Source organism: Erinaceus europaeus, chromosome 22 (genome assembly GCF_950295315.1).
Source record: "Erinaceus europaeus chromosome 22, mEriEur2.1, whole genome shotgun sequence".
Classification (NCBI taxonomy): domain Eukaryota; kingdom Metazoa; phylum Chordata; class Mammalia; order Eulipotyphla; family Erinaceidae; genus Erinaceus; species Erinaceus europaeus.
This window is the reverse complement of record NC_080183.1, coordinates 8758056-8902234: the sequence shown is the minus strand read 5'-3', so window position 1 is coordinate 8902234 and position 144179 is coordinate 8758056. Positions and strand designations below refer to the sequence as shown.

The following is a 144179-nucleotide window of genomic DNA, read 5'->3' as shown; positions in this document are numbered from 1 at the left end:
GCTATTTTCTGTCACTACATCACTCAACTTTTTTTTCTATTAAATTTCAAGTTTGAGAATAAAAGAATGCATGAGTAACTCTACACACAAAGACCACTACCAAACTGTACACTTAACCTTCCAGAAGTTAAATACTTCGTTTCTGTACCAGGAAGCAGTTTGTTTTTCCCAGAACAGCAACTTCATTTTGAAATCAAATTTGAACATCACAAAGAAATGTAATGACACTTTGTGTGTTGTTGTAAGTGGGGCCTTCTTGCATTATAGTAGGAAAAAAACAGAAAATGGGACAAGGAAATCCATCTTAAAATGGAATCAAAACTATTTTTATCTTCTAAAGGCCCCAGTTTATGAGCCATTAAAACATTACTGATAAATTGTATTTTAAATGTCCATTAGAAAAGATATTGTAGCTTTCATTTGAATAGTAAGTTGATTCATGATGAAAGAACAGCAGTTTTGGGTTAATAACCTGGAAGAACCTAGGTAACAGACAAACTCAGAGAAGCATGATGTTGAGGGTATGAAATTCTGTTTACCCGCAAAGACTTTGAGATTCAAGCAGCTTGGCTTCAAAGCTGAGTGTAGGGTGCATGTTTTTTTGGCTTAGGATTCTGGCAAGAGAGAAACATGCCTTTTGCTATCTTAGTGATACTAAAGATTCTTGTTAGCCTAGTGGGGAGACTCATCATTTAGCTTCAAAATGCTTCTCTAGCAGATTCCAGAAGATGGCAGAATGAGAAGCTGCTAGTGGCTTGTGCTCCAACCACATCTACTGGAAACAGTAGGATTTTTTGCCTTTAGTAGGCCAGTCAGTAAGGGGTACTAGCGGTGACTATAACTCAATTTGGGGTAGAAAATAGAGTAAAAAGAAAGGGAAAGAAAATTTTTTCTTTTAATTTATTATTCTTGAAGCGTACTCCCCCCCACCCCCATTGTGACACATCATAGTCACAATGGGAAGAAGTAAGGATAAAGAAAGGATTCTAAAGGCTGCAAGAGAGAAACAAAAAGTCACATACAGTGGAAAACCCATAATACTAACAGCAGATTTCTCCACTCAAACTCTAAAAAGCCAGAAGAGAATGGCAAGATATCTATCGAGCACTAAATGAAAAAGGGTTTCAACCAAGGACAATATATCCTGCTAAAAAGCCAGAAGAGAATGGCAAGATATCTATCGAGCACTAAATGAAAAAGGGTTTCAACCAAGGACAATATATCCTGCTAGACTTTCATTCAAACTAGATGGAGGTATCAAAACCTTCTTAGAAAAGCAACAGTTAAAGGAGGCAACCATCACCAAACCAGCCCTAAAAGGGGTTCTAAAAGACCTCTTTTAAACAAGAACATCACTATAATACTTGCAATATATCAGAGCAAACAAAAATTTGAACAATGACACTACAATGACATTAAATCCATAATATCAATAAATGTCAATGGCTTAAACTCACCCATCAAAAGGCACAGAGTGGGGGGATGGATCAATAAACATAAGCCTGACCAAATTGTAAGTAGGACGTCAAAGGAAAAAGCCTGTGGTGAGGGGTAGACATGCAGCTTCCTGGGACAGTGGGGTGTGGGAGTGGGTGGGAGGGATGTGTCACAGTCATTTGGTGGTGGGAATGGTGTTTATTGCCAGGAGCCATTTCTCTGCTTTATAGATGATAAGCTTTGAGACAAGGGAACCCCTCAAGACAAATGTTAATTCCCCCCTGGGCAGGCCATTTCCCCTTAGGTAAACCATTTATCAGTAATCAAGTGAGTCAACACAAGTGAGTCAACACACAGTTTGGTTCCTGCCATTTGTTGCAAGGAACATTCCGCTTTGAAGTTTGCTCCCCCTTCCCCTCCTCCAGCATTCCCTCTCCTTCCCCAAAGCCTTATAATGCCTGTATTCTCAATAAAAATTTACAGCTTGATCAGAAACTTGACTTTCTGTCATTCTCTCGTGTCTCATGTTCCTATCATTTCAGGTTTCATTGGGTTCCTAGCCCCTGTTCACCGCCCTGCTTGTCGGGGCAGTTTATGTACACTGCTAGTAAAATGTAGTCATATAAATCCCTAGTTAATTAATATGAGAGGGGGAAAAATTAATTGTATGTCTCAAAGTTTTTCAAAACACAGACTGAGTCTTTTTAATATATAGGCTGTGTATTTGATATGGGGACTCTCTCAAAAGCCTAGACCAAGTAGATCAGAAGCAACCAATAGCACAGCTATATACAAGATACTGGGTACTGTACAGCAAACACTAACAAAAGCACTTTTCAAAGTTAAGCCAATTACCAAATAATGTGATGATAACATTAACTATCCATTGTCTTTTGGAACCTCACATCTCCACTATAGAGCCTCTACTACCCCCAGTCCTAGAACCCTTGGATAGGGCCCACTTTCCCATATGCCTCTCCCAATCCATATCAAATAATATTGCATCTGCCGATCGCAACCTAATCAACACAACGATTGCCACCTCAATATGCTTCACTTCAGACTGTGTTCAGAGACTTCATGTGTGGAATGACAACCCTTCAGCTTCATAACTAGGGTGAGACCTTTCCTTTCATAGTATACTCTAATTCCATCCCAGGTGGTTCACTTTCTACCAAAGTCCCAAAACCTAGATATACACCAGTTTCTGAGTGAGAGAGCATATGTTCACAGGTATCCATAAACTAGTGCAAAATATATACCTGGAAGCAGAAGTACACTAGAGTTTGCAGTGAGTACCCTCATAGCACTTCCTCTCCACTATTCCAAGCTTTGGGTCCATGATTGTTCAACAATTTGTTTGGCTTTGTATGTTAACTCTCTTTTCAGTCCCCAGGTTCTAGATATCATCAGGATGCTGGCCAGGCTTCCCTGGACTGAAGACCCCACCAATGTATCCTGGAGCTCAGCTTCCCCAGAGACCCACCCTACTATGGAAAGAGAGAGGCAGACTGGGAGTATGGACCATGTCAATGTCCATGTTCAGCGGGGAAGCAATTACAGAAGCCAGACCTTCTACCTTCTGCAACCCACAATGACCCTGGGTCCATGCTTCCAGAGGGATAGAGAATGGGAAAGCTATCAGGGGAGGGGGTGGGATATGGAGATTGGGTGGTGGGAATTGTGTGGAATTGTACCCCTCCTACCCTATGGTTTTGTTAATTTACCCTTTCTTAAATAAAAATTTAAAAAAAGAATGATTTGAGGACTGACAGCACAGGGGATCTATTAAAGAGCTTTGTTTCTCTCTCTCTCTCTCTCTCTCTCTCTATATATATATATATATATATACACATATATACATATATATTGTTTTTCTTATTATAAGATGTAAATTGACCAACATTGATGTATATTTACATGTTATCAACCCATCCATATCTAATTTGCACATTTTTTTAATTTAAGAAAATGTAAGTTTTATAGTCATTTTGAATTAAAACACAATGGACGAAGATAATTGTGTTTATATTATGAAAGGCATTTCCTAAAACCTATTTTGATAAAAAATAGATCATGTTAAATCACATTAATTCCAGAGTGATAACTATATTTAAAGTTCTACTGGAACTCTCTAAATAAGAAAGAATCAAATTATTCCTAACAATCCTTTTAAAGTCCCACCTCATAGGACCATAAAAGTGTCTGGACTAATGATTTCCTACTACTCACCATACACCAGTAACCCACTTGAAAATATCAGTCCTAGGGGCCCAGGCAGTAGCACACCATGTTAAGCTCACATAGTGAAAATCAGTCTTGGGAACAAGTGAGCAAAAATAATAATTTAAGATAAAAATCACATAATTGGGACCTACTATATCATCTGAAATGTTTAAATTTTAGCATATATTATACATGTATATAATATATATACATACATAAGTACATATATACATATATGAATCCACACAGTTAGTATGTGTACATATACATGTACACATATTCAAAAAAGGAGTGTTTCTTTTATTTAAAATTTTTATTTTCTTTATCTACTGGAGACAGAAATCCAGAAATAAGGGGGAGGCAGAGAGGAAGAGAGACAGAGAGACACCTTCAGCACTACTTCAACCACTCACAAAGCTTTCTTCCTGCAGATGGGGACCAGGGCCTCGAACCTGGGTCTTTACACTTTGTAATATGTGTGCACAGCCTGACCCACCACCACCCAGTGCCCCAAATGAGGCTTTCTTTGGAGAAAAAAATATGAATGGGGCCAGGCAGTGGTGCACCTGGTTAAGCACGTACACACAACTGTGTCAAAGACCCAGGTCTCTGGTTCCCACCCGCAGGGGGAAGGCTTCACAAGTGGTGAAGCAGGGCTTCAGGTTTCTTTCTGTCTCTCTCTCTCTCTCTCCCTCCCCTCTATCCAATAATAAATAAATAAAAATTAATACAAGGAAATAATAAAAGTAATGGCACATCTCAAATGTAAGAGTTAGAATATGAAAACTACAAAACCACTAAATATGTTTTAAAAACTAAAATAAAATTATATTTAAAGAATTAAAAAAATTTTAAAGGTAAATTGACCATATCAGTAAATATATAATTCCTTGATTTAAAGTAAAGAAAAACTACTCAGGTAACTCAATGGAAAATTCAAGATGATAAAATAACTAATGAAGCTGAATATAACTTACCATAAATTATCTATGCACAGAGGTCAAAATAGAGAAAACATCTGCTGATCAAATATATCTCAAAGTAAAATGAATTCAGATCAACTCACACATAGAAACATAGACAAAATATTGATATCTTAAAACAAACAAAAAGCAATCTAGAGCACAGTACACAATAGACAAGTGGCTACAAAAGTTGTGGTATATATACACAATGGAATACTACTCAGTTATTAAGAATGATGAAGTTGGCTTCTTCACCTCATCTTGGATGGAATTTGAAAGAGAGAAGCCAGAAAGCAAAGTGATGTATTTCAGGCTTACAAGCTTATCTTACAGAAATGACTAGAAAATATTTTATACTTAAAAAATATGAAATGGGGAGTCAGGCGGTAGCACAGCGGGTTAAGCGCAGGTGGCGCTAAGCACAAGGACCAACGAAAGGATCCCGGTTCGAGCCCCTGGCTCCCCACCTGCAGGGGAGTCACTTCACAGGCGGTGAAGCAGGTCTGCAGGTGTCTGTCTTTCTCTCCCCCTCTCTGTCTTCCCCTCCTCTCTCCATTTCTCTCTGTCCTATCCAACAACAATGACATCAATAATAACTACAACAATAAAACAACAAGGGCAACAAAAGGAATAAATAAATAAAAATTAAAAAAAAATTTTAAAATATGAAATGAATCCCCAATTTAAATGCAAGGGGAGAAGTGAATTACATAGCACATTTGATATGTAAATGCACATGAACAATCATATTTTTGCTAATAAAACAATCATTTTAAATGGATTAAATCTTCTAATCAAGATACTGAAAAATTAACATAACTAATTAAGAAAACATACTCCAATTACTTGCTGTGATGTTCACTTGAGATTCAAGGTAAGAATAAATTTGACAATAAAATAACAGAAAAAGAAATTTCATGTACATTGTGACTAAAAGAGATCAGGACTGATAATATACTAATATCAGTCAAATTACCTTTCTATCAAAAATATTACATGAAAAAGAAGGAAAACCATATACATATATATGTATATATGTATGTATATGATTATATATATATGTAAACCATATAAAGTCATATATATAAACATATACATGTTTACATACAGCAACATATAGCAATTATGAACACTTAGCTTATCAAAGTATTCGATTATCTGAATATATCAAGAAGTAGGACTTGACTGTCTTCAAACTAGAGAAAGAATAGCCACTAAATTCATAGAAAAAGCTCAACAACACTATCACTAACAAAAGTGGAGAAAAAGTTGTAATGGGCTACACCTCGTGCCCACTATGGTGACTATTATTAAATTAATAGAAAGCAATAAATGTAGGTGTGGATATGGACAAATTAGAGTTACTTTAGTTAGCAATGTAAAATAGTGAACTATGGTTAGCAGAAATCTGGACATCAATACCTTATAGATTGAAAAATATAACTATCTACTTATTATTGGATCATTTAACTTCTATATATAATGCTTCACAAATTTAAAATAAGGTCTCAAAGAGATATCTGTTCATCTATGTGCATAGTAGCTTTACTTACTCACTACAACCACAAATTATAAGCAACCATTTTGCTGGCCAGTCAAGGAAAATATCAAACACGGCAGTACAAATAGAGTATACTCAACCTTTAAAAGGCAGAAAATTCTTCAGTACACTACATCACTGATGAACCTAGAGAACAGTATTCCCAATGAAATATGCCATATATGTGTATATGTTTGAACTTTATGTATAAAATGAAATTATTTTAATGTGTATATATTTATTTATTCCCTTTTTTGTTGCCCTTGTTTTATTGTTGTAGTTATTATTGATGTCATTGTTGTTGGACAGAATAGAAAGAAATGGAGAGGGCAGTGGAAGACAGAGGGGGAGAGAAAGATAGGCATCTCAGCTTGTGAAGTGACTCCCCTGCAGGTGGGGAGGCAGGGGCTAAAACCAGGATCTTTATACTGGTCCTTGTGCTTTGTGCCACATGCCGTTAACCTGCTGCACTAACGCCCGACTCACAAGAAAAATTTTAAAGAGAAAAAAAATTGAAGCAAAATAAAATAATAATCATTTATCCTAGCACTGAAAAGAAAATAATTTAACAAAGTAAGAAGGCAGAAGAATATATTATGACAAATATTTCCACTTCCAGAAAATGATGACATTTAATCTCTGAATATTTGTTGAAAGAGTATTTATGTTGAAGTGTTTTAAGGAATCTACTTCTGAAACTACTTACTATGGACTAGCAAGAAGCAGGCAGATGTGAGACTATGGATATAGTATCAAGACTAAACAAAAATATATAATGAAAGAAAATGTTTTTATCCACATGTAATATATTGTAGCTATTATCCATACATTATACATACATTCCAATGTAATTTTCTCTAGCCTGGGTTTATTTTTTAAAACAGTCACTATACTATATTTGCTATTACTTTTCCATTAGGGTAGGGAGAGAAGTTGCTTCCATCCTTATACATACACAAACACACACACACACACACACACACACACACACACACACAACATGGGAGGTGAAGAGAGCAGGAGAGACAGAAATTTCTTTAGCCCTTTAATTTAGACTCACCCATCACAGACTACTGTTTTCTAAGAGGTTACTCTAGTTACAGCCACTGGTAGCTCTCCAAGTTATATAGGTTAGCACAGAGCAGAATGTCAGCTCTGCAAGGACTTAAAATTCTCCTTGACAAGTGAGTGCATTGGCTGCACAATTACTCTCTGGAAAAATCAGACACTACTCATGGAGTCCCTCAACTGTTGCCTCCCAGTCATCACTTAGAGGAATCAAATGCATCTGACAGATAAGCAGTCAGTGTTCAGTTTTTCAACAGCAACAACAAAAGGAATCTGGATGTAGTTAATAAGAAGTTGTAATTTTAAATGTTCCTTCATTTTTCCCATAACATTTGTAAATATGTGTGATGAAGAGAACAATCTTTCTATAAAATATTTCAAACGTACTTATACACTAGGGAAGTTAGTATAATGGCTATGCAAAGAGACTCGCTTTCCTGTGACTCTGAGGTTCTAAGCTCAAACCCCAAAATCACCATAAGGCAAAGCTGTGCAATGCCCTAGTTAAAACAAAAATTGAAAAAAACAAACATATCTGTACACTACCTCAATATTACAAATAGGAAATGTTATTAAATGTCACCCAATCACTAATGTCTACTTTTAAGTCTTTGTTCTCTTACTAAAAAATATTTACTTTTAAAAGGGACCTATGACAATGATAATCACATGGAGAATATAAATGCAATAATAAATTTAATAGTAATTATTTCAAGTTGACTCAGTTTCAACATTAGGGAAAAGATTACATTTCTTTTGGTCTCTTGTTCTGCTTTTTAGAAAACTAGTTAAGGTAACAGGCTTTATAGTTTAATAACCAGAGCTACATTTTCTACTTTTTATAGAAATGCATAATGTAAGAATTGCTTTGGTTTTCCACTATTGAAATACAAAAATAAATAAAATTACTCAAAGCATCGCTAGTTCTAAATTGCAAACCGAACGCCAAAATAAGGGGGTAACTCTTCACATAAAAAGGCTAATCATAGTTAATTGTTTTCTTATCCATTTTGATGATAATAGCCATTATAACTCAAGTGCTCAAGCATGTAGATGTAATATGCAATTACCATAAGATGCACTGTTCTAAAACGTAAATAGAAGACTAAGATAGCACTGAGTACTGTTTAGTGCTAAGGACGCCAACAAGTTTCATTTTCAAAGGAAGAATAAGCATGTAGCTATAATCCAATCTTGTTTACTTGCACATAAATATTTTTATATGTTCTGATATAATGACTATATCTAAACCTGTCACTATTGTCTAGAAGTTTCTAAAATAATAGGACTCAAATCACAGAGCACATAGTTCTACATTGTTTCTATAGTATCTTTCTTTGGTAAATGAAAAATATTAAAAACTACATTACAAAAAGATACAAAGAGGTACACAGAATTTCTTTGTTTTAATTCTTAGTTTTTATGAACTAATGAGAGGGGAATGAGAGAAAGATCCAGAGTATCACTCTGATACATGAAATGACAGGTATCAAATTTAGGATTACATGAGTGAGGAGCTAAAGCCATTGTGTCAACTCCCAGGCAGCCAAAATCTTCCGAAGATTACATTTTGAAGCACTGGCAAGATAGCTAATCTGGATAGTGTGACTTTTTAGCCATGTGAGCAGCCAAAGTTTGAGCCCAATGCCCACTATACTGAGGGAAATTTTGGTGCTGGGACATCTTTTCCTTTCTCCCTGTGTCTTTCTTTATCTGAAAAATGTTGGCTAAGGGGAGTCGGGCGGTAGCGCAGCGGTTAAGCGCAGGTGGCGCTAAGCACAAGGCCCAACGGAAGGATCCCGGTTCGAGCCCCCGGCTCCCCACCTGCAGTGGAGTCACTTCACAGGCGGTGAAGCAGGTCTGCAGGTGTCTGTCTTTCTCTCCCCCTCTCTGTCTTCCCCTCCTCTCTCCATTTCTCTCTGTCCTATCCAACAACAATGACATCAATAATAACTACAACAACAACAACAAAAAAAACAAGGGCAACAAAAGGAATAAATAAATAAATAAATTTTTAAAAAATTTTAAAAAATGTTGGCTAAGAGCAGTACAGTCCCAGTAATGTTTCTTTTCTTTTCTTTATTTTTTTTTGTGTGTGTGTGTTTGGGAGGTGACATAGTTTGTTATGCTTTTACCTATTTTTCACATTTGACTTATAATGGGATATGTTATCAGACTGTAAAGAAGTTTAGAATCTACAGAAGAGCCAAAGGGGAGCTATGAAAAGTGCTATTCTGGAGTGGAAATAGAATTCATATTAATACATTCAATTTATAGATCCTGTTGTCTTATAGATTCCCAATCATCTCTAGAAAATACCATTTTTTATCTCAGAAACTATAGATTAAGTGGCACAAAAATTCATTTCATATTTAATCTCAAGTCCACATACTTATGCCCAAAGTTTGTGATTGATCCTCAGAGGAGAATGTCAAAAAATTGCAGAAAACTTTCTTTTGACATTTTTGAGTTGCTGAACCAACATTAGGAATCCTCTGTATGTAAAATAAGTCCATATGTAAACTACTGTAGTTACATAAAAAATGCAAACACCTGAATAAAATGCTTTACTGCTATACTATGTGTAAATAAAAAAAAAATTAAGAAAAACAGTTTTTGAGAACATTCAAATCAGGCCCAACTAGCAGCTTACCATGAGTAAGGACTTGGGACCAAAGCTCCAGTTCCCAGTTGTAGAGAGGGAAGCTTGAACAGCAGTAGAAAAATGCTGCAGTTGTTGTTCCTTCTCTCTCTCTTCTCTTTCCCCTCTCCCCTCCTTATCCCTCTCCCTTTTTATCCCTCACCTTCTATAAAAAAAATAATATGTCATGGGAACAGTGAAGTCCTCCTCACAGACGCACTGATTTCATGCAATAGCCCTGGTTTTGTGGCAAAATAAATATATAAGTAAAACAGGCAAACAGAAATAATTAATAATGTGAGAGCTTAATTGAGTTTTTGAGAGAAAATTGGAAATACAAATGGAGAATACTTCTTTCTCATAGGATGTAGGCAGTTCTATGTAATCCATAAAACAATACCAAGTATCTGCATGATTAGGATTATTCAAATACTCTCTACTGGAAGTATATATAATGGAAAGTAAGGTTTATTTAAAAAATTACTAAATTCTCAACTGTGCCCTGCAATTGTCCTTGAGTTTTTATTTTTAGCTATATCATTGCAGGGACATTGTATGTCATCTCAAGGTACAAATACAAATTTGTGTGATTCATACTTTCATCTGTACATTTAATTGCTTGTTTTATATCCTGACATTGCATTATTTTGCTGATACAGACTATAGTTATTGCAACACCAAGCATACTTTTCCTTAAAGACTCATAGTGATTCTGCCCTCTAGGAATAGATCACCTGGATAGTGTATATGTTTTGTCACATGTGGTTCAAGTTCAGACCCCACAGCCTTGAAGGCAATTCTGGTACTATGAGCTTTACCCTGCTTTCTATCTCTTTCTTTCTACATGACAAAATGTCACCCCAGAGTGGTAAAGCCCAGACAATGAAAAAATGAGTTGGGGTGGAGAAGATGGTATTTCAATTCAGATAGTTGTGGCTACTGTGGTATTATCAGAGAAAGATAATTTATGTTTATTAAACTAGAATAATCAAAGAAATAAGGAAAGATAGGACTGCATAGCTTAAGTAATTTCATGAAAATCAAATAGAACATAATAAAGTCTACAGGCTATCATTGTTTAAAGCCAAAGTGTTCCTGCTTGTATCCCTTTCAGAATAGTCCCCATCAATTCCAGTAACTTACTCATTCAGACTACTGATGATACTTATTCAGTAATACAAACAGTAGTTTGGTCTGATAGGTATTTACCTAGTATAGTGATCATTTAACATCTTCACAAAGAAACGTAATAAATATTTTAAACTTGTAGAAAATGATCTTAATAACAGCTTAACCCTGACATTTAGGAATCAGATAGCCATGCAAAACATGTAAACGAATGTGTGTGGCTGGTTTTAATAAGGACAGTGATCATCATTGATTGCAGACCTGTAGTCTAAGAAACTGCTGATATGAGTTATCTTAAACTTTAAAAGAGAGAGAGAGAGAGAGAGGGAGGGAGAGAGAGAGAGAAATATCTTAAAGTTTAAGATAACTCGTATCAGCAGTTACTTAGAAGGAAACTCTTTCTTCCTTTTTTCTTTTTTTGCTTCCAGGGTTATCGCTGGTGCTCAGTGCCTGCTCTATGAATCCAACGCTGCTAGAGGCTATTTTTTTTCTCTTTTGTTGCCTCTGTTGTTTATACTTGTTGTTACTATTGATGTTATTGCTGTCACTTTTGGACAGGACAGAGAAAAACTGAGAGTGGAGGGGAGGACAGAGAAGGGGAGAAAAAGATAGACACCTGTAGACCTGCATCACCACTTGTGAAGGGACTCCCCTACAGGTGTGAGCCGGAGGCTTTAACTGGGATTCTTACCCTGGCCCTTGCACTTCATGCCATGTGTGCTTAACATGCTACACTACTGCCCAGACCCCACTAAGATATTCTCTTTATCAGAACATTATAATAGAATTCCCAGCATTGGTTGTGACTTCTTTTTTTTTTTTTGTAATTTTTCAGCATAAATCAAGATGACCAGTCATTAAACTCTAATAGTTAAGTGATAACACCAAAAAGATAAATAAATGTTTTGTATTATATATCAATTCTAAATAAGACTCCTCTGAATTAATAATCTCTTTGCTATTAAATATCATTAGGTCACCCTTTAATTCTTCTCTTAATAAAATTTGAAGTCACTTGAATAGAAGTCCAAAATACGTTTTTAATATTAAGTTGTTTGCTTGTATATTGTGGTAGTTTTCAATATAAAAATGTCTGTAAGTCAATATGGAAATAAAGGTAGAATCTCAGCAGAGAAATATGGTTGAAGATAGGGTAAATTATTTGATGTCTGTAAAATAGGGCCAGCAAAATAGCTCACTTGGGTAGTATGCATGTGACCCAGGTTTTAGTCTGACCACCAGCACACTGAAGGAAGATTTGGTGTTGTGGTGTCTCCCTCTACTGACAGTAACTGGAAATAAGATTTGTTGTCATTTTTTAATCAACATTGTAGGTAAAATCATAAATAAAAAAATCAAGTGAAGACATAAAGAAGATTAAGGTCAAGATTATACTTCATCTGAGAAATCATCCTGCTTTAAAGAAGACAATTTTTTAAAAATATTTATTTATTTATTTATTTATTCCTTTTTGTTGCCCTTGTTTTATTGTTGTAGTTAATATTGTTGTTGTCATTGTTGGATAAGACAGAGAGAAATGGAGAAAGGAGGGGAAGACAGAGAGGAGGAGAGAAAGATAAGACACTTGCAGACCTGCTTCACCGCCTGTGAAGCGACTCCCCTGCAGGTGGGGAGCCAGGGTTCAAACCGGGATCCTTATGCCAGTCCTTGTGCTTTGCGCCACCTGCGCTTAACCCGCTGTGCTACATCCCAACTCCCAAGAAGACAATTTTTATATTTAAAAGTAATGTTTCATTTATCTGAACCCTAAGCAAATCACTGAAATTTCACAAGTAAGCAATGGAACTCATGAGAGACCGTTAACATCTTAACACTTACAGTTTATATGTGCAAATTTATTCTTCTTGTAAAGAGATAAGGATGAAGGTGCCGTTATTTTGGTAATGACTTCATGACATTAAAATTATGAAAGTGTCAACTGCTAGTACAAGTTAAAAAAGTAAATGTGTTCTCACCTGTACAGAAAATTAATTTATAACAAAGGCTCCCAGAAATTAAATGGAGATAGGAGAATCTATTCAACAGTTGGTGCTATTGGATTGGAGTATACAGAAGAATGATACAGGACCACCATATGTCACCATGCACAAAAGTCAAGTTCATATGGATCAAGGACTTGGATGTTACACCAGACACTATAAAAATACATAAGTAAAAACACTGGCAGAACACCCCAATGCTTACTTCAAACGTGCTTTCGGAGACTCAAGGCCAACAGCAAGAAAATAAAAATTAAGAAATGAACTATGGGATTATGTCAAAAAGCTTCTGGATAGAAAAAAAAGAATATTTAAGGGAGTTGGGCAGTAGTGCAGCAGGTTAAGCGGAGGTGACACAACGCACAAGGACCATTGTAAGGGTCCTGGTTTGAGTCCCTGGCTCCCTACCTGCAGGGGAGTCACTTCACAGGCGGTGAAGCAGGTCTGCAGGTGTCTATCTTATCTCTCCCCCTCTCTGTCTTCTCCTCCCCTCTACATTCCTTTCTGTCCTATCCAACAACAATGACATCAGTAACAACAACAATAATAACCACAACAATAAAACAAGGACAACAAAAGGGAAGATTAATAAATATTAAAAAAGAATGTTTAATCAAAGAAAAAACACACTACTGATTTAAACATAGTTGGGATAATTATGTATCTGTTTTCTCTTCTTCTTTTGCCACCAGTGCTATTTTGCTGAGGCTCAATGTCTGCTTTACTTATTCTGGCAGCTGTTTTGTATAAAATGTAAGAAACTAAGAGATACCCACGGCACCGTTCCACTACTCAATGAAACTTCCCGGGGTTCCCGGAAGATGGCAGACTGAGAAGCTGCTAGTGGCTTGAGCTCTGATCACATCTTCTGGAAATGGTAGGATTTAGCAGGCCAGTCAATAAGGGGTCCTAGTGGTGACACCAAGGAGGTGACTATAACTTAATTTGGGTTAAGAATTAGAGTAGAGGTGGCGCAGACTAGCGGGCGGGCTGCTCCAGACTTCCCAGGCTGCGGCAGGCAAGGCGGGTGCGCCGGGCACTGTCCTCGGCCTGGGAAGGCGGCTCCTCAGCCAGTTGTAGAGCGCTGCTGGGCGGCCAGCAGAGGACCAGGAGGGAGCACTGTAGCTCGGGGGCTTTCTCATGGGAGTCTCCGGGGATCACCGCTACCTGAGGGTGGATCCGAGGACATCCTTGAGTACAGCTCTCGTTGGATCAAAAGAACTTGGAGCTAGTTTTCATCTTTGAGAAATCCTTTAAAAAAGCTTCAGGGGTGGTGTTTCCCAGAAGATGGCAGACTGAGAAGCTACTAGTGGCTGAGCTCTGACCACATCTCCTGGAAATGGTAGGATTTTCTGCCTTTAGCAAGCCAGCCAATAAGGGGTCCTAGTGGCAACACCAAGGAGGTGACTATAACTTAATTTGGGTTAAGAATTAGAGTAGGGAAAAAAGGGGGAAAAAAAAGGAAAAAAAATTTTTTTTCTTCCTTTTAATTTTCAAGCATACCTGCTTCCTGCCCCCCCATAACCAGTTCTTTTCTTTAACAAATTCCTGTCCCACCAGGGAGTATCATTAATTCTAAGTCTATACACTTCTGAAACATCTGGCCTTTTTTCTTTCTGGGTAGCCAACCTCCCCACCTCACCCCACATAGCTAATTAAATAATTAAAAATAAATACATTTTAAAAAACCCTTTCCTTTCACTGCCCTTTTATGACTGTTCTTTTTCTTTTTTCTCTCTCTCTCTTTCTTTTTTTTCTTTTTCTCATTCTTGTCATCCCTTTTTCCTTAATCCTACAGCTTCCAAAGTCACAGCCCCCAGCCCCCACACCAACAAACAGTGTGCTTTTTTTAATTCACTGATACACATTTGGGAATTTCCTTTCACTGCTCTTTAATTACAGCTCTTTTTCTTATCTTTTCCCTTTTCTCTCTCTTATCTCTCTCTCTCTCTTTTTTTTTAATCTTATCATACACTTCTTCCTTCTTCTTTGCCTTTCTGAATTTGTGAATTATTTTGGGGAAGAAATCTGACTCAGAGTGGACTCTCTATGTGTGTATCTCTGCTCAACTTCCCTTTCCCCTCTTGTTACCCCTAGAATATACAGTGGATAGTAGATTTGCATAACTGTCTATTATTGCTCTCCTTTCTTTTCTCTTTCTTCACTGGGATTTGGTTACTATTTTTTCACGGACTGGAAAAATTTTTTGGCTAACTGGTAAAGATTAAACTACTTCAATACTTGCTTCAGTTGCTACTGTAATTCCTGAGGTTGGTGACTGCAATTGTCATAAAGGTATTTAGTACAGTGTTACTTGTACTCAAGATACAACAACTGAGGAACAACAGAGCATTAAAAAAAGAAACACATAAATCAAAAAAATGGGTAGATCAAAAACAAATAAAACTGCTACTCCAATGAATGAAGACAAGAGCCCAGAAGAAACGACAAATCAGGCAGAAGTAACCATAGATAAGAAAAGTATGCAAGCAATAATAAACTTATTAATCACAGAAATGAAAACAACATTGGAGGAAAGGAATGGCAGTATTAGGGAAACAACAGTTGAGACCCCCAAGGAAAATACTGATTATCTTGAGGCAATTAGAGAACTGAAAGCTGAAATACCTGTAATGAAGAAGCTGAGGCAAGAGAAAGCAGACTAACAGAAGCAGAAAACAGAATTAGTCAGAGGATGAGCTAGAGAAAACAAAGAAAGAGATGAAAGAGCTTAAAAAGAGATTGAGAGACACTGAAAACAACAACAGAGACATATGGGATGATCTCAAAAGAAGTAACATTCGTATAATTGGCCTACCAGAGGAAGAAAGGGAAGAAGGGGAAGCAAACATTCTAGAGGAAATAATAGAAGAAAACTTCTCAGACCTGAATAACAGAAAGGACATCAAGATTCAAGAGGCCCAGAGAGTACCAAACAGAATCAACCCAGACCTGAAGACACCAAGACACATCATAGTCACAATGAGAAGAAGTAAGGATAAAGAAATAATCCTAAAGGCTGCAAGAGAGAAACAAAAAGTCGCATACAGGGGAACACCCATAAGATTCTCCAGACTTCTCCACTCAAACTCTAAAAGCCAGAAGGGAATGGCAAGATATCTATCAAGCCCTGAATGAAAAAGGGTTTCAACCAAGGATAATATATCCTGCTAGACTTTCATTCAAACTAGATGGAGGGATCAAAACCGTCTTAGATAAACAACAGTTAAAGGAGGCAACCATCACCAAGCCGGCCCTGAAAGAGGTTCTAAAAGACCTCTTATAAACAAGAACATCACTATAATACTGGAAATATATAAGAGCAAACAAAAAAATTTTTTTGAACAATGGCACTACAATACATTAAATCCATAATATCAATAAACGTCAATGGCTTAAACTCACCCATCAAAAGGCACAGGGTGGGGGGATAGATCAGAAAACATAACCCAACCATATGCTGCTTGCAAGAATACCATCTGTCACAACAAGATAAACACAGACTTAAAGTGAAAGGATGGAAAATTATCATACAGGCTAACGGACCACAAAAAAGGGCAGGAACAGCCATTCTCATCTCAGACACGATAGATTTTAAATTAAATAAAGTAAGAAAAGATAGGCAAGGACATTACATAATGATTAGAGGATCAATCAGCCAAGAAGACTGAACAATTATTAACATCTATGCACCCAATGAGGGACCATCTAAATACATTAAGCACCTACTGAAAGAATTTCAAAAATACATCAATAGTAATACAATAATAGTGGGAGACTTCAATACCCCACTCTCACACTTAGAACAACAAAGCAGAGAACCAATAAAGATACAAGAGAATTGAATGAAGAGATGGACAGACTAGACCTCTTGGACATTTTGGGATTTCCACCCCAAAAAACTGGAATACACCTTCTTTTCAAATCCACATAACACATACTCAAGGATAGACCACATGTTAGGCCACAAAGACAGCATCAATAAATTCAAGAGCATTGAAGTCATCCCAAGTATCTTCTCAGATCACAGTGGAGTAAAACTAACATTTAACAACAAACAGAAAATTATTAAAAGTCACAGAATTTGGAAACTAAACAACATACTCCTTAAGAACCACTGGGTCAGATACTCACTCAAGCAGGAATTCAAATGTTCCTGGAAACTAATGAAAATGAAGACACAACCTATCAAAATATTTGGGACACAGCTAAAGCAGTACTGAGAGGGAAACTTATAGCCATACAATCACATATTAAACACCAAGAAGAAGCTCAAATTAACGACCTTACTGCACACCTCAAGGACTTAGAGGAAGAGGAACAAAGGAATCCTAAAGCAATCAGAAGGACAGAAATCACTAAAGTTAGAGCAGAAATAAACAACATCGAAAATAAAAGAATCATACAAAAGATCAATGAAGCCAAATGTTGGTTCTTTGAAAGATTAAACAAAATTGACAAACCCTTAGCCAGACTCACCAAACAAAAAAGAGAGAAGACTCAAATTAATAGAATTGTAAACGATGGAGGAGATATCACAACTGACACCACAGAAATCCAGAGAATCCTGCGAAACTTCTATAAAGAACTATATGCCACCAAGCTAGAGAATCTGGAAGAAATGGAACAATTCCTAGAAACATATGCCCTTCCAAAACTGAACCAAGAAGAAGTACAAAATCTAAATGCACCAATCACAGACAAAGAAATTGAAACCGTTATTAAGAATCTCCCCAACAACAAAAGTCCTGGACCAGATGGCTTCACAAACGAATTCTACAAAACTTTCAGGAAACAGTTAATACCCATACTTCTTAAGCTATTCCATAAGATTGAAGAAACAGGAATACTCCCTTCCACCTTCTATGAAGTCAACATCACCCTGATACCAAAAGCTGATAGGGACAGAACAAAAAAGGAAAACTATAGACCAATATCTTTGATGAACATAGATGCCAAAATATTAAACAAGACCTTGGCCAACCAGATACAGCAACATATCAAAAAGATTGTTCATCATGACCAAGTGGGATTCATCCCAGGAATAAAACGCAGGTACAACATCCATAAGTCAATCAATGTCATTCACCACATCAATAAAAGCAAAGCCAAAAACCACATGATTATCTCAATAGATGCAGAGAAAGTCTTTGACAAGATCCAACACCCATTCATGCTCTAAACTCTACAAAAAATGGGAATAGAAGGGAAATTTCTCAAGATAGTGGAGTCTATATATAGCAAACCTACAGCCAACATCATACTCAATGGACAGAAGCTGAAACATTCCCCCTCAGATCGGGGACTAGACAGGGCTGTCCACTGTCACCGTTACTCTTCAACATAGTATTGGAAGTTCTTGCCATAGCAATCAGGTAAGAGAAAGAAATCAAAGGAATACAGATTGGAAGGGAAGAAGTCAAACTCTCACTATTTGCAGATGATATGATAGTATACATAGAAAGACCTAAAGAATCCTGCAGAAAATTACTGGAAGTTATTAGGCAATATAGCAAGGTATCAGGCTACAAAATCAATGTACAAAAATCAGTGGCATTTCTTTATGTAAACACTAAATCTGAAGAAGAAGACATCCAGAAATCACTCCCATTTAGTGTTTGAGCAAAATCAATCAAATACCTAGGAATAAAGTTGACCAAAGAAGTGAAAGACTTGTATGCTGAAAACTATGAGTCGCTACTCAAGGAAATAGAAACTGATACCAAGAAATGGAAAGATATCCCATGCTCATGGATTGGAAGAATAAATATCATCAAAACGAATATTCTCCCCAGAGCCATATACAAATTTAATGCAATACCTATCAAAGTTCCACCAAGCTTCTTTAAGAGAATAGAACAAACACTACAATCATTTATCTGGAACCTGAAAACACCTAGAATTGCCAAAACCATCTTGAGGAAAAGAAACAGAAATGGAGGCATCACACTCCCAGACCTTAAACTATATTATAAAGCCATCATCATCAAAACAGCATGGTACTGGAACAAAAATAGGCACACAGACCAGTGGAACAGAATTGAAAGCCCAGAAGTAAATCCCAACACCTATGGGCATCTAATCTTTGATAAGGGGGCCCAAAGGATTAAATGGAAGAAGGAGGCTCTCTTCAATAAATGGTGCTGGGAAAACTGGGTTGAAACATGCAGAAGAATGAAATTGAACCACTTTATCTCACCAGAAACAAAAATCAACTCCAAATGGATCAAAGACCTAGATGTCAGACCAGAAACAATCAAATACTTAGAGGAAAACATTGGTAAAACACTCTCCCATCTACACCTCAAGGATATCTTTGATGAATCAAACCCAATTGCAAGGAAGACCAAAGCAGAAACAAACCAATGGGACTACATCAAATTGAAAAGCTTCTGCACATCCAAAGAAACTATTAAACAAACAGAGAGACCCCTCACAGAATGGGAGAAGATCTTCACGTGCCAGACATCAGACAAGAAACTAATCACCAAAATATATAAAGAGCTCAGCAAACATAGCCGCAAAAAAGCAAATGACCCCATCCAAAAATGGGCAGAGGAAATGAACAAAACACTCACCACAGAGGAGATCCAAAAGGCTAACAAACATATGAAAAACTGCTCTAGGTCACTGATTGTCAGAGAAATGCAAATTAAGACAACACTAAGATACCACCTCACTCCTGTAAGAATGGCATACATCAAAAAGGACAGCAGCAACAAATGCTGGAGAGGATGTGGGGACAGAGGACCCCTTTTACATTGCTGGTGGGAATGTAAATTGGTACAGCCTCTGTGGAGAGCAGTCTGGAAAACCCTCAGAAGGCTAGACATGGACCTTCCATATGACCCAATAATTCCTCTCCTGGGGTTATACCCCAAGGACTCCATAACACCCAACCAAAAAGAGGTGTGTACTCCTATGTTCATAGCAGCACAATTCATAATAGCTAAAACCTGGAAGCAACCCAGGTGCCCAACAACAGATGAATGGCTGAGAAAGCTGTGGTATATATACACAATGGAATACTATGCAGCTATCAAGAACAATGAACTCACCTTCTCTGACCCATCTTGGACAGAGCTAGAAGGAATTATGTTAAGTGGACTAAGTCAGAAAGTTAAAGATGAGTATGGGATGATCCCACTCATCAACAGAAGCTGACTTAGAAGATTTGAAAGGGAAACTAAAAGCAGGACCTGATCAAATTGTAAGTAGGGCACCAAAGTAAAAACCCAGTGGTGAGGGGTAGACATGTAGCTTCCTGGGCCAGTGGGGGGTGGGAATGGGCGGGAGGGATGGGTCACGGTCCTTTGGTGATGGGAATGGTGTTTATGTACACTCCTAGCAAAATGTAGACATATAAATCAGTAATTAATATGAGAGGGGGAAATCAATTGTATGTCTCAAAGGTTCTCAAAAGACAAACTGAATCTTTTTAATAGATAGGCTACGTATTTGATATGCGGACTCTCTCAAAAGCCTAGACCAAGTAGATTAGAAGCTTCCAATAGCACAGCTATATACAAGATACTGGGTACTGTACAGCAAACCATAACAAAGGGACTTTTCAAAGTTAACCCAATTAACAAATAATGTGTGGGTAATATTAACTATTGATTGTCTTTTTGAACCCTAAGACAGCAGGAACCTCACATCTTCACTATAGAGCCCCTACTTCCCCCAGTCCTGGCACCCTTGGATAGGGCTCACTTTCCCGTATGCTTCTCCCAATCCATACCAAATAATATTGCATCCGCCGATCACAACCTAACCAAAGCAACGATTGTCATCTCAACATGCTTCACCTCAGAGTGTATCCAGAGACTTCACGTGTGGAATGACAACCCTTCAGCTTCATTACTCGGGTGAGACCTTTCCTTTTATAGTACACTCTAATTTCATCTCAGGTAGTTCACTTTCTAACAAAGTCCCATAACCTAGACATACACCAGTTTCTGTGAGAGAGAGCGTATGTGCACACGTATCCATAAACTACTGCAAAATATATACCTGAAAGCAGGATTACACTAGAGTTTGCAGTGAGTACCTCCCCAACACTTCCTCTCCACTATTCCAATCTTGGGATCCATGTTTGCTCAACAAATTGATTGGCTTCGTATGTTAACTCTCTTTTCAATCACCAGGTTCCAGATGCCACCAGGATGCTGGCTAGGCTTCCCTGGATTGAGGACCCCACCAATGTGTCCTGGAGCTCAGCTTCCCCAGAGACACACCTGACTAGGGAAAGAGAGAGGCAGACTGGGAGTATGGACCGACCAGTCAACACCCATGTTCAGCAGGGAAGCAATTACAGAAGCCAGACCTTCTACCTTCTGCAACCCTCAACGACCCTGGGTCCATGCTCCCAGAGGGCTAGAGAATGGGAAGGCTATCATGGGAGAGGGTGGGTTATGGGGATTGGGTGGTGGGAATTGTGTGGAGTTGTACCCCTCCTACCTTATGCCTTTGTTCACTAATCCTTTCTTAAATTAAAAATTTAAATAAAAAAAAAAAAAAAGAATGGCATACATCAAAAAGGACAGCAGCAACAAATGCTGGAGAGGTTGTGGGGACAGAGGAACCCTTTTACATTGCTGGTGGGAATATAAATTGGTACAGCCTCTGTGGAGAGCAGTCTGGAAAACTCTCAGAAGCTAGATATGGACCTTCCATATGATCCAGTAATTCCTCTCCTGGGGTTATACCCCAAGGACTCCATAACACCCAACCAAAAAGAGGTGTGTACTCCTATGTTCATAGCAGCACAATTCATAATAGCTAAAACCTGGAAGCAACCCAGGTGCCCAACAACAGAAGAGTGGCTGAGAAAGCTGTGGTATATATACACAATGGAATACTATGCAGCTATCAAGAACAATGAACCCACCTTCTCTGACCCATCTTGGACAGAGCTAGAAGGAATTATGTTAAGTGAGCTAAGTCAGAAAGATAAAGATGAGTATGGGATGATCCCACTCATCAACAGAAGTTAACTAAGAAGATCTGAAACGGAAACTAAAAGCAGGACCTGACCAAATTGTAAGTAGGGCACGAAAGTAAAAACCCTGTGGTGAGGGGTAGACATGCAACTTCCTGGGATGGGGGGGTGGGAGTGGGTGGGAGGGATGGGTCACAGTCTTTTGGTGGTGGGAATGGTGTTTATGTACACTCCTAGTAAAATGTAGACATATAAATCAGTAGTTAATTAATATGAGAGGGGGAAAATCAATTGTATGTCTCAAAGTTTTTCAAAACACAAACTGAATCTTTTTAATATATAGGCTGTGTATTTGAAATGCGGACTCTCTAGACCAAGTAGATTAGAAGCATCCAATAGCACAGCTATATACAAGATACTGGATACTGTACAGCAAACCATAACAAAAGGACTTTTCAAAGTTAACCCAATTACCAAATAATGTGATGATAACATTAACTATCCATTGTCTTTTTGAACCCTAAGACAGCAGGAACCTCACATCTCCACTATAGAGCGCCTACTTCCCCCAGTCCTGGAACCCTGGGATAGGGCCCACTTTCCTGTATGCTTCTCCCAATCCATATCAAATAATATTGCATCTGCCGATCACAACCTAACCAACGCAACAATTGCCCCCTCAACATGCTTCACCTCAGACTGTGTCCAGAGACTACACGTGTGGAATGACAACCCTTCAGCTTCATTACTCGGGTGAGACCTTTCCTTTTATAGTACACTCTAATTTCATCTCAGGTAGTTCACTTTCTAACAAAGTCCCATAACCTAGATATACACCAGTTTCTGTGAGAGAGAGCTTATGTTCACACGTATCCATAAACTACTGCAAAATATATACCTGAAAGCAGAAGTACACTAGAGTTTGCAGTGAGTACCTCCCTAACACTTCCTCTCCACTATTCCAAGCTTTGGGTCCACGACTGCTCAACAATTTGTTTGGCTTCGTATGTTAACTCTCTTTTCAATCACCAGGTTCCAGATGCCACCAGGTTGCTGGCCAGTCTTCCCTGGATTGAAGACCCCACCAATGTGTCCTGGAGCTCAGCTTCCCCAGAGACACACCCTACTAGGGAAAGAGAGAGGCAGACTGGGAGTATGGACCGACCATTCAACGCCCTTGTTCAGTGGGGAAGCAATTACAGAAGCCAGACCTTCTACCTTCTGCAACCCTCAATGACCCTGGGTCCATGCTCCCAGAGGGATAGAGAATGGGAAAGCTATCATGGGAGGGGGTGGGTTATGGATATTGGGTGGTGGGAATTGTGTGGAGTTGTACCCCTCCTACCCTATGGTTTTGTTAATTAATCCTTTCTTAAATAAAAAAAAAAAAGAAACTTCCCTTCTGCATGTGGGATGCATGACAATGTCACTGATTTGCTATTAGCAAACAAAAATAAAGATTTCTAAAATGATATTAAGAAATTATTAGGCAAATACTTTGTATGTATTTGTTGTTTTGAGGAGAATCAGATGAAAACATGCATGGCATTCTTTAAGAGAATTGATATGTGGGTCTGGAAGAAAAGTAATTATGGGAAGAGACATGATATTTCAAGCAAAAGTAGAGAGAAAAATTTCCACTTATACAAGGTGAAAGCAATATGGCATGGTGAATAAAGATAAAAGATTAATTCAAGAAACAAAACTATTATGTAGTAATATGAAATAGAAACATAAGTGGTGACTTATAAAAATAAATGTCTAAATAAGTCTAATTTGGACAAAACTGTAGAGGACTACTATGTTTCCTGGCAAAATAGAATAAGAAAACACATCCATACATAAGGCAAGGAATATATTTATTAGCTATATGATAAAAGAGGTCTGAAGATTTCAAGTTAGACTACTCATTGCTCAGGCAATTTGATTTCTATACTATGCTTATATTTTTTAAAGTGAAAATTAATAAGCAGTAATTACTTAGAAGAGGGACTTCAGGGATTTAAATAGTCTCTCAAGAAAAACTAAGGTAGAAATTCAATTTTTGTATACCTTTGTGAAAAGGTGATGCTAAGAATGTAAAGACTTTGAGCTTCGTGTAGAGTGAACCTTTGTTTTGGAGAAAACTTCTGATTCCACTAACTTGCTGTTTCTAGCAGGACCCCTTTGAAGACAACTACTATGGATTGCATTTTGTGCACTTCCCACCTTCCCACCACCACTTTCCATCAAATAGGAAAGACATGTAGGAGCCTTAACCTAAGAATTTTAGAATGTGACAATTTTTTTTGGAAGAGTAGTTATTTTGGAAGATATATGAAGTGACTAGGGTGAGCATTAAACCAATATGAGTGGTGTGCTTACAAAAAAAGAAGGGGGCTTTGAAGGCAAGAATATAGATCACCTGGCAGGATCTGTGGCTTGCCATGTGTACAGCTTGATTTTTGGCCTCAGCATCACATAGAAGTCTCACATCACTGAGGTAATCTCCAGGGAGTAAGGCAGTAGTGCAGCGGGCTAAGTGCAGGTGGCACAAAGTGCAAGGACCATCATAAGGATTCTGGTGCAAGACTCCAGCTCCCCATCTCTGTCTTCCCCTCCCATCTCCATTTCTCTCTGTCCTATCTGATGTCCTAACGGTGACATCAATAACAACAATAATAACTACAACAATAAAACAAGGGCAACAAAAGGGAATAAATAAATATTAAAAAAAGTAATTTCCAGGACTATGCTATCTATCCTACTATTCTGAAATAAAAAGAAGGAATAGTGGGCCAGGAGAGAGGAAATCATGCATGTATGAGGCCATATAGCACTGGTAAAAAAATAAATAAAATGGGGTGGGGGGACCAGGCGGTGGTACACCTGGTTGAGTGCACATATTACAATGCATAAGGACCTAGGTTCGAGTCCCTGGTCCCCACCTGAGGAAAAATGCTTCAGGAGTGGTGAAGCAGTGTTGCAGGTGTCTCTCTGTCTTTCTAGCTCCCCCTTCCCTCTATCTCTCTCACCCTGTCTTCCCCTTCCCCCTCAATTTCTGATCATATCTAATAAATAAATAAAGATAATGAAAAAATTTTAAAAATGAGCAGGGTGTCATTTAGTCACAGAAGAGTCATGTTCACAGAGAGACTACCATATGAATATGAAGGCAGAAATCAATACATTTCATATTAAGTGAATGTTAAGGAGTTGGAGACATGATCATGGAGTAAGTCCAGACTCTACCTCAAAACAGCAAATACTAACAACTATTGATCTCAACAAACCTCACCAAATACAGCTCAGGTATCTGGAGAAGCACTTCAGCCTTCAGGTGGCTGCTCATGTGCATAGCTGGGGCAAGAAGGGGTGCAGTGTAGGATGGGAACCAAACACACAGAGGATAAGAGTTCTGGCAAAGTATGGAACCATTTTCCTTCTACATGTAGCAAAGTAGTGCTGGCTAAGAGAGAGGAGAACCTATGAACTTTACACCCATGACATCTGGAGTGTTAACCTACTGAACACAGACACAGGACATTTTTGACAAGAAGCAGTATGCTCTGTCCCCAAACTAAGGCAGACTTATGTTAAGGACCTTAGCACCAGGTGGTGGCTAAATGATAAACTGAGCTCTGCTTTTCTGAACACAGCAGCTGCCAAAAATATCATAGTACTGAGCATACGTATTTCCTTTAACACATGTATTTAATGTCTCAGATTTGTATGATGATCACATTCTGACACTGAGCTCAAATGCTTTAAGCAGCTCTAAATATATATATGTCACCTAAGTTACCTACAGCATTAGGCTTGACAGATGAAAACCATTTGGCCCTGTCAGTATCTAAGATACTGTGATTAGTAGATAACCCTAAAGGGCACAAAGCATAGTGAAGTCAAGTGTGGCACTATATATCCTAACCACTAGATTTTCAGAGAAAAATAAGCTCCTAACTAACTTGGTTATAATAATAACTACTGGTATTCCAGTGTAATTAGTACTAGCCAGAACTATTACTATTTTACACTCTTCCTAAGATAAGACCACAAGGAACTCTTCCCATTTGTTTTAAGATCCTTTATTTCTCCCCATCCTGGAAACTGTGCTCGTTCGTCTTGATTCTTTTCTCTCTCTGATACCTTGCTGTGTGATACTGCCTCTGTTGACCTCAACTGAATCAACACAACCACTACCTCCATACCATGTTATGTTGCTACTGACTTCTTATTGCAGATTGCCTCCAGAGATGCGAAGCTTTAGATATCAACCTTCCAACTCTTCTAATCTGCTGAGATCTTTCCTAGTACAGGTAACTACTTGGTTCCATTTCAGATGGTGTGTTTTCTAACACAGTTACAGACACTACATACAGGCTAAGGTCTAGAGTATCAGGTACATGTGTACATGTGTTCACAAGCAAGGGGGCAATTATATACCTTAAAGTAAAACTGTCTAGCTCCCCAAGATTAGATTTAGACCCAATATGCCTGTCATTCTAGCAGAATGGGCTAAAGAAGACATCATAAATTCTGTAATTATATATTTCTTAGTTAGACCTAAAAAAACTCCTATACCTCACTTCACTTCCCCCAATCGTTCTATCTACCCAATAGATTATACTAAAGGAAGTAAGAAACAGTGATCCATCTCTTTTAGATTTCTTCAGACAAATCATCAGCATTAGTGTTATAAATGCCAGATGAAACAACATACAACTGGCCAAGAATTATACTGGAAAAAAAAACTATACACCTAATAAAGTACAATTATTATTACTATGATAAATTTTCTTAGACATGTCAAACAAGGGAGTCAGGCAGTAGCGCAGAGGGTGAAACACACATGGTGCAAAGCACAAAGCCTGCATAAGAATCTCAGTTCAAGCCCACAGCTCCTCACCTGCAGGGTGGTTGCTTCACAGGTGGTGAGGCAGGTCTACAAGTGTCTATCTTACTCTCCTCTTCTCTGGATCTCAGTTCAAGCCCACAGCTCCTCACCTGCAGGGGGGTTGCTTCACAGGTGGTGAGGCAGGTCTACAAGTGTCTATCTTACTCTCCTCCTCTCTGTCTCCCATTCTCTCTTGATTTCTCTCTGTCCTATCCATCAACAACAGCAGCAATAACAACAATAATAATAACAATAAGGGCAAGAAAATGGGAAAAATGGCCCCCAGAAGCAGTGGATTCATAGTGCAGGCACCGAGCCCCAGCAATAACCCTGGAGGCCAAAAAAAAAAATGTCAAACAAGTAAATGAAGAAAGATTAGAGGCTAATACCCCACTAAAATCCCAGGTCTATTTTATCCTTAACCTGAGGTCAAATCCCATAAACCTAATACTGAGTTGAATACAGCAAAGGACATTCAATGCATTAACTACTGAGAAAAAGTTTAAGCTTGTCATATAAAGAAGTGACTACAACATCAAGGATTCTATACAGGAAATCCTTGGATTTCTTCATAGTTAATATGGGCTTCTATGGTCACACCCGTTGGGAATGTCATTATACGTTCTTTTGTAGGCTTCTTCAGGACTGCATACTTACAATGAAATAGCAATGGTAGAGACCACTTCACTCTTTGAAAGGAGGCTGGGTCATCCTACTCTGCCACTTGAGAAAGTCTAGCTCTGAAATGAGTGCAGCCTAGAATGTTCCCAGCTATGACTATGGACTGTGAGCTCAGTCTGATCCCTATCAGAGGTTGTACAGGTTCCTGTGCTAAATATGAATGGATATGAGCCCCAGGTTAGATCATTATGGTAAACAGTTAACTGTATTTTTGTATTTTCTTCGAGTTTGCCATCAATTCTCTGCCCTGAATGTACTTCCTTTTTCTACTCTCAACTCTGACACCATCTCCCAGACAATATTTCTGGTCTACCCCATGTTAGCTATCAAGCTCAAGCAAAAATTATTAATGCTCCTAGCAACATTCCTAAAATAGGCTTCCTAGCTTCCTTCTACATTAAACCCCCTACTTTCAACTATTCTATTCCTATTTCATGGTTCCTGCTTATTGAACATTTCTTCCTGCTTTCTATCTTACTGAATTTCAGACACCAAATTCCAGATGCTACTATGATTCTTCATCCTGACTTCCCTGAACAGATTACCCCACCAATGCTTCCTGGAACCTCACCTCTCTAGAGACATACCTAAATATAGATAGATAGGCTGGGGTTATGGATTGACCTGCCAATGCCCATGTTTACCAAAGAAGCAATTACAGAAGTCATAACTCCTATCTCCTGCACCTCAAAAAGAATTGTGGACCATATTCCCACATGGATAAAAATATTAAAATTTCCAATGCAACACAGAACTCTGGTGGAAGGATCTATATAGAATTATACCCCTACTACAATATACCTCTTATAATCTTGTAAATCAGCAGTAAAACACTAATAAAAAGTGCAACATTAAAAGAAGATAAAAACCAATGTTCACAAAATGTTATAAACCAATGTAAGTTATAAGAGAGACATGCAACACATTCTTCCTAATATTTACTGGAGAGAACCAACCCAACTGATAATAGATCTTGAATTTCTGTTATTTCATTACCCACTGTTAGGTAATTTTTATGGAAGCCCTTGAAAAATAATAGATGTAGCTACACAGGAGTACTATTTTACCCTACATATTCACTAGTATTTCAGAAAGATCCACAAATTGGGGAAGAGTCCGATGCTCAACTCTCCTGGTGCCTTGATCAGAGTACCTGGTCTTCAACTTTCCACTATCAGTTTGAGTCTTCAGTTTGGTAACCTACAATTATTATTTTGGGTGTGGGGGGTTTTAGGGGACTTCCAGCAAGATGGAGTTCTAGCAGCAGCCTATCTTGAAATCCTGCTAGTTGCTTTAGAGCCCAAGTTGAACCTAGGTCAGAACCTCCCAAAGCTTGCATAACAGACTGTGTGCATGGCTCAGAGGAAGACTACAGAAAGCATGTTGGTGAGAGGGTCATCTCTGGCAGGAATACAGGAGTGACATTCCAACATCAGGACCGCAATGTGAGTCAACTGGTTTACAGGTAAACAGACTTGGCTGGGGAGGCCGAACAGAACCTTAGTGCTCAGGCTTTATAAACTGATGCCTGGTTATCAATAAACAACAGCAGCAGACACTAATATATGGTGGTGGGGGGGTTGTAAACGTAAGTAGCAGAAGGGCAGTGTTTGCACTGGAGGGCATTATACCCACGTAAAACTACTTATAATGTTAGAGCTTAAAAAAAAGGTTCTCTGGAAAATTCATTGGCATTACTATTAGACAGAACTGTACTGGGTGTTCCACTAGCCTGCAGTTAGAACATGTTGTTAGGCCTACAACTGCAGTTATCATAGTTCAGAATGGATTTCTCCATGCAGCACATAATTTTCAACAGCCACCAAGGTGAGGAAGCCTTTGCTACTCATCTCAGAGGCACCATTGTACCACCCACCCCTGGCCACTACCAGTTCAGTCTACTTATATGCCCAACACCCAGCTGAATTACTTCCAGGTTGACAAATCAAAAGACAACCCATCACTGCCCTACCCAGAGACTAAAGAGGCAATCTATTAGTTTGCACTTCTACTCAGTTAGATCTCCTGGTCTGGATTAGAGTTTGCACTAGCTGTACTTGAACACTGAGTCAATCCTTCTCGCTTACCCTGCCTAATATGCCCCCACCCAACCCCCACTGAGTCAATTTTTTAAAATATACATGCTTAGACACTATAATGGTTATACAAAGAGACTCTCATGCCTGAGGCTCCAGAATCACAGGTTCAATCCCTCAAATCACCATAAACCAGTGCTGAATAATGCTCTGGTAGAACAACAACAACAAAAACATGCTTGGGTCTAGTTCTCAAAATTGAAACTTTATAGTTGTATTTCAAATATCCATATTTTTAAGATGTCCAAAGTTAAATATAATTCAGACCCTTCAGTGATTTAATTATCTTTAATCAAGTCAGAGAGACAGGAAAAGACATCACAGCACTGAAACGTCTTTCAGTGTGATGAGGCCTGGCTAAAACCTGAGTCCTGTACATTTCAATTCAGTACATAATCCAAATGAACGATTTGGGGGCTGGACTCATAATTCTTGTGACATATATATATATGTATATGTATATGTATGTATTTCCAAATCCAATGGTAAGATGATTCTAGTTATTCGGTGATAGTGAGTGGTTAATGTGGCATTCGTATCATCTTATAATTACCCTAGTTTATTTTGTGCAATCATATACTAAGAGTAGCAAATTTATAAAAATCTTACCTTGACAAATATCTTATGAATTCATTCTTTAAATGCTGAGGATTACAAAAAGAAATCTAGTGCATATGAGCTTCCTGTTGGTATGCTTCTAATTCTGCTTCTAAAAACCCCTTCTGTTTCACTGGTTTAATCCCCCGGCTTAACACTGTGTTCTATTTACATAACCACTGTTAATTTAGCACCGCCCTGCCTGCAGGGCATTGGTTTAATCCCCACTAGTTCATGATGTCTTTTTGCTCTGCCCCCTCTCTTAGTACACACTGATTTGCACCAATCTCTTTTTGCTCCACCCTCTCTATGTCACATCCTGTTTACACCCTACTTGGCCAGTATATATATATATATAGGCAGGATTGTGATTATAGTTTTAGTTTAGTTTAGCTTGACTTAGATTGTGCTGCATTCCTCATGAATAAAGAGATACTCCATACAGCTCAGCCATGAGTCCATGGTCGTCTGTCTCTGCCCGCGAAGCTAGAACGGCAGCTTCCCAACATTATTTACACTTTAACACACAGTGACATTTAAAAATCATAAAAATTTCACATATATCAGCAATTTTACTTAATAGCTTAGCAATATGAATCCTATGTAACAGAAAGGAAGCTGTACCAATGAAAGGTATGTGAACTCAGTAAAAGGAATTTATACAGCTCTAGCTCAGTTGATGGTTGCAGGACAATTTATAGTTTATAGGCGATGCATTTTTTTGTTTTTTTAAATTTAAAAAAATATTTATTGATTGATTCCTTTTTGTTTCCCTTGTTTGATTGTTGTACTTATTAATTTTGTTTTATTGATGTTGTCGTTGTTGGATAGGACAGAGAGAAATGTAGAGAGGAGGGGAAGACAGAGAGAGCAGGAGAGAAAGACACCTGCAGACCTGCTTCACTGTCTGTGAAGCTCCCCTGCAGTTAGGGAGCCAGAAGCTCGAACCAGGATCCTTATGCCAGTCCTTGTGCTTTGTGCCACGTCCCTACAGGTGATGGATTTATCTGTCTCTAAAAGTTGATTCTTCCTTAGCAAGTGACCCTCTGCTTGGAGTTACAGATATGGACAAAGTAAGCATCAAAAGTGTACTTGACAGTGCCACTGTCTTTCTCTCCCCCTGTCTTCCCCTCCCCTCTCCATTTCTCTTTGTCCTATCCAACAACGACATCAATCATAAATACAACAATAAAACAAGGTCAACAAAAGGGAATAAGTAATAAATATATATTTTAAAAATAAATTTAAAAATTTTTAAAAAGGAATAGAATCCCTCCTCACCAACTTCCTATTATACTTCACTCAATCACTCCAAAGCTAACCTTATCAAAGTTAGGACTGTAAAAGCTGAATAAGGGCAAGAGACTGGCATACTTTAAGGATGACTCTTTAGTCACAATCAGGCCGGGTATCCCATCAGCTGGGGCCTCTATAGTCAGAGAGTCCTGAGATTCCCAAATAGACAAGATGAGCCTAGACCTCAAATAAATCCCTCTCCATTGTTACTAAACATCTCTATCAGGAACAATACAATAGATCCCTTCGTGGGCCCCCATAGGTTCTTGTCCTCAAAGTGGATCAACAAGGGTAGAGCATGTTTATCCTCTGAAGGGAGGCTGCACAACATACTCTATCTTCTACCTGAGGAAGATGGGTCCTGAAACTAGGGCAGCTTGGAACATTCCTACTTATGAACACAGAATGTGAGCTCAGATCTACAGGCATGCAGAGGTCACATAGGCTCCTAAGCTGAATATGGCCCCCCCGAACCCATCAAATCGATGGGATTTACAATCAACAATATCTATACACCATTCCCATATTTGGGAGCTACTCTTCCGATACAGCTTTCTGAGTCCTTTTTCCAACCATGGCATCATCTCCATAGACAATAATGTGGATCCACCTACATATCAGAAGTCAAGCTCAAAAAAAAATCTATAGTCATGTGCCATTTGGAATATAACTAAAATAGGCCTACTAACTATCTACAAAACAGAGAGCCCTCCCAACTCATCATCTGAACTATTCCAGCCTTTAGGTTCATGATTTGTAAACAATTTGTTTGTCTTTTTTTCAGCCACCTATTTCCAGATGCTAAGATGATGCCAAGGGGACTTCCCTGGGCAGACAAACCCACCCAATGTGCCCTGGAGCCTGCTTCCCCAGATCCCTGCCACACTAGGGAAAGAGAGAGAGAGAGACAGGCTGGGAGTATGGATTGACCTGCCAATACACTACCAATGCACTACCACTACACTGCCCCTGGAAGCTACTCTTTCCCTTGTTGTTTAACGTCATTATCATTGCTATTATTATTGTTGTTGTTATTGATGTCTTTGTTCTTTGATAGGACAGAGAGAGCAGGGGAATACACAGAGGGGTAAAGAAAGATAGGACACCTGCAGCCCTGCTTCACCGCTAGTGAAGCAACCCCCCTGCACGTGGGGAGCCTGGGGCTCAAACCAGAAACCTTATGCTGGTCCTAGCGCTTTGCTCCATGTGCGTTTAATCTTGTTGTGATACCATTTAACACACTGCACTACCACCCGGCCCCTCTAACTTGCTTTTTTTTTCTTGAGAATATCACATTTAATACAAATCACAGTAGCACTGAAAATGGCTCTAGTGGGTGGGCCTCATTCAGTTTAGGCAACTAAAGGGAGTAGGGTTTCCTAGTCCTCTCCCTGGAGCTAAGTATTCATCTGTGAAATGCAGGCTCTCGAGTACAGAGGAATATTCTGAAAGGAAAAAGAACCAAACTCCCAGCCCAGCTTTGAAGCAAAAACTGCTGTGCTTAGGCACAAGCTACAAGGTCACTCTAACATAAGGAAGGCTGGGATACTGTAGGCTTCAGGAAGACAGGTACCATCCCTTGGTCAAGTTTGCCCATAGCACCTAACACATAGGTGTTTGATTCGTATGTGGGGAATGAAAGTGAATGCTGAGAATCATTTCCTAATAATTGGGTTCAAGAATCGATCAGGGGAAAACAAACAAACAACAACAATAAAAAAAACAACCAACCACCACCACCAACAACAAAAAACTTGAAACTAGAATTTCCCATTAGAAAGTCTTAAAAATTAGAAGACAAATATGTGAAGGCAGTCCAAAAAGTAGATGCAGGCTGGCAGAAGGGAGCAGGATCCATGCTTGCCCAGAACCCTGTTCCTTTTGCAAGAACAATGACTGGGTTGTGCCACGATGCCAACCTGCCAAGTTAAAGACTGGAAGTGCTTAAAGTGTGAGGATTTGGAACTGCCCTGGACTAAGTCCAGTCACCTGTCAGCCTGTTTCTCTGGAACAATGCCTGGTGTTGTTAGAAACATACTTTATATGGGATCAGGCATGACTTGGAGAACAGTATGTGCCTCTTGTCCCAGCTGAGCCCCATAGAAGTACATCTCCCCTTGAGGCTAGGACACTAGCACCTCAGGCACAACATGCCAGCCCCTCACATCAGCCACTGTCCCTTCTCTTTGATGAAGTGCTCTGCCTGGTGGCAAGTCAACTCTAGGTTCAAGTTGGGCTGATGAGGCAAGTAGTCTAAATACAGCCGAGTTGGTGGCTTCCTAGGTATGGCCTTTTTGATCTGGGTGCCCTCATGCTACTCACTGAAAGAGGTAATTTAGACAATCTCAGGTCTCACTGTCAGGGCTGTCTGCAAGGCTGTTTCATAGTATTTGCTATTGGCCCTGTGTCCAGTATTGTGGTTGTTCCAAGGCCAGATGCTGGTGTGAATGTAGCCAGGCCTTACACTGGGAATTAATATGAGGTTGCTGGCATTGTAAATGTTCTTCCCAGCTTTCCAGTTCTGATGGGAAGAGCCATGGAGGAGCCACTGGAAGCAAAGTAGGTATACATGCCATCAAATCCAGCAGCTAGAATGTCATGGGTGTGGCACTCTAACATCAACAATGCTATGAAAATCCCACCATTCGGAATGTTTCAGATTGAGTGGGGCCCATTTGGTATCAGGAGGAGGGCCCAGGCCTCAGTGCATGTCAACGATATCATCATGCAGAGTGATGTCATCTCAGCCCTTGTAGGGTTGAATGTGGAAAGCCACCTGGATGTTGTATTGATGGACAGTGCCCAGAATGGCAGGCACCAGATCATCCGAGTGTTCCCAGGTAACATCAGCCATGCCAGGTGGGTACCAGGACAGGACCAGAACACCGATGGTGGATTCATTGAGCTGGGCCATATACTTCCACAGCATGTCGAGGTCCCGAGAGCTGTAGGGCTCCAGGTCTGGGTCAAAGCTGCAGCCCATGTCATAGGGGGGCTGTGCTGCCCTCAGTGGAATCTGGCCGAGATCTTTGGGTCACAATGTGGCACCATGGTGTGGTTCCAGTGTAGGTAGTGGTCTTCACGCCATGGGATCCTGTACCAGGAGTTGTAGAAGGCATGCAGATCTGAGTAGACGTGCACCACACTGGGGCCAGGACTGGGGGGCTCCTGGGGCCTAGCAGGCGGAGTGGTGCAGTGGAGGCTGCCCAGCTGAGCATTGGGCATGGGGACCCCTATTGGGTGGCATTCAAAGGGTGCCAGCTCCAAGCCAGAGCCCAGTGTTGGGAGTCAGTCGAGAGCCTTGAGCATGCACAAGCCCATGAGGGTGCTGAATGTTCTATACATATATATTATAACCTGACAACAACAATTCCTTCTATCTCCCTGTTCTAAGCTTATTAATGATTTAATATTTCAAAGTACAAGTTATTATTAGAGACGCAGTAACAATTTGAGCTCATTGTTAAAATTCAATCTGATTAAAAATTTGAAGTCTTAAATATATATATATGCATATATACTCATATAGTCTATGCATCAAAAGTTTGATACATTCAATCCATTTTTCCTTATATTAAGTAGTGATTTGGGAGACTATGAATTATTAGGAGTGTATATTAACACAATTCCCAGTGCCAAATATCTGTGTCCCTCCCTCCTGCTCCCCACAGTGAAGATGAAGATCTCCCCTCACCCCCCCCCAGAGATATTTACTTTGGTGCTACAATTAGAACAGAAGTTTTACATAGACATTATCAACAGCCATTATTTCATGTATTTTGTTCTCAAACCATATTCTATTAAAAACTGTGTTTAGAGCAATACTTTCTTGACAACTAGTCAATAATTTGACACAATTAAGGAAACTTCTTTACTGGGTTTTTCACAATTTTTTTGCTTCTAGTTAATTCTCACACAAAACCAGATTTTGCATTAATAGAAATAATATCTGAATGTTCCACTACAAATATAAGCATACACAGTGCAAAGCATAAGGACCGATCCAGGGATCCTGGTTAGAGCCCCGAGTTCCCCACCTGCTAGGAGTAAGGATCAACCTGTCAACAACCATGTTTAGAGGGGAAGCAATTACAGAAGCCAGACCGACCTTCCACCTTGTGCACCTCACAATGACCCTGGGTTCATACTCCCAGAGGGATAAAGAATTGGAGACCCAACACACTGGTCAATATGATATCATTTTCCCATTATTTTTTGCTGCTTGTGAAGCAGCAGTAAGCCTATCACTGCTAGTTAGTTTTAAATACATATGAAATTGGCTATGTTCGATCTAAATTGACTCAAATACTAAACATTATTATTCCTACAAATATACTAATTGGAATTAGACTAGAATGATTATCTGACAAATTTCTGTGAATTAATATTACTTCATATGGCCTAGTAATTCACACATTAAGTTTGAAATATTTAAGCCAAGCAGACTTATAAGTTTAAACCTGACAACAACTTTCTTCTATGATAGTCTACTGCCACTAAAAAATGACAGTCAACATCACTGGGCCAAGGAGTTAAAGTTTATATACTAATTATAGAGTTCTATACTAATTATATTATAGCCATTCCTAGTTATAACCACTGAACTTTTTTATTTCATATACTACTTGAAGCTACCCTAACTTGCTACATTTATCATCACCCACTGAGGCTACGACGCAGTGCACTTTAATGCAGGACTTTATTTCCTGCTTTATACTTTGCTGGATCTTTTCCTCTCCTACTTGCCCTCATCTATATGCAAGGGCCATTTGGTTCCTTAAACTTTATTCTCTTTCGAACCTGAACCCAAACATTATCATGACAGTGGTATGGCAGCAATCTGGTTGTAATTAGGGAGTTAAGGTATAATACAAATCATAACATTAACTGATTTTTAACAGAATTAGTGTTGCCCACTTAGTATCTGTCCCAATGAGATATAACTATAACTAGCTCTATGTGTCTTTATCAGATGGATTCAAAAACCTAAACTGCTGGGAGACGGGCAGTAGTGCAGCAGATTAATCGAATGTGGCACAAAGCGCAAGGACCAGCATTGGGAACCCAGTTCGAGCCCCCAGCTCCCCACTTGCAGGGGGAGTCATTTCACAGGCAGTGAAGCATTTCTCTCTGTCCTATCCAACAGTGAGGGCATTAACAACAACAATAAATACAACAACAATGACAACAGAAAGGAAATAAAGTTATTTATTTATTAATTAATTTATAAAAAAAAAAACTAAACTGCTTACTCCTCAGTAAGGCAAGTGGCCCTAGTAGAAATCGCTGTCTTAACCCAAAGCCCCTGAGCCATATAGGAGCCACCACCCTAACTGACTAGTCAACACCCATGTTCAGTGGGAAAGCAATTACAGAAGCCAGACCTTCTACCTTCTGCATCCCACAACGACCCCGGGTCCATACTCCCAGAGGGATAAAGAATAGGAGAGCTGAAAGGCGGTGGCGCAGCAGGTTAAGCTCAGGGGATGGGATTAGGATAAGGAGTTCTGGTGGTGGGAACTGTATGGAGTTGTACCCCTCTTATCCTACAGTATGGCTAAAGTCTCCCTTTTAAATAAATAAATAAATAATAAATAGAAGTCCCCATGGTCTAACTTCTTATGTATTATCTTCATTGGCAAATACAAACTACAGGAAAATTCACAGTTGTCCTAGAATTCCACTGCGGGCTTACAAACTACATTCCCACTCACTGCAATATGAGCACTACTGACAAATTTAGTGAATCCAGACCTCCTACCAACCTTGGAGGTGACTCAGTCTTGATAGTAACCACATTCTCTTGACCCAATCTCACTATTTTTCTCACAGGAGTAAATATAGTACTCACAGCAATCTCCTCACTCTATATGCTCATTACTATACAGTGGGGTCAATCATCACAACACATTAGTAACACCATCTTCCTTCACAAGAGGAAATGCAATTAAACGTTTCATATTGTTTCTCTTCTAACAGTTACACCGCAAAGTATTCTAGGATCTCCATAATGATAACAGAGGTCAGTAAAACATTAGATTGTGAACATAACATGAGAAGCTTACAGGTTCTTGAACGGAAAACATTAATTCCCCAATAAAGACAATTAAAAAAATGAAGGAAATAAAAAAAGAAGGAAAGAGCAAGAGTATAGGAAGAGGGGAGGAATTTGGAGTTCATCAGATATCCTTGAGTTTCTGGGCTCTACTAGATTTGCAAAAAAAAAAAAAAAAAAAAAAAAGCAGGAATCAATTTAAGGCAAGAGGCAAGAGTGACTTCTAGGAAATGTAAGAGCTGTTCAAACAAATTATATTGCAATGAAGAGAATAATTGGAACCTGATTTATAGCCAGTCAACCAGAAGTGCTATCACTGAAATCTAAGGAAGAGAGTCATTGGAAGCTCTGATATCGGCAACCAGTTAGTCAAAAGCAAAGAGAGAAACTACTACCTCTTCCAAACTACAGACTCCTGAGATATCAGCTGGGACAGACTCCCTTGCAATGCCCATGTTCAGCTGTTCAGCGGGGAAGCAATGACAGAAGCCAGATCTTCCACCTTCTGCATCCCACAGTGACCCTGGGTCCATGCTCCCAGAGGGATAAAGAATAGGAAAGCTGAAAGGCGGTGGCGCAGCAGATTAAGCTCGCATAGCGCCAAGTGCAAGGACCGGCTGAAGGATCCCGGTTTGAGCCCCGGGTCCCCACCTGCAGGGGAGTCGCTTCAAAGGTGGTGAAGCAGGTCTGCAGGTGTCTGTCTTTCTCTCCCCCTCTGTCTTCCCTCCTCTCTCCATTTCTCTCTGTCCTAAAAACGACGACATCTATAACAACAATAACTATAAAAACAATAAAAACCAACAAGGGCAACAAAAGGGGAAATAAATATAAAATTTTTTTTAAAAGAATAGGAAACAACAAGGGCAACAAAAGGGAATAAATAAACAAATAAATTTAAATTTAAAAAATATGTAAAAAAAAGAATAGGAAAACTATCAGGGGAGGGGATGGGGTACGGGGTTCTGGTGGTGGGAACTGTGTGGTATTGTAGCCCTCTTAGCCTATGGTTCATTAGTTTTTTTATATAAATAAAAAAATTTTTAAAAGCAGCTTACAGGTTCTTATTCACTGCCTGTGACAGCTGCTCCTTCCAGCTGCCGCCCCAGCTCACCTGCCCTGCTCCGCACGCTCCCCTGAGACCCTGAGCTCCCACTCTGCCCTCACTTGCCCCGAGGCGCACCTGCCCCCCTTTCCCGCTCTTGCCCTTCAGTGTCCTCCAGATCCCCTGCCCCATGTGCCCACTCTCCCCTTACTGGACCCCAGACCCCTGCCCCGCTCCCCCCTGCCCCGCTCCCCCTGCCCCGCTCCCCCCTGCCCCGCTCCCCCCTGCCCCGCTCCCCCTGCCCCACTCCCCCCCCCGCCCCACTCTCCCCCCTGCCCCAGTCTCCCCCCTGCCCCGCCCCCCCTGCCCCAGTCCCCCCTGCCCCAGTCCCCCCCTGCCCCAGTCCCCCCCTGCCCCAGTTTCCCCCCTGCCCCAGTCCCCCCTGCCCCAGTCCCCCCCTGCCCCAGTCCCCCCTGCCCCAGTTTCCCCCTGCCCCGCTCCCCCCTGCCCCACTCTCCCCCTGCTCCGCTCCCCCCTGCCCCAGTTTCCCCCCTGCCCCGCCCCCCCTGCCCCAGTCCCCCCTGCCCCAGTCCCCCCCTGCCCCGCCCCCCCTGCCCCAGTCCCCCCTGCCCCAGTCCCCCCCTGCCCCAGTCCCCCCTGCCCCAGTTTCCCCCTGCCCCGCTCCCCCCTGCCCCACTCTCCCCCTGCTCCGCTCCCCCCTGCCCCAGTTTCCCCCCTGCCCCGCTCCCCCCCGCCCCAGTCCCCCCCCTGCCCCAGTCCTCCCCTGCCCCGCTCCCCCTGCCCCACTCTCCCCCTGCCCCGCTCCCCCCCCCCGCCCCAGTCCCCCCTGCCCCAGTCCCCCCTGCCCCGCTCCCCCTGCCCCAGTCTCCCCTCCCCCTCCCCTGCCGGTGGCCCGGCCCAGCTGCCCCCACAGGGCTGCTCCCCTCTCAGTGTCCCCACAGAGCCCACCACGCCGCGGGCCGGGCAGGGAGCCGAAGCCGTGGCCGCTCCTGGAAGAGCCGGAAGACGCTCCCCGCACGCACGGCGCGCACACGGGGCTCCGCAGGGAAGCCGCTCTGCCCACGTGAGGAGGGGGACCGCCGACCACACGCCTTCGAAGCCGAGTGTCTCCGCCGCCGCCTCGGAGCGCGGCTTCCCAGCAGCCCTTGAGGCAGCGGCCAATCAGGAGGCGCGGGCGGTTCCGTGCGGCCAATCAGATGCCGCGTCGCCCGCGCGCGCTCAGACAGCCGGTCAGGGCGGGGGAGGAGCGGGAGCAGACCCGCCCCAGCGTGCCTGGCTGCTGGGACCCCGGCAGGGACGTGGGCCGCGCCTCTGCGGCTCCCCGGGCCTCCTGAGCTGCGGGGGCCTCTGCGGCTCCCCGGGCCTCCTGAGCTGCGGGGGCCTCTGCGGGCTCCCCGGGCCTCCTGAGCTGCGGGGGCCTCTGCGGGCTCCCCGGGCCTCCTGAGCTGCGGGGGCCTCTGCGGCTCCCCGGGCCTCCTGAGCTGCGGGGGCCTCTGCGGGCTCCCCGGGCCTCCTGAGCTGCGGGGGCCTCTGCGGGCTCCCCGGGCCTCCTGAGCTGCGGGGGCCTCTGCGGCTCCCCGGGCCTCCTGAGCTGCGGGGGCCTCTGCGGCTCCCCGGGCCTCCTGAGCTGCGGGGGCCTCTGCGGCTCCCCGGGCCTCCTGAGCTGCGGGGGCCTCTGCGGGCTCCCCGGGCCTCCTGAGCTGCGGGGGCCTCTGCGGGGCTCCCCGGGCCTCCTGAGCTGCGGGGGCCTCTGCGGCTCCCCGGGCCTCCTGAGCTGCGGGGGCCTCTGCGGGGCTCCCCGGGCCTCCTGAGCTGCGCGGGGCCTCTGCGGGCTCCCCGGGCCTCCTGAGCTGCGTGGACCTCGAGAAAGAGGCCCAGCAGGCCTCTTCCTAAGATTGCTGCGTGCCCCTCTTGGGAATGTGCCCCTCTTGGGAATGTGCCCCTCTTGGGAATGTTCACAAGAAGACAGGGAACTCGAGAGGGAAGAGGAGAGAGAGGCAGCCACTGGGCTTCCTCGAGCACCTGCTCCACCCCTGCAGGGGCGTCCCTTCACGGACTGTGAGTGAAGCAGGTTTGCAGGTGTCTTTCTCTCCCCCTCTCTCTTTTCCCCCTCTCTCTCAATTTCTCTCTGTCCTATCCAACAACGACGGCACCAGTAACAAGAATGATAAACAACAAGGGTCAAAAGGGAAAACCAGTTTTTTACTTATAATGTAGGACTGTCTCGAGGGATACTAAAGGAGACTTTAAAGGACTGAAGGGCGTAGAAAGGACCAGATGCAAAATGCATTTGATAATTATTTGTACAGAGATAGTAACATTCCAAATTTGAATAATTGTATTTGGGGAATGAAGTAAATTATTAGTTTGTTCATGTATATATGCAAATGTGTATTGCCAAAATAAGATTATAAAGTTTAAAATACTTGAATAAAAGAGGGTCCTGAGCAGTGGCTCCCTGACCTGATAGTTCAGTTCTACCAGCTCCCTGACAGTTTTTCTGTGTCCTCCCAGGTGTGTCCAGGGTCGGCTGGACAAATCTTCAGCTGAGGGGGTCGGGCGGTGGCGCAGTGGGTTAAACGCACGTGGTGCAAAGCACAGGGACTGGTGTAAGGATCCCGGTTCGAACCCCCGGCTCCCCACCTGCAGTGGAGTCGCTTCATGGGCAGTGAAGCAGGTCTGCAGGTGTCTATCTTTCTCTCCCCCTCTCTGTCTTCCCTTCCTCTCTCCATTTCTCTCTGTCCTATCCACCAACAAAGCAACGTCAACAATGGCAATAATAACCGCAATGAGGCTGCAACAACTAGGGCAACAAAAAGGGGGAAAATGGCCTCCAGGAGCGGTGGATTCATGGTGCAGGCACCGAGCCCAGCAATAACCCTGGAGGGAAAAAAAAAATCTTCAGCTGAAAGCAGAGAAGACTCATCATTCATCAGGGTAAGTCCAGCTTTCTTTCACAGAGCACACTGCACCCACTACCATAGTTATCTGCCCCCTTCCGCCCCAGACGTCCTGAATAATTCTTCCAAAATTTTAGCTGAAGTTTGGCCACTCACTTTTTATATGATCATCTTTTTCACTGTCTCTGTTCCACAGATTAGTGACTATTCAGTAGTTGTCTTTCACCTCCCTACTTACTGCACGAGATGCTTTCCTTTTTTCCCCAAATTATTTTATTTGGGAGGTAACTGTTTAAGGACATTTGTTGGCAGATGAGCGCAATGTATATTCTCTTTGTAAGAAATGTCTGCAAAACCACTCCCGCCTCTTCTAGATGGTACTTAAGACCTTCTAGAATTGGTAGGGAGTCGGATGGTAGCACAGTGGGTTAAGTGCAGGTGGCACAAAGCACAAGGACCAGCATAAGGTCCCGGTTTGAGCCCCTGGCTCCCCTACCTGCAGGAGAGGCGCTTCACAGGTGGTGAAGCAGGTATGCGGGTGTCTATCTTTCTCGTCCCCTCTCTGTCTTCCCCTCATCTCTCCATTTATCTCTGTCCTATCCAACATCTATAACAACAACAGTAATAACTACAACAATAAAACGAGCAACACAAGGGAATAAATCAATATATTTTTTAAAAAGACAGAACTGGGTGTGGATTATTGCAAGAAGCAATTGGACTGGGTGTAGATTATTGCAAAAAGCAAAGGCCTCAGTGGGAGGAAGAGCTGGGGAGGGAGGGGTAGTATTTGCATCCCAGTGGATGATGGTGGAAATGTTGGTACTGGATGCTATCTCTTTTATTTACTTTTTTATTTAATAGTAAATTTTATTTGACTTAATCTGTCAGGATATAATCTATTTGACTTAATAGTTTTATTTTATTTAGTATATTAGTATCTCTAAAACATTAACATTTCAATATGCAGTTATAGCCACATTTCCAGTACTCAGTAAGAAGATATAGCCAGATAATGGTTACCAAACTGACCCGTACCTCTCTAGAGATTCTAAGTCTTTAAATGTTTGAATTCCTGACTCTTCAAAGAATGCTTTTCTTTGATTATTATTCTTTATTATTAGTGATCTAATAATGATCAATTAGATTGTGGGATGGATAAGAGTGCACCATTCCATATAATTCCCAGCACCAGAGTTCTGTACACCAGCTCCTCCATTGGAAGATTCCCTATTTTTTTAATTTTTAAAAAATATTTATTTATTCATTTATTCATTTCCTTTTGTTTCCCTTGTTGTTTTATTGTTGTAGTTACTATTGTTGTTATTGATGTCATTGTTGGATAGGACAGAAAGAAATAGAGGGAGGAAGGGAAAACAGAGAGAGGGAGTGAAAGACACCTGCAGACCTGCTTCACCGCCTGTGAAGCGACTCCCCTGCAGGTGGGGAGCCGGGGCCTCGAACTGGCATCTTTAGGCTGGTGCATGCCCTTTGCATCATGTGTGCTTAACCTGCTACACTACCATCCAAATATATTTTTAATATTTTATTTATAAAAAGGAAACGTTGACTAAACCATAGAATAAGGGGGGTACAACTCCATACAATTCCCACCACCAGAACTCCATATCTCATCCCCTCCCTTGATAGCTGTCCTCTATTTTGGGATATGGACCCAAGGTCATTGTGGGGTGCAGAAGGTGGAAGGTCTGGCTTCTGTAATTGCTTCCTTGCTGAAGATGGGCGTTGACAGGTCAATCCATACTCCCAGCCTGCCTCTCTCTTTCCCTATTGGGGAAGAGCTCTAGGGACACACTGGTGGGGTTCTCTGTCCAGGGAAGTCTGGTCGGCATCATGCTAGCATCTGGAACCTGGTGGTAACATCCAAAGCCAAACAAATTGTTAACTAATCATGGACCTAAAGGCTGGAATAGTACAGATAAAGAGTTGGGGGGTCCTCCATTTTGTAGATAGTTAGTAGGCATATTTTAGTTATATTCCAATGGGCCTGTGGCTATATTAGTTTTTCTTTGTTTGTTTTTCCCTGAGCCTGAAATCTGATATGCAGGTAGATCCTAATTATTGTCATGGCTGGAAGAAAGTCCAGAAAGCTGGATCAGGAAAGAGAGTAGCTCCCCAATATGGGAAAGGTGTGTACATATAGTAAACCCCATCAATTTGATCTGATCTGGGGCCCATATTCAGCTTAGGAGCCCATGTGACCTCTGTATCCCTGTAGATCTGAGCTCACATTCTATGGTCATAAGGAGGAACGTTCCAAGCTTCCCCAATATCATGACCCATCTTCCTCAGCTGTAGCATAGAGTATATTGTCCAGCCTCCCTTTGGAGGATGGAACATTCTCTACCATTGTTGATCCAAGTTGAGGGCAAGGTCCTATGGGGGCCCACAAAGGGGTCTGTTGTGTTGTTCCTGATAGAGATGACCGGTAACAATAGGGAGAGGGATTTATTCGAGGTCTAGCCCCATCATATCTGTTTGGGACTGTCAGCAGTCTCTAAATAGATCCCCAGCTGATGGGGTGGCCTGATAGTGATTAAAGAGTCATTGTTAAAAGTATGCCAGTCTCTTGCCCTTATTCAGCTTTTGAAGTCCTTGCTTTGATGAGGTTAGCTTTGGAGTGATTGATAAAACTATAATACGAAGTAAGTGAGGAGGGTGTCTAAGTCTAAGAAGACACTATTTCATTATGAACTTTATAGTGACTAACTATAATCTATAGTGTATTTTTGCTTTCAGGTATATATTTTGCCCTAATTTATGGATACATGTGAATATATACTCTATTTTACAGAAATATAGATATATATATAGATATATATATATAGGTTTTGGGACCTCCTGGAATGGAATTAGAGAAAACTATGAAAGGAATGGTCTCACCCAAGTAATGAGGGTGAAGGGTTGACATTCCATGCCTGACATCTCTGGACACAGTCTGAAGTGAAGCATGCCAAGGTGGTACTGGTTGCATTGATTAGGTTGGGATCAGTGGATGCAATATAATTTTGTGTGAATTGAGAGAAGCATGCAGGAAAGTGTGCTCCACCCTAGAGGTTCCACAACTGGGTGAAATATAGGCTCCATAGAGGAAGTGGGAGGTTCCTGCTGTCTTAGGGTTTAAGAAGACAATAGATTGTTATTGCTATAATCACATTATTTGGCAATTGGGTTAATTTTGAAATATGCATTTGTTAGGATTTGCTGTATTGTACACAACAGCAACATAATTTATGTCCTTTGAAATTATTTGTATATATCTGTGCTACCGGTTGCTTCGGTTCTCCCTGGTCTAAGATTTTAAGAGAGTCAACCTATCAAGGACTCAGCCTTTGTATTAAAATGACTCTGTGATTTTAAAAGTTTGAGATATCCCATCAATTTCCTCCTCTCATATTAATTAAATAGTGATTTATATGGCTACAGATTGATAGGAGTGTACATAAACACAATTCCCACCACCAAAGGACTGTGCCCCATCCCATCTCCCCCTCCCCCCGGCCCCATGAAGCTGAACATCCACCCTCACAGTCAACCCAGGGTTTTTACTTTGGTGCCCTACTCCAAATTCAGTCAAACCCTGCTTTGAGTTTCCCTTTGTTATTCTTTCTCAGCTTCTGTTTATGAGTGAGATCATCCCATACTTATTTTTCTTTCTGATTTAGCTCACTTAACATAATACCTTCTAGCTCCATCCAACATGGGTCAGAGAAGGTGGGTTCACTGTTCTTAATAGCTGCATAGTATTTTTATTTAACAAGCCACGTTTACTTGTTATCACTAAGGTTTACACAATTATAAGATGTAGTTGAAGACCATGCCTACCCCAAAGCTTTGTGTCTTCAGCCACCCAAAGATAACCACCATAGTAGTTCTCTCACGTAATCTTGGAGGTTGTTTTTTGTGTGTTTGTGTTTGGAGGTAATTATAAAATGGAAATACTGACACTACTATAGGATAAGAAGTGTATAATTCCACACAATTCCTACCACCAGAACTCTGTATCCCATCCTCTCCCTTGATGGCTTCCCTATTCTTTTATTATTATTTTTTCCTCTAGGGTTATTGCTGGGCTTGGTGCCTGCACCATGAATCCACCGCTCCCAGAGGCCATTTTCCCCCTTTTGTTGCCCTTGTGGTTGTAGCCTCACTGTGGTTATTATTATTGCCATTGTTGATGTTGTTCGTTGTTTGACAGGACAGAGAGAAATGGAGAGAGGAGGGGAAGACAGAGAGGGGGAGAGAAAGATAGACACCTGCAGACCTGCTTCACTGCCTGTGAAGCGACTCCCCTGCAGGTGGGGAGCCAGGGGCTCAAACTGGGATCCTTATGTCAGTCCTTGCACTTTGCGCCACATGCACTTAACCCACTGCGCCACCACCCGACCCCTATTCCCTATTCTTTATCCCTCTAAGAGCATGGACCCAGGATCATTATGGGGTGCAGAGGTGGAAGATCTGGCTTCTGTAATTACTTCCCCACTAGACATGGGTGTTAGCTGTCCCATCCATACTCCCAGCCTGTCTCTCTCTTTCCCAATGGGGAAAGGATCTGTAGAGGCAGGGTTCCAGGGTACATTGATGAGTTTGTCTGCCCAGGGAAGTCAGGCTGGCATCATGGTAGCATCTGGAACATGGTGGCTGAAAAAGCTATACAGCAGAACAAGTTGTTGACTAATCATCAACCTAACTGCTGGAATATTGCAGATGAGATTTGGGGTCTCCATTTTGGAAAAAGCTAGTAGGTCTATTTTAGGTATATTCCAAGGGGCTTATAGCTTTACTAGTTTTTGCCTGAGCCTGCCATCTGATATGCAGGTGTACCCAAGTTACTGTCTGTGGAGATGGTGTCACAGCTGGACAGAGGACTAGAAAGCTGCATAAAGGAAGAGAAGCTCCCAAATAGGGGGAAAATATCCCAAATATGGGAAAAGTGTATAAAGAATGTTAACTATAAACCCCCTCAATTTAATCTGGGGTCCATATGCAGCACAGGAGCCTATATAACTTCTGCATCCCTGCAGGTCTGAGCCCACAGCTGTGGTCACAAGTAACAAGTAGGAACATTCCAGGTTGCATCAATTTCAGGACCCATCTTCCTCAGGTGGTAAGTAGAGTATGTTATCCACCCTCCCTTCAGAGAAAGGAACATTGTCTACCATTGCTGGTTGACACTGAGGGCAAGGCCCTGTGGGGGCCCACAAAGGGGTCCATTATGCTGTTGCTGATGGAGATGGCCAGTGACAGTGAAGAGACGGATCTGTTAGAGGTCTAGGCCCATCATGTCTGTGTGGGAATCCCAGGACTCCCTGACTTGGCCCCCAGAGGAAGGGGTGGCCCAGGGTGTTAAATCTTTATATTTTACATTAATATTAACAATATTAAGTCTTTATATCCAGGTTCAGAAGATGGTTTTCTTTTTATTTGTACTGTTTTCTATTTCTTTTAACAGAACCTTATAATTTTCATTGTAAAGATTCAAAATATTTTGTGGTTTTTCTTTCAGTTTAATTGTGTGAGTCTTTCCCTTTTCTCTGAGACCTCATTTTGTAGAGAAATGTCATATACATGTGTGGATTGATTTTGCATTCTGTAGCTTTACTGAATTTACAATATTTTAGGGGGTAAGACCTTGAGGTTCTCTGGGTATATTGCCATGCCATCAACAATTAGTTTTAGTTTAATTTCTTCCTTTACTGTTTGTACTCCTTTGATATCTCTTTCTTGACTGATTGTGACCTTGGGAGAACTAAGGTGGTTACCATTGGAAGGAAGACCTGGTGACTATGCTGGTAGAGAACCTTAGACAGTCGGAGGGTGCTGAGTCAGACACATCACAGGGTAGAGAATAGTGTCATCACTACATGTTGGTCAGAAGAGACCACACAGGACACACAGAAGACATTCTGAACTGGGACAGTGTCATATGTGAGAGTCTGTCCTAGGATTCTAGGAATATTTATTATTAAAATTATGCAATACTTGAAAAAAGGAATGAAAAAAGATTAAAAATGCTGTTTTAAGTGAAACATATATCAGAAATAAATGCAGAGGCACAAATAACATCAGATAAATATTGGAATACACTTCTAAGTGGGAAACATCAAAGTAAGTGTGCTTAAATTATCATTTTTCTCTTTATTTATTTATTCTCTTTGGTTGCCCCCTTTTTATTGTTGTAGTTATTGATATTGTTGCTGTTGGATAGGACAGAGAGAAATGGAGAGAGGTGGGGAAGACAGAGAGGGAGAGAAAGATAGACACAGTTATTGCTGGAGCTTGGTGCTTGCACTCTGTATCCACTGCTCTTAGTGGCCATTGTTTCCTTTATGTATTTATTTTCTGTTTTGTTTTCCTCGTTTCCCCTTCTATTTGTATTTGATACGGCAGAGAGAAATTGAAAGATGAGGAAGATAGAGAGGGGCCAAAAAGATATACATATCCAGACCTGCTTCTTCACTCATGAAGCATCCCCCCTACAGGTAGGGAGCATGCCTCGAACCTGGGCCCTTGTGCACAGTGATATGTGTGTTTTTACCAAATGCACCACTGCCCAGCCCCAGGATTACTGTAGAAAGGAACACAGCCAGAAAAACAGGCCACATGTTATTAGACAAAGGAGTCTGCCAGGCAGACATGGACATAGTTTCCAAGCACAGAGGCAAAGGGGACAATCAATAGGGTTTATAAGAACAGGTATGAGGAAATCTGGGACCAGAAAACTTCTTGCACAGGGGGAAACAACTTTGGTGGTAAAAGCCCTATGGAGTTACACTTTATTATCTTATAACCTTGGAAGTCACTATTAAGGCACTACTAAAAAGATAAAAATGATGTTAGCAGTGAGTTTGCCATATGTGGTCTTTATTACATCAAAGGCTTTCCTTCTATTCCAGATTTCTTTTTTTTTTTTTTTTTTTTGAATTTTTTTTTTTATTTAAATTTTTAATTTAAGAAAGGATTAGTGAACAAAAGCATAAGGTAGGAGGGGTACAACTCCACACAATTCCCACCACCCAATCCCCATAACCCACCCTCTCCCATGATAGCCTTCCCATTCTCTAGCCCTCTGGGAGCATGGACCCAGGGTCGTTGAGGGTTGCAGAAGGTAGAGGGTCTGGCTTCTGTAATTGCTTCCCCGCTGAACATGGGCGTTGACTGGTCGGTCCATACTCCCAGTCTGCCTCTCTCTTTCCCTAGTAAGGTGTGTCTCTGGGGAAGCTGAGCTCCAGGACACATTGGTGGGGTCTTCAATCCAGGGAAGCCTAGCCAGCATCCTGGTGGCATCTGGAACCTGGTGATTGAAAAGAGAGTTAACATACAAAGCCAAACAATTTGTTGAGCAAACATGGATCCCAAGATTGGAATAGTGGAGAGGAAGTGTTGGGGAGGTACTCACTGCAAACTCTAGTGTAATCCTGCTTTCAGGTATATATTTTGCAGTAGTTTATGGATACGTGTGCGCATACGCTCTCTCTCACAGAAACTGGTGTATGTCTAGGTTATGGGACTTTGTTAGAAAGTTAACTACCTGAGATGAAATTAGAGTGTACTATAAAAGGAAAGGTCTCACCCGAGTAATGAAGCTGAAGGGTTGTCATTCCACACGTGAAGTCTCTGGATACACTCTGAGGTGAAGCATGTTGAGATGGCAATCGTTGCTTTGGTTAGGTTGTGATCGGCGGATGCAATATTATTTGGTATGGATTGGGAGAAGCATACGGGAAAGTGAGCCCTATCCATGGGTGCCAGGACTGGGGGAAGTAGGGGCTCTATAGTGAAGATGTGAGGTTCCTGCTGTCTTAGGGTTCAAAAAGACAATCAATAGTTAATATTATCATCACATTATTTGTTAATTGGGTTAACTTTGAAAAGTCCCTTTGTTATGGTTTGCTGTACAGTACCCAGTATCTTGTATATAGCTGTGCTATTGGAAGCCTCCAATCTACTTGGTCTAGGCTTTTGAGAGAGTCCGCATATCAAATACGTAGCCTATCTATTAAAAAGATTCAGTTTGTCTCCTGAGAACCTTTGAGACATACAATTGATTTCCCCCTCTCATATTAATTAACTACTGATTTATATGTCTACATTTTGCTAGGAGTGTACATAAACACCATTCCCATCACCAAAGGACCGTGACCCATCCCTCCCGCCCATTCCCACCCCCCACTGGCCCAGAAAGCTACATGTCTACCCCTCACCACTGGGTTTTTTCTTTGGTGCCCTATATTCCAGATTTCTAAGGACTATCTATTAACTTGAAAGATGCATTCTCAGGAAATGCTTGACTTTATCCATACAAGGACTTTGATTTCACCCTGGTTCCCCATAATGATTCAGAGTGTGCACAGAATAGACTCCATGTGCATATGTGACACAGCATTTCCTCATCCTCATGGTCTCTCCCTTTCTGTAATTCCAGGGCTTCTCAGAGGAAGAAGGCAATGGTAAGTACTCAGAAGTAAGTACTCATGATCTAGACAATCCACGGGTTTGCCTGTGGGCTTTACTCTGTAACTGTTGGTGAGAATGGCCCAGCAACTGGAGTAAAGGAAGTGGAGTTTCCAGAGAATCATATGTGGCCACATTCCTACAGACCCTGGAGCAGCTGAGTTCCTGTAGACTTGGGGGTGTATGCATGGGATCTAGCGGGGTGTGCCTAAGGCCTGCCCAGAATAATTAGAGTGTGTGTGCTGAGTGTTTGCCCTGCAGAAATGTCTTCTTTATCCCAACAATTATGACATCTACGATAATTTTTAAAAGGAAGATTGTACACAACTGACAAGTGAGACAGAATTTGTAGTATGGGAGACCTTGCACAGACTTTGTTGGAGTGGACACAGCAAAGGGTTGATCAACTCAGTTTAATTTCACTTATGGTAGAGACATTAGTGAATGGAATTGTCAAATTTGAAAACCTCTTTTTTCATAGTGTCTTTTATAATTTCTCCACTACTCAGTATTGCTCATATTGGTTATGTCATGGTAGCTGTGATCTGTTTGAAAATTATCAAAATATTGTGTTATGTATGACTGTGAAAAGATAGTCAAGTCTTTGGTTTAAGAACAGAACATTGGGGGTCGGGTGGTGGCGCAGTGGGTTGAGTGCATGTGGTGCAAAGTGCAGAGACCTGCGTAAGGATCCTGGTTCAAGCCCCCGCCTCCCCACCTGCAGGGGAATTGCATCACAGGAGGTGAAGCAGGTCTGCAGGTGTCTGTCTTTCTCTCCCCCTCTCTGTCTTCCCTCCTCTCTCCATTTCTCTCTGTCCTATCCAACAACAAACAACATCAACAATGGCAATAATAATAACCACAACTAGGCTACAACAACAAGGGCAACAAAAAGGGAAACAATGGCCTCTGGGAGTGGTGAATTCATGGTGCAGGCACCGAGCCCAGCAATAACCCTGGAGGAAAAAAAAAAACCAGAACATCATTAGGATAAAGATCAGGGCATCCCTTCAGGGATTTAGAGGGCAGGTGACTCCATGGATGGTGGATGGGACAGCACTCCTGCCATGGCTCCAGAGCCCCTGCTGCTGTTTCAGGAGCTCTCTGAGACCAGAGATCCCCCTGTGTCCTCTCAAGACACTATTTCCAGGACTAATCCCCAGGATAATGAGGATTCAAAAACAGGCAGGTCATCTTGCTGGAAAAAGTAAATACAGGGCGTCAGGAGGTATCTCTGAGGGTTCAGCTTTGGTGGTGCAAAATGAGGGGACAGGCAGAAAGCTCTGGGTTCGAGCCCCAGAATCCCCACCTGCAGAGGAGTCACTTCCTGTACAGGGGGTGAAGCAGATCTGCAGCAGTTCTATCTTTCTCTCCCCGCTCTGTCATTCCCCTCCCCTCTCCCTTTCTCTGTGTCCTAGGCAACAACAGTAACAACCACAACAGCAATAATAATCACCACAACAATGATCCAGCAACAAGGGCAGCAAAAGGGGAAAACATGGTCTGAAGGAGCATCGGATTCGTGGTGCAGGCACTGAGCCCTGGAAATCACCCTAGAGACAATACATACATGCATGCATACATACATACATACATACATACAACAATAGAGGTAATATACCTGTATTCGTGCATGTGTGTTTCCACTGAGTAAATGTAAATGCACTATTATTTATTTAGTGAAGCAGATCTGCAGGGCTCCATCTTTATCTCCCCCATCTCTTTCCCCTCCTCTCTCCATTTCTCTGTCCTACGCAATGACAGTAACAACAACAACAACTATAATCATAAGAATCACCACAACAATGATCAAACAACATGGGCAGCAAATGGGGAAAAAATGGTCTGCAGGAGCAGTGGATTCGTGGTACAGGCACCGAACCCTGGCAATAACACTGGAGGCAATAAATAAATAAATACATACATAATGAAAAAGTACAGGTGATATACATGTATACGTGCGTGTGCGTGTGCGTGTCCACTGAGTACAAGTAAATGCACTTTTATTTATTTTTTTTCCTTTCTTACCTAGCCAAGAGAATTTCTTCTCATTGTTAAAGAAAGGTCACATTCAGGGGACCAGGCGGTGCCACACCTAGTTAAGCACTCAAGTGACAGTGCACAAGGAACTGGGCTCAAGACCCTGGTCCCCAGCAGCCGGGGGAAACGTTACAAGTGGTGCAGCAGTGCTGCAAATGTCTCTCTGTCTCTCAGCCTCTCTACCCCTCCCTTCACTCTTGATTTCAGACAGTCTCCATCCAATAGATTAATAAAGATTAAAAAATTTAAAAAGACAGAAAGTGAAATATCCCAGCATTTCAAGGTCCTGCTCAGGACACCGCTGTCCCTGTTCAGATCTTCACAGGATCCCATATTCAGGAAGGGCAATGACACTTTGTTTTTTTTCTTTTTTCTTTTCAAACAAGTTTATTATATTTATTTACTTCTTTACTTACTTCTTTATTGGGTCATTAATGTTTTACATTCAACAGTAAATACAAAAGTGTGTACATGCTTAACATTTCCCTCTAGGTCTGCTGTCATTCCTTTTGGAACTGTATTCTCCTCCACCCCCCACCCCCATCCAAGGAAAAGACATCTATTGAGTCTCGTCTGAGGAATTCACTTACAAGGCCAGTCTTCCGGGCATGTCCCCCACTTTCTCACATGCAGGTCAGTGTCCATGTCCTCCAGGAGGGATGTATCCTCAGCTGTTTGGGGGCCGGGCAGGGGAGGTACTGTTGTTGCTGAAGATGCCCTTCTTTCTTGATGAAGGAACACAAGAGCAGCATTGGCCAGGGAGACCCCTTCCTGTGGACCCTCCCTGTAGACCTGGATGGGTATGGAAATAAAAAAAATTAAAACAGGTTGAAGGCATGGAATCAGGAGGCCAGTGTCAACCTGGCAGGGCTTGAGCAATGGACCCAAGGGTAGGCGGCCCTGGACTCCTGAGCCTGAAGGATCCTAGAGGCTGCTGCCCTATGCCACAAGAGCTCAGCCTCCCCACCATCTACACCTGCCCGCCTGCCCCCCACACACACCCTGGGTCTAGTCAGGTCAACCAGGTGCCCTTTGCTCGCTGCTGGTTCACAGGCTCCTTGGATGCAGGTCCACACACAGGACTAAAGAAGGTCCTTTGGCCAGGCTGGTGAGCACTGGCTCCAGCAGACTCCCCCCCACGTAAGGTGGTGGAGTCTCAACAGCCCAGGCCTGGTCCTTGAACTCATCACCACCCCCAAACACCACCAACAATGCAGAGGCGAGGTTTGACCAGCCTTCAAGGGCTGTGACGCCAGAGGTCTCCTTTACCTCTGGATGGCTCTCTGCCTCTACCCAAGGAATCTACACACTATCCATCGATCCATCCAGCTACACACCCATCCATCCACTCATATATCCATCCATCCACCAGTCAACCAATCTAAGTAGAAAAGGAGATGACTCCTTGAAGGATGAAGACAATCAACTCTGTACAGGTAGGTTGCATGTGGCCAGGTGAGCTGAGGAGGGCAGCAGCACTGACCCATGGGGTGGCTTGAGGGGTGTGGGTTGGGGTGGGGTGAAGAGGTGAGCCTGTGAGCATGATCAGGTCAAGGGCAAGGAGGAGGGAAAGCTGGTTCCGGTGGCTGTCACGGGACCAGTGTCAGGAGCAGTAGAGCTGGTGAGCAGGCATCCTGAAGAGAGGACAGAGCTGAGGAGAGGAGAGGAGAGGAGGGGAGGGGAGGGGAGGGGAGGGGAGGGGAGGGGAGGGGAGGGGAGGGGAGGGGAGGGGAGGGGAGAGGAGAGGAGAGGAGAGGAGAGGAGAGGAGAGGAGAGGAGAGGAGAGGAGAGGAGAGGAGAGAGGAACTGGGAAACCCACCTTGATGGAGGCTGCATACAGGCAGCCAGGAAGGCGGGCAGGCATGCAGGCAGCTGTTGGAGGGCTCCCTGGCTCCCTAGCACACCAGCTCCTTTCCTCTCTGGTCTGCCAGTTCTGAGGTCCGTGGTCGGTCAGCGCTATCCTCCTGTCCTTCTGTCCGTCTGTGCCAGGGCACAGGGGTCATGGCGCTGTGCCCTCCCTAGTGGCAGGGCAGTTGGGCTGCCCTGTGCCAGTGCGCCTGCGCACAGAATCCTGGGGGGGCATCACAGAGGGCTCGCGGGGTTGCTAGGCCATGGGGACCCCACCCATCCAGTTGACCCTTAGGGCTGTGCTGGTAGGGTGGCCATGATGCCCACACCTAAGTTGACCTGAGGAGGTGGTGGCCAGCAACCAGACCCAGAGCCCCAGGCCAAAGCTGGCGCTGGTGGGCAGGGCCCAGGGGCAAGGGGCGGCCTGGGGGTGGGGCCGGCATCTGACAGCTCAGGGCTGCAATGCCCCTGTCCAACCATGTGCACCGACAGACAGGCAGGCAGACTGACTGACTGACTGACTGACAGGCCCTGCCCTAGAAACCCTCCCATGTCCCTGGGGGCCCTGAGTTGCCCCGGATTTGGTCTGCGGCCGCCTGGACGCAGGCCTTTGTTGTGAAGGCCCCTGTGGGTCCAGTGGACCGCTGACAGCTGACCTCCTGCCCCTCTTCCTCCTCCCCTTCCTTCTCCTCGGAGGGGGCTCACACGGGGCCATTGGCCTACACAGGCCAGGGCTGCTAATCCAGCTGCTGCAGCTGCTGTGCCAGTGAGTGGTTGCAGATATCAGCACCTGTCAGTCAATCCCTGATTCTTGGCACCTGCCTGCCTCCAGCTCCACGCACTCTTCAGTCCAGCCCCCTCCCCAAGGATGCCCCCTTTCCCCTTGCCCCCTGTTCCCCAGCTCCCCAACTGTCATCTACTGTGTGCCTCCCTGCGCGATTGCCTGCCACCTTGCAACTTCCCTCCAGCCCTGGGGTCCCTGGCCCATCCCAGCTGCCATCTCACCATCCAGAAGGGGGACCTCACCTAGCCCCCCACAAACATACAAACACATACACACAGCCCTGCACACACTCAGGGACTCCCCTGCCTGCAGCCTGCCCCCATACAGTCTCCCTCTGTCCCTCACCCCCCTTCCAATCCCTTCCACGCACCTGGGCCTGAGCAGCCCACGGAAACAAGCCCACGGGAGCACCTCTGTCTAGCCCCTCCACTCCATTTGCACTAAGGTAGTGAAGATTCTTTTTCTCTTAGTGTAGGGGAGGGTGTTGAGTCCCTCCAATGTTCTGGGGAGCAGGGACTCTAAACAAACTATCTACAATGTAACATTTGCACCTCAGTCTGCCCATCCCCTAGTGTGCAGTACAGGCCTATGACTGGTGAAAACACCTCACCTTGAGCTCAAGGTCTGGCTGGACTAGTGGCTCTGCCTGTGGACTCAAGAACAAACAGAGTTTTGAGGTTCAAATCCTGGTCTTCCTAGAAGCTGGTAATTCACTAGTGCAAGAAAGAAAGGAAGGTGTTTTTTTCTGTTTTGTTTTTCTCTTGCCAGGCATCTCCTATCTGATGACTGTTTTTCTCACTGAAAAATGTTTTTGGGAGGAAGCAGGACCCAGATGTGGGCAGGCAGACTTTATGGAGGGTGGATAGGACAGCACTCCTGCCATGGCTCCAGAGCCCCAGATGATGTTCCAGGAGCTCTCTGAGACCAGAGATCCCCCTGTGTCCCCTCATGACACTATTTCCAGGTTTGAAACACAGGATAATTTGGATTCAAAAATAGACAGGTCATCTTGCTGTAAAAATTAAATACAGGGGGGCCAGGTGGTATCTCAGAGCCATCTTGGTGCGAAACTAGGGGACAGGCAGAAGGATCTAGGTTGGAGCCCCGGGATCGCCACCTTCAGGAGAGTCGCTACCTGTACAGGGGATGAAGCAGATCTGCAGGGGGTCTATCTTTCTCTCCTCCCTCTGTATTTCCTGTCCTCTCTCCCTTTCTCTCTGTCCTATGTAACGAAAGTAACAACAACAACAGTAATAATAATCACCACAAGAATGACAAAGCAACAAGGGCAGCAAAAGGAAAAAAATGGTCTGCAGAAGCAGAGGATTCGTGGTGCAGGCACTGAGCCCTGGCAATAACCCTGGAGGCAATACATACATACATACGTACATACTTAAAAAATCCAGGTAATATACATGCATACGTGCATGTGGGTTTCCACTGAGTAAATGTAAATGCACTTTTATTTATTTAGTGAAGCAGATCTGCAGGGGGTCTATCTTTCTCTCCTCCCTCTGTATTTCCTGTCCTCTCTCCCTTTCTCTCTGTCCTATGTAACGAAAGTAACAACAACAACAGTAATAATAATCACCACAAGAATGACAAAGCAACAAGGGCAGCAAAAGGAAAAAAATGGTCTGCAGAAGCAGAGGATTCGTGGTGCAGGCACTGAGCCCTGGCAATAACCCTGGAGGCAATACATACATACATACGTACATACTTAAAAAATCCAGGTAATATACATGCATACGTGCATGTGGGTTTCCACTGAGTAAATGTAAATGCACTTTTATTTATTTAGTGAAGCAGATCTGCAGGAGTCCATCTTTCTCTCCCCATCTCTCTTTCCCATCCTCTCTCCATTTCTATCTGTCCTAAGCAATGGCACTAACAACAACAACAGCAGCAACAATAATAATAATCACCACAACAATGATCAAGCAACAAGGGAAGCAAAAGGGGAAAAAAAGGTTTGCCGGAGCAGTGGATTCGTGGTGCAGGCACCGAGCCCTGGAAATAACCCTAGATGCAGTACATACATACATACAAACATACATACATACAAAATACAGGTAATATACATGCATACGTGCAAGTGTGTTTACAATGAGTAAATGTAAATGCACTTTTATTTATTTTCTGAAGCAGATCTGCAGGGGGCCCATCTTTCTCTCCCCCATATCTCCTTCCCCTCGTCTCCATTTCTCTATGTCCTAAGCAACAGCAGTAACAACAACAACAATAATAATCACCACCACAACAATGATCAAGCAACAGGGCAGGAAAAGGGCGAAAAAATGGTCTGCAGGAGCAGTGGATTCATGGTGCAGGCACCGAGTCCTGGCAATAACCCTGAAGGCAATACATACATATATACATACATACATACATACAAAATACAGGTAATATACAGATATATGTGCATGTGTGTTTCCACTGAGTAAATCTAAATGCACTTTTATTTATTTAATGAAGCAGATCTCCAGGGGACCAACTGTCTCTCCCTCATCTGTCCTTTGCCTGCTCTCTCCATTTCTCTCTGTCTTTCACAACGATAGCAACAACTACAACAATAATAATAATAATCACCACAACAATGATCAAGCAACAAGGGCAGCAAAAGGGCAAAAATGGATATTCAGGAGCAGTGCATTCATGGTGCAGGCCCCAAGCCCTGGCAATAACCCTGGAGGCAATAAATAAATACATACATAATACATAAAAATACAGGTAATATACATGTATACTTGCATGTGTCTTTCCACTGAGTAAATGTAAATGCACTTTTATTTATTTAGTGAAGCAGATCTGCAGGGCTCCATCTTTCTCTCCCCATCTCTCTTTCTCCTCCTCTCTCCATTTCTATCTGTCCTAAGCAATGACAATAATAACAACAACAAAAACAATGATAATAATAATCACCAAAACAATGATTAAGCAACTAGGGCAGCAAAATGGGAAAAAATGGTCTGACGGAGCAGTGGATTCGTGGTGCAGGCACCGAGCCCTGGCAATAACCCTGGAGGCAATACAAACATACATACATACATAAAAATACAGATAAATTACATGTATACGTGCATGTGTGTTTCCACTAAGCAAACGCAAACACACTTTTATTTATTTACCAAAGCAGGTCTGCAGGGCTCCATCTTTCCCTCATCTCTCTTCCCCTCCTCTCTCCAATTCTCTCTGTCCTATGCAATGATAGCAATAACAACAACAATAATAATCACCACAACAGTGATCAAGGAACAATGGCAGCAAAAGGAAAAAAAATGGTCTGCAGGAGCAGTGGATTCATGATGTAGGCACTGAGCCCTGACAATAGCCGTGGAGGCAATACATACATACATACATACATACATACATACATACACAGGTAATATACATGTATATGTACATGTGGGTTTCCAGTGTGTAAATGTAAAGCACTTTTATTTTTTTAGTGAAGCAGATCTGCAGGCATCCATCTTTCTCTCCCCCATCTTGCTTTCCCCTCCTCTCCATTTCTCTGTGTCCTAAGCAACGACAGTAACAACAATAACAACAACAACACTAATAATAATCACCACCACAACAATGATCAAGCAACAAGGGCAGCAAAAGGGGAAATAACGGTCTGCAGGAGCAGTGGATTCGTGGTGCAGGCACCGAGCCCTTGCAATAAATAAATAATAAATACATAAATGAAAAAATACAGGTGATATACATGTATACGTGTGTGTGTCCACTGAATATATGTAAATGCACTTTTATTTATTTATTTATTTTCCTTTCTTACCTAGCCAAGAGAATTTCTTCTCATTGTCATGGGAGGGGGTGGGTTATGGAGATTGGGTGGTGGGAATTCCGTGGAGTTGTACCCCTCCTACCTTATGTTTTTGTTCATTAATCCTTTCTTAAATAAAAAATAAAAAAATTAAAAAAATTAAAAAATAAATAAATAAATAAAATTAAAAAAAAAAAAAAAAGAAACGTCACATTCAGGGGACCAGGCGGTGCCACACCTAGTTAAGCACTCAAGTGACAAGTGCACAAGGAACTGGGCTCAAGACCCTGGTCCCCAGCAGCCGGGGCAAACGTTACAAGTGGTGCAGCAGTGCTGCAAATGTCTCTCTATCTCTCACCCTCTCTACTCCTCCCTTCCTTCTCGATTGTAGACTGTCTCCATCCAATAAATAAATAGAGATAATAAAAATTAAAAAAGAAAGAAAAATGAAATATTCCAACACTTTAAGGGCCGGCTCAGGACATCGCTGTCCCTGTTCAGATCCTCACAGGATCCCACATCCAGGAAGGGCAAAGACCTTGTTTTTTCTCTTTTTTTCCAAACAAGTTTATTTTATTTATTTATTTATTGGGGAATTAATATTTTATGACTCCTTTTGGCCTTTAGCCACAGGCTTTTCATCTTCAAACTTCATTGCCGGGTGTCTTGAGCTCAGGCCCTAGTCTAGCTGGTGTTTGGCCACAGGTTTTACTGCTAATTCCAATGGAGGGTGGTCAAGCCAGCAGCCTCCGGGGCTGCGTGAGGGGCTCCCGGAGAACGGGGAGACAGAGGGAGAGAGACAGAGATACCTGCGGCCGTGCTTCACCACTCAACAACCTTTCCCCCTGCAGTTGGGGGCCGGGGGCATGAACCTGCATCTTTGTGCACTGTAGCATGAGCCTTCAACCAGGTGCTGCACCACCAATGTCCAGGAATCTTTTTTTAAAACATATTTTAATGAGAGGGATAGAGAGAGAGAGATCACTGTGTCTTTGTGCATGCTAGCCAAGGTCTCTGTCTCTGTCCACATTAGCTTCGGTCTGTGTTTCTGTCCATGCTAGTTGCACATTTCAGCTCTGGTTTATAGTGGCGCTGGGGGGATTGAACCTTGGATTATGAAGCCTCAGGCAGGAATGTCATTTTGCATAACCATTATGCTATCTCCTCTACTCCCAGAAACATTTTTTTTTTGCCTCCAGGATTGTGACTGGGGACAGTGCCTGCACTATTTTCCCCATTTTTGTTGCCCTTGTTGTCATTGCTATTGTTGTTGTCAGACAGGAAAGAGAGACATCTAGAAAGGAGGGGAAGACAAAGAAGGTGAAAGAAAGACAGACACCTGCAGCCCTGCTTCACTGCTTGTTAAGCGACGATCCTGCGGATGGGAAGCTGGAGCTCGAACTGGGATCCTTAGGCCTTCCTTGCACTTTTCACCATGAGCGCTTAACCCGCTGCTCTACTGTAGCCTGCCCCCCCAACAAATCTTTTAAAATATTCATTTATCTATCATCATTTTTTTACCACAGCACTGCTAAGTTCTGGCTTCTGTTGGTGCAGGGCATCGAACCTGGCACTTCTGAACCTCAGGCATGTGTTAGAGGCAGTAACTCTAAAATAGTTATAAGTATAGTTGCTTTTTTAAGTTTGAGTTTTAAGAATAGTTTAAATATAGTTGCTTTTTGCCCTCCTGCCCAGTGAGGTGGAAAATTCCTTGCCCTTTTCCCCTCGACAGAACCTAAGAGGCCATCAATTATTTTGACAGACCCTGCAGCGAGCAGGCCTCCTCATGACCTCTGCAACAGAATACTGTTACCAGACAGTTAAAAACGGCCTGACAAATGATGGCCCGATAGATTGCAAACAGATGGTCGGGTGGTCCCAACAAAGAACAAAAGAATGTGGTGATCCCCACTTTGGCTGGGACCTATTGGTCTGGTGTGATGTTTAGAACTAGCCCATGCTTTGCTCTGAATGGATCAGGCTTTTGCTAAGTTTGAAATGATTGGATATAGGCTGATAAGGTGATGTGTTCCCCCTCCCTGAGTGTAGTCTGAATTCCTATAAATTGTATGGTTTGAGCTTTGTTCAGGGTCGAGTTGGCAGACTGTTGTCTGTTGCCACTCGGCCCGGATTGCAATTCGTGAATAAACATCTTTTGCTTCCTTGCAGTGGATGGTGGTTTGATTTTGCTCGCTAACAGCATGAAACTGTGTTTGCGTCACCATTCTGGTACTACGCCTGCCCCCTTCTGTAGTTTGGACACCACTAGGCGGTTTGCTGAGGCTCTGTGCCAGCACTAGGAAGCCAGGGTTGCTGACGGCTCACCCCCTACCGCCACCTACCAACCTCCAATTTGCTACTGTTCTCAGATTTTAAAGTACAACGAGAAATTGAGAGGAAGGGGTGAGATAGAGACATGGAGAGAAAGAGAGACCCCCACAGACCTGCCTCACCTCTCTTCCCCATGCAGATGGGGAACAAATGGGGCTTCGACCCTGGAAGTCTGGGACTCAATATAATGTGGCTTTTTATTTTATTTTTTATTTTTACCAGAGCACTGCTCAGCTCTGGCTTATGGTGCTGCAGGGGAATGAACCTGGGATGTTGGAGTGTAGTCATGTAGACTCTTTATGAGAGTCTCTGCATAACCATTATGCTGCCTACCCAGCACCGCTGCCCCAGTGAGGCTTTTTGCATAATGGATTTTACTATGTGAATTGCAAAGTTGCTCTCAAACACCATGGTTTTGGTTTGTTCCTTATGTTGTATTGAGTACCTTGTGTTTAGAATATATCAGTTCATTTCCCATAATCATCTTTCTTTAGTGAGGCACCTGGTAGTTTCATGATAGACTGCTTTTTGGTTTTTAATTTAGAGGTGAAAGCCAATGAGGGAGAAATGTGGACAGGATGATATGAATGCAGATGAAGAGAGAGAGAGAGAGAGAGAGAGAGACCTACTACAGTATGGCTCCTTTTCCTCTGAAGCTTCCTCCAGGCATGTCTTCTCATCTGGTGACTGGTTTCAAAGAATATTTGCAGTCTTTCTCTATTGCTTTTCTTTTATTTCTCTTTTCTGTTGCCACCTGGGTTATCCATCGGACTCTGTGCTGATGGGATGAATCGCCACTTCAACCAGCCATATTTTACCTCCTTTTTTTCTTTTTCTTTGTTAAGGTAGAGAAAACCTACGAGAGAGCGAGAGATAGAGAGAGAGAGAGAGAAACATGTCAACATCGGTACTGTGTGAATCCTGAACCTTCCCCACTAATGAGGGTTGGTAAAAGCATCACCCAGAGCTGACTGAGGAGCTAAGTCTGGAGGTCAAATAGCAGCACTTGTGCTCCGCTGATTCTGCCTGTGTAGAGAGACACTTGACAGGTTTGTCAGTTTTTGAATTTCTGAGATAAAACCACTGGCTTTTCATTCTTGGGGATGAAATCCCTTCTGCAAAGAGCTTGAGACTAAGAGAATGACAGAGAGAGAGAGACAGAGAGAGTGTGTGTTCAGGCATGAGACACACTTCAGCCTGGTCCTCAGGTGAGGTAGGGCCGGTGCCTGAGCTGCTCTGAGAATCTGCTCCTGCCTCCTGGGGCTGCCCCATGTGCCTTGACCAGACAGCTCTAGAAGCAGGGTGACCCAAAGCTGACCCTTCTGTTTTCCTGCTGTAACACTTTTAAAGATAAAGAGAGGCAGCCTGACAGACAGAGACCTCTCTGCAGGGAAGCTTCCTACACTGTGCTGAGGGTAGGCTCGAACCAGGGAGGCACATGTGGGGGAGCCACACACCACTCCAGTGAGCTGTTTTAATTATTGCATAGAGACAGACAGACATTGAGATTGGAGGGGAGACTGACAGACACCCGCAGGCCTGCTTCACTTACTCATGAATCTTTCCCCCTGATGGTTGGGGCCAGGGCTTAGAACCTGGGAACCTTGTGCACTGTAGTGTGTGCACTGAACCAGGTGAGCCACCGCATCGCCCCTCCTCAAGGGAGCTATTTTGTGGACCCTGAGGAACTTTTTCAACTCCCTCCCTGGCTTGCTATATTTTAAAAGCAGAAACAATAAAGAGTAGATGCGGCTGGGCGAGGCATGGCCCCCGGGCAAACCAGGCAGGTTTAAGTAGACAGGCCAAAGCCAGGTTTCAAACTAAATGGGGCAATTAGCATTTCTGAGACTCCTTTGACTTGACTTTAAAAATAAGGATGCAGGGGCCAGCACGGGTCACTGGCTTAAGCACACACAGTACTAAGATCAAAACACCTGCACACAAGGTTCCAGTTTAGCCCCAGCTCCCCACCTGCAGGGGTCGATTCATAGGTGGTGAAGCAGGAGCAGGGCAACAGGTCTCTCTCCCTCTCTCTCTCTCTTTCCCGCTCTCTCTCCTTCCCCATCATCTCTTGATTTCTCGCTGTCCTATACGTAATAAGGGAAATGGCCACCAGGAGCAGTGGATTCATAGCGCAAGCACCAAGCCCCAGTGATCACCCTGGAGGCACACACAGAAATGGAAACTTTGAAATGTTATGGTTAAAAATTCTGTTCTGGGCAGAGGGTAGATAGTGTAATGGTTATGCCAAACAGCCTCCCATGTATGAGGCTCCAAGGTCCCAGATTCAAGCTCTGCACCACTATAAGCCAGAGCTGAACAGTGCTGTGGTAAAAGCAATCAGAAGAAAAAAGCGCCTCCCCCAGCCCCATCAGGCTGCAGCCCAGCAGCGGGGAGGCCTCTGATTGAGTTGAGGGTCTCCGCAGATGCCTCATCGGCTCCCTGCTGACCGGGGCCATCCCTGGCTCTAGAGCACTGAGGCACAAATGATTGTTCCTCAGACACAGAAGGGAAGAGAGCAGGCCATCCTGAGATCTTTGGGATTTCCGGTTTCATAACGGAATAGGAGCACTAGCTCACACAAGGTGCCTGATCAGATCCGGGTTGTGGAGTCATGTCCCCACAGAGCAGGGAAGCCGCCCATCTCCTGAGGCGACTGCTCTCTGGTGTGTCTGTCTACCTCCCTGTGGGCTCAGAGTCTTTCTCCACTTCTGAGACGCCTGGGGTCTGTATTCATTCATTTGAAAAACACTTTCTACCCATGTAGTGAGGGGAAGGGTTCCAGACAAACCACCAGGCCCAGGAGGGGCAGGGATTGAACCGGGGATCACACATTCCAGGCCTTCTCTCCACCACTGAGCCTCCTCCCCAGCTTCTGTGTTACTGCTGCCACTCCTACTAGTCCTGCTGCTGCCACTGCCACTACTGCTACTAGTTTACCAGTCCGTGCTCAGCTCTGCCTGATGGCGGTGCAGGGGATTGAACTAGGGACCTCAGAACCTCAGGAAGGAGAGTCTCTTGGCATCGCCATTATGCTGTCTCCCTCGCCCTCTGTAATATTTAAGTGCAGGGACCCATGTCTCTTGAGTCTATCAAGCTACACTGGGGGTTTCTGAATTCCTCTGTTCAGATGCATTCTGTTCTGTGTCCACAAGGTGGCAGCAACACACCACAACCCAGGTTGTTTCTAAGCGTTTTGTGGGTTGCTCTCCATTTGTGCAAAGGAGTACTCAGGTTTGCTCACAGTGAAAAAGACTGTTTTGTTTAATGGCATTTCATGTAAAAACATTTATTATCTGAAGGAGATGTGGAGACTTAAACTTTTCTATTCAGATGCAGTCTTCAGCGTGTCCACAAGGTGGCAGCACATCACCACAGCCCAGGTTGGTTCTAAGCTTTCAATATAATGTGGCTTTTTATTTATTATTATTTTGTTGTTCGTTTTTTCCTCCATTGTTATTGCTGGGACTCGGGGCCTGTACTACGAATCCACTGCTCCTGGTGATCATTTTTCCTATTTTCTTGAGAGAGAGAGAGAGACAGAGACAGAGAGAGAATCTCAGTATTAGAGAGCTGGTGTGCATGCCGCCGTGCTGGTTGTTTCGTTGTTTTTTTAAAAATTTATTTATTTTCCCTTTTGTTGCCCCTTTTTTATTGTGGTGGTAGTTATTATTGTTGTTGATGTCATTGATGGACAGGACAGAGAGAAACGGAGAAAGCAGGGAAAGACAGAGATGGGGAGAGAGAGAGAGAGAGACACCTGTAGACCTGCTTCAACGCTTGTAAAGCGACTCCTCTACAGGTGGGGAGCCGGGGGCTCGAGCTGGGATCCTTACCCTGGTCTTTGTGATACACGCCCTGTGCGTTTAACCCACTGTGCTACCTTCCGACTTCCAGTCCCAGTTGTTTCTGAGGATTCTGTGGATTGACAGTGACCTGGCTGTGACTCTATTCAGGTGCATTCTGCGGTTTGTCCACAAAGAGGCAGCAAAACACTGCCGTGTTTATCAAAGGAGAGAGAGAGAGAGAAAGAGAGAGAGAGAGAGAGGATGCTGAGGACAACCCCAGCAGAAGGGCTGGGGATTAAAGCTGTGAGCTCCCACACCCCAGACCAGACCGCTATCCACAATGATCTGGCTGCTCTATCTTTCCAGAAATGATGTCTATTTAACTCTAATGATGAATGTTGGGTTCTGAAGTCTTGTGTGGTGAGGTGCATTCTATTCTGCATCCACAAGGCATTCTATTCTGCGTCCACTGAGGTCCCTGATGTTTGCCTTGCCCATAGCCCCGCCCTGCTTTCTGCCTCAGGTATTCACTTTCTAGATGTATGGGGCCAACTGACCTTGACAGTTTTTTTAATCACCTTTCATATGAAGAACTAAATAGTCACAGGCAGGACTGCTGCACCTGCACAGCACGGGGCTTGAGTGCCCAAGGCTCCAGATTCCTCTCAGCCTCACAGGAGCAGCAGGAAAGCAATCAGGACAAGGAGAGTTGGAGATGGAGCCTGCTGCCTCACTCCAGAAAGTCTGGGTCTCCACCACTGAGCCAATTTCTAGTCTGATCTATGAATTACTTTTTTTTTATTACAATGTCTACTTAATACTCTGAAGTTCTACCAAGTTTTCTCAATTTTTCTCCTCAGGGTGTATTCTCCTGCATGTCCACAAGGCGGCGACACAACACCACAGTCTGTTCTCGAGGCACAATGTCTCATATTTTAGTTCCGTTGTTCAGTTTCTGGATGTAATTTTTGTTGCTGTTGTTTTGCTGTTTTGTTATTTTGTGGTTTGTTTTTTCAGCTTGGATCTATGGTGCTGCAGTGTATTGAACATGGGACCTGGAGGCTTAGGTGTGAGTGTCTCGGTCATCAACATTCACTCACTTTCAAACCTTCGTTTGTGTCAAGAACTAGGGAGGTGGCAGAGCCGCAGCCCCTGCAGACCCTGGGCCTGTGTCCTTGAAGATCAGGGTTCACCCCCCCCCCCCAGTACACACGCAGGTGCTCAGTGTAGCTCTGGCTTCTGTCCCTCTGTCTCTCCTGTAACTCTCTGTCTCCACCAACTTCTTGACTAAAAGGAGAGAGGTCAGGGACTACATTTTGAACACCGTGCTGGTGTTTGTTTTGGCCCCCGGGGTTATCACTGTGCCTTCATTCCTGCACTAGAAATACATGCTCCTGGTGGCATTTTTCTCTTGATTTTATCACTTCAGACGGAGAAAAATTGATCACAGATGGGGAAGACAGAGAGGGAAGGAGAAAGAAAGACAAGTGCAGAACCGCTTTTACCAAATGTGAAGTATCCCTGCTTCAGCGGAGAATAGGGGCTTGGACAAGATCATAGCATGGGTCCAGGCACACATATGTGCATGACCTGTGCATCACCAGGCCTCCCATGTATTTTTTTTAACTTTAATCTTACATGTAGACATTTTTTTATTAAACAAAGAATGATCAGCTCTGAGTTATGGTGGTGCGGGGAATTGAACCTCAGATGTTGGAGGTCATTTAAAAAAAAAATTTAATTGTATTTATTGGATATAGACAAGCCAGAAATTGAGAGGGTAGGGGAGGTAGAGAGGTAGAGAGAAAGAGAGAGACACCTGCAGCCCTGCTTTACCACTTGCAAAGCTTTAACCCTACAGGTGGGGACCAGGGGCTCGAACCCGGGTCCTTGAGCACTGTAACATGTGCGCTCAACCAGGTGCACCACCACCCGGCCCTGTTGGAGGTCATTTTTATGAGTTCTCTAAAGTCTCCACTTCCAGGTGCATTCTACTCCATGTAAACAATAAAAGAAAAGAATATAAAACAGTAAATGAAAAGTAGAGCCTGAGGGGATGGGCGGTGATCATCTTTCTCTCTGTAAAACTATCTCTCATGACTAAAAATATTAACAAAGTAGAGTGAAATAAAAATAATAAATGAAATCCTTGCTCTGGAAGATAACTTATAGCGAGCATCATTCTCTCTCTCTCTCTCTCTTTCTCTCTCTGTATTTCTTTCTCTCTCAATAGCAAAGTATAATAACACAATAAAATACAAGTATTTAAAATTAGAAGACCGTGGACAGAGGAGCTGTCTTAGGAGTTCTGCCAAAGACTTCCATGGCTGTAGGTTCCAGAATCCAAGTTCCCTCCCAGAATCAGCTTGAGCAGAGCAGTGCTGCGGTGTTTCTCTGTGTTTTTCCCTCACTAGATGAACATTAGGAAAACCAAACGAAGCTATTTGGAGAAATACGGGAGCCCATTGGGTGACTGTGGTCCAGGAAGGCGCATTCTACTGTGTGTCCACAAGGCGGCGACATAACACAGCAGGGCCCCAGCTGGGAGAGCCTGGCTCCCATTGGCTGGAAGGGCTGCTCTTGGTTTTGCCTAATTGTTTCTTTGGCGGATGCTGTTTCCAGTCTGTTCCCAGGATCTGTTTTTGTTTCTTTTCTAAAGAAAGAGGAGCAGGTGACTAAGCAGAGTACCAGGCTGCATGGCTGAGATATTTTTCTGGAGTTCTCTCTCTTTATTTTATTTTTAGATATTTAAAAGAGAGAGAGAATGAACGCTGTCACAGCACTGCAGCTTTGATCACTCCTAGGTTGTGTGTGTGGCAGAGACGTACACTAAACCAAGGGAGTTGTTTGGCTGGCCCTGTTGGAATTATTTCATAGACTGCATGGTAATGAGGTCCTTATTTTTAGTTCAGGTTCCTGCAGGCAAACAGTTATTGCTGACCTCCCTTTTTGAAAACAGAATGTCAACAAAAAAGGTGCCACATAGTGCTGGGAGTACTGTGAGAACCAGGTTGAGCGTGGCGAGGCTTTTCCCACTGAAAAATGGAGAACTGAGGAAACGAATCTCCCTGTCCGACTCTGTCTTGCTAAGGTTGAGCTGGGGAGAGGTATGGGCCTCAGGTTTTGCTTTCCTGTCAGTTACTCTGTCTCCAGAAACCTGCATTTTTCTGCCTCCAGGGGCTCGGCATTCCTTAAAACATTAAGCCAGCTCTGCATTCCTTGATACCATGGCCCGCTCTCTTATTATCTACATATCAATGTTCTGTTTTGTCTATCAAATGATTTAAGGTCTCCTCCCTACTTACCCACCCATTCTGCTCATTTGATAGATTCTTTTCCTACCCTCAAGACCCTCCCTGCCTGCACGGTATTATTAATCCTACCAGTTAAACCCCTCACAATAGTTGCTAAGAAAGTTCCTACCTGTCCCAGCCCCCTTTTACCTTTCTACGCCCCTTTCCTAACCATGTATGTTATTGTCAAGCCAATTCTGTTTCCGACTTGCGGCTTCCGTTTTCCAGCCTCGAAGAGCATGTGCACTCAGACCAGGATCTTGATGCCGGCCCTTGCGCTTTTTGCCATGTACACTTAACCTGCTGTGCTACTGCCCGACTCTGGGGTGCTCAGATAAATAGAACTGCCTCACCACCACCAGCTCGGTTCCTGGGTCATCTCTCTCACACCACTAGCCCAACAGTGCACCTGGCTGAACACACATGTTTTAAATGTTCAAGCCCCAGATCACCACCTGCAAGGGCTTGTAAGTAATGAAGAATTTGCTTCAGTTGTCTTTCTGCCGCTCTTCTTTTTTTTAATTTTTAAAGATTTTATTTTTTTAATGAGAAAGAAGTGAGGAGAGAGAAAGAACCAGACATATTTTTGGTACATGTGTTGCTGGGGATTGAACTCGGGACCTCATGTTTGAGAGTCCAGTGCTTTATCCACAGCTCCACTTCCCAGATCATGTTATTTTCCTATCTCCCCCTTTCCCCACAGTTTTTTTTTTCTCTGATACTCAATCAAATAAATAAGTAAGCAACACTAAAAGAGAAGAAAATTAAGCCTTGCTTATAAATCCCAGGTTCTACATTATCTCAATCTCTGGGATTATATAATGATATCCGGGTAAATATTTATCCAGTTATGGAATTAAAAAATGTATATTCTCACTGTGACATCTCGCCATTGAAAATTTAAGTAAATGAGTGATAAAGTGAACAGTAAGCACAATGAGAATCTTTCAGTAGTAATATTTCATCTTTGTGAGACTGATTTGTTTTCCATCTCAACTGACAGAAATATAAAATGCTTTTCTTTAACATTCATTTTGCTTTATGATTCATGAATTTTCTCTGTGACTTCTCCTCACCCAACAACAAGTAAGTCATAGTCCATCCATTCTCTAGAGGAGTTTCAATTTTCTTGATGGATCAGTTTTTGACCAGAACACCAACAGTAATATTTTTTTCTTTGTCTCTTTTGACATACAATTTTATTAGCCCTACAAAGGGGAAAAGAAAACAAAACTCATTAATCCATATTAAAAATCAGGGACTAAGATTTTATGTTAACTGTTGACTTGACTATGCTTCTCAAATACCCTTTAAATAAATAAAGAGGATGTTATTCACACATGAACTACACACCCTGGAAACAGATAGCATAGACACCTGGGTGAGATCTGAATTAGCTAGACACTTTGAGACTGCCTAATGTTTACTTTTTCCACACATCTAATGAACCTTATAAATATTACATTACAGTCGATTCAGGGAAATTCATACTGATGCATGAAAAGAAAATCATTGCCACACTGAAATCATGAGTGTTTCACATTTTCACCCCTACAACAGTTTTTGTTCTTCAGAATTAAATAAGGATAAAGCTGCATATTCAAATCCATTTGAAAGTTTTCCAATACTTGTTCATTTTCCTTTGTGTGTCTTTCAGTTTTACCACCCCACTACTCACCTGCCCCACGAAAGTAAGAAATGGAGATAAAGTCATGAGAGACAAGTTCTGTTCAAACTCTTAGTCATGACCATAATTAAAACATAGTATTCATTCTTTTGACTTTCCTGTAATCCAAGTCAATCTCATTCAGATTTATCCCTCTATTTCTATTCAAGGAAGAAACAACCAATGTTTATAGAATGAAGGATCATTTTTATGAAGAAAGGGTTCCAGAGAGCTGGCCTGGCTCTGATATATATATATATAAATTTAGGGTTTTAATCTGGAACCTCCTGTATGTGAGTCCTGTTCTATGCTTCTGACATATCTCTCCTGGGTTCCCCAAGTATATATATATATTTTTTTTCTTGCACCTAAAATGTCACAGATGTGCTCTGGCATCTCTCCCATAAAATAAAACAATAACTTTTTTCTTTTTTTAGATTTTTAAAAAAATTTCTTTATTGGGGAATTAATGTTTTACTTTCAACAGTAAATGCAATAGTTTGTACATGCATAACATTCCCCAGTTTCCATATATAACAATACAACCCCCACTAGGTCCTCTGTCATCCTTGGACCTGTATTCTCCCCACCCACCCACCCCAGAGTCTTTTACTTTGGTGCAATACGCCAGTTCCATTTCAGGTTCTACTTGTGTTTTCTTTTCTGATCTTGGTTTTCAACTTCTGCCTGAGTGAGATCATCCCATATTCATCCTTCTGTTTCTGACTTATTTTACTTAACATGAATTTTTCAAGGTCCATCCAAGATGGGCTGAAAACGGTGAAGTCACCATTTTTTACAGCTGAGTAGTATTCCATTGTGTATATAGACCACAACTTGCTCAGCCACTCATCTGTTGTTGGACACCTGGGCTGCTTCCAGGTTTTGGCTATTACAAATTGTGCTGCCAAGAACATATGTGTACACAGATCTCTTTGAATGGATGTGTTGGGTTCCTTAGGATATATCCCCAGGAGAGGAATTGCAGGGTCATAGAGCTTCCCTTTGGCTTGACCTTTGGTATAACAAGTTGCCTCCTCTGGTGTTAAATGCAAGACAACAAAGATAAGGAGTGCAAAAGCCAATTGCTTTGACTATATCAGTAAGCTTTAAAAAAATTATCCATGGAGTTGGGAAAATAGCATAATGGCTATTCAAAATACTTTTCTATCTGAGGCTCTCTGGTCCAATGTTGGGTCCCCAACACCACTATAAGCAAAAGCTGAGCAGTACTCTGGTCTTTCTTTCTTTTTAATTTCTTTATTGGGGAATTAATATTTTACATTCAATGGTAAATACAATAGTTTGTACATGCATAACATTTTTCAGTTTTCCATATAACAATACAACCTCCACTAGGTCCTCTGAAGGAACTGTACTCTCCCCCCACCCACCCCAGAGTCTTTTACTTTGGTGCAGTATGCCAATTCCAGTTCAGGTTCTGCTTGGGTTTGCTCTTCTGGTCTTGTTTTTCAGCTTCTGCCTGAGAGTGAGATCATCCCATATTCATCCTTCTGTTTCTGACTTATTTCACTTAACATGAATATTTCAAGGTCCATCCAAGATTGGCTGAAAATGGTGAAGACACCTTTTTTATAGCTGAGTAGTATGCCATTGTGTATATAGACCACAAGTTGCTCAGCCACTCATCTGATGTTGGACATCTGGGTTGCTTCCAGGTTTTGGCTATTATGAATTGTGCTACTAAGAACATATGTGTACACAGATCTTTTTGGATGGGTGTGTTGGGTTCCTTAGGATATATCCACCCCCAGGAGAGGAACTGCAGGATTATAGGGTAGGTCCATTTCTAGCCTTCTGAGATGAGAAATGAGACATTTCTAGCCTTCCAGACTGTTCTCCACAGAGGTTGGACCAATTGACATTCCCACCAGCATCCAGATAAGATTGCAGGTCTTATCTGATGATTCTCAAGAATCTCTAGAGATATAGAGGGAGAGAGACAAAAAGAAGCCTTTAAAGGAATGTGAATATCATGCAGCAAAGCTCCACCCCCCAAAAAAAAAATCTTGAGCCCTTGCCTAAGGTAACTCCACAGATAGGCTGAAGAGACTTTGGTCTAGAAGGAAAGATTCCACAGGGATATGAATAACAGGTACAACTGCCAACTTGCTTACACAGAATCTGGCCTTATGAATGCCTCAGGAAAAAAGATAAATAAAGGTCACATAGACAAACAATATAAAAATTATTTCCCCAAAAGACTGAAGAGCAGAGCCTGGGGCACTGGTGTCACAGAGACACTGCTCTGTCTGCTACATTTACCTTCATTGTCTCTACACAAGATTCAACATGGCAGACACACAGTCCTGGGAGAAATCACAATGCCTTTCACCCATAGTCCATATGAGGTAACATCACAGGATGGCATTTTGGACTCAGCAGCTCAGTTAAATGTCTCACCACCTCACACAAGAGAGAGGCAGAAATGTTGTTGAAGGGGCTGGGTGGGTAGCGCACCCAGCTGAGGGTACACACTACCTACCAGGGGCTGGGTGGGTAGCGCACCCTGCTGAGGGTACACATTACCTACCATGTGCAAGAACACAGGTTTGAGCCCTTGGTCCACACCAGCAGAGAGGGAAGCTTCCCAAGAAATGCAGGTGTCTGTCTCTTGTCTTTTCTGTCACCCCTTCCCCTCTCAATTTCTGTCATATCTAATAAGGGGGAAAATGGCTGTTTGGAGCTGTGGACCAAGCCCTGGTGGTAATCCTAGTGGCAGTAAAGTAAAATTAAAGAACAAAAAAGAGATGGTATTGAATACGTCTTCTCACAGACCCCCAAGCACCCCAGTTATCCTTGAGCTAACCCAGCAGGTCAGTCTGTTCCTATTTTGTTCTTCCCTTTTGATTTGTCAGGCAAAGTAATTTATTTTTAGTCATGGCTAGCAGGATAGTTGGGCTTTTTCATTTATTAATCTAGGTAGATATTATAGGAGAGGAGAGAGAGAGCCAGCACTTTCTGGGGCCTTGGCATACAAATCTGGTGCTCTGACAGGCTGAAATAGCTCCCAACTGAGGTTAGCTTTTTTTTTTTAGTAGTATGAGTAGTTTACAAAATTACAAAACAACAGGGCTAGAATTCTCTGCCATCCTTGTCACCAGAGTTGTGTGTCCCCATTCCCTCCTTTGGAAACTGCAGTTTCCCCAAGCTCACAGATATGGGTTGACTATTATTTCTATGACTGTAAGTCTATTTCCCATTTTTTCTATGGTCCTGCTTCTTCTTCCATTTTAAGTCATACCTACACTTATTACTACTTCTGAATGCCCTTCATTTCCCCCCTCTTTTTTCTGGGTCCTGATGGGATTGGGTTCAGGGCCTTCTAGTCATCTTCCCCTAACATTTCTCCCCCTCTGGGAGTAGGGGCCAAATTATTTTTGGGGTACAGAAGGTGGGAGTTCAGGTTTCTGTAATTGCTTCTCCACTGGACATGGACTTCGGCAGGTTTGATCCACAGCCTCACCTAGGCAAGCTTTTAGAATTCCCCTTATTTCACAGTAGTTTGAGAAATTTCAAATGATACATATTCAGGATGGAGTTAGTCAGTTTACCCCTTGTGTCATAACCTCGAAGTGTAGTTTCAAAGGTTGCCTGCTTCATGGGGTTGTTCTGAGGGCAGTAGGAGAACTCACTCAACTTGCTCTGCAGGGTCTCTACCGCCTTATAAACACACCACCCCTTGCACGGGAGAGCCATCTCGGGTGTATTATGCACCTCAAGGATTGGGTTAGACCCTGCAGACACCATGGAGTATAGAGAACTGGATGCCTGCTTCCGTGGATCTTACAAACGAACTCTTAGTGACTGCTGACTGTTACTTCAAATGCTTAGAAGGATCCTCTCGTTGCTGAGAAATGATGGTATGGGTGGTTTTGCAAGAATCTGCCACCTTTGCTAAGGGTTTTGCCATGCCACAAATGATAGCTGTGGGCTTAGGCAAGTTTCCTGGAACAAACTGAGGCTGCTCTGGCTGACTGGATGCCACTCTGACGCTGAGTAAATTTGAAATGGCAGTGGTAGTTGGGCGCTAGCCTCTCTGCCTAAGCACACACATTACAGTGTATAAGGATTCAAGCCCCTGGCTCCCATCTGTAGCAGGAAAGCTTCACAAGTGGTGAAGCAGTGCTACAGATGTCTCTGTCTACCTGCCTACCTATTTATATCTCTCCCTCCTCTCTCAATTTCTCAAAAAAAAAATTGAAATAGGAATTTAGGGTGTCATGAGCCACTTCCTGGTGCCCAGAAGTCTTCCCAGAGCATTTGAACTTACCAGTGCCCAAGTTCCCATCAGTTTTTACATTTCCCAGCTATGCTAAGCATAGATAGGCTTCTTCTCCCATCCACCCACCCCACCCCTGGCAATAAAAAAAAAAAAAAAAAAAAAAAAAAAAAGCGATGATTCTGGACTGTCTGCTTGAATATAGTAGCTAGCAGAGGAGAAAACACAAAAGCCTTTTCCGAAGATGAAGATTTTCAAGAATGTTAACAGAAACATTTTGTTGCTAGTTGCTATTTCCAGGCTGTTGCTATTTCCAGTGCCTGCCCCGGTGCCCCAACATTCATTTTCCTGTTCTCCTTAGTAACTGAGCCTGCATTTTCTTTGAAGCATCAATGTACTCAGCCAAAATACTCTCTTCCAGACTCCAGCTGGACTACGACACTTCTGTTGCTTATAATCATTGAAGCTTTCCCATGCATTCTTAATCCTTGCTGAAAAACAACTCAAACCCTTATTTTGAAATACTTATTTTGAAATACTTTATTACTTATTGATTGGATATAAAGACAGAAATTGAGAGGGGGGATATATGGAGAGAGAGAGAGAGAGAGAGAGAGAGAGGGAGACCGGCAGCTCATGTTGCAGTGACCAAGGACCCAGGTTTCACGCCCCTGCTCTCTACCTGCAGAGGGAAAGCTCTGCGAGTGGTGAAGCAGAGATGCAGGTGTCTCTCTGTCCCTCTCCCTTTCCTTCTCCTCCTCCTCTGTCATCTGCTCTCTGTATGTATCCAAAACAAATAATTAAAAAAAATAGATTAAGAAAATAACTTAAATGACTGTGGCAGTGTCACCTAGCCCCAAATCTACAGGGTGGCCTTGCTGCTTTGAGACCCCTGTGTTGCCCAGTGCAGAGCTGGGTCACATGTACCTCAAGGTATCTGCCCTGCTATGAGCCAGCTTCTGGCCCCACATATAAACTCTGCAGTATGAGTTCAAAACCTTCCCCCTGTATGAACTATGTTCCGTGAATTCAAAGGTATCAATTAGTGTAATTTGCTAGACAGAGGCAGAGAGTAATAAATTCTCTTTTCAGTAAAATTTCTAATGCCTTAATTCCCTGAATGTGCAATTGTAACTACTCTGTTGGCACAAAACTGTTTTAAATTGTTTACCCATCTTCCACTACCCCCCAAAGTGCTTAGTTTTTCCTAGCTGAGGACTAATTATAAATTCTATGAATCATCAAGTTCATTTGTAGTGGAGAAGAATGGAGTGGGGAAGAGGAAAAGGAGAAAGAGATGGCAGGGGAGATAGCCTAGTGGTTCTGTAGAAGACTTTCTTGCCTGAGGCTCCAAGACCCCAGGTACAGTCCCCAGCACAGCCATCAGCCAGAGCTGAACAGTGCTCTGATTGGTCTCTCTCTCTCTCATCAATAAAATGCATATATTAAAAAGAAATTTAATCTTTAAACAAGGATGAAAGCAAGGAGAGTAAAGCAGGAGGGGGAAGGAAGGAGAGAAGGAAGAGGTGGAGGAGAGAAGAATATGTGTTGGAAATGCCGGGCTTGCTTCGTGGGTGGGAGACCAGGAACTCGTGGCGGCACGGTAAATGCGATTCTTTATTCATGCGGGCGTCCCAGAGTCGGGTGTGAGATCAGCAGGTTAAGCCATGTGGTGCCAAACCGCAGTGGCCGCCTCCCGCTCTGCATACCAGCTGTTCTCCAGGTCAGGGCACGGGAGAGAAGAGAGAGTGAAACCAGGAACAGAAGTGGGCTTTATAGGGTAAGACCGAAAGTGGCAAGTTGGGAACGGAGATGGCTGGGAAAGGGGATGGAGAAAAGAAAGAGTGGGAAGGTAGAAAGCTTCTGTAGCAACAGTTGCGAGGGTTTTAACTGGCGGGATTAATGTACCCTGCAGGCAGGGCGGGTCTTATGGTAGAAAGAAGATTGATCAAAGGAATGGGTGGGGAATCTTTCAGGCAAAATAATGATTATGTAAATAGGCCATAGTGTCAGCAATGGCTGAATGTCCAACATCTGCCCCTTTTCTTTTTATCTAATGGCCATAGTATCAGGAATGCGGGTGCTTTGTGAGACAGGGACTCTGATAGGACGAGGCACACCTTTGGGGTTGCTACTGTTCCTCCTTCCTCAACCTCTCAGTACAGTAGAGAGACTGACAGGATAGACAACACTCCTCAGGTTCAAGCCCTGCCAAGCTCAACCACATCCTCACAAATTCCCAACAGGAAAAGTTTAAATCACAGTTACTCGTGGACATGAATTTATCAAAAGTGCTATTTTCAGAATAATCTGACCAAATCATAATACTTTTGCCATGCAGAGAGAATCCAGCTTTCCAGTGAAAGTACAATAGTCACTCAATAAAAGAACAACCAGTGTTGGGAAGACTCCACGTAGGACGAGAACCAGAAAGGAGTGGTTTTCCAGTCACACCTCTTGACTACCTCGATTCTCATCTAACTCATGTCTGCACTCTGTGGTGATTTAAAATATCCATGGTAGTTCTGTGTGTAGACAGTTGCTTTCAAGCAAGATACACAAACAGAAGAATGGGAGCTGCTGGAAGGAACATCTAGAGGACTTAAAAATTCCACTTGCTCAAGTCATTTTGCCTGAGTGGAAATGGGCAGGCTTTGCGTGATCATCTCTCAGCACGGTAAAGAATGGGTGGAAAAACCCATTAGTTTTGAAAAGCAAATTATCTCTTTGGGTGAGCAAGATTTGAGTCAAATAAAAGAATATTAACTTTCCAACATATGGAATTAGAGAGAGTGGCCAGAAAGAGTCAATGTCATGGCAGAGCAGTGGCTTCCATTCCAAAGACCCCAGTGGGATAAGCAGCAGAGTTTGGCGTTCCAGCTGGAATTTTTGTCTTGAGTACAGCTCCCTCAAAATATGAGCCAGCACACCTCACCCACCATCTCCTTCCACGATTCCCCATTGGTAGGATCAATTCAGGGCCACCACTGTGCAGATTTAATCTTTTAAAATATGCAGGGACCTGAAATGTAAACTACTTAGACTTGGCCTTCACTTTTAAAACTTCCTTGTAATATTCTAATATTCAGCTCTTCATGTTAATAAGTAATATAAAACACTGTTATGTTAGCCTAACTAACCCATCACAAAAATCCCCATTGGTGGGAGCTGGGCGGTAGCGCAGCAGGTTAAGTGCAGGTGGTGCAAAGCACAAGGACCGGCGTAAGGATCCCGATTCAAGCCCCTGGCTCCCCACCTGCAGGGGAGTCGCTTCACAGGTGGTGAAGCGGGTCTGCAAGTGTCTGTCTTTCTCTCCCCCTCTCTGTCTTCCCCTCCTCTCTCCATTTCTCTCTGTCCTGTCCAACAACGATGACATCAATAACAACAGCAATAATAATTACAACAATAAAACGAGGGCAACAAAAGGGGATAAATTTTTAAAAATTCCCATTGGTAGGATCAATTCAGGGAAGTTGTATTTAACTGTTTTTGTTGTCACTAGGGCTTCACTCTTCTAAACTACCTTGTTCAGATAGGGAGAGAGACAGAGACAGAGCGGGTGTTACAGCCTGAGCTGCCCTCTTGCAGTGGGCACTAGGCTCGAACCTGGGTCTCCAGCAATGGTAGAGCAGGCTCACTAGAAAGCTGAGCTATTTTCCCAGCCCTGAATGAAACTTTAAACTATGAAGAGCTTGTGATGAAACCTATAACGTGATTTTTTTTTTATACACTGAATAAATAGGTTGCTTCTAGGAGGTAAGCTAGCACCTGGACATAAATTACATCACATGACACATTTACTCGCCTGTCCTAAAGCTAAAGGTTCGTAATTTTACAAGGTAAATACACCCAACCACACCTCCAATTCTGATCCAATTTTGTGAACTAGAAAAAGACTAAAGGGGTTGGTGAGGTGGCTCACCTGGTTGAGCGCACATGTCACAGTGTGCAAGGACCCAGGTTCAAGCTCCCAGTCCTCACCTGCAGGGATAAAGCTTTGTAAGTGGTGACGCAGGGCTGCAGGTGTGTCTCTCTCTCTCTCCCTTCTCTATCTCCTCTACCCTCTCAATTTCTGACTATCTCTATCCAATAAAGATGACAAAAAATTAAAAAAAAAAAAAAAAAACAGAAAAATCTAAGTATCCCACTCCTTCCACACACAAAAGAGATAAAAAAAAATCTGTTAGATATTTTATTTGTTACAGCCCCACAAAAAGCAGACCACAAAAGGCACACAATCCAATAAGGCAGGACATTTGCTACAACTGTGTCTTTGGACCACAGAGAACACTGGCTATCCCGGATTTTCTTCTTCTTTCCTGTGCGTGGTAAAAGACACACAGACAGGTATGATAGAAGACCCAAAGTGGGATTGAGAAAATTTTCAAGCTACAGGATAACCCAAATCAACCTGCTGGCATTTACTCTTGCAGAAATAGATCTAGAGGTTTATTAATCAAGCAGTTTTCCAATCAGTCCACTTGTTAGACCTATAATTTATAAGTGCCATCTTAAAAAATGAGAGAAAGAAAAAATACTTTTTTTTTTAAAGAATAATAAGTATGATCTGTTGACAAGGCTTTTCAAAAAAGCAGCAAATTTCCAGTGTTCCAGTGTTCCCTGAAATTGGCAGCATTGTTGCAAATGAGGATAGCAGCTCATGCTAGAAGCTTGGTCGGTGTAACAAACACATCTCAGTGATGATCAGGTTAGTGTACTCTATGGCATCATTTGCAGATAAGGTGGAGAGAGCTACTTCCACACTAACAGTAAGGCTTGGAAATCTGAAACAGCCAAACCACTCTAAGGACAGGACCAAAGTACAGCTGTGTTGTTTTAGAAGGTATTTCAGGTAACGCTCAAGATTCAGCTGTTTATCCTTGGAATTAGTTCTTTAAAAAAAAAAAAAAAAAGAAAAAAGAAAGAAAATCTTGTGGAGATCAATGAAAAAAAAAAAAAGAAATACTCTCCAAATTCTTCTTTGATGTCATCTTCAAAAGGCTTGTGTGCTGGTCCATCCAGACAAGAACTGGTTCAGAACCAAAACCCACAGGTTGAAAGGTCTGAGAGTTCTATGGCGCCGTGTGGGCGTCAGTGTGAGGCTTCCACATGAAAGTTGTCAAACTGTGCGAAGGCAAAGGAGTGAGTCCCAATGGCTGCCCAGCCATTCTTTGGGAAACTTGTGTGGACTTTTCTCCAGAGAGGTCTGCCGTTCAGCATCCCAGAGGAGAGGTGACCCTGCAGTGGAGAAGCACAGCCATTGAGGACAGGAAGATGACGCTCTGTGTATGTTTCTGAAATTATGGGGCCTACCTACCGGGTGGAACAAATGCCCTTCTCACTCCACACTTACCACAGCAAAAGCCATTGCCACCACACTGAGCAAAAGTTCAAAGTAGAGGAAACATCCCCCCCTGATCCCAGGGAAAATACATATCTATTCATTAAACAGTTTCAGATGGGACTTCCTTGACAGTTCCTGATATACTACCAAAATGTTGTCAAATGAACAAGGAAAAAAAAAAAAATCACTGTCCAGCATGCTAGGTAAGGCCCACAGAATAAACACATTAGCTACCGCCCAGCAGCTGCCCATGCAGGCGCTGAGGCTCATGGTCTGCAGCCTTCACACACATTCACCGGAGTCAACATGTCTGCCTCTTGCTCACAGTTTATCTAAAGCCAGAAACCGTAGGCCAGCCCTAGCGGAACCATTAGCCATCGTTTCACTGCCTTGCCCCGTCACTTCAAAGTCCTATGAAGAGCCTGCCCCTCGAGTTGGAAAAACAGCAAAAACTATCCGTTAAAAACAGAGTTGGAAAAACAGTAAAAACTGTCAGTTAAGCCAGGAGGAGAAGGGCTGACTGGAAGGATGGAAGGACACAGACTCACTGACTCAGAGGGGTGTTGGGTACTTCCCCCCTTATGATTCACACCCAATTCCTGATGGATTAAAGATCTAATCATAGGATGGGGAGACAGCATAGTGGCTCTGCAAAAAGGCTTTCGTGCTTGAGGCACCAGAGGCCCCAGGTTCAATCCCCAGCATCACCATAAACCAGAGCTGGTGGTAATAATAATACTAATAATATAAAATCTAAACATAAAAATAAAACTTTATTTTGGGGGGAAAAAGCTCCTAGTCTTAAGAAATAAGGAGACCCCTGGGCAGACGACCCCACCAATGTGTCCTGGAGCTCTGATTCCCCAGAGCCCTGCCCCACCAGGGAAAGAGAGAGACAGGCTGGGAGTATGGATCGACCTGTCAACACCTATGTTCAGCGTAGAAGAAATTACAGAAGCCAGACCTTCCACTTTCTGCATTCCACAATGGCCCTGGGTCAATGGTTCCAGAGGGATAAAGAGTAGGAAAGTTATCAGGGGAGGGGATGGGATACGGAGCTCTGGTGGTGGGAACTGTGTGGAATTGTACCCCTCTTGTCACTTGTCAGTGTTTCCATTTTATAAATAAAAATTGAAAAAAAAGTAAAAAGTTTTTAAAAAAAGAAATAAGGAGTCTTTCTTAAAATATACTTTGCAATATCGACGATGTCTAAAGCTACCATGAATCAAAAAATATAAGCATAAATAAAACACACAGAAAAACATGGGAGAAAATATTTGCAATGTACTAACAAGGCATTAACACATTCTTTAAGTATACGGTGATAAAGTCATCTACTGAAGAGTCTTGTGTGGGTTGCCCTAACACACACCATGGTCCTAGGGCCCAGTGGCTTGCTGGTCTGTCTATGTCCCTAATATACCAGGTGGTAACAGCTTACCTCTCAGCCTTCTGAGCTGTGGTGCTTACCTTAATAGTTAGCGTGAGTGTGTACCACTCCTTGGCTGTGACATCAGCATGTCCCATAGCGTAAACGAGCCACCCGGCTGTAATACAAAAGGATTCTTTGAGTGGAGGGTTGGTAGTTCTAAAATTAGCAATCACAGGATCCTGTAACTCTGTGGGGCTTCTCTGGTGGCATCTGTATGTAGCAAAGTCAATGTTTAAAAAGGCCCATGCCCCCGTGCTCTACAGTGGACGCAGCTGGCACTGGGTGGCTTAAGTGTGTGAACACATATTTGGGCAGATCTGAGGCCATAACTCTCTTGTAAAGCATGTTCCAAATCTCAAGCACTGTGTGTGTGCATGTGTGCTGTTTTTTGTTGTTGTTTGGTTGGTTTCTGTTTTTTTTTTTTTTATTTCTTTATTGGGGAATTAATGTTCTACACTCAACAGTAAATACAACAGTTTGTACATGCATAACATTTCCCAATTTTCCATATAATAGTACAACCCCCACTAGGTCCTCTGTCTTCCTTTTTGGACCTGTATTCTCACCCACCCACCCACCCCAGAGTCTTTTACTTTGATGCAACATGCCAATTCCAGTTCAGGTTTGTTTGTTTCTGTTTTTTTACATCACTAGGGCTTCACCATTTGAAATGTTAATCCACCCTTCCTCTGGGATAAGGTGAATGGCCCTGGAGATGATGATGCTCGGTGAAGTAAGAAGATGAAGGACAAACACAGAACGGGTCCGTTCACATGCGGTACACAGACTACTGAATCTCTTAAGTGTGGAAACAAAACACCAAGCTATTTGCAAGGCTGTGGGAGAACTACAGTGGTTGTCCATAGACGTGGGGATGGGGACACAGACCTTTGGTGATGGGAGTGGTGGAAAAAATTAAGTAAATAAATAAATAGATAGATAAGAAAATGTAATACTCCTTTTGATCCATAAGTGTGTGAAAGTAAGCACCACGGTAATGCCCCTGCTCTTGCTATAGTTTATGGTATTTCTTGATGGTTCTTTCCCTTCCACCACTATCATAACCTAGTCTGTGGGAGTCGTAACCTAACAGCCTGGCTCAACCCTGTAGCACCCAGTAAGGCTTTGTAGAATGTTTTCTTTGAGGTGGGGGAGATACCATAGCCGTTATTCAGAGAGATTCTCATGCCTGAGGCTTTGAAGTCCCTGGTTCAAGCCTCTGCACCACCATAAGCCAGAGCTGAGCAGTGCTCTGGTAATAAATAAATAAATAAATAAATAATAGATAAATAAAAATAAATAAATAAGAGTCTTTTGATTTAGCTGCCTTTCTCTGTGGCTCTTAAACAACTTGAGAGTTTTGAATTATGTCTTATTTCCTGCATACATTGCAGCTCTTCCCAGTGAGATGTCCACACACCTGGAGATAGGGCCCTCCTCTGTCACCCCCATAAGCATCAGTGGTAAGCAGGGGTTTGTGGCGTCTTACACCGTGGACAGGTGCTACGAAGCACTCACCCAGATCACCCGTGACTCTGTAGGTTCCATTTGAAAAAATCCAGAAGAAAATTCCCCTGGCACTTCTAATCAAAATGCCACCTTTATTGACTCTTCCTGCGATGAACACACCTCCTCTCTCTGGGGTCTCTATGTAAACATCACACTTGATAGTTAAATTGGACCTGCAGAATGAAGGAATGGTTAGAGTCCTTAATGAAGGCATGCCTAATGCAGACCACAGGTGTCAGCCACAAACAACAATGTGCTTCCAGGCTTCTGAGGTGTGAGCCTGATGGGCTAAGTCAGGCTGAGAGCAGAACTAGCTTTAAGATCTTCACTGGAGTTTGTTCTGAGGTTTTTTTTGTTTTTTAACAACTTATGTCATTGCCTCTTAATGAGCTGCTGGGAAATGATATTCACTGTTTTCAGTTTCTTAGGAGCACATTTCCAGTCTCTCTGTACTCAAAACCACCCACCTCTCATCTGCAGAACATAATCTTTCAGAGGAACCCCTTTTCCTAAGGATTTATGGGAGACAAATTTCCATACATTTCAAAACTAAAGGTATGGCAAATTTCCCACAGCAAACAGAAGCAGCAAAGTGAAGGGGGAAAAAAATACTAAGAACTTCAGGACCAGTTTTTTTCCTTTAACTTGTACAAGACTTTACAGAAGCCCTAAACGCACTTCTCTGCCAAGACACAGTGAAGTCTCCTGACTCCACAGCAGATGTTTCCAAGTGTCGGCAGCACGGGAGCCAGCTGTAGGACTGGGCTAAGTTAGTCTGCTGAGGCCCTTGTAGTGCCTGACTCGGTGGGAAGGCGTGGTTTGGGCTCGGTCATTACATTTTAAGTGAAGGATGATAAATTCAATGATTCTCTTTGACAGATGCCTAGAGAAAAGAACTGGATTCATTTGGCAGCTAACAACATATTTGTTTTCCACTTATCGCCACCTCCTGAAAGACAGTAAACCTTCCTCAAGAGTGGTGCAATGCTAGTGTGAAACCAGCAGGTGGCAATGGCAGATCAACAAATCAGCTCTCCAGGAAAAAAAAAAACCCAGGTCGGATTCCTCCTACACCTTGGATGGAGCTTGACGGCATCCTGTCAAATGAGGTAGTCCAGACAAAAAGGATGAATATGAAGATCCCATGGACAGAAGCTGAGAAATAAGAACAAAAAGAGGGAAAGGAAACTCCAAGTAAAACTTGGACTAGGTGGCACCAAATAAAGGACTCTTGGGATGTGGGAGTGGAATCCAGGTCCTGGTGAACGATGGTGGAGGAGGGCCTAGACTGTGAGTGAGAGTGTTTTGCAAAAAAAAAAAAGAGAGAGAGAGAGAAATTTTACCTACATTTCAATAACTAATATATATTGTAAACCATTCAACGGCCAAAGAAAAAAGCAACACAAAAATCAGTCTGCTTATAAGTACAAATTAGATTATAATTAGGTCCAGAAGTTCTCGATTTTACATTAAGATGAAATCTGTTCCGGTAATGATCAGTATGAATTTGGACATATCTAAGGGCAAGGATGCTGAGGCGGCCAAATGACTCACTGGTGTGTGACCACCATGGCAGCGCCCCCACTGCACACCGGTCAGTATTCCCTGATTGATGGAGAGACAGCAGGACTGATTCAGCCAGATGCACACAGGGGCGTGTGGACCGCACCTACCACGTGTAGTCGCCGATAATACTGATAGTGCTGGATGCGTCTGCAGCCCAGGTGATGGGCCGCTGATTGAGAACCTGGCGCAGGGTGAAGCGGTGCTCTCCTGGGTCTTCGATATTCATGAAGTATTCAAATACGCCTGTCTGGTCGGCAAAATTCGGAGCTTCACTGAAAAACGGGTAATCTGCTCAAAAACACAAGGAAGTTCTGGGTTGTAGCAGATCCTGGTGGGATCCCTCCTGATGGCTTATGGCAGCTTTTAAAATATGTTCAAAATGGGGGTCGGGCAGTAGCGCAGTGGGTTAAGCGCACACAGCACAGTGTAAGAATCCCGGTCTGGCCCCCTGGCTCCCCACCTGCAGGGGGGTCGCTTCACAAACGGTGAAGCAGGTCTGCAGGTGTCTGTCTTTCTCTCCTCCTCTCTGTCTTCCCCTCCTCTCTCCATTTCTTTCTGTCCTATCCGGCAATAGCAACAATAATAACCACAACAACGATAAAAACAAGGGCAACAAAAAGGGAAAATAAATAAGTATTTTAAAATTTTTTGCTCAAAGCATTTCAAATAAGCATATGATACCTAACAACTAGGCCATGGCTTAGGGTTTATTCAAGTCAAATGAAGATATTGATGTTATGTCAGGCTCACCAGTAAGAGTTAAGACTACCCTTCTGAAATACAGACTTTGCATATTTAGTCCATGTGACTTTAAAAGGAAAGGCGGGTGGGTTTGGGATCAAGATAAATATTGGATCAAATAAATATTGGGTGTTCTTCCCCTCAGTCTAAGTGGGAAACAGGACAAGAGAAATTCAATGCAAACATGCAAAGAAAGCCACCCTAGAAGCCAACATCTAGCAACGCTCTGGGAGAGAATGTTCTGCTCTTTCTATGTCTAGGGAAAGAGGTTTGAAATGACTGGTCACAGACACCCACTGAAGGGGTATCTGAAGAGCTTGCAATGTCAAGCAGGTAATGTCTAGCGTCAACATCTTCTCTTTCTTGATCGAAGCAAAGACTAGTGTGGGATGTTTTCAAGAAGGGTTTGTATGAGACATGGCTGAGGGGACAGAGACAGTATTACACACTTTGAATTTTGCCCCCAATAAGCCCATCCCAATGGCGACCTCTACATTTTTGCGTGCACTGGGTTCAATCTCCAGTTAAGACTCGTCACGTAATAATGCAAAATGGGGTCTTGTTTAGCAAGGAGATTTCAGAGATATGTGGATGGACGTACGGTTTGCCCAATGCCATGCACAGTGCCGTGGTTTGACGAGGAGAAACCTGTCAGCTGTTGAACATGGGAACCAAAGGTGGTCTGGCGGGGCAAAGGAGACCCACCGACGTTGAAGTCTTCCTTGTAGCTGTGTGGGAAGGGCTTCGATGGCGGAGGAGGCGGGTAGCTGCCTTTCCTGCCAGAGGTGAGGGTGGTAAGGGTGAACAGCTCATCCTCTTCCAGCTCCAGAGTGAAGTTGCTGCCTGAATCGAGGAGCTGAAACAAAGGGCGACACCGTGTCAGGGCCAGGGGCTCTGGGCCAGCTCATGCCAGCCAAGCTGCTTCTTAAAAACTGAGAGTCAAGTTCAGTGCCGACAGAATGATCACTGGCGAAGCACACCCCACAGCACCCTAAGAGCTGCTGGTTTTGTCTTTTCCCCTTAAGTGGTGAAGAAGATCATGTGAAATCTTGCATCACAAAGAGGGGAAGGGTCTAGATGCCGGCTGAACCGATTTCTAGGAGTCTAGTCTTCCCACTGGACAGTGAGCCCCTTACAGTGAGGGCATATATGATCGATATAACTAAGAGATCTTGTTTCTTTTTTTTTTTTTTAATTTTTTTTATCTTTATTTATTTATTGGATAGAGGCAGCCTGAAATTGAGAGGAAGGGGCGATAGAGAGGGAGAGAGAGAGACACCTGCAGCCTTGCCTCACCACTTGCAAAGCTTTCCCCCTGCAGGTGGGGACCGGGGGCTCAAACCTGGGTCCTTGTGCACTATAACACATGTGTTTAACCAGTTGTGCCACCACCCAGCCCCTGATCTTGTCATTTCTTTGGACTTTACTAATGTAGAAAATCTCACAACTTGTGCTGCTAAGCTATGAATCCCAGAAGACCTTTTTTTTCTATTGAGAAAATGTCCTACTCATTATGCATTCTATCTGTATCTCAATTAGCAAGTTAAGTCTCTGTCACATTCATGATTTTGGCAACTGAATTTAAGCCACAGACTCCTTGTGTTTCAGGCTGGGTGGAGAGGAATACACACCTGTAGGCTTTGTGTGAGGATGAACTGAGTGCTTGTATTGTAAAGAACTTGGCTCAGTACATGACCTATGGGGAGCAGCTAGTCTATGCTAAACTTGACCTCTAGACACAGTGGAATCCTTTGCGTGATTAATGCAGGCACTGAATGTCTTCCCACTTTATGAAATCTGAGTGGCTACTTTCCTGTTCTGAAGTGAGATTCTGTGCTATAACTTTGCTTTAATAATAAAGTATCAGTCAGATCTAAAAAATTTTTTAAAAAACCTAGCATCATATTCTGGCTCAGAAATAACACCAAATTATATTTCTTTCCTTAAGGAAAAATCAACACTACTTCTGGGTTCCATGAGGAATGTGTTCTACCACTGAAATACACTCCTGACCTCCAAAATAAGCATTACTATATTTCTAGCCGTCTGCTGTACAAAAGAGTAGGCACTATTTTTTTTAAATTTAATATATATAACGAACATCCACTCAGTGAGAGTCACTAGTTGGCTGCAGGATGTGAATAACTGCCAGAGGAAGTAGCAGCTTTAAATCAACGAGGTGAAGTGGGGTCCATACTCAGACTACTTCCTCCTTTGAGACGTTTACTGAGATGCCACAACATGCTAGAACACTATAGGAGGCAGCTGGGATAAAAAAACGAAGTCGGGCCAAAGGGTGAGGAAAGGCCACCCACGGTGGGGAAGAGAGGCACGCGTGCAGTCTGAGCTGCAGCAAGCCATATGCTAGCGTCTGGCCTGAGCACTCAGCTTAGGCCCTGAGGTTGTGTCTAGGTTCCAGCCATGTGTCTAGAAAGGAAAGCAGCCTTTCATCCCAAAAGCTGGCATACTGGGGGCTGGGTGATGGTGGACCAGGTTGAGCTCACACAACACCATGCTTAAGGACTCGAGTGTGAGGGCCCCGTGCCCCACCTGCAGGGGGGAAGTTTCATAAGTGGTGAAGCAGGTCTGTGGGTGTCTTATCTTCCCCTCCCTCTCTGTTTCCCACTCCCCTCTCAATCTCTCTCTGTCCTAGCAAATAATATAGAAAAACAAGAGAAAGAGAAAAGGGAGGGAGGGAGGGAGAGAGAGAGAGAGAGAGGGAGAGAGAGAAGGAAGAGGAGAAAAAATTAAGGAAAGAAAGGCAGGCAGGCAAGCAGGCAGGCTGCCAGGAGCCGTGGATTCAGTGTCAGCCCTGAGCCCCAGTGATATTCCTGGTGACAATAAAAATAAATAACGGGGGTGGGGCAGTGGCGCACTGGGTTAAGTGCACATAGTATGAAGTGTAAGGACCTGCACAAGGATACTGCTTTGAGCCCCACCTGCCAGGGGGTCGCCTCACAAGCAGTGAAGCTGGTGTCTCTCTTTCTCTCTCCCTATCTCCAACTCCCCCCTCTCAATTTCTCTGTCCTGTCCGATAAAATGGAAAAAATGTTCACCAGGAGCAGTGAAGATTCGTGGTGTTAGCACCAAGCCCCAGCGATAACCCTGGAGGCAAAAATAAATAGACAATAGTAAAAATACATAGCTGATGTACTAAGGAAAGTCCACTTACAGGAAGGGACTCTGAGGGAGGGGCTGGCAGGCCTTCGGTTTGCATTTCAGATACACCATCTGGTAGTGGTGGTGGTAGGCCTGTAGGGAGTCTGCCTGGGAGCTGGGAGAGCAGGTGGTCTCCAAATCCGAGGCAGGCTAGAGGCCTCAAGAGCAAACACCCTCCCCAAAACACACAGACTCCTATGTTGCGTTGGAGAGGCAAACAAACAAAAGAAAAATGGGGTCCATTTTTCTGTTATGACTCAGTCTCAAAATCCATTCTGAAAAAAATGGAAATGCTTCATTGACCAGACTTCTGTACCCTTTTAGCAATGCTCAAAAATAAATAAGAAATGATTTGTAGAACTACCCATATGGAATCCAGTTGTTGGAAAAGATATTTCTCAGATGGTGTTCCAAGTTTGGTATACCACACCTGTAGCTCTGGTATTTCACTCTGAGGAGAAAACACACACAAAACAGAGTTGAGCAACTCAGCAAATCCTATCAGAGGATTTCCAAAAGCAGCAGCAACAAGAATGAATGAATGCCAAGCGGGTCTCTATTTCTAGTAATCAAAAGGCCAACCAAGACTTTTACAGAGTGATATTTTGCAAGCAGGAAGGCATTATCCAAGCGAGTACTTTATTTTCTAAGACTATTAGAGTTTTGACAAGTGTTTAAAAAAAAATAATAAGGATTTTAGAACCTTTGCTTCAAAATCAGTCACTAAATACCTGCAATAATTAAGCATTTAGAGAATGTTCAATATTACATATATATCAGGTCAAGGAAGCAAATCACCAAAGGTTGAAAGCTTACACAAACTGTAGTCAGAGGAAGCACTGAAGTTTCTGTGATTGCAACTAGCCATAGGTAGAAATAGTAAAACTCAATATTCTGTTCTGTGTGCTGAATGTTTTACAGCTCAGTCCTTGCGGGCTGTATAGATCCAGAACTGATAACTCTGTCACCAAGTACAACTGTCTTGCAAGTGACTTTGTGATGTGTCTGGCAAAGCTACCAACAGAGCTTCACTGCTTACAGGCTTCTTCTCCGTTTGACTGAAACCGGTCAGGAGACAGGAGACATGGTGACATTTTCCCATTCACACTGACACTCTAAACAGTTCAGTGTAAGTCTTGGATTCAGAACTACTGGTCCATGAGAGAAAGTCTACAGATTTTCAACACAAAGCCCACATGGAAGTCTCCGTGTGTCAACTTACAAAAGAACCTTTCAGAGTGAAGTGGGCGAGCTGGTGGGACACGTTGAAGTAAGGGAGAAACGGCCGGATGCACATTGAGTGTTTGTGGCTCTGAGGAGAAGCAGAAATATCGCGTTACTCCCTGGCAGATACACCACCATCTCGGGAAACAGAGTAAGCATTCAGTGCCCCAAGATGAACGAACATAAATGCTGCCTTAGGTGACAATTCAGAGTTTATTTCTGCACAGCGACTGCTTGCTGGCGAACAAAGGTGCTACCCATCCCTTAGTCAGGAGAAGGAAATGGTTATTCTATTCTATTCTATTTCTGCTTAATGTTGTCCAGAGGACAAGTGGACAAGAAAATGAAAGGCATCTAGACTGAAAAAGAAATCAAACTACACCTGCAAGTGACACGATCTTATGTGCAGAAAATGCTCTTATAATCCAGGGAAAGCAAGGAGGGAGACAAGATCAGGACATTACAATCAACCGCGTGTCTACACATGGCGATAACAGAATCTTAAATAGTATTAAGAAACCTATTTTCTCTCCACATATAATGAAATATTTAGGGTTAGTAACTTTAATACAAAAAAAAAAGTCTAAGGCTTGTTTACAAAAGCTGCAGCGGCAGCCCAGGAAATCGTCTAAATAGAAGTTAGACACATCATTGGAAAATATTAAATTTTAAGACACAAATAAATGGGGTTGGCAAGTGGCAGAAAGCAGGCAGCAAGAAGTCACAGTGTGTAAGAAGTAGAAAGGGGGGGAAAGTAGAAAGGGGCTCGAACCAGGATCCTTACGCTGGTCCTTAACACTTTGCGCCACCTGCGTCTAACCCACTATGTTACCGCCGGCCCCTCTCTATCCCTATGTCCCCCTTGAAAGGCAAGGCCCCTGGGCCTGTGAGCAGAAGGCTGGCAAAGAAGGCTTTCTGCGAGCCCCTGACCTTTCCCCTAGGATGATTGGAGAAAGCTAAGAAAATGATAAAGACTTTGCAGACTCTCTGGGAAAATGATAATTGTCTAAGCACATGAACTTTTGCCTCAGCTGTATCTTGCTCATGTTTTGAGAAACTACTTTGCTTATGCACCTGGATTATGTTTTGAGAAACCGTATGCAGAGCCAGCCTAATTAAACTTCTTGCAGTGTGTGTTATAAATCCTAGCACCCTCCCCAGGTACTACTGTTCCTGGTTGGCAGGCTCCGACCAGACCCCCTCCCCTCTCAGTTTCTCTCCTCTCTTTCTACTTCTTACACACTGTGACTTCTTGATGCCTGCTTTCTGCCACTTGCCAACACCATTTACTTGTGTCTTAAAGTTTGGCATTTTCCAATGACGTGTCTAACTTCTATTTAAATGATTTTTTTTGGGGGGGTAGGGAGAGGAAGAGGGAGAGGGAGAGAGAGACCGACCCTTTGGCACATGCAGCACTGGGAATGGAACCAGTAACTATCAAACAAAATAGAAAGAAAAATAAAAAGGAAAAAAAAATGCCCACTGGGATCAGTGGGTTCACAGTGTAGGCACCCAGGCCCAACTCTGGTGGCAAAAAAAAAAAGAAAAAAGAAAGAGGGAGAGAAAGGAAGGAAAGGAAAGGAAAAGAAAGGAAAAGAAAGCAGCAGCAGAGAGGGCACTCATAAAGGACACGACGTGCACTCTTAGAAGGGGGAGTGATGGTACTGTTACTATCCTGACTGTGATTTGGTTTAGTGGGTGCTTGCTCTGTGTGACTGAGGGATCAGCACAGGCTAAACCAAAATGTGCCACTCCCACATAAAGGATATTTCAAGTGGAAATATGCATACCTGAGATTCAACAAAGTCCTCTCTGAACTCCCACTAACTGACTAAAAACATTAACTTCTAGAGAAAAAATAAAGGCTGTCATAAACTCCTCTTCACGGTGGAACTCTTCTCAGAAAAGAAGGAAATAAAACCTGCCCCCAAGCCCTTTTTCTCCAGGGGAGTTGTATGGCCCTAAAGGAGAGGAAGAGGAAAAATCTATTCATGTCAGCAGACACATTCTGACAAATATTCTCACCTCCTGTTTGTTCTTCTACAACCTGACATCTTTCCAAAATGCCATTTATTTTCCCAGCAGTACCTGCCTCTCCCACCTCCCTCTCCCCGTACCACTAAGCAGGTATACAAACCCCAATTCCCACCATGCCCCTGTCTGTGATCTGTGGAGTCCCAGTCACCAAACCCAAGAGGGTACAGGAAAAAAGGGGTTCTGTCCCCTGCCGACTGTTCATTATTTTGTCAACTATAGTTTAGTTGTATATTCTGCTACTTGTTGTGATAAACAGTGAACAGACCCATTACAAATAATGAACACGGAGAATTACCATGGTTTCAATGATGATGGTGAGGTTACCTAAGCCGTCGGTCAGGGCAACATAGCTCCCTCCTTTCTCCAAGTGGCCCACTGTCTTCAGGTAATACCAGCCCGGCTGAGTGAACTGAGTGGTGTGAGCTAGGACAAGGCAGAGAGAAAGGCCGGAGTAAGCAAAAGAAATGGTGGCAACGGACTTGCTGGGAAGGGAAAAAAAACATTCCTTGATTTGAATCTGACTGAGTGCAAACAGTCGTTTAAGGAAAATACCTGTCACTTTCATGTTTCAGCGTTTGAATAATTAGTGCTGTTCAACAGTACAGTTGTGGGAAGGTTCTTGGAATGCCTGGGACTGATGAAAGAGCCACAGGCTGCCAGCTCAGCAACATTATAAGAATTGTTTGTCTAATAGGAGCCAGGCGGTGGTGCACCTAGTTAAGTACTCACATTACAGTGCACAAGGACACAGGTTCAAGCCCCTGGTCCCCACCTGCAGGGGAAAAGCTTCATGAGTGGTGAAGCAGAGCTGCAGGTGTCTCTCTGGTCTCTTTCCCTCTCTATCTCCCACTCTCCTCTCAATTCCTGTCTCTATCCAGTAATAATAAAGTAAATAAAAAAATTTTTTTAAAAAGAAGTTGAAACTAAAAACAAACAAAAAAACAGAATTGTGAAGCTGCCTTTACTGGCACTCACCAGCAGACGGAAAGCACATCCTAAAGGCATATTTCACAAAACTGCTGTATTTATTGACTCACCTCATAAACATGTTACCCTGTTCATCCTTTGTCAGTTTAACTATTATCCATTATCCATCAGTTTATTCTACCTGATAAAATCTCTCACAATCATGAAACAATTGAAAACATATGACACGACACCCCCATTATTTGTACGTGTGTAATATACATATATACAAGGTATAACAGTTCCCTCCACGCACTTCCTGCTTTGTCTCTTTGAGGAGAATCCGGGAAGTGAGGGGGGTGGGATGGGAACCACACCTGACACCCAGATGGGAGAGTCCACTTGGTAATGGCCACTCCATGGTTCCTGAGCAGTCATCAGCCCACACCGTCCATAGGGCAGCTGCGGGTAGTAACTAGCCACCAAGTTCCAAGCGATGGAGCTGAAAGAAAGAGAAACACCAAAACAGTCTGTGATAAAAATATAAATGGACAGTGTTTATCCACATGCAGGTGTCAATGAGAAAAATATGAGCATGCCCAGAGCATGCACTGCCTCAGTGCACTCACACTTTCTTTAAAAAACAAACAAAAACTAGTGTTGTGGGTATGTTTGACTTAAAAAAAAATTCCAACTCCATTTTATTTATTCTTGTTCAAAAGGACAGAGAGAAACTGAGAGGTAAAGAGAAGGGGGGGTGGTTTGCAGCCCTGCTTCACCACTTATGAAACTTACCTCAGGCAAGTGGAGACTAGGGGCTTGAACTTGGGTCCTTGTGCGGGGTAACATGTGCTCAAGCAAGTGTGCCACTGCTCAGCCCCCATATCTAAATATTTTAATGGTGAATCACATAATAAGAAAATATGAGTATATGAGTTATGCAATTTTTACCAAGCAGTGCTGTAGTCAGAAGATGAATCATAGCCTGTCAGACTGGTCACATACTTGCGTCCAGTACAAACAAGGGCTTCATCCCTCCCTGTCTTCCTCTGACAGTTAAGTCTTACTGCCCCCGTTTCATGACACAGTTGTATGAGCTTGACTCTGAGGTACTGAGAAGTCTTAGAGTCTGACTGTCTGGGTTCACCTCTCGGTCCCACCACTCAACCTCTCTGGCGTCCGCTTTCTCATCAGTAGCATGAGGGTAAACGTTTGACCAAGCTCATGTGACTGCGGTGAGCAGCAGATAAGCTGAGGCATAAGGCAGTGCAGAGCAGAACTGGGCAGTCCTGCTGTGACTGTGTGTCACCTAGGAGTACAAGTTGGACCAGTTTACTGGTTTGTCTTTTAGCCCAGTCTTTCAAGTACCCACCACTTAACCCTAAGACCAAGACTCTGAGGTTACTAGCAAAATCCAAGGGCCAAAGAGAAGTTCTGAGTCCTGGTATTTTTAGTTTCTCACAGCTGCAAAACAGAGTTTACACCCAGACTTTTATTTTGATTTTAATGATTTTATTGTGGGGGCTATTGGTTCACAGTCCAATTGTTGACACATGCATGAAATCACGCATCTCATTATGACAGCTGTCCGTAACACTCTCACCCTCAGCTTCGAACCTTTCCTACCAGGATCCACCAGGACCCCAACCCCTCCCCCACTCCTCCTCCCCCAGAGTCCTTTGCTTTGGTGCAATGCACCAAACCCAATCCAAGTTTCCTTCATATTTACCCTTGAAGATAAGCCAAAAGGAGAAGAATGAATATCCGATGATCTCATTCCCAAGTGAAACTTAAAAAACAGACTTTTGTTTTGATTATCAAGTTCGCACTGGTCATAAAATGAAATTAATAGAAAAGATATCTGCATACAATTGGTCCTCTTGGAGTGTCCAAAGACACCGCATAAAGTAAAAACAGCTTCTACTTCTAGGAAGAAGAGACTTTTCCAAAACATAACCTGCAGACCTGCTTCACTGCTTGTGAAGCTTTCCCCCCTGCAAGGTAGGGACAAGGGGCTTGAACCCAGGTCCTTGTGCACTGTAATGTGTGTGCTTAACAGGGTATGCTAGCACCCAGCTGCCAGAATGTAGTTTCTACATCAGTGATTCCCAGACATGCGGATATCAGCATCCCCGAGAACCGAGTCATCTGGGAGATTCATCTCAGGAGCTGCTTAAGATAAGGCCAATCTGGGAAATTATGCCTTATGCAAAAGGTTACACATTGAGAACTCAAAAATGGTGAAATGGAAGAATATTCAAATATAAGGAAAAGTGCACAGAGCTGCCTTAAGTGAAAAGCAATTGGCCTGATAAACATCAAGTAGTTAATCTCCAATTTGTAGTAAATACACACACACTTATAAAAAATAAGAGGACATACTAAAAAAAAAAAAAAAAAAGATGACAGTGGGTTTTGTTTCTTCCTTTGTATTCATATGAAGCTACTAAATCCCTTGCCATGGGAATGCACTGCACCTAATACCAAATTAAGTTACTAGAAACAAAAGTGCTGTGATAAGTACCTTCTTCATAAAGAAAAGAAAAGGCTTTAATAAAGATCTATTGGCTCCCATTAGCAATACAGAAGTGAGCACGGGCCTGCTTTTGTTCGATTTGTCTTTGTGTTAGAAAAGGTCAGGTGAGGGGGCCAGGTGGTGGCGCAACTGGCTGAGCACACGTTACAGTGGACAAGGATCCAGGTTCGATCCCCTGGTCCCCACCTGCAGGGGGAAGGCTTCACGAGTGGTGAAGCAGGGCTGCAGGTGTCTCTCTGTCTCTCTCCCTCTCTATCACCCCCTTCCCTCTCAATTTCTACCTGTCTCTATCCAATAAATAAATAAAGATGATTTAAAAAATAAATAAATAAAAATTAAAAAATTACAATTAAAGCTCTTCAAAGCACTGAAGAAGCGCTTCCCTGATAAAGAAATCGAATTGTGTTCTCCCTTAAGAACTTCTGCTGGAGGATTTAAACCCCTTGTTGACATGTAATTTTGTAAAATAAAAAAAAAAAATTAAAAACCTTCTGCTTGGTAAACACAATTATACACACAGCAAGTGACACTATCATGAATTACTCAGGCCGACTGAAAAGTGCGTAAGACAAGAGAACTTGGCTGGTCTTTTCAAAATGTCACTATCATTTAAAAAATATGGGGAAAGAAGGAAACTACTCTAGCCTAAAACTAAATTGAAGGCTGTGGAATCGAAATCTAACAGAGCCTTCCTTCATTGACTATACATTAAAAAAGAAAAAAAAAATCAAAAGTGGCATTTTGGGAGACAATTAGCAGAATATGAATACAGGCTCAGTACCAGTCTTTTCAAATGAGTTTATACTCTCATGTGTCAATGTGATACTAGGGTCATCTAAGCGACTATCCTTGTAATCCTTGAATTTCAGGGCAGGGAGACAGCATAACGACTCTGCAAATGACTCTCATGCCTGAGAATTGAAGGCCCCAGGTTCAAGCTGAGTTAGTGCTCTGGCATAAAGAAAAAAAAAAAACGCAGGTTAAGTGCACGTGGCAGGAAGCACAAGGACCGGCTTAAGGACCCTAGTTCAAGCCCCCGGCTCCCCACCTGCAGGGGAGTCGCTTCACCACCTGTGAAGCAGGTCTGCAGGTGTCTGTCTTTCTCTCTCCCTCTCTGTCTTCCCCTCCTCTCTCCATTTCTCTCTGTCCTAACAATGATGACATCAATAACAACAACGATAACTACAACAACAATAAAAAACAACAAGGGCAATAAAAGGGAAACTAAATAAATAAATATAAAAAATTCTTTAAGAAAGATAAAAAGAAAAAATAAAAATCCTTATACTTTGAAACCAAATGTTAAAATATTTAGATATAAATATATATGTATGTATTTACACAGAAAGTGTCACATGCTTGTAACTTCATAATTGTTTATGTCTAGATAGACACGTAGATATACATATATCAAATTGGAACTGTGTGACCTCACTATATTCAAATAATCAAGTAAATAAAAAATAAAATAAAAGTAGAGACCTTGAGAATTGTTGACTAACTTACGAAGTCATGAAGCCATTGATATAATTCTGGTTCAGGATGCGACCCCAGCAACCTGCACCAAGGTCACTGTTGACAGTGCTGAAGTCCTCCGAAGACCAGAGCTTCTTCTCTGTCAACACGGCATCCTTTACTGTGCGGGTCCCAGGGTAATGAGCTCTAGAAGAGAAAGGAAAGAGGAAAAAAAGGGGGGAAGGTCAAGAAAAGGGGGGAAGGTCAAGATGTGACCCTTTCACTATTTGTTGAGTGACTAGAAATAAGTATCTCCGTCAAGATTTCCTTTTAAAGCAATGAGTAGTTTCCATAGTAAGAATCTGTTTCCTCTCCTGTACCCCAGGGTGACCTTAAAATGAAATAAGCTGGGGCTGGGTGGTGGCGCACCTGGTTGAGCGCACATGTTAGAGTGCGCAAGGACCTGGGTTCAAGCCCTCAGTCCCCACCTGCAGGGGGAAAGCTTTGTGAGTGGTGAAGCAGGGCTGCAGGTGTCTCTGTCTCTCCCTCTCTATTACTCCCTTCCCTCTCGATTTCTGGCTGTCTCTATCCAATAAATAAAACAAAGATAACAAATTAAAAAAATTAAATAAGCCTATAAAAAGCATAGAATAGGAAGGATAGAATTGTACCGATGTACAATTTCTCTACCTTTCTAGAAACTAAAAGCAATTTGGCAGATGGGAAGCAGAGAAGATTACAACCTAGAGTACTCAGTGAGATGATTCAGACTTCTCAGGGGAAGAAGAAAGACTGGAGTGGTGGGAAAGATAGTGGGGGAGGAAAAAAAAAAGGAAAGGAAATGAAAGAGACAGGAGAAATAGCTCACCAGCCAGGGTGCCCGCCTGCTATGAATGAAGTTCAGGTTTGAGCCCTAGAACCACATGCCGCCTCTTCCTCTGTCTGTCTAAAGAAATGATGAATAATGTGAAAAAACAACTAACATATAATGAATCAAATATATGATACTCAAAGACTAAGAAAATGTGGGTCAAGGATTTTATCTCCAGCCTAAACAGCCTTCAATATAAACGTCAGGTAATAGACATGTGAGAGATAAAGACATTGTTTCCTCCTTGGAGGCCAGGAGGGGGCGCACTGGGTTAAGCGCACATAGTAAAAAAATAATTGTTTCCATTGGTATGTCCTGAGAAATACAGTAGATTCAAATTTCACATACACAAGAAAGGAGGGAAAGGAAGGAAGGAAGGAAGGAAGGGAGGGAGGAAGGATGGAACTTCAGCAAAAGACTTGAAACTGAATATGCTTAATGGTAGAATTAGACCAAAAAGAGTCACTAAATTATAAATATTACATGTTCTGGAAATACATAACAATTCTATGAGACAATTAAGTAGTTTTCAGAACAGAATTCATTCCAATAAATACCCAAATAGACAGATAAAATAAATTGCCATCAACTTCTCCAGGAAGATACAGTAAAACACACATTTTCACATATTTTTCATTTAAATCAATACATTTTGTCTCCCCCTCAAAATGAGCGACCTATGAAATCTTTAGCAATAGAAAGGCAAAAATATATCCTAATGTCCAAATATGAAATGTTTACTTTTATCTAATATTTCTTTCAAAATTAAAAGTCTAACTCGCCCATTTGTCGATTTCCAATGCACAACAGAACATGTGGGTGGGTTAACCGGAGCTAAACTAAAGGATGCTGTCAGTAAAATCTACACTCTGAGAGACTGTATATAAAGCAGACACAAGACCCAAGGGAATTCTCTTGCTAACCCTCACCTTCTAGAAATGGAACTGTTAAGAAGGCCAAAACAATGGTCCAGTCACTATGAGGAGCAAGCAATTGGAAGTTGCCAGTTTTTAAGCTGGAACATTCCTTACCCTATAACATCAACCACCTTGAAGAGCTCAGGGTCGAACAGGATCGAAGTAGAAATGGGCTCCCAAAGGTTATCGCTCGCTATGATTTTCACCTGATGGAGACCTTGATCATTCAGCATTTTTCTCAACACCTTCCACAGAGAACAAACCACAGGAGAGGTTACAAGTGAGCTTAAAAAAAAAAAAAAAAAAAAAAAAAAAAGCTCTTTAAATATTCTGTAAATTTTCATGAGAAATCCAGAGGGAAAGAGGTGGGGGCCAGACAGTGGCACACCTGACTGAGTGCACGTTACAGTGCATAAGGACACAGGTTCGAGCCCCAGTCCCTATCTGCAAGTGGAAAGCTTTGCAAGTTGTGAAGCAGTGTTGCAGGTGTCTTTCTGTCTCCCTCTTCCCTCTCGATTTCTGAATGTCTCTAACCACTAAATAATTTTTTAAAGGATTATTAAGGCCTGGGGGGTGGTGCAGTGGATAATGTGTTGAACTATCAGACATAAGGCCCCCACAGTTCAATCCCTGGCATCATGTGTGCCAAGTGATGCTATGGTTCTCTCTCTCTGTCTCTCTCTCTCTCTCTGTCTCTCTCATCAATAACATAAAATATCTAAATAAAATTAAGAAACAGTATTAGGCATTTCAACATCATTAAAATTTTTCTTAAATTTTCTGTCAAATAAATGAGTAACCATGCTCAAATGGTACAGGGTTATTCCTGGCACTATCAGTGAAACCACACAGGAATCATCCAGTACTAAGTTAGGAGTAAAAAGATTTTGAAGCTGTACTCACCTTGATATAGTTGATGTCAAATGACCTCTCATTCCAAATCTGTAAAACAGAAAGTGAAGGAGTCTAAACAGAACGGTCTTCAGAGTGAGGCTGCAGACGGTTCTGTGAAGATGCCACTTGTCTCTGTCTTCCGTGTCACATGAAAATACATTTTCTTATGGTATTGGATGGATGCTCCATTACAGAATATACAGAGATAAGACCATATAGCCTCTAAGTAAAACTGGACTCTTAAAAGTCTTTAAATGGAGTCAGGCAGTAGCACAGCGGGTTAAACGCACGTGGCGCAAAGTGCAAGGACCGGCATAAGAATCCCGGTTTGAGTCCCTTCACAAGAGGTGAAGCAGGTCTACAGGTGTCTATCTTTCTCTCTCCCTCTCTGTCTTCCCCTCCTCTCTCCATTTCTCTCTGTCCTATCCAACAACATCAATAACAACAACAATAAAACAACAAGGGCAACAAAAGGGAATACATAAATAAATATTAAAAAAAGAAAAAAATCTTTAAATAAATATTTGGTGGTTCTAGAGATTTTAGCTGTAGAACAGTCTTTCAAAAGCATTAAAAAAAATATTGACAGTGCATTGAAGCAAGGTACTGATGACCTTGCAGACATGGATATCTATAAGAATCTTTTCCATGATCCAGCTTTCTAGTCCTGTTTCCAACTCTGACACCATCTCCTCAGACGATAACCTGGGTCCACCTGCATGTTAGCTGTCAGGCTTAGGCAAAAACTAGTAAAGTCATGGGCTCCTTGGAATATACCTAAAATAGACCTACTAGATTTTTCCAAAATGGAGACCCCAAATCTTCATCTGCAATATTCTTGTCTTTAGGTTCATGATTAGTCAACAACTTGTTCTGCATTCATTATATCGTGATTCTTTTTCACCTACCAGGTTCCAGATGCTACCATGATACCAACCTGACTTCCCTGGGTAGAAGACCCCACCGGTGTGTCCTGGAGCCCCAGTTCCCCAGATCCCTGCCCCACCAGGGAAAGAGAAAGAAAGGCTGGGAGTATGGATCAACCTGTCAACACCCACGTTCAGTGGGGATGCAATTGCAGAAGCAAGGCCTCCCATCTTCTGCACCCCATAATGACCCTGGGTCCATACCCCCAGAGGGATAAAGAATAAAGAAGTTATCTGGGGAGGGGATTGGACATGGATCTCTGGGGGTGGGCACTGTGTGGAAATGTATCCCTCTTATCCTATAGTATTGTCAATATTTCCATTTTATAAATAAAAAAAATTTTTTTAAGTATCCTTATGGGAATCGGGCGGTAGCGTAGCAGGTTAAGCACACATGGCGCAAAGTTAAAGGACCAGTGTAAGGATCCTGGTTTGAGCCCCTGGCTCCCCACCTGTAGGAGGTTCGCTTCACAGGCAGTGAAGCAGGTCTGCAGGTGTCTGTCTTTCTCTCCCCCTCTGTCTTCCCCTCCTCTCTCCATTTCTCTCTGTCCTATCCACAATGACGACATCAATAACTACAACATTAAAACAACAAGGGCAGCAAAAGGGAATCAATAAATATAAAAAATAAAAAAAAGTATCCTTACAAAAGCCCACCAGGCACACCTGAACAGCAAGAACCACATATATACTATACAGAGACAAGTTTTGTTGTTGTTGTTTTACCAGAGCACTGCTCAGCTCTGGCTTATGGTGGTACCGGGGACTAAACCTGGAACCTTGGAGCCTCGGGCATGAGAGTCTGTTTGCATAACCATTATCTGTCTCCCCCACCTGCAACAGACATTAAGAATCACATTGAGAATCACAGCAGTCTGCTATACTATGAAAACAAATATAACTGTTCGTGGGGGGGGGGGGGAGACCCTAAGCAAATATCGTAAGTTTGGAATTATGAAGCATGGAGGTTTTAGAGTTTTCATTTTGCAGAGCTGAAAAACGACTGTTTTGTATTTGCAGAGTCAGAGTCTGGGCTGGAGCTGAGACCTCATACTTGGCTGATTTCACGGATTTCACGCTGGCTAACTTTTCCCTTCAGACAGGAGGCAAAAGAGACAGACAGAGAGGGGGCTGGGGGAGAGAGGGAGAGGGAGAGCAGGAGAGAGAGAGAGAGGGAAAGAGAGAGAGAGAGAGGGAAAGAGAGAGAGAGAGAGAGGGGGCCTGAGCTATCTTCAGTGCTATGGTGCTTCTATGCAGTGCGTGTGTGTGTGTGTGTGTGTGTGTGTGTGCGCGCGCGTGTTGGGGGAGGGGCAGGTCAAACCTACACTATGTACAGAGCTCGGAAGGCTCCCTAACCAGGGAGTTATCCCTCCAGCCACAGAGAAAACAACTACTAACAGAGATGAGCCTCCCCTCCAAGCATCATGACTCTTTCTGGGCCAGCGATATGGGAAGGAACTCCTTAGTAAGGAAGCTCCTTACCATCGTTATATCCCCAGGAGACTGAAAGATAGAATAACAGTCACACAAAGACCAGTCAGATGAGAGCCACCATATTTTACATTTCAAACTATTAAATGGTGCTAACCAGCACTATAGGGTAAGGGCAGGCAGGTTTCAACCATTCTGCCAAATCGACCCTATCGCCAGCTACCTAAGAGCTACAGCTGGTTTTGAGTTTTAAACAGCTTCATCTGAACTGGTTATGCAAGTATCCACATGATATCCTTAATGTCACCTTTTGACACACAAACCTGAGATGTTTATTTTCTGACCCCTTAATAAAAAGTGTGTCAGGGGTCGGGCAGTAGCGCAGAAGGTTAAGCACACATGGCGCAAAGCACAGGGACCAGGCTAAGGATCCCAGTTCGAGCCCCTGGCTCCCCACCTGCAGGTGTCTGTCTTTCTCTGCCCCTCTCTGTCTTCCCCTCCTCTCTCCATTTCTCTCTGTCCTATCCAACAACAACGACATCAATAACAATAATAATAACCACAACAACAAGGGCAACAAAAGGGGAAAAAAGCCTCGGGAGCAGTGGATTTGTGGTGCAGGCACGGAGCCCCAGCAATAACCCTGAAGGAGAAAAAAAAAGAAAGAAAGAAAGAAAGAAAGGGAAAAAGAAAAAGAAAAAAGTGCCAGGGGCTGGGTGAGCACACACATTACCATAATGCAAGGACCCTGGTTCAAGCCCCGGGATCCCCACCTGCGGGAAAGGCTCTTCAGCGTGGTGAGGCAGGTCTGCAGGTGTCTCCTTTCCCTCCCAATTACTCTCTGTCCTAGCACATTAAAAAAAAGGGGAAAATGTCAAAACAGCAGGGGTGGGGATAGCCCATGGGAGTGGTAGATTCATAGTGCCAACACCAAGCCCCAGCAATAACTCTGGTGGTGATAAAAATAAATAAATAAATAAATAAATAAGAAAGAAAGAAAAGGAAAGAAGGGAGAGGAGAGGAGGGGAGGGGGAGAAAGCTTGCCAACTTCTGGTTTGGAACAACAGGAGCTTCATGAAGCCAAACCAGATTAACCATTTAACTGATCACTAAACACAGCAGATTTAGGGGAGAATTTTAAAACAGAATTTGAGATGGGGTGATGCAATAAACAGGAGAACAGTGTGGGTCAAAACGGATAATGGTTGTGCAAAAAGACTCTTAGGCCTGAGGCTCTAAAGTCAGTGCTCTGGTAACAAACAAAGACAAAACAAAAAAGGAAGAGGAGGAGGAGGAGGAAGGAAGGAAAGGAAAGGAAGAAAGAGGGGAGTTGGGCGGCAGCGCAGCGGGTTAAGCACAAGTGGTGCAAAGCACAAGGACCGGCATAAGGATCCTGGTTCCCGGTTCGAACCCCGGCTCCCCACCTGCAGGGAAGTCGCTTCCCCTGCAGGCGGTGAAGCAGGTCTGCAGGTGTCTGTCTTTCTCTCCCCCTCTCTGTCTTCCCCTCCTCTCTCCATTTCTCTCTGTCCTACCTAACGACGATGACATCAATAACTACAACAACAATAAAATGCAATAAGGGCAACAAAAGGGAAAATAAATAAGTCGATATAAAATGAGAAGAAAAATGAAAAAGAAAAGCAAAGCAGGCAACAGGCGCCTCTTCGGAGAAGACGTGCACAATGCATGTGGCAGCAGTAAGGAGACTCTGGTATAAGCCGGGGGGAGGAGTCAGAAGTCACATGCGCTTAGTTCCTCTTAATATCAGAGGCCAGTAGAAGAAATTAGTTTCATGCTACAAGACGGTTAATCAGCAAAATGCTACAGAAACAATATCCTTTGCAAGATGACAAGTCAGCTTCCAGAGGTTCTGTATACTTTGAAGATAGGACCCACCCCGATGTAGTCAATGTCCAAGTCATGATGCTGCTTGGCTCCCACGATCCAGGTCGTGATGTAGTAGGCAGTCAGCTGCAGATTGACATATGGCCAGTTGAAACCTTTCCCCAGCCATCCCGGGAAGGACCACGGCAGCCCTGCAGGAGGGAAGAGGCAAAGGTGGGGTGGGCGCAACAGTGCCAGCACCATGAAACACAGAGCGGAACGCAGACTTAGCGCCAGATCAATGTGGGCCTCGCCGAAGGAAAGACCACGGGGGCTGGGGGACAGCATAAGGGTTCTGCAAAAGACATTCAGGCCTGAGGCACTGAGGTCCTACCTCTAGGTTCAGGCCCCAGCACCACCATCAGCCAGAGCTGAGCAGCACTCTGACTTTTGTCTTCCTCTCGTTCTCCTTTCTTTCTTGCCCCACCCATTTCTCTCTCTCTCTCTCTCTCTCTCTCTCTCTCTCTCTCTCTCACACACACACACACACACACATACACACACACCACACACACACAGTTAAGGAAATTAACTGGAGTTGATGTCTGTTTCTCTCTCTCTCACACACACACACAAGTAAAATGAAAGAAATATTTTTCAAAAACGAAAGAGTACAAAGGCTTGGTGGTGCACCTGGTTGAGCACACATATGACAGCACACAAGGAACCAGATTCAAGCCCCCAGTCTCCACCTGCAGGAGGGAAGCTTCACAAGTGGTGAAGCAGGGCCACAGGTGTCTCTCTGTCTCTCTCCATCTCAATTTCTGGCTGTCTCTATCCAATAAATAAAGATAATTTGAAAACAAAATAAATAAGTAAATAAATAAGTAAATAAATAAATAAATAAAAGGAGAGTACAAACCCTTCACAGATTCTCAAAAGCCTTTCCATTCTATGGGTACCATAATTTCTTATTGGGTACTAGAATGGATTTCTACAGTTCCAAATGCTCTTTCAAGAAAGTTCTCTCCAAGGTGCATAATAGAGAGGAGTGTAGCATAGCTTAACATCCCCACCTGCTAACGGAATGTCTTATTCAGCTTCCATTCTCTGAAATCAAATGAAGGAGTTCTGAAAAAGATTTGTGTTTCATTTTTTTATCTTTATTTATTTATTGGATAAAGACAGCTAGAAACCAAGAGGGAAGGGGGAGCTAGAGAAGGAGAGAGACAGAGAGACACCTGCAGCCCTGCTTCACACATGCAAAGCTTTTCCCCTGCAGGTGGGGGCTGGGGGCTTGAGCACTGTGACATGGGCACCCAACCAGGTGCGCCACCACCCGACCAGGACTTGTGTTTAAATACTCCAATGAGATAAAAGTAATAAAAACCCTCATTCGCTTGGCCACTTTCTTATAACTTAAGGCTACTTAAAACATTGATTCTTCAGGTAATGAAATTTAGAAAACAGTCTGCCCCTATGTCAACATAAATACCATTATGTCAGTAGGAAAGTATACCTGCTAAATTACATCAAATCATTCATATTCTTCCAATACCCTAATTGGCATCTTTAAATAAAAAACAGAAAATCAGAATATAAAAGGAGTCATTACAATTTACAATCTTCATTCTGTTACTAGTAAACAGAAATCAACTCCAGTTAATTTCCTTAACTGTTATTGCATGTTACTAGTTTGCCACTGGAAGATTCAAATCAAAACAACGAAGCACTCATTTTTCTAGACTCAGAAGCAATGTCTACACATGCGGTGTGACATGAAAACATTTTCAAACAGTGAAATACCAAATACACCCAGGGAGCCCACCGTGCATTCAGTCTTTGAATCAGCAAGCCAGATTTTCTGCATAAGTGAGTCATGCATGAACTTCAAACAGCCGAGTGAGTAAGTATGTGAGTAAGTATGTGGTGCTTTTCCCTGCTCCAAGTGCTTCTGGAAACTCTTACAAAAGTCCTTCTAACCTAGTGGGGGTTGTACTGTTATATGGGAAACTGGGGAATGTTATGCATGTACAAACTATTGTATTTACTGTTGAATGTAAGACATTAATTCCCCAATAAATAAATTAAAAAAAAAAAAAAGTCCTTCTAGGAAGGACACACTGACTCACTTCTTTAATTTGGGTTGGGGGGGGAAGCTTGTCTCTTAATCAGATTGTGGAAAATGGATTCTAAAGTAACTCAAAATTAATTATCTACAATGGGCTGCCAGTGTCACTTAGTCTGAGTGCCACAAAAGCCTATTCTGAAAAGTTAGATTCAGTGCAGATGATGGAAGTATACCACTGCTGTGGGAGCCTGAAGGCCTCCTGTACCCAGGTGCATCCAATGCTATATGAAGTTGTGAATAAACACAAGTCCCAGTGGAGAAGTCATCCAATTATCTTGTTATCAGCTCTCCAAGGACAGAACTGAGGCTCCTTGTCAGGTATTGACACTGCTTAAAAATAGAGGCTCTCAAGTCACTGGTTTCACAAAGTAAAGGTTTATACCTCTTCTAGGAAAGGTGTCTACTACTGCATGTAATCTACATATATAAACCACTCTGGAAATAGTTCAGATATGCTACTATATGTTGTCGACAATATTATAAATAGGATAGCCCTTTGATAAATTTGAATAAAAAATTCTTTTTTATTTTTGAGTTTATTACTCAAATTGTAATGACTCCTTTTATATTCTGATTTGTTTATTTTATTTTATTTTATTTACTCAAAGGTAGTTATTAGGGCTTGGGAAATTTGAGGGGGAAAAAAATGTATCGAGGAGGGTTTTCAGGAGCATGTGTGCACACACAACAACAACAACAACAAGAACTGAATTAGTTTTGCCACTTACTAGTTATCTGATCTTAAGTCAAGGGTATAAACTAAGATGGGGACAGTGGTGCCTTACCCCAAAGACAGGATGCAGATCTGAGAGAACACCCAAGGACAAAGGAAGGATCCTGACTGGCACCTGCTTTCCTGCCAGTGGGACACGGGGAATGTTAACATTTTTAGCCCCTCAGTATTAACGATGACTCAACAGACATGACTCACAGGTGGCAGAAACCTTCACGTCTTACCCATGAGGATGATATTGGGGTTCCGCTTCTTAGCTTCCTTCATCAGCCACCACTCATATCCTCGGAAATAATTTTCATCTAAGGCATAGTGCATGTGGGAGGGCTCAGTGCCATCTGAGGAGAGTGAAGCAAGCAAAGGCATCACCTGTTAGTCACGCTTCCCGGGTCCTCTCTTACCCACATCCAAACACAAGAAATAGCATTTCAGCTCCAATTCTGAAAAGAGGCAAATAACAGTAATCCAAAACTTGAGGGTGATCAAAATCTATTATCTCAGTATCCTGACCATTATCAATTTTTTTTGGGGGGGGAGGTCAGAGCACTGACTGGCTCAGCTCTGGTTTATGGTAGTGCTCAGGACTGAACCAAAGAGCTGGGGTACTTTGGTGCCTCAAGCATGAAAGTATTTTTACATAACCATTATACTATCTCCCCAGCCCCAAAGTCTTAAATAATAAAGCCACAACTCTCTTTTATAAATAGTGTTAAGAGAAGTGAAATACTCCAAGGCTCAGATTTCACTGAACTCTTGGCATCTCTGGGGCTTTCAAATCCCTGTATCTAACCTTCAAGTTCAGCTCACCTCGACTTCTAACTTTTCTTTTATTTATTTATTTATTTATTTATTTATTCATTTATTTATTTATTCCCCTTTTGTTGCCCTTGTTGTTTTATTGTTGTAGTTATTATCGATGTCATTGTTGTTGGATAGGACAGAGAGAAATGGAGAGAGGAGGGGAAGACAGAGAGGGGGAGAGAAAGACAGACACCTGCAGACCGGCTTCACCGCCTGTGAAGCGACTCCCCTGCAGGTGGGGAGCTGGGGTTCGAACCTGGATCCTTTTGCCAGTCCTTGAGTTTGGCGCCACCTGCGCTTGACTTCTAACTTTTCAATCCCGCATGCAAACCCCTTGGCTCCTAACTCCCAGACCTCATACCACAGTCCCTGAACCTATAGCATACATAAAACAACAAAAGTTTTTCAGGGTTTTGTTTGTTTGTTGTTACGTTCCTCATTACCACCCAGTTTAATCCTGGGGCTTGGTGCCTGCAAAACAAATCTATCATTCACCATGGTCATTTTTTCCTTTCTGCCCTTTTTATCTTTTTCCTTTTGATAGGACAGACAGCAACTGAGAGGGGCTGGGGAGACAAAGAGGGACAACGAGAGACACCTGCAGACCTGTTTCCCCCACTCATGAAGCTTTCCCCCATGCTCATGGATACTGAGGGGCTTGAACTGGGGTCCTTGCACGTGGTGATGTTTGAATTCAACCGGGCGCACCACCGCCCAGCCCCAACAAAGCATTGTTCAAAGGCAGGATACATACACATTCCCAGGACAGACACTGCTATGCTAACTCCCTACAGTGTGCCGAGAGGGTGACACCAAAGTCCTCCCGTGTCGCCCCATTTCACACACCTCTGCCTTTGATTGTTGGGAAAGGCTGCCCCAGGAGAGAGCGTCACTGCCTCGTTCCTCCTCACTGGTGAACATGAGAGTTCACAAGAACTACCTGCCTCTGTATCTCTATCTTGTTTTGCGTCAGCAATAGTTATCAAGTGTGCATAAATTGCTGTGATGTGTTTCCTTCAGGCTCCCTCCAGGTTGTAGCAACAGCAAAGAAGATTTTATCATTGCTAACAGCCGAGAAGTATCCCGTTGTGTATTTATACCACGGCTTCCCAAGCCACTCAACTTCCACTGGATATTGGGGTGGTTCCCACGTGGGGGTTAGCACAGAGAGTGCTTCTAGGAACACAGATGTCCACAGATTTCTTCAAACAAATGTTGTTAGGTGACACAGGCCAGAAGGAGAAGGAGGAGTACTGGCTGGTCTCACTCACAGGTGAAATTTAAAGATCAAACATACCTACTTAGTAAGAACTACTTCAAGGTCACTCATAAAAAGGGTGGTATGTGAACAATCCTCTAAAGTTCACAACAACAGAATGTGAACTCTAGAAATACGTCCATGCAAAGGAAGTTCTTGCTGGAGATCAAACATCTGTTAATTTTTTAACTGGCTGTGTGTACTGCACAGAGCCAAGTGAAACAGCAACAACAGAGATTAAAAAGGTAAGCAGTGGGGGCCAGGTGGTAGTGTACTCAGCTGAGCGCACACAATAAATACCATGCACAAGGGCCCGGGTTCAAGTCCTGTTCCCGACCTGTGGTGGGGGGATTTCACAAATGGTGAAGCAGTGCTGCAGGTCTCAGTTTCTCTCTCGTCTCTTCTCTCCCTATCTCCATTTCACTTCTCAATTTACTGTCATATAAATAAAAGAACTATTTTGAAAATTATGCTTTAAAAAGGTAAGTAGTAGAAATACTTTTGTTTTTAAGAGGGAAAAAAAAAAAAAAAGCTGGATTTCTGAAGAGGTCAGCCATGTCCAGGTAGCATGGTCACAGAAATTCTGAAGTAATAACCAGACACACTTTGCCGCACACTTCATTACAAGGTAATCAGATATTATATATCTTACACACTAAAATTTTTCTTTGCTTCTTTCTTAAGAAAAATTAAAATTTTTCAACGCAACGATTGCCACCTCAACATGCTTCACCTCAGACTGTGTCCAGAGACTACACGTGTGGAATGACAACCCTTTAGCTTCATTATTCGGGTGAGACTTTTCCTTTCATAGTACACTCTAATTTCATCTCAGGTGGTTCACTCTCCCAGATACGCCTACCTGTTGTCTGTCCATCGCCACCTATTTCGACTTTTAGAATATGCAAAGAGGCACCGAAGTTTGGCTGGGGAAGGAAGGAACAGCATTAACACTGTGCTTTGCTGTAGGAAGAAGTAAACACTTGCAGACAGTTGCAAACTACTGCCTGAGGCTTTACAAGTGAGAAAGCCAAAGCAAAACTGAAAATAAAAAGCAACTTATTGGAAATGTAAGCATGCCACTTTAAAAAAAAACAAAACTGGGGGTTGGGCGGTAGCGCAGTGGATTAAGGGCACATGGCGCAAAGCATAAGGACCAGCAGAAGGATCCCAGTTCCAGCCCGGGCACCCCACCTGCAGGGGAGTCGCTTCACAGGTGGAAAAACAGGTCTGCAGGTGTCTGTCTTTCTCTCCCCCTCTGTCTTCCCCTCCTCTCTCCATTTCTCTCTGTCTTATCCAACAACAACGACATCAATAAGAACGATAATAATAACCACAACAATGGTAACACAACTAGGGTAACAAAAGGGAAAAAATGGCCTCTAGGAGCAGTGGATTCGCGGCACCGAACCCCGGCAATAACCCTGAAGGCAAAAAAAAAAAAAAAAACCCTAAAATTGTGAAGGTGATTAGTCAGTTCTATGAGTGGAATTCATCATATTATTTCAAAAGTACTACAAGTGGGGCCCGGGGGGTGGTGCCTGGAAGAAGTTTCACTGATGAAGTAGGTCTGTAGGGGTCTCTCTTTCTCTCCCCCACCCCTCTCCATTTCTCTGTCTCTAGCCAAATCAATAAATAATAAATACAATATAAAAAGCATTACAAGTGTCATTAGATTATGATCTTCCCATTACCTTAAAGAGATAATCCAATATTTGAGAACGATAGGGCTCTGGATAATTTACTAGAAGTCGAGAAGTCGCCTAAAAAGTACAGAAACAAAAGTCTCTTAAGAGTTTCGACAAAGCAGTGGGAAAATCACTTTTCTGGTTCTATGTCTGCCTGCCTTGGTTACTCCGATGGCTACCTCGCAGGTTCTAAACAAAAGGGCAAGTTTGAGAAGAGGGTTGGCTGAGGCTTCATGAACCTTTTGATTCCAAATTTATCTTAGGACCCGGATACCTAAGTGGTCATTAAGAGAACTAAATGTAAATTCTCTCCCTAAGATCACCTGTCTGCAAAGGGGTAAGATATATGAAGGACAAAGTGTTCAATAAACAGGAACACAAAGTTAAGAAAAAAGCAGATGAAATGAGGGTGTTCAAGTCTACTTTAGATCTGTTGCAACGGGCCCATAACTTTGGTAATTTTTGCCTAAGCCTGAGAGCTAGCACACAGGTGGACTAAAACAGCTTCGTTTGGCAGATTCCAAACCATCCTCCGGTGTTTGGCTCAAATTCCACTCTGACAAGGACGGGTGCCCACCGCTCCTCCCCCTTGATGGATGTAGGATGACACAAGTCTCTGTCCCCACCAAGATTCTAACTCTGTCCCCTAATCACGCTTTACTATTCTGTAGCACCTGTCTGTCCCCTGAGGACAGGGAATTTTAGTCAAGTTTATTCCCTGTTCATTCTTCTAGTCCCTGAGCGTTTTATTTAACATGTCTCCCACTGGGCTTTGTCTCACTGATACAGGCGACATATCAGATGAGGTCTTAGGTCAGATGAAGCTCGTGGCCTATGATGTCATCATGTACAAGCGATTAACCCAGGGTGGATTATAATGAAGTGCTTATTTAACTCATGCAGCTGATGGAAGATGACAAGATACATGGAAAGAACTCAGCACAGCAGCTGTAAGCAACATAATACACAAAGCTTACAGACTAGCAGGGACCTCAGAATTGAAGGTGGCACTCTTTAAAGCGATCAGCACTGTGTACACACCCTTGTTTAGTCAATCTTTTACCAAGGTAAATATTACTTCTGCCCTGCATGACACCTCCCTCACCCTGTCTTTCAGTATCTGTGTTGCTCTGCCTTTACGTACTCCTGCCAGAATTGAGCAGACACACATCATGGTGCTACAGCAAGCCTACAGGCACAGCCTAAGGAAAAACATTAGGCAAGAACAATTATCAGTCAAGAGAAATACAGTCAGAGGGGCCAGGCAGTGGCACACCTGGCTAAGCGCACACATTACAGTACACAAGGTCGCAGGTTCAAGCCCCTGGTCCCCAACTGTAGGGGGAAAGCTCCAGAGTGATGAAGTGGGGCTACAACCCTCTCTCTCTCTCTCTATCTCTCCCTCTTTTCTCAATTTCTGTCTCTATCCAATAATAAGTAAATAAAGAAATAATTGTAAGTGTTTCTTAAAAAAAGAAAGAAACGTAGACAGATATTAGAATACACCGTTAGGCAATGACACATTTTCAGGTCATTAATCACACTGCTTGAGTATGGGCTGGAGTGGTTTATCACCGACCCCAGGAAATGCCCCTGCACCAGAGCTGGTTGTAACACAGCACGTAGGGGTTAAAATTTTCTCAGGATGGAGGGAGTTGAAGGTACTTAAAATAACTGCCCATCACTTGGGACTGGCCACAGAAAGCTGACGGTCCCTTGGAAGTTCCCACATGTCTTGGGGGGGAAACGGGGAGGGGTACAGGAGACCTGAGGGTAATTTGCAACCCCAACCCCAGCACAAAGCATTTAAAAACAGGCACCAGGGGCCCAGGTGGTGGCGCAACAGGTTAAACACACACCTTACAGTGCGCAAGTTCGCAGGCTCAAGCCCCTGTCCCCACCTGCAGGGGGAAAGCGTCCTGAGCGGTGAACCACAGCTGAGGGTGTCTTTCTGTCTCTTTCCCTCTCTATCTCCCTCCTCTCAATTTCTCTTTGTCTCTATCCAATAATAAATAATAAAAATATATTTTAAAAATACAGGCACGAGGCAGTCGGGCTGGGGGGGTTGTAAGGACTTGAAAAACAAAGGACCATCACCCCCATGTTGTAGGACATATGTAAATAAACCTTTCTTCCACTCCTCAAGGGACAAACTCACTGGTTGACATCACAGGAAACCCTTAATAAATGTCAGGTTTTAGATACCCAGACTTGGCACCAGGTTTTAATTCATGGTCCCAAAGTTAACTTCCCCCCACCTCAATCTCTGAAATAGGATAACGGTATTAATCCAAACTAGCCATGTGCGAGACATCATCCCAAGTACTTTACATCTGCAATGTTCCTGTAAGTACCAATAGTATCAAGGTCCCTAGGAACCATACTATGGGGGGTTGGGCGGTGGTGCAGTGGGTTCAGCGCAGGTGGCGCAAAGCGCAGGGACCGGCGTAAGGATCCCGGTTCGAGCCCCCGGCTCCCCACCTGCAGGGGAGTCGCTTCACAGGCGGTGAAGCAGGTCTGCAGGTGTCTGTCTGTCTCTCCCCCTCTCTGTCTTCCCCTTCTCTCTCCATTTCTCTCTGTCCTATCCGACAACAAACAACGTCAACAATGGCAATAATAATAACCACAACGAGGCTACAACAACAAGGGCAACAAAAGGGGGAAAAAATGGCCTCCAGGAGCGGTGGATTCATGGTGCAGGCACCGAGCCCAGCAATAAGCCTGGAGGGAAATAATTAATTAATTAATTAATTAAAAATTTTAAAAAAAAAGAAACCAAACTATGACCAAGAACTGTGATGTGACCTCCCTGCTGCGGTGAACGGTCAGCATTAGATCAGACCCTGAATCTGTTCTTATGACCACATTCTTAACTAGTGCCTTCCTTATGAGACATTAAGATGAAATGAGAGTATTCCAAATACTACATGTCACAGACAGTGCTGGGTACTTGGGACTTCACAAAGAAGCTTACAGCAAGATGCCAAGAGTGCTGTGACCATTTTCTACCCAGTCTGTACTGAGTGGCTGAAATGAGCAATGCACACACATAGGAACACTTACATAGGTGCTACCCTGTAAGATTAGGTGTCTCCTACTGTAAGTTGTGAAATGATTATCATTGCAATCATTTGAAAATGGGGCACTTTGTGCAACAGTCTTTCATACCTGAAGCTTGAAAGTACCAGGTTCAATCCCAGATACCATCATAAACCAGAGCTGAGCAATACTCCAGATAAAAAGAACATTAAGGGGGTCTGGGTGGTGATGCACCTGGTTGAATGCACAGGTTACAATGCTCCAGGACCTGGGTTCAAGCCCCCGGTCCCCACCTGCAGGGGGAAAGCTTCAGGAATAGCCAAGCAGGACTGCTGGTGTGTCTCTTTCTATCTCTATCCAATAAGTAATAAATTTTTAAAAAATAGGAAGTTGGACGTAGCGCAGCGGGTTAAGCGCATGTGGTGCAAAGCGCAAGGACCGGCATAAGGATCCTGGTTCAAGCCCCCAGGCTCCCCACCTGCAGGGGAGTCGCTTCACAAGCGGTGAAGCAGGTCTGCAGGTGTCTGTCTTACTCTCCCCATCTTCCCCTCCTCTCTCCATTTCTCTCTGTCCTATCCAACAATGACAACAATAATAACTACAACAAAATGGAATACATAAATAAATATTTAAAATAATAATAATAAAATAAAATAAGTTGTACCCACATACAGCTGCCCCATGAACCATTATGTTCCTGATGGAACAAGAAAGGGGAGAAACTGGCCTGCTCCTCAGAGGTGTCAAGTCCCAGGGCCTTTCCTTCCCTAAAGGGATCCTGAGGCCCTGCTCTGCCTCCAAACAAGATGGTCCACCGAGGCTTCTGGAGAGATGGGCAGCAGCACCCAGCACCAGCACACAGCACCAGCGCCCAGCACCAGAACCAACACCAGCACCCAGCATAGCACCCAACACGCAGCACCCAGCACCAGCGTCCAGCACCCAGCACCAAAACCCAGCTCGCAGCACCCAGCACTAGCACCCAGCACGCAGCACTCAGCACCAACGCCCAGCACTAGCACCCAACACCAGAATCCAGCACGCAGCACATAGCTCCAGCAAGCAGCACTAGTACTCAGCACCCAGCACCAGCACCCAGCACGCAGCACTAGTACCCAGCACCAGCACCCAGCACTAGTACCCAGCACCAGCACCCAGCACGCAGCACTAGTACCCAGCACCAGCACCAGCACCCAGCACGCAGCACTAGTACCCAGCACCAGCGCCCAGCACGCAGCACTAGTACCCAGCACCAGCACCAGCGCCCAGCACGCAGCACTAGTACCCAGCACCAGCACCCAGCACGCAGCACTAGTACCCAGCACCAGCACTCAGCACGCAGCACTAGTACCCAGCACCAGCACCCAGCACGCAGCACTAGTACCCAGCACTAGCACCCAGCACGCAGCACTAGTACCCAGCACCAGCACCAGCGTCCAGCACGCAGCACTAGTACCCAGCACCAGCACCCAGCACCCAGCACTAGTACCCAGCACCAGCACCAGCGTCCAGCACGCAGCACTAGTACCCAGGACCAGCACCCAGCACGCAGCACTAGTACCCAGCACCAGCACCCAGCACCCAGCACTAGTACCCAGCACCAGCACCAGCACCCAGCACTAGTACCCAGCACCAGCACCCAGCACGCAGCACTAGTACCCAGCACCAGCACCCAGCACGCAGCACTAGTACCCAGGACCAGCACCCAGCACGCAGCACTAGTACCCAGCACCCAGCACCCAGCACTAGTACCCAGGACCAGCACCCAGCACGCAGCACTAGTACCCAGCACCAGCACCCAGCACCCAGCACGCAGCACTAGTACCCAGCACCAGCACCCAGCACCCAGCACGCAGCACTAGTACCCAGCACCAGCACCCAGCACCCAGCACTAGTACCCAGGACCAGCACCCAGCACGCAGCACTAGTACCCAGCACCAGCACCCAGCACTAGTACCCAGCACCAGCACCAGCACCCAGCACTAGTACCCAGCACCAGCACCCAGCACGCAGCACTAGTACCCAGCACCAGCGCCCAGCACCCAGCACGCAGCACTAGTACCCAGCACCAGCACCAGCACCCAGCACTAGTACCCAGCACCAGCACCCAGCACGCAGCACTAGTACCCAGCACCAGCGCCCAGCACGCAGCACTAGTACCCAGCACCAGCACCCAGCACGCAGCACTAGGACCCAGCACCAGCACCCAGCACGCAGCACTAGTACCCAGCACCAGCACCCAGCACCAGCACCCGCACCCAGCACCCAGCACCCGCACCCAGCACCCAGCACCCAGCACCAGCACCAGCACCAGTGCCCAGCACCCAACCCAGGGCGTCCGCTGGGAGACGGGGCTCAGCGACCAGCCGCAGTCACGTCCCTCTCGGGACCTGTCAGCTCCCGGCGGGGCTCAGCCTAACCGCCCGGCTTCTTGGGGCCCCGCGCCCGCCCGAGGGGCCGCGCCGCGGGGGCTTGTGGGGCGGGAGGGACCCGCCGCCGCCGACCCCGCCGCCGCCGCTCACCCCGCCGCCGCTGACGGCGCCGATGCCGTCGAACTCCCGGCCCAGCCCGTCCGAGTCGTCCAGCACGTACGCGCCGCCGGGCGCCAGCAGCGCGCACAGCAGCAGGGGCACCGCGACGCGGCCCGCGGGCCCCGCAGCGGCCGTCATGGCTTTCCTTCGGCGTCGCCGGGAAGCCTGGAGGAGGCGTTCAGCCATTGTGTGGGTCACATGACCCCGGCGCCCCGGGAGGCGGGTCCGCTCGCCGCCATGGTGGAGAAGGGCGGCAGGCCGCCGACGCCGCCGCCGCCATCTTGGGTGAGGGCACGGGGCGCGCTGGGGTCACCGGAGGGCGTGGGCGGGGCTTCGCTTCCCGCCGCTTCTCTTCCGGTTCACCCGCCGCAGCCCTTTGCGAGAGGGGCACCGGGGGGACCTGCGGAGGAGCTCCTGCCGCATCTTGGACGCCCCGGCTCCTTGACATGCGCTAGGCACTGGGTTCGAGCCCCGGGCCCGGCCCCCACCTGCAGGAAGGCGCTACAGGCGTCTCTCTCTCTCTCTCCCTCCCCTCCCTCTCTGTCTCTATCCAAAATAATTGGATAAATAAGTATTCTGCAGATGAGCTACGAGGACAGTTGCTTAGGAGGTTAGGTTGTATTCAAGGCCAGGAAGGCAACGAGCGCTCGGACCCCATCCCAGCTGAGCGAGCGCATTGCGCGCCTCTCACGGACGAGCTTTTACATGCCGGGGACTGTTTTGACACCAAGTCTTTAGCTTCATAAACTGCCTTCCACTGCAGCTTGACACTGTGCCAGCCGGGTCGGCGGTGGCGCACCTGTCCCAGTGGGCAAGGTCCTGGGTTCGAGCCCTTGGACCCCACCTGCAGGATGGGGGAGCTTCACAAGCGGTGACGCAGGGCTGCTCTCTCGATTTCTGACGGTCTCTAGCCAATCAATAAATAGAATTTTTTAAAAATCTCTTCTAGCCACCCCCACGACCCCCGTAAAGCCTAAACGGGTAGGGAACTGATGAATTATCAAGGAGGTGGCCCACCCAGCATGCCTCTCCCAAGAGTCCTCGTTTCCTTGGTATTTGGTGCAAATGCAAGAGGCTTAAGGGACGGCAGAGAGTTTCTGACACCCACGTGCTTCCTGAGCGGGCCATGCAATGTTTATCAGTTTCTGGAGCCCTGGAGATAACAGACTGTCAGGCAGAAGAGCTACTCAGAGACCACACGGCATGTAGCCTTTTGTAGAGCTCGTGGTTTCTCCGCTACAGAGGATTATCCTGACCCTCAGCCACAAACCGGAGTTGAAGTTTCAGGATCACGGTATTAGACCGAGGCCAACACCTCAAGCTAGGAAGTCTCAAAACAGAGAGCCCCAGATTCTTCATGAACAGTAACTACACTGGCCTTTTTCTCTCTTCTTAAATTATTATTCCTCTGTTGGGGTTGATCAAGTCTAGTCAGAGCCCATGCCTGTCGCCTCAGTGTAATCACTTAAGTAGTTCCTTCTGCAATTATGTGTTAGGGTTTGCAGTCAGTGTAGTGGTCGAGAATGTCAGCCACTTGCTTAACTCTGTTTATTTTGTTCTTTTCCAGGTACAGCATATATCTGAACTCTAAGATGCCCACCATTAGTGAATCATAAAAACTTTAAAAAATGCAGCAGTGTTTACAGATTTGCCATCCCAGAGCCCCCCGAGGCCCCTCCGTTCTTGCTGTCTACTGAAAGCACAGCTTGAAGCACAGTGGCTACAAGTCCCAGATCAGATCATAAGCCTAGCGAGCGCCCTGCTGCCCTCTAGCCCTGAGATTTCCTGTGTGTAGCACGTGCACGCTTATGCGGTGAGAGGGAAGTTCTGCTGGGTGGTCGGAGGAAACGCCACTAGGCACATGGAATGAGGAAGTGGGAGCCCAGCACATACTGCTCTGTACCCCATCTTTGCATCTTGGATTTGGGAAACAGGCTGCAAATGCCTGTGCAGTGTGTGGAAACGGTAAAAGAGGAAATGGAATAGTTTACAGAAGAAAGCCACTGCCCCCACTACCACCACCTCCAGCAAACTCATTTCATACCAGTGGGTGGGGCAGGCTCTGTCTTTTCAAGCTTTGAGGCTATGTTTGGGAAACCGTTGGACAAATTCATTTCATCGTAATAGTGAGTGTGGTGGCACAGTTGGTAGAATATGCATGTCACCATGTCCATGGACTGGGGTTCAAGCCCCCAGTCCCCACCCACAAGGGAAGAAGCTTCAGAGAGCTGTGAAGCAGTGCTGCAGGTGTCTTTCTTCCTTTCTCTCTCTCTAGGAACACTTCCCTCTCAATTTCTCTCTGCCTCTATCAAATAAATAAATAAACAACAAAAAAGGCAAACTATGAGCTGAGAAAGATCCTTGTACTGCTGTGCACAGCACTGAAATTTGCTCAAGAGGTAAGATAAAAGGAAACTGCAGATATCAGATGAGTGATCATGTGTTAAGCTTCCTTTGCTTCTGTGGTTTCAGGGTCCTTGAGATAAACAAGACATTTGTAGGACACAACTTTTAACTTAAAATAATAAAACAACTTTTCTCTTAGTATATATATGTGTGTGTGTGTGTGTGTGTGTGTGCGCGCGCGCGCATGTGTGCGCGCAGATATATATTTCAGTCACAGGAAGGTATCTTTTCTAATGTGAAAAAAATATGAACAAATTCAAATGGTGTCTTAAAAAGAAATGAGTTGGACAGCAGAGACAGTATAACAGTTTATGCAAAAAAGATTTTGATACCTGAAATTCCAGTTTGAACCCCTTGTGCCCCCACAAGCCAGAGAGAGTCTGCCTGTATCTTTCTGTCTCTGTCTCTCTCATTAGAATAAAGCAAAAAGAAAATTTAAAGCAAAAGTACAGAAAGAAAAAAAAGAGAAGTGATTTTAAAAGTACTGATGAACTCTAACAGTAGTCTAAAGTCTTAGTTAATATGGTTTTCCTTTTGCTCATCAGAATTTGGCTTTCAGAAATTCAAGGACAGAGTCTTTTTCCCTGATTTTTCTCCCTAAGCAATGTCAGGGGTGGTATTTATTCAAATACATGAGTTGTTTTAAGTCACTGTTTTAACTTTGACTTTATACCCATTTGGGAAAAAAAGATAAAACCATACAGAGATATGCTTCATGCCACTCATAAGTCCCAAATAGATCCTTAAATGTGAAAAATGAAACCTAACAGGTTCTAATAAATAATAATAAATAATAAATAATAAACCTAACAGGTTCTTATCAATAATAATGTGGATATGTAAACATAACTCCATACAGATGCGTTCCCAAGTTTCTCCTGGCTTGCCTGCTTAAGATTATCTTTTCCTTAGATCTTATATGCATTGTCTTTACAAGAATCTAAGATTTGACAAAAGTGTATTATATGAAAATATAATGAATTCTGTGTGTGACTCATAATTTCTTTCCTCCTCCTCTTCCTCCTCCTCTTCCTCCTCCTCCTCCTCTTCTTCTTCTTCTTTTTCTTCTTCTTCACTGTGGGACTATGTGAAAGCTTGGCAGAGTTTAGGGGAGCTCTCCCATCCTTGGATGGAGGTCTGGAAAGACACCCCACTTGTTAGCCTCTCTCCTTATAGAGATGAGCCAAGAGGGAAAAGTCTCCCAGACTCAGTTTCTCCTTATTAGTCTCTCAAGCTCACAGAAAGCCTACAGGCCTCTCACACTTAGTTTCCCCTGCTAGCAGCAGGCCAAATGGCTGCCTGCTTTAGGGTTCACTCAAAGTTCACACATCCACTTCACCTTTGGATCATAAAGGAGAACGAACACACTCTATCATACACCCCCGCCTATACTAGGCAGTGAAAAGCCTCAAATTCTATTTTCTTGTGCGCTTTGATATCTATGATTTACATAAAGTTTTGTTTTTTTCTTCTTCTCTACCTCACCTTACTGGTTTAACCCCTATGCTTCTCTCAAATGCCTTTGGATAGTTAACTTGCCTGCATCATGGAGACTAATCGTTTTGACCTTTATGTATCATATCAATTCTTGTCATACCAGCCCCCTACCATAAGGGCAAGCTGACCTTTAAGAAACCCATAATTTCTGACATATGTGAAAAATGTTCTTTAACGCAATATAAAGCTGTACCTATCTCCAAATAAATGAGTGTTTGTACCAGAATATTCCCCGACGCCTCCTTTCTGTATCACACAGTCACTAGAACTGGTGAGGGAGGATCGGAGACTTACCGCCGGCTGGAGCCACTCTACATGAGCTCCAGCACTTCACTGCTACCAGGGTTACCATTGGGGCTCAGAGGCTGCATAACAAATCTACCACTTATAATGGCCACTTTGCCTTTCTTCTTCTCCTTCTCCTCCTCTTTCTCCTCCTCCTTCTCCTCTCTGAGGCAATCCACAAACCACTCGTGTGAGGTTGGTTTAGATCTTACTCTTTCTATTTGGTGGAATCATTTAGGGATATTACAAGCCACCGAAAGGAATTGATTCATTTACACTTCATTTGTGGAGCTGTTTTAGGAGCCTCTAAAAACCAATTGGTAGTAGCATCACTCTCTATAAAGTGACAGGTGTTTCTGTCACCCTAGGATTTTCATTTTACTCAACTCTGCCCATTATATGGATTTGAGTGGAACAGAACTCATCTTCACAAGTCCTGATAACATGGATGCCACACCACTTCAGATCCTCCTTCCTGTCTCCCTCTAGTCTCTTGGCCCCAGCTGACTCAAATGTCTTGCCAACCATCTACACTTCTCTGTCTGACCCATCACATATCAATGTAGCATATGAATACATGTCTTCGATTAAGCATGGATGGAAGACTCTGGGAACCTTAAATCTCAAACTATTAACTGAGTGCCCTTCCCACAATCAAACTCCACAAATTTGTGCACTTACTGCCCTGACTTCAACAGTCTACTAAGCCATCAAAGTACACTATTTGGATTTAAAATTTTGTTTTAACAGTTGATTGTATCAGTTAAATGTAAGAATAATAAAGGCACTAAAAGCCATCAGAGTGATTTCTCAGAGTCAGAACATAATATTATGTCTTACAGTGAATGTGTCAACTTCCTCACGGGCAATGCCTGAGTTTCTTAAACCAATAAAATCATTCTCCTGCGTGTCTAAACAGTAATGAGATGCAGCCAAATGAGTTCTAATTGCTAAGTACAAGCTGTAAAGCTTAGCTTTTGCTACACACAAAGGAATCTTCACTGTGGGTTGTAAAACCAAGAATCAGAAGTGCAGTCTTCATATTGAGGCTTCCAGTCTTGGGCCATCATCACAAATATAAGAAGCCGAAGATCCTTTTCTTTCTATAGCTCAACCAGAGTTCCACTGCGCCTCCCAGCCCCCAGCCCCAGGGAGGATGGTAAAAATTCAGCCCATGTTCATTCAGAGTCCAGTCTCCCCTTCCTCTGGGTTCTGTCCATAATCAGACTGCCATTTTGAAATAACCACAGGCCAGAGGTGTTAAAACAAATGTCTGTTGCCACTGCTCTGAAGGTTAACAATTCAGGTGAAGGTGTCAACAGCTTTATTTTTCTTCTGAGACATTTTTTTTTTTTGAGGAGGGAAGAGATTGTTGAAAATAATTGCCCTCTCTGTGTCCTCACATGGTCATTCCTGTGATAACTTGCCTATATTAACTCCACATTTCCTCTTAAAAGGACAGGAGTCAGATTGGATTCAGGTCCATGCTAAGGGGGCTTCATTTTAGCTTAATCACCTCACTAAAGGTTCTGTCTCTCAAGAGATAATCTCCAAATACATCCTGAGTTCCAGTTTGAGAGCATAGGATTTCAACATGAACTGGGGCAGGTTGTGGGGGCAGTGGACACCATTCAGCCAACACCTCCATCTAAGATCCAAGAAGTCTGCAGGTGGCCAAGACTAGAGCACACAGCTACACACTGGCTTCTCAGAGAGCCCTCTTTCAGTGTTGATCCTTCTCAAGATGCCCTCTTTCCCTTCTGGTCATCAAATTTATGCAGGACCTACATCTGAGCCGTCCCTAATCAACGGCCACAGAGCTGGTTCTGTGACATGGCAGATGTGCCATTACAGGGATGGTTCTGTGTGCCCTGCATGGCCTTCCAGAAACCCCGCTACTCTTCTTGTACTGGACCGGGTACAGGGGAACTTGGGGAGACGGTCTTGGGCCTCACATACTTACTCTTGGGTCCTACTATCTATTTGGATTTCACTTGGGTGTGAGATGTAGCTCCCTGGATCATGACCCTCATCTGGGGAGCCTGCCACCCCAGCCCCACCTCGAGGTGCCTGTTTCAAGCCACATCTACGCATCATTATATCCTCTCCACAGCCCTAACCCCTACTCTCACCAGGCAGGAAAACCCTCCCGTCCTAGGGGTAAAGATAACTTTATCTCAGTAGCTACTCACCTGATTCCAGCATGAGACTCCCCCCCCCCCTTGCCAGACTTGCCTACATTTTTGGACATTCAAAACCTAGAGGTGTCTCTACCTCCTCCCCCAATTGACTTTTTTTCCTGTGGCAATAAATGAGAATGCTACTGAAGTAAACAGGAGGGTAGAGGGCTCAAAGGTAAGATGGGTGGGGAAACAAATGTTTCAAAGACATCCCCTCCTGTGTTTAGTTGTTCCCTTAAAGAGCAAAATGGCACCAGGTGGACAGTGGGACTTTGCAAAGGACCCTGCAGAGTCAGCTGAGGGTCTTGAACTCCTAAAGTGAAACGGGAACAGGGCAGAACCAGCATCTCTTTCCCTTTCCCCCATGTGAACCCCAAGTGTCATTTCCAGTGTTGGAAGGTTTCTGCTGTGGCTTCAGAAGCTCAAATAACTGCCAGGAATGCCAAATTCCTTGAGGCAGTTCTGTGAGTCATTGCTGCTTGGTTATTGTCACCTTGAAGTAAGATTTTGCTGTGACTTTGCCATCTGCTCACAAGACATTCTGTGACTGGAAAGATAGTGTTGCCTTGCACAGGCCATGAAACGGATTAAATGTTGCCAAATGTTGTATTGTGTCAAATTGCAAAGGTTTTAGCTTGAGTCAGGCACCTTTTCTCCTATTTAATCAGAAGTGCAAGTGTGATGGATTCTAACATATTCTTTTTTTTTTAAGAGTAATATATAGAGATGTTTGATGTGGATATGAAAATACTGTTTCCCTAAAAACAGAAGTAGGGTCAGAAAATCTATTTAGATAACATGAGTTATTATGAGAGCAGTGAAATGCCGTGTGTAGGAGTCACAGAGAAGTGGATGTGCAGAGCTAAGCAGAAAGGACCCTGTGACTGGGAGTCACAGTCACCTCAAATCATAACTTTCATTTTTCTTTAAGACTTGAGGGTTTTCTTATTGATTTCTCACATCTTTCATTATTTCAGTAAAAATGCAAAGTGTTCTGAATTTTCAAGTTATTTGTATGCTCAATGGCTTTGCAAATTTATGTGCACTTTATAAATGTCTTTATTCAATGAAAGACCTACAGTGGGACTGATAAAATACCTCACTTGGAGAGTGTGCGGCTTTGCCATATGGCCTGATCGTCCTGAATCTACACAGAACAATTTTTCCTACCGCACATTGAATGACTCACTGTACCTTTTGTGTACACCTCTTGGACTTCCTACCTGTTTTTGCCATTGTGTTATGGCTGGTATAGATTGTGTCTTTCTCCTTGATTAAGTAAGAAATGTCCTATGGGATAGAGCTCGGTCCTCTGTCTCTCCCAACACAGGGCTTGAAAACTGTACTATATGCACATCCTGACAGAAGGAATGAATGTGTGAATTAAGAAATAAATGTAATCCTAGTCTATGTTCTGTCCAGCAAGCACATGGAATATCAGTAAGGAAGTGTAATGAAGATAAAAGGGAGGGAGAAATTTAAAAACTACATCACAGTAAATAGAAATAAGAACTTCTGGGGTAGCTGTGCATCTTTTGCTCAAATGTGGATTGTGTGTGTGTGTGTGTGTGTTTCATTAAGTTGCTGCTTCCTCCTTGGTTTCTGATGAAATATGAGTGCAATTTCCTGTCCCCTTAGCAGTCTTGGTTTCTCTTCTTGATGCCAGCAGGTTTTTTGGTACCTCCGATTGACAAAATCTTAACCCCAAGAGAGATGGGTGAGTATAAGAATTAAAAAAGAAAAGAAAGTTGCTAACATATGTTGGCATTAACTGTCAATAATGCTTGCAGTGTCTTACTTAATTTAGATTGTGATGAGGTAGTAGAAAGCATTGTGAGAGAAAGAAAGAAAGAGAGAGAGAGAGAGAGAGAAAGGAAGAAACAAACAGAAATAGAAGAAAGGAAGAATGGAAGGACAGATCCCTACGAGAGGGAGGGAGGGAGTGACTGAGGGAGGGAGGGAAGAAGGATGGATGGATGGATGGATGGATGGATGGATGGATGGAAGGAAAAGAAAGCTAGCATATAATTCCTCTTTAAACAAAAGTGAGAGGATATCCATTTGTACTTTTAAAAATAGGTAGGTAAGACTGTTGATATGTGAAAGAGAAATGCTTATCCTGCATCCTTTCCAATTAGAGTATATTGGCAAAATGAATTGTTTATGAAGGAATCTGCCAAAACCCACCCCCACCCAGCATGTACAGTTATCTGGTCCCATTATTTACCAGTACAGAGGTCTACTGATGTTTGTGACAGCTATCAGCAATAACGTGTCATTCGGAAAGAATATTCCCAGGGTTAATATATACTAGTGAAAATTCGTATTGACTAGGTGACAGCCTGGGTTCCTAATACAGAGGAGAATCTTAGTTACTAAACAGCCAATGAAGGCAAATTCTGCCTATAGCACTATTAGAAAACATTTTATCCTTTGATCATTGTCATCAATGATGGGAATCATTTTGAGAGCTGGATAGGAAGAGATCTATCAGGGGCAGGTGAGGGTACACCCAGTAGAGTGCACATATTACAATGTGCAAGGACCCAGCTTCAAGCCTCTGACCCCCGCCTTCATGGGGGAAATTTCACAACTGGTTAAGCAGAATTGCAGGTGTCTCTCTTCTTTTCTCTCTCTTTATCTCCCCCCTTTCCTCTTGACTTCTCTCTGTCTCTATCAAATAAGTCAAACAACAAGATATTAAAAAAGAAAAATATGATAGATCTCCTTTAACATGCCGTGGGTTGTCTGCATTTGGAAAAATTAAAATCCAGCTTAAACATGCACCCAGGTTTCTCCATACTGTTTCAAAAAACAAATTTTTCAAGTGTTGATTGGAATAGTCAAAATAATATCTGAAACATTCCATCAGAGTGCTAAGATTTCATGCATCTAATTGTCTGAAACTGAAGGTCCAAGCAAACAAGTTTCATAACGGTCCTTCTGCAGGGCCGGGAGCTCTGTGTGGAGCGCGATTATCCAGGTTTCACTCTGTGCTGGGGAAATGGCCAAAGATTTCCTTTCAGGAAATGTAGAAGCTCATGAGGAGGGTGGCTGTGGGCTGGCGATGTTGTCACTGAAACCTTGGTGGCGGGCCTACAGTAAGGGCTCACCACATGCAAAGAGCTTTTTACCGGCTCATAGGGCCTCAGGCACACACAGTATCCCAGTGGCTGCCCTGGTCTGACAAGAAGTTTTCAGAGCTTCTCCAAGCCCACACTGGGAACCGCAGGCCTCCACCACCCACTGCCCACGCTGCCCCAATAGCAGACACCCTCTCTGTGCTTCATCAAACCATTCAGTCTTGTGGTTGTCAGTGCAAGAAATATATTTAGAGAGCAAGAGGGAGAAATTAATCGTATTGAGAAATAATAAAATCCCCTGAAATGACTTTCTTCTAGATGTGTGTATACGCTGCCGTCAGGGTTATCAGTGGGGTTCTGTGGCTGCACGGTGACTCCATCATTCCCAGCTTCTATTTCTCTCTCTCTCTCTCTCTCATGCTCTCTCTCTCCATCTATATGCATATATTTGATAGGGCAGAGAGAAATTGAGAAATGAAGGGGGAGGAGAGAGAGATACCTGCAGACCTGCTTCACAACTCACAAAGCATCATTCTTTCCCCTCCCTGCAGATGGAGAGTGGGGACTTGAACTCAGGTCCTTGCACAGCTACCATGTGTACTCAATTTTGGTGCACCATTTTCCAACCCCCTCTATCTTTTATAAAGATGAGAGACAGAAATGGATAGAAAGACAGAGAGAGACGGTGGGGGGGGGAACACTTGCAATTCTGTTCCACAGCTTGTGAAGCTGGGTGGCTTGAACTTGGATCCTCAGGTGTGGTAATGTGTGCTGTCTACCAGCTGAGCTGGCATCCCCACCCCCATCTTCTCTGTAAAGAGAAGAGATGCAAGAGGGTCGCGCGGTAGTGCAGTGGGTTAAGCGCACATGGCATGAAGCGCAAGGACAGGCATAAAGATCCGGGTTCAAGCCCCGGGCTCTCCACCTACAGGGGAGTCGCTTCACAAATGGTGAAGCAGGTCTGCAGGTGTCTGTCTTTCTCTCCCCCTCTGTCTTCCCTTCCTCTCTCCATTTCTCTCTATCCTATCCAACAACTGACAGCAACAACAACAATAATAACAATAACAATGATAAACAACAAGGGCAACAAAAGGGAAAAAATGGCCTCCAGGTATAGTGGATTTGTGGTGCATGCACCAAGCCCCAGTGATAACCCTGGAGGAAAAAGAGAGAGAGAGAGAAGAGATGCATACTTTTTGGGTAACATGGGTAAAGAGGGGAGACTCGATGTTGGCTACCCAGGTCCCTCAGCCCTGGTCCCTGGGGAGGATATTACCATGATTTGAGTGTTTAGGGACAGGTGGAAGATGTGATCTCGTGTCCCAGCAGAACTCTACCCTCAGACACTTATTCAGACTTTTCTAAAGTTGTTTCCCCTCTTTGATTTCATCCTTTAGTGATTTCTTTAGTCGGGACTGTGGGAAAGGCTACATTCGTCAGTGTCACTTTATCTCATTGACGCTCTGGTTTTGAGATTTTGTTCTGTTGAGTTGGCAATCGTAGGGTGACATGTGCTCTTGTGACTCAGTCATATTAACCCACTGTCTCCATGCTTTCTGCTCTTATTCTGTTATTGCAAAGTTTTGTGTCTCAGTTTCATTCCTTGTAGGTAACCCATGTCACCTCTCTCTCTCTCTCTCCCTCTCCCTCTCCCTCCCCCCTTCTTTCCGTAGTGTTTGATGATCTACAGCTCAATTACAATGTATTTTAAGTAGATTCCCAACTTTGTTTGTTTGTAACTCTGTTTGGAATAGGATAAACAAATCGAAGGCTTCCGTGCCCTTCATCAATTCAGACACTTCGCAGTCATTACATTTGGGGACATCGCTTCTACTCCATTGTCTCTCTTCTGCCCTGACAGAGTCCATTAAAAAACATGCTGACCTTTCACTTTCTTCTCCTGGTCTCTTTCCTTTTTCCCAGCTCTGTAGCACTGAAACTTTAAGTCTACTTGTACTTCTATAGAAGTGCCCCGAAACATACTAGCTGTTTCCTCAGTGGAAGCTAAGAAGTTTTTATTGTTGTTGCAAAATTTTGTGTCTTAGTTTCATTCCTTCTAGGTAAACCCCCCCCCCCCCCCCCCGTCTCTGTCTCTGTCTTCTTTCCTTAATGTCTGATGATCTGCAGCTGGCCCTTGTGTTGATTTTAAGTTTAAATATACTGGGACGGGGAGAGACAGCATAAGGTTCTGCAAAAGATTCCCATGCCTGGGGGTCTAAGGTCTCAGATTCAACCCTCAGCACTACCATCAGCCAGAGCTGAGCAGTTCTTCTCTTTTTCTTGATCTCTCTTGTTAAAATACATTTAAAATATTTAAATGTATCTTTATTTATTTATTGGATAGAGACAGCCAGATTGAAAGAGAAGGGGTGACAGAGAGAGAGAGAGAGAGAGAGAGAGAGATCTGCAACACTGCTTTCCCACTCGCAAAGTTCTCCCCCTGCAAGTGGGGACTAGCAGTTCAAACCCAGGTCCTGGCATCTGCCCTCAACCAGGTGTGCCACCACCCAGCCCCCATAGTTATCTTTTAAAATTGCTTTATTTCCTCTGTTTCCATTCCTTTATTTCTTTAGACACATTAAATGTACCTTTGTGTTATCTGTCTGTTAATTTGAACTCTAATGCCTCTGTGGATCTAGTAGTCTTCCTTGGTTTTGCTGAATCTCACATATGGTGGCTGGTTTTCATTCATTTGAAAACAGACGTTTATAGGTTTGTAGTAAATCTCACAGAGCAAGAACCATGAGAGAGGACCAGTGGTTTTAAGCCCCCACAAAAATAAATACTTACTTTATGGTTTTTAACCAGTGTCAGCACTGGCACAGAGCAGCGGATTTGGTGTGGAGGCACGGAGCCCAGGGCTGACGCTGGCTAACAATCATAAAATAAATATTTATTTATTATATGAATACATTTTCATAGTATTTAAATTCTTTGTTTTTGCTTGTTTCTATAAATTACTCTTTTCTTTCCTTTTTTGAGGCACCAGAGTTATTGCTGGGCTCAGTGCCCTAACTCTATCACTCTCAGCGGAGAGTCACCTTTTTTCTTTCCTTTTGATAGAGGAAGAGAGACAGGGGGCTATAGAGAGGGAGAGAGAAGCAGAAAGAAAAAGTAAGACACTGCATTATGCCTCTACCACTCATGAGACACTCCCCCCCGCCCCCCGCCGTCACACGCACGCACAGAATGGTGATCTAGGGCTTAAACCTGTGTGCTTGCACATGGGAAGGTGTGCTCTCTATTGAGTAAGCCACCTGTCAGCCCCCTTTGAATGACTAGTCATATATGAGGTAAGAAATAAAGTCCCATCATTTCTTAGGAAGATGTGTATGTTCCGTATGCAGGTGAAAGAAGTCAAAATTCTGTCAAGATTCTTGACACCCCAGTTCATGCAGCCTCGTGATTCCATTTCTAGCTGAAATGTAATAAAAGCATTTTCCACATGCTTACAAAAGTGGAGTTTTACAGCGAGACAGATTTTTTACAAGCTGAACATTTCCATGTAATGAACACTCAACTCAAGAAACACAACTTTACTAAATTCTCAGAAGTCCCCTTTATTCTCTTCCTGTTATCACTTGGACCCACCCCAGAGACAACTACTCCTCTCTCCCTCCTGTTCTCTCTCTCTCTCTCTGCAGTTAAATATCTGCCCCTGGCTCCCCACCTGCGGGGGGGGGGGGTCCTTCACAGGCAGTGAAGCAGGTCTGCAGGTGTCTGTCTTTCTCTCCCTCTCTGTTTTCCCCTCCTCTCTCCATTTCTCTCTGTCCTAGCCAACAATGACAACATCAATAACAACAATAATAATAACTACAACAACAATTAAAAAACAACAAGGGCAACAAAAGGGAAAAATAAATTAATAAAAAAGATAATTTAAATATATATATATGTATATATATATATCTGCTATAGCACTCCACATGCCTGTTGGTATTGCTGAAATGGAAGAGAGATGCACAGTGGCTCTTCATTACCAAATTAAAAACAGTGAAATGTGATTTATTTTGAATCAAAAAACAATTCACAGAAGATTGCTAGCCCAAACAGGAGACCCTTGACTATGCAGTGTGGTATTGTGGGTAGCAGTAGTTCGTTCAATTCCAGGATGGTATAGTTATCAATTCTGGTCTTGTCTACTACAACATACTAACCTATTCTACTATAATCCCCAGTTTGTGGGTCTTATACACGGTGATACCAGGAGTACTCTAATGCTACCATGTATCTTCTGGTAAACATACAGGTGTTTTCTGTCAGGTCTAGAAGTGGAATTGCTGACCCATCTGATATGCCTAAGTCCCAAACAATTCCCCAACCATCCTGTGTAAGAGTTCCAGGTTATGATGTATTGCACCAAAGTAAAAGACTCTGGGATGGGTGGGTGGGGAGAATACAGATCCAAGAAGGATGACAGAGGACCTAGTGGGGGTTGTATTGTTATGTGGAAAACTGAGAAATGTTATGTATGTACAAACAGTTGTATTTACTATTGAATGTCAACCATTAATCCTCCATTAAATAAATTAAAAAAAGAGTTCCAGGTTATATCTGATATGCCTAAGTCCCAGACAATTTCCCAACCAAGAGTTCCAATTTATGCAAAGACTTTCAGGCCTAAGGCTGTGGGGTCTCAGTTTCAGTCTCCAGGACACCAACAGCCAGAGCTGAGCGGGACTCTGGTCAGTCTGTCTGTCTGTCTCTCTCTCTCTTTCTCTCTCTCTCATTAAAACAAAATAACCATTTTAAAATGAGTTAGAGTTCCAAGCACTCTAGAATTTTCCCAACACTTAATGTTTTCTGTCTTTTCCATTTTATCTTGGAGGGTGTCAATGCGATGATATTCGACTGCAGATTTCTATTCCCTTCTTGACTCAGAAAGCTGAGCACGTCATTGCATCTTTGATTCATTACCAGTCTGCTGTTTGCAGGACTAAACTAATGGTGTAGACCCAGGTCCTATCCCCAAAGCAAGATCAGTCAAAAGTCATGACAACTTTTGGGGATTATTTTTCTATTCTTTCCCCTTTTTTTTCTTTTCATTCAGAGCAAAATTAAGGAACCTCACAACTTTCCTGTTCCCAGCTGTGAATTTGCTATTTCATATCAGATTCTTTCTAGATCTTCTTTTGCCTCCAGGCAGAAGATGCCAGTCCCAAGGTGTCTGGGATGATGACCACTTCCTGTCTCTCTGTCCTGAGTGTATCCAGAGGAAGTGGTTCCTCCAGACCCATGATGGCTGCAGAGCACCTAAAACTTGACTGGTGAACCACAGTCCCCTACCTCAGTACCCACATGCATCTACTGATGTATTAAATATGCCAGTGTAGGGCCTGAGCATGCATGATATCACTATTCCTGGGCTAGTTCCCACTTATTGTTTTTTATTTCAGAGAGAGAGAGAGAGAGAGAGAGAAACTGACTCCAAAGCACCACTCCACCACCCATAGTACTCAAAGATGGTCTCAAGTCCAAGCCTTCATTCAGAGTCCAGTGGACACTCTACCGAGATCTTTCCCAGCCCTGCATCTACTGATTTCTGAGACTTACTTACTTACTTCCTCCCTCCCTTCCTCCCTCCCCTCTCTTCCTTCCTTCCTTCCTTCCATCCTTCCTTCCTTCCTTCCTTCCTTTCTTCCTTCCTTCCTTCCTTCCTCCTCCTCTACCTCCTCCACCTACTTCTTTATTTTCCCACTATATTTGTAGAGGAGTGGCTAATGATTTACAGTACAGTTGTTGACACACAGATAAAATTCTCATCTCTCCATGATAATTGTCTTCAAGACATTCTCTTCCCCAACTGAAGCCCTTTTCCATCATCACGCTCCCATATTCCAGTGCCCCTCTATCCCATCCCATTCCCTCCTTCCCCAGAGTCCTTTACTTTGGTCCAGTACACCCCATTCAGTCCAAGTGTCTCCTTATGATTTCCCTTACTGTCCTTGCTTCTCAATGTACATTTATGAGTGAGATCATCTGCTATTCACCCCCCTCCTTGCAAAGACTGTTTTTCACATTAGATTCATTTTTCTTAGGTATGGTAAAACAAGAAGATTCCAGAAATTTTAGTTCTCCATTTTAAAGTGAGATGTAATATGTAACCTGTACATAGGTTACTCTATCAGCAGAATCCCTGTGTCTTGTGGCTCTTTTCTGCCTATTGACTAACACTCAGAGAGGGGTGATTCTGATAAAATCTAGGCCCTCTAGCACACAGGAAGAAGACTCATATCCCTTCATCTGCACAGCAAGCTGACAAAGGTGTCCGCCCAAAGCACCAGCAGCAGGCCTAACCTGCAAAGAAAATAAACAGAAGCATTTCTCTGCTACACACTGGAAAGGCAGGTGGGAGGTCTCTATTCCTATAGGAATGGATCACAGCAAAGCTGTCTGGCTTCTGTAATTGCTTCCCCGCTGAACATGGGCGTTGACTGGTCGGTCCATACCCCCAGTCTGCCTCTCTCTTTCCCTAGTAGGGTGTGTCTCTGGGGAAGCTGAGCTCCAGGACACATTGGTGGGGTCTTCAATCCAGGGAAGCCTAGCCAGCATCCTGGTGGCATCTGGAACCTGGTGATTGAAAAGAGAGTTAACATATGAAGCCAAACAATTTGTTGAGCAATCATGGATCCCAAGCTTGGAATAGTGGAGAGGAAGTGTTAGGGAGGTACTCACTGCAAACTCTAGTGTAATCCTGCTTTCAGGTATATATTTTGCAGTAGTTTATGGATACGTGTGCACATAAGCTCTCTCTCACAGAAACTGGTGTATATCTAGGTTATGGGACTTTGTTAGAAAGTGAACTACCTGAGATGAAATTAGAGTGTACTATAAAAGGAAAGGTCTCACCCGAGTAATGAAACTGAAGGGTTGTCATTCCACACGTGAAGTCTCTGCTAGAGAATGGGAAAGCTACCATGGGAGGGGGTGGGTTATGGGGATTGGGTGGTGGGAATTGTGTGGAGTTGTACCCCTCCTACCTTATGCTTTTGTTCACTAATCCTTTCTTAAATAAAAAATTTAAAAAAAAAATCTAATTCTTAAAACTCAGTTCCAAACGTGGAAATTAATGATCAGAAGACTTTGCCCAAACTGACAATATTCTGGCCCTCTCTTTAACAACAGTGCGAGAAAGACAAAGAACTCACAAAGGAAGCAAAAGACAAACAGAAGAGGTAGTTTTGTGAAATTAGTTGGGAAGACAGAGCAAATTTGTGTGTTTTAAGATATTTCACCCTATCAAATTTCTGTTAATATTTTATTTTTTTAATATTTATATATATATTTATTTATTTGATGTTGGATAGAGATGGATAAAAATTGAGTTGGGAGGAGAGATGGAGAGGGAAAGAGACAAAGAGATACCTACAGCCCTGCTTCATCACTCGAGAAACTTTCCCCCTGCAGGTGGGGACTGGGGGTTTGAATCTGAGTCCCTGCACACTGCAATGTGTGCACTCAACCAGATGTGACCGCCTGGCTCTCTCTTATTAATATTTTCTAGGATAATAAGCTGACTTTGAAAGTGTCTCATGCCCAGATTGTATACAAGATTAAAATTGAGCAATCATATTACTGCACTATATATATATATATATCATATTACTGCACTATATATATACATATACATATATATATATACTAAAAACCACTGCTGGTCACAAATAATTGAATTTTCCATATTCATTTATTAACTCCTAAAATGGCTTTTCTGTTTTAGTTTTATGCAAGAAATGGAATTCCCTCCACTTTAGCAAAATACCTCCAATAATTTGTGTGTGAAATAGGTAAAACATCTCAGCTGAATCTCATTGCTGAAGCCAATGAGATAATTTCCCCTTTAAACACCTTTATTGTGGCTTCATGTATTTTTTATCGTTTCGGTGAAAGTAATGAAAGAATACTGTTCCAAAATAATAGATGCCTCTTGAACATGTCAACTATTTGAGTTTTTTTCTTTCAGTGCAGAAGCAAAGACATTTTAAAGGGAACTATTAATCTCTGTAAAATAAAAAAAATTAGTAAAGCTAGATCTATTTATGCTTGCACCGATCTCCACTGAGTTCACAAAGACCAACAAGTGGTGGATGACACTATGAAGCCTGAAAGATTGTCCAACTATTCCCCCAAGGGTCCTACCAGCAGTCTCCTGGGGATAATAAGCACAAGTACTTATGCTCACTAAAACTGACTGACCGCATCAGCTAACTGGCAGGATACTTGGTCCTGGCTTCCAACCATTGTCAATCTGTGTGACAACTGTCTGCACCTTCACTTTTCAAGAGCAGATAAAGTAGCCAGGACTTGCAAACACAAACATAAAAGAAACTTTCCTATAAGCAAATTAGATGCTGCAACCAAATCACAATGAGATACGACTGACTTTGCCACTTGACCTCTGAGAATTCATTGCCATTGTCACCCTAAGAAAGAAGGCAGAGGAGAAGGAGAAAATGAACAGCACATGCATCGAAGAACAGCACGACCTGGATCACTTTTTGTTCCCCATTGTTTATTTCATTGTGGTCCTAATTGGAGTGCCTGCCAACATCGGGTCTCTCTGTGTGTCTTGTCTGCAAGCAAAGAAGGGAAATGAGTTAGGAGTTTACCTCTTCAGCTTATCCCTGTCAGACCTGCTGTACGCACTGACACTCCCTCTTTGGATTGTTTATACTTGGAACAAAGACAACTGGACTTTCTCTCCCGCCCTGTGCAAGGGCAGTGCCTTCTTCATGTTCATGAACTTTTACAGCAGCGCAGCCTTCCTCACCAGCATCGCTGTTGACCGCTTCTTGGCAGTTGTCTACCCTCTCCAGTTCATGTTTCTGAGGACCAGACGCTTCGCCTTCTTAGTCAGCCTGTGCCTCTGGATACTAGAGACCATCATCAACGGTATCATCCTGCTGGAAGATGAAACGGCTACAGAATATTGCCAAGCCCAGAAGTTCACTTTGTGCTATGACAAATACCCTTTGGAGAAATGGCAGATCAGGCACAACTTGATCAGGACGTGCACCGGCTACGCCATCCCTCTGCTCATCATTGTGATTTGCAACCAGAAAGTCTACCGGGCCGTGAGACACAACCAAGCCACGGAGAACAGCGAGAAGAGGAGAATTGTGAAACTGCTGGTCAGTATCACAGTCACCTTTGTCTTGTGTTTCACTCCCTTTCACGTTATGCTCGTGGTCCGCAGCATTCTGGAACACGATGGGCACCTTGTTGGACGTGTGTTTGAACACAGCCAGTCTGGGAGACAGACTTACAAGATCTATAGGATCACAGTGGCTTTAACGAGCTTGAATTGCGTTGCGGATCCATTTCTGTACTGTTTTGTGACTGAGACAGGCAGAGCTGATATGAGGAGTATATTAAGATACTGCACTGGGAGGTTTAATAAGTCCCCAAGGCAAAGGCAAACCGCACTCTCTATGTCCATAAAAGATACTGTGGAGTTAGATGTTCTAGAGTAGAACCAAGGACACAATTTAAATAGATCCAGTTACAGCTTTCTAGCTACATTTTAAGAAGTTCAAACACGGGGAGAGGTCTAAGTCCTAAATGAGTCAACAACATCATCCTCTTCAGTAAGTCCATTTTTAAAGAGCTCTGGAGAACTTCCTGACTTTCACTAAATGAGTATTAAAAAATTTTAATATTTACCTGACAACTCCGAGTCATGATTATTAGTGGCAGTTGTTTTGTGACAGTATCATGATCCCTCTGAGGTTAGAAAGACCTGTGCAGGGAGTCGGGTAGTAACGCAGCAGTTAAGCGCAGGTGGCGCAAAGTGCAAGGACCAGCATAAGGTTCCCGGTTCGAGCCCCCCGGCTCCCCACCTGCAGGGGAGTTGTTTCACAGGCGGTGAAACAGGTCTGCAAGTGTCTTTCTCTTCCCCTCTGTATCTTCTGCTCCTCTCTCCATTTCTCTCTGTCCTATCCAACAACAAGGACATCAATAACAACAATAATAACTACAGCAATACAACAACAAGGGCAACAAAGGGGAATAAATAAATAAATATTTTTTTAAAAAGAAAGACCTCTGCAGGGACTGGACAGTGGCGCACTTGATTGAGCACACAGGTTATAATGCACAAGGACCCGGGTTCTAGCCCCTGGCCCCCACCTGCAGGGGGGAAGCTTTGTGAGTGGTGAAGCAGGGCTGCAGGTGTCTCTCTTCTTCCCTGTCTCCCCCCTTCCCTCTCAATTTCTGATGGTCCTCTATCCAGTAAATACATAAGGTTAATAAAAATGTAAAAAAAAGAAAAGAAAAGAATAGCCCCAGGGACTGAACATGACTGCTTCTGCTCTCATGAAGAAGGATTTATTGGATCCACTCTATAGTAGGCATTGTGCTAAGTACTAAAACTAGAAGGAAAAAAAAAGTTATGTGAAGGCTTATGAGGCTTTTGTCCATTCAGAAATCTAGTTGCTGAGCAAGTAAAATTTCTGTATAAAGTACAAGTAAACAGACTCTAGGTTAGGGTCTGAATACTTACAACACACGTACATGTCTGTAAACACAGAGATGGATTTCTTTTCTTCTTCCTTTGCCTCCAGGGCTATCGCTGGGGCTCAGTGTCCTGGCGGCCATTTTTCCCATTTTTATTGGATGGGACAGAGAAAAATTGAGAGGGGAAGGGGAGACTGAGAGGGGGAGAGAAAGAGGCCTCTTTCAGGCCTGCATCACTGCTTGTGAAATGATGCCCCTGCAGGTGGGCACCCGGAATTGAACCCAGATCCTTCTGTGGGTCCTCGGGCTTCGTACTATGTGCGCTTAACCGGATGTGCCAACCCCGGGCCCACATATATGTGTTTCCAAGAATAAACACATGGGCTTTCTCTCAGAGATTATCTTTGTTTTCTTTCTAATCAAATTTTTGCTTTAATTTTTAAAAATGTATGCTTCGGGGGGAGTCGGGCTATAGCGCAGCGGGCTAAGCGCAGGTGGCGCAAAGCACAAGGACCGGCATAAGGATCCCGGTTCGAACCCCGGCTCCCCACCTGCAGGGGAGTCGCTTCACAGGTGGTGAAGCAGGTCTGCAGGTGTCTATCTTTCTCTCCTCCTCTCTGTCTTCCCCTCCCTCTCTCCATTTCTCTCTGTCCTTCCAACAACGACAACAACAATAATAAATACAACAATAAAACAACAAGGGCAATAAAAGGGAATAAATAAATAAAATAAATATAAAAAAATGTATGCTTCAGTAAAGCATAGTTGTAATTACCAGAGGTTTGATATCTAGCCAAAAAGGTATCTAAGAGAGAAGACATTCATTATATTAAATCTTATACCTGAGATTTCTTTGGGAACTTAAAATAGGTAAGAATATCTTAATGTGAGGCAGTCTCTGGGATTCTCATTATGGGAATCACTCAGCTTTGTCTTAAGTAGGTGGCAAGAAAACATTTTCCTACTCAAGGTATTTTAAAGATTTTAAACTTATTTCTAAGAGAGAAAATGACCAAAGAATTACGTGATTCTGGCATATGGTATCATACAGGGTTGAGCCTGAGGCCTCTGGGGCTTAGGACTTGCAAATCTTGTGTTCTTTTACACAAAACTCTCTGTACACCCCTTTAAAAAATGTTTTATATTGCACTCTTGTCTTCTTCTTCTCTTTCCTGTCTGTTCCTCTTATTCCATATTCCAAATGATCAACTACCAATTTTTTATACCATCTGCCACCCTCACATGGGAAAACACACTCTGGTAATAAAAAGGCATCTTTTCAATAATGACTACCTAGACAGGTGTGTACTGGAGAGTCAGTGAGTCAGGACACCTTCTACTAAAATTTTCCACAGCAGTGGGGCATGCAGAGAAAACCACCCTGCTTTGAAGGCATGTGCACTTCCTCTGTTCTTTGTGTTTTTCTCATGAGAAAATAAATACTTGCTGAACCCTCTGATATTCACTAATATATACTTAGAGGCTAGAGATACCACAGTAAAATGAAGAGCAACTAAAATAGAGTTGTTTGATTAATTGCTGGTAAATTATTGGCAGTCAGTTTATTGAGTTAAATACTAATATAAGGCCTCAAAAACTGTTATGTACACATTTGAAAACTTGGGTGCAAAATAAATATCTTGTCCATGGTTACACTGTTTATTGGAAGAAGAGTCAGTTTTTAAACCTAGAAATCCTGTCTTTTGTCAAGTTGTTTTCATATATATGAGTGTGTATGTTCCATCGCTGGGGAGCCAGAGATGACCCGAACTGCCCCTGCGGCTCCAGACAGACTATGACCCACATAGTCAACGACTGCCACCTCTCCAGATTCAAAGGAGGTCTTGAAACTTGACATCAGGCTCAACCTGACGCTGTTGACTGGCTGCAGAAGAAGGGCAAACACTACAAGAAGAAAAGTGTGTATGTGTGTGCACACACACGCGTATATGTACAAATATATATGTGTGTGTACAAATATATATATATATACATATTTGTTTGGAAATGCTAATACAAAGGCATAAAGGTTTGTTCAGTATAGTGGTTGAATTTAGATCTGATAATAGGGACAGGGGTAGATAGCATAATGGTTATGCAAAGAGACTGTCAGGCCTGAGGCTCCCCCACACACCATAAGCCAGAGCTGAGCAGTGCTCTGGTGAAGAAGAAAGAAAGGAACGGAAGGAAGAAAAGGAGAAATGATAATGGAGGAAGGAGGGTCAATTCACTGATACCTCTGGAAATATAGTAAGTTATATAGTTGTAAGTAAAACTGATCTGTTACAGGGAATGAATAAAGACGTCTCTTCGGATGGTTATACGAAAGCATGTGGCAAATACAAATTCATAGCACCCTCAGTAAGAATTTTCTATGGAATGATCATCAGCAGAACCATTGATCTAGGATGTTACGTGTTAAGCAAAATGAACCAGGCTGCCAAATCTGTTTACACCCCACCCTATCTAGCAAGTGAGAGCCAAGGGTGGAGAGGCCATGTGGGAGGATGAGTATCTGATCAAGGGTCAAGCACTCGAGACATGGTTGAAACTCACCTAAAATCTCAGCACTGGAAAGCTAATCATTTCATTTTGGAAAGTATTTTATATTCTTTATACAAGAATTTTTTAAAAATTGCCTTTATTTATTTATAGAATAGAGACAGCCAGAAATAGAGAGCAAAAAGGAAGCTAGAGAGGGAGAGAAACATAGAGACACCTGCAGCCCTGCTTCACCACTCACAAAGCTTTCCCCCCGCAGATGGGGAATGATGCAAGTTCTCAATTAAATCGAAAGCACTTCCAGAAGGCATAAGACCTCCTAGCCACTGTCACCTGGGACTTTGTTGTCAGGAGGTCTAGACTGGACCGCCACCCATGAACCACCTGTTGCGGGGGCCGGGGGGAGAAGGGGGTGAGACTCAAATGTCTCCCCCACAGTGTCCAGTGTGTCACAGCAGGTTTCTGCAAAGAATTGGGGAGGCCATGATCAGGGAGTGCATATTCTTTAAAATTTGTTTATCTTTATTTGCTGAATAGAGACACCCAAAAATCAAGGGGGAAAGGGGAGATAGAGAGGAAAAGAGACAGAGAGACCCCTGCTGCCCTGCCTCACCACTCATGAAGCTATCCCTCTGCAAGTGGGGGCCAGAAGGGGCCTCGAATCTGGGTCCTTGCACACTGTGACATATGCATTCAACCAGGTGCACCGCCACCCAGCCCCAGGCATTGCATACTTTATTATGCAAATGAAGACACACATGCACGCGCGTGGGACATCTAAGGGGGCATGGTGGATGGTTGACTAAGTTAGACTCTTTCTATCTGGCCTTGTCTACCTGGAGTGAACTTTTCATTGATCTTTTTAAATGATCTGACTCTTCTATTGGTTCTGTCTTTGAGGTGAGACTCTCTAAGGCCCAGCCTACATCTTACCTGTAATCGTTAACCTTTCCCTCAGGTGTCCTTCTTGTCTCTTTCTTGCCAGTGCTAGAACCAAAAACAAACAACCCGTGTGACCAAAGTTCCGAGTATCGAGTAATTCTGTAACATCCCTAGTTTTGCCCCTGATACATCCACTTAACATCTGTTTAATCTTGTGTGGTCAGGAGATGGTGCAGTGGATAAAGCATTGGACTCTCAAGTATGAGGTTCTGAGTTCAATCCCTGGCAGCACATGTACCAGAGTGATGTCTGGTTCTTTCTCTTTCCTCCTATCTTTTTCAATAATTAATAAGTAAAATATTTTTTTTTAAATGATCTATTTAATCTCAAAAACCTTTCATGTCAAAATTAGATGTCCATAGGTGTAAGGACTTATTTCTAGGCTCTTAGTTCTATTCCACTGATCAGCATGTCTTTTCTTGTTCCAGTACCAGGTAGTTTTGATTACAACAGTCCTATAATATAGTTTGAGATCTGGGAGAGTGATGCTTCCATATCTCTCTCTCTCCCCCATCCTATAATATAGTTTGAGATCTGGGAGAGTGATGCTTTCACCTCTCTCTCTCTCTCTCTCTCTCTCCCATCCTATAACATAGTTTGAGATCTGGGAGAGTGATGCCTCCAGTCCTCTCTCTTTCTCTCACCCCACCCCCCGCCTCTCTCTGTGTGTGTATGTTGATTGTTTTTTGGTCAATATTGCTTTGGCAATTCTAGGTATTTTCTAGTTCTAAATAAATGTAGTTTTTTGTTCTATTCTTTTTTAAAAAAAACTTGGTGGGACTCTGATGGAAAATGAATTAAATTTGGACTTATTTTTCTTCAGCCACCACTGTCAGGCCTCACTGTCATCCATGCAGTGGGGTCCCTGTTCTTTCCTGGCAAAATCAGCCACTGGTTGCTATGGAAACACAGCAGCTAGTGTAGCATCCTGACCCAGGAAGGCTTCTGTGATAATAGACTGCTTCGTCTGGGGCCACTAGGTCACCCTGCTATGAATCAGAAGCCTGTTCCTCCTACAGACACAGAGATACAAATAGCACACATTCATAGACCCACACAGCCTGCCCCACCTCACTAAAACCAACAGACAGGGACCCTAGGGTTTTTCTGGCTAGTGCGTGTGCTGTGCTATAAGCTGTGGAACATCAGCTAGATGATCCCGCTTTAACTTCTGACAATGTGTTGTGCAGCGGTTTCATTCTCTTGTTTACTAAATCAGCAACCAGGGAGGCACTGTTGACGTTCTCCTTCCCATCAGAAGGAGATGCTGAGGGACCAGCAGTCAGAAAATGACTCTCTGCATGTCTTTTTTCATTGCCAAACTATTCTGGAGAAAACTCCACTTCTGACTGGAGTTATTATATTTGCCCACATTCAGGAGAGGGTCAGGAGGGGGGTAACAGAAGATGAATTCATAGTATGCACATCTATTCTGGTTTAAGTTAGAACCGTTGCCACTATTTCTTGTACTCTTTGCTGAGTCACATAACTTCAAGATATCACAAAATCTGTTGTTTCACTTCATTGCAGCAGCTGGCAATAGCAAAATCGGTCAGACTTAGATGGAGGGAGGGGAAGTGAAGTGAGAGCTAAGATTCATCTGTTCTCTGTGTCTCTCTCCATCTCTGTTTCCTCTTCCTTCTTGTGTTCTATCTTTATCCAATAAGTATCAAAAATATTTTTTAAATAGTGGAGAAGTGGCAGTGTCTGGGACCACTAGGTCACCCTGCCATGAATCAGAAGCCTGTTTCTCCCACAGACACAGAGACACGAATAGCACACATTCATAGGCTCACACGACCTGCCCCACCTCACCAAAATAAACAGACAGGGACCCTGGAGTTCTTTTGACTAGTGCACAGGGCTGAGTACACATGCTACACCGTGCAAAGACCCAGGTTCAAGGACCCAGTCCCCACCTGCAAGGGGGAAGCTTCATGAGTGGTGAAGCAAGGCTGCAGGTGTCTCTCTTTCTCTATATATATCTCCCCCTTCCATCTCAATTTTCCCTGCCTCTGTGCAATAAGTAATAGACAAATAAATTATACAATATATTAAGATTCATCTGCTCTCAAAGATCCTTTTCTTAGTACCTTCTTGTTCACACAGAGACTCTGTCTATAACCACTAGGTGTCGATCATGTTCTATTTGGAACTTCAAGAAAAGTTGGCATTCCTTAAAAGCCAGAGTACTTAGGGTGTCATTCGTCTAGAAAAAAACCAGAAATATCAGCAATGCTTGGAAATAAATGAGCTAAGATGGTGTGTTTCAGTTTATACCATTCATTTCTCTGCTTTCTCAAAAACAGAGTACAGATGTAAGTAATCTCACTTGGCTGAAACTCTGTGACGCCAGTTATTTTGCATGGGGTTAAAACTGGGCAGGCCATATGTAAGAGAATATAGGTCAAATTATGTCATTTCTGTGGGATTGTGGCTACAACACAGATGACTAGACCTTATTTACTTTACTCCTGCAAGAAGTAGGGGTCACCTTCACTAAAATATAAGCATAAAACACTAGAAGTTACAAGCTATTTGCAATTGAACCTCCCGCTATGAATCTATGAGCTATTAAGGTTCCGATGTAATTCAAGATAGGTATGGTTTTACTGTATGCTTTGCTATTGCTAAATCTGAACATTAAGCATTTTACTTCTGTTACTTTGATTTGGTTAAATCTGTTCTTCCCCAAAGAACAATAGTAACAGGACCACTCTCTGATTCATAATATTTGCATACCATTAAACATATAATAGCTGGTGTTTAAATTATGAACATATAATTTTCCTAATCCCCCTATAAAAAACAGTGGAGTTTGCACATTTAGAAAATTAGCTGTACTTTCTTAAATAACACTGCAACTAGGAGTTTGAAAAGCAAAGCATGTATTTCACCAATAAGGGAAAGTCATAGAGAAGTCTCTATCTCATTGCGTGCACTAAGTGAGCATCAGAACAAAAACATGAATTTCATATTAAGAATTATGTGCTCCACAAGTAGAACCTGAACTGGAATTGGTGTATTGCACCAAAGTAAAAGACTCTGGGGTGAGCAGGGGGGCAGAATACAGGTCCAAAGAGGATGACAGAGGACCTAGTGGGGGTGGTATTGTTATATGGAAAACTGGGAAATGTTATGCATGTACAAACTATTGTATTTACTGTCAAATATGAAACATCAATTCCCCAATAAAGAAATTAAAAAAAAGAACTATACCCCTGTAATACTGCAATCTTGTAAAGCGTTATTAAATCACTAGTAAAAATAAATCTTACAGCAAACCATAACAAAAGGACTTTTCAAAGTTAACCCAATTACCGAATAATGTGATGATAACATTAACTATCGATTGTCTTTTTGAACCCTAAGACAGCAGGAACCTCACATCTCCACTATAGAGCCCCTACTTCCCCCAGTCCTGGAACCCTTGGACAGGGCCCACTTTCCCGTATGCGTCTCCCAATCCAAACCAAATAATATTGCATCTGCCGATCACAACCTAACCAGCGCAGCGATTGCCACCTCAACATGCTTCACCTCAGACTGCATCCAGAGACTTCACGTGTAGAATGACAACCCTTCGGCTTCATTACTCAGGTGAGACCTTTCCTTTTATAGTACACTCTAATTTCATCTCAGGTGGTCCACTTTCTAACAAAGTCCCATAACCTAGATATGCACCAGTTTCTGTGAGTGAGAGCTTATGTTCACACGTATCCATAAACTACTGCAAAATATATACCAGAAAGCAGAAGTACATTAGAGTTTGCAGTGAGTACCTCCCTAACACTTCCTCTCCACTATTCCAAGCTTGGGATCCATGATTGCTCAACAAATTGTTTGGCTTCGTATGTTAACTCTCTTTTCAATCACCAGGTTCCAGATGCCACCAGGATGCTGGCCAGGCTTCCCTGGATTGAAGACCCCACCAATGTGTCCTGGAGCTCAGCTTCCCCAGAGACCCACCCTACTAGGGAAAGAGAGAGGCAGGCTGGGAGTATGGACCCACCAGTCAACGCCCATGTTCAGCGGGGAAGCAATTACAGAAGCCAGACCTTCTACCTTCTGCAACCCTCAATGACCCTGGGTCCATGCTCCCAGAGGGCTAGAGAATGGGAAAGCTATCATGGGAGGGGGTGGGTTATGGAGATTGGGTGGTGGGAATTGTGTGGAGTTGTACCCCTCCTACCTTATGTTTTTGTTCATTAATCCTTTCTTAAATTAAAAATTAAAAAAAAAATAAATCTTTTAAATATCCACTTTAAAAAAAAAGAATTGTGTGCTCCAGACCATAGGCTGAATTTTTGGTATGTTGACTCTCTTAAAAGCATAGACTAGGGAGAACAGAAACAACCAGTAAATCACACAAATTATGGTGATGTTGATACAGTAAACCCTAACAAAGGGATTTTTCAAAGTGATCCCAACTGCCAAATAATATGATTATAGCAGTAACTGTCTATTAATAACTGTCTAAACCCTAAGACAGTAGGAACCTCCTGCTTCCTCTGTAGAGCCTATATTTCCCCCAGTCATGGAACCTTTAGGGTGGGGCTCACTGTCCTGCATGCTTCTCTCAATTCATACCAAATGATATTGCATCTGCTGATCCCAACCTAATCAATGCAGTGAGTACCATCTCAGCATGCCTCACTTCAGACTGTGTCCAGAGACATTAGGCATGGAATGTCAGCCCTTCAGCCTTATTACTTGGGTGAGACCTTTCCTTTCATAGGATTCTCTAATTCCATTCCAGGTGGTTCACTTCCTAACAAAGTCCCAAAACCTAGATATAGACCAGGTCCCATGACATAGAGCATATGTTCACATGCATCCAAAAATTAGGGCAAAATATATACCTGAAAGCAAAAATACACAATAGTCTACAGTGAGTCAGTATGAAGTTCATCATGAAATAGTGTCTACTAAAAAAGGAGCTTGGGCGGAGCTACGAGCAGCAGATCGCTTTCTCTCCTCTCCTCTCCCGGATCAACTAGGAATACCAAAGGAGACCACCCAGACCGAAACAAGACAGGACTAGAATGACCACAGGAACCCAGTAAATCACCCGTGAGTACAAACACGCGTGGCTGGTGACAGAGAGGAGAGAGGGGCCTAAGGAGAGATTAAGTGACTGCTAACAGTTCAGCAGTTTATCAGTGGAGACACCACCTCCAGTCTGCTCCACAACAAGGGGACAGCTGAAGGGAGGAAAGGACTCCCCAGAGACTCACCAAGTGCAACTCTGAGTCTCCATTGCTACTACCCTCAGAATCTGGAGAAGCAACAGGGAGGAACACCAGGGGACAGAGATCTAACCGGGAAACTCAGGAGAAGACCTATACCTCGGTGGCATAGCTGAGGGGCTGTGAAAGTCTCTTTGCATAACCACTGGATTATCTCTGCCACACCCTGCTTTATCTCTTGGTCAGGAGTCAGTGATTAAGCTAAGAAGCCTATTGACAGTTTAAAAGCCCTCAGGCTCCCATAGCCTACAGGGAAGAAAAAAAAAAAAGAGGCTTTTACACCACTGAGCTCCAACTCAGGGATTGAAAAAACTGTTAACTTCCACCACGGTAAACCCTTTAATTAAATTACTTGGACACAAGTCAATCCAGGCAATAGTGATCAATAATTTGAAAATTACTGATAAAGGGAACTCATAACATAATATATAAAATGGTTAAAACAACAAGAAAAAATATTGGAGACTCGAACCAGGACAAGAGTCCAGCTAAAAGTCCTCCAGAGGGTGAAGCACAAAACAACGAGTTCAACATCCAAACATTAGCTAAGGAAATAATAACAGGAGTGAGTAAAGAATTAGAAAAAAATTGTAATCAGAAATGCAGGAACAACAAATGAGAATATGGAAGAAAATTCTAATTATCTCATGGTTATTAGAGAGCTGAAAGCTGAAATCGCTGAGCTAAGAAGGCAACTAGCTGAACAAGCTAAAACAGTATCAGAGCAGGGCAACAAAATAGATGAACTCCAGAAAGCAGTAGAGGGCAGAGAGAATAGAATCTATGAGGCTGAAGACAGAATTAGCAAGGTTGAGGATGAATTAGAGACAACTAAAAAAGAAGTAAGAGATCTCAAAAAGAGATTAAGAGATGCTGA

At 43.3% G+C, this 144179-nt stretch overlaps 2 protein-coding genes, 2 long non-coding RNA genes and 1 pseudogene across 16 annotated transcripts; 2 read left to right on the top strand and 3 right to left on the bottom strand.

The window, feature by feature from the left end:
* Window positions 1-33399: 33399 nt before the first annotated feature.
* Window positions 33400-34381, bottom strand: LOC103116881 (glycoprotein endo-alpha-1,2-mannosidase-like protein; annotated as a pseudogene).
* Window positions 34382-77929: 43548 nt separating this feature from the next.
* On the bottom strand, window positions 77930-115075 carry GALC (galactosylceramidase). Of its 10 annotated transcripts, none has more exons than XM_060181240.1 (17): window positions 114695-115073; window positions 109140-109208; window positions 108308-108371; window positions 105611-105724; window positions 102595-102734; window positions 98351-98389; window positions 97562-97692; window positions 95711-95866; window positions 92046-92170; window positions 91058-91185; window positions 88724-88813; window positions 87866-87952; window positions 85048-85198; window positions 83709-83889; window positions 82045-82208; window positions 80565-80641; window positions 77930-78988 (listed from the first exon to the last, which is right to left on the bottom strand). In XM_060181240.1, exons 1-17 carry the CDS (start codon window positions 114887-114889, stop codon window positions 78842-78844), a joined length of 2058 nt encoding a protein of 685 aa, XP_060037223.1. In that variant the 5' UTR covers window positions 114890-115073; the 3' UTR covers window positions 77930-78841. The 10 variants fall into 10 exon arrangements, with proteins under 10 accessions (XP_060037223.1, XP_060037231.1, XP_060037224.1 ...); XM_060181248.1 differs by lacking the exon at window positions 114695-115073 and adding an exon at window positions 112900-113126; XM_060181241.1 differs by lacking the exon at window positions 114695-115073 and adding an exon at window positions 112841-112942.
* GPR65 (G protein-coupled receptor 65) lies at window positions 110062-133816 on the top strand. Of its 4 annotated transcripts, none has more exons than XR_009547249.1 (2): window positions 110062-110200; window positions 112847-112978. XR_009547249.1 is itself a non-coding variant. In XM_060181251.1 (2 exons), exon 2 carries the CDS (start codon window positions 132608-132610, stop codon window positions 133625-133627), a length of 1020 nt encoding a protein of 339 aa, XP_060037234.1. In that variant the 5' UTR covers window positions 110063-110200; window positions 132118-132607; the 3' UTR covers window positions 133628-133816. The 4 variants fall into 4 exon arrangements, 3 of the variants coding, with proteins under 3 accessions (XP_060037234.1, XP_007526879.1, XP_060037233.1); XM_060181251.1 differs by lacking the exon at window positions 112847-112978 and adding an exon at window positions 132118-133816 and having other exon boundaries at window positions 110063-110200; XM_007526817.3 differs by lacking the exons at window positions 110062-110200; window positions 112847-112978 and adding exons at window positions 122654-122788; window positions 132123-133816.
* Window positions 132680-138088, bottom strand: LOC132535443 (uncharacterized). The gene is made up of 4 exons (XR_009547250.1): window positions 138045-138088; window positions 133818-133893; window positions 132925-133057; window positions 132680-132727 (listed from the first exon to the last, which is right to left on the bottom strand). It is a non-coding gene; the product is annotated as an uncharacterized LOC132535443 (long non-coding RNA).
* LOC132535444 (uncharacterized) lies at window positions 134744-136269 on the top strand. Its single transcript, XR_009547251.1, has 2 exons — window positions 134744-135072; window positions 135370-136269. It is a non-coding gene; the product is annotated as an uncharacterized LOC132535444 (long non-coding RNA).
* Window positions 138089-144179: the final 6091 nt, after the last annotated feature.

What these genes read in the sequence shown, in the direction of transcription:
- GALC (XM_060181240.1), bottom strand. Translation starts at nt 114,889, where the DNA reads ATGGCTGAACGCCTCCTCCAGGCTTCCCGGCGACGCCGAAGGAAAGCC. An exon ending in TTGACATCAACTATATCAAG is followed by an intron (nt 97,693 to 98,350) that starts GTGAGTACAGCT and finishes TCTCTGTGGAAG; the next exon opens with GTGTTGAGAAAAATGCTGAA. An exon ending in TCACTCTGAAAGGTTCTTTT is followed by an intron (nt 87,953 to 88,723) that starts GTAAGTTGACAC and finishes TTTTCTCCTCAG; the next exon opens with AGTGAAATACCAGAGCTACA.
- GPR65 (XM_060181251.1), top strand. Translation starts at nt 132,608, where the DNA reads ATGAACAGCACATGCATCGAAGAACAGCACGACCTGGATCACTTTTTG.